The 129,459-nt window shown below is 42.6% G+C and overlaps 6 protein-coding genes across 11 annotated transcripts in view; 5 read left to right on the forward strand and 1 right to left on the reverse strand.

The window, feature by feature from the left end:
* Window positions 1–12,968, forward strand: part of rprd2a (regulation of nuclear pre-mRNA domain containing 2a) — a gene marked incomplete at its 5' end in the record, with an annotated part of 25,533 nt that extends 12,565 nt beyond the window's left edge. The window contains 9 exons of the mRNA XM_080837225.1: window positions 1–41; window positions 3,076–3,212; window positions 5,579–5,664; window positions 6,061–6,187; window positions 6,350–6,525; window positions 6,919–7,279; window positions 7,949–8,188; window positions 8,481–8,672; window positions 10,228–12,968. The exon at window positions 1–41 is cut by the window's left edge and continues 89 nt beyond it. Of these exons, the coding sequence (XP_080693351.1) occupies window positions 1–41; window positions 3,076–3,212; window positions 5,579–5,664; window positions 6,061–6,187; window positions 6,350–6,525; window positions 6,919–7,279; window positions 7,949–8,188; window positions 8,481–8,672; window positions 10,228–12,029 (3,162 nt within the window). The 3' untranslated portion in view covers window positions 12,030–12,968. The remainder of the gene's footprint in view (window positions 42–3,075; window positions 3,213–5,578; window positions 5,665–6,060; window positions 6,188–6,349; window positions 6,526–6,918; window positions 7,280–7,948; window positions 8,189–8,480; window positions 8,673–10,227) is intronic.
* An 8,040-nt stretch (window positions 12,969–21,008) lies between these two features.
* Window positions 21,009–48,035, forward strand: celf3a (cugbp, Elav-like family member 3a). Its single transcript, XM_080837410.1, has 14 exons — window positions 21,009–21,178; window positions 22,024–22,106; window positions 37,327–37,375; window positions 38,388–38,516; window positions 41,090–41,169; window positions 41,580–41,750; window positions 42,071–42,239; window positions 43,093–43,236; window positions 43,481–43,540; window positions 43,672–43,776; window positions 44,255–44,398; window positions 44,811–44,981; window positions 45,848–45,946; window positions 47,603–48,035. The coding sequence occupies exons 1-12, from the start codon at window positions 21,034–21,036 to the stop codon at window positions 44,936–44,938; spliced, it is 1,407 nt and encodes a 468-aa protein (XP_080693536.1). The 5' UTR covers window positions 21,009–21,033; the 3' UTR covers window positions 44,939–44,981; window positions 45,848–45,946; window positions 47,603–48,035.
* A 10,415-nt stretch (window positions 48,036–58,450) lies between these two features.
* cers2a (ceramide synthase 2a) lies at window positions 58,451–72,966 on the forward strand. Its single transcript, XM_080836111.1, has 11 exons — window positions 58,451–58,863; window positions 62,539–62,712; window positions 63,986–64,103; window positions 64,595–64,713; window positions 65,112–65,169; window positions 65,406–65,456; window positions 65,715–65,807; window positions 69,319–69,447; window positions 69,947–70,053; window positions 70,363–70,516; window positions 70,831–72,966. Exons 2-11 carry the CDS (start codon window positions 62,540–62,542, stop codon window positions 70,972–70,974), a joined length of 1,146 nt encoding a protein of 381 aa, XP_080692237.1. The 5' UTR covers window positions 58,451–58,863; window position 62,539; the 3' UTR covers window positions 70,975–72,966.
* A 10,105-nt stretch (window positions 72,967–83,071) lies between these two features.
* LOC308364542 (phosphatidylinositol 4-phosphate 5-kinase type-1 alpha-like) lies at window positions 83,072–96,955 on the forward strand. Of its 6 annotated transcripts, none has more exons than XM_080837699.1 (16): window positions 83,072–83,349; window positions 83,611–83,922; window positions 84,084–84,128; window positions 85,042–85,076; window positions 85,386–85,439; window positions 87,272–87,402; window positions 87,680–87,797; window positions 88,365–88,517; window positions 88,813–89,112; window positions 89,584–89,777; window positions 89,980–90,060; window positions 90,265–90,313; window positions 90,432–90,522; window positions 92,035–92,277; window positions 92,739–92,844; window positions 95,847–96,955. In XM_080837699.1, the coding sequence occupies exons 2-16, from the start codon at window positions 83,862–83,864 to the stop codon at window positions 95,890–95,892; spliced, it is 1,707 nt and encodes a 568-aa protein (XP_080693825.1). In that variant the 5' UTR covers window positions 83,072–83,349; window positions 83,611–83,861; the 3' UTR covers window positions 95,893–96,955. The 6 variants fall into 6 exon arrangements, with proteins under 6 accessions (XP_080693825.1, XP_080693826.1, XP_080693829.1 ...); XM_080837700.1 differs by having other exon boundaries at window positions 83,611–83,907; XM_080837703.1 differs by lacking the exon at window positions 92,739–92,844.
* A 1,707-nt stretch (window positions 96,956–98,662) lies between these two features.
* On the forward strand, window positions 98,663–107,804 carry psmd4a (proteasome 26S subunit ubiquitin receptor, non-ATPase 4a). Its single transcript, XM_080836527.1, has 10 exons — window positions 98,663–98,724; window positions 99,538–99,678; window positions 99,903–100,017; window positions 100,379–100,465; window positions 100,609–100,677; window positions 104,980–105,195; window positions 105,654–105,762; window positions 106,078–106,206; window positions 106,728–106,777; window positions 107,183–107,804. The coding sequence occupies exons 1-10, from the start codon at window positions 98,699–98,701 to the stop codon at window positions 107,351–107,353; spliced, it is 1,113 nt and encodes a 370-aa protein (XP_080692653.1). The 5' UTR covers window positions 98,663–98,698; the 3' UTR covers window positions 107,354–107,804.
* A 16,305-nt stretch (window positions 107,805–124,109) lies between these two features.
* Window positions 124,110–125,562, reverse strand: apoea (apolipoprotein Ea; the record flags this gene model as incomplete). The annotated part of the gene is made up of 4 exons (XM_080838086.1): window positions 124,110–124,392; window positions 124,724–125,011; window positions 125,245–125,401; window positions 125,520–125,562. 4 exons carry the CDS (start codon window positions 125,560–125,562, stop codon window positions 124,110–124,112), a joined length of 771 nt encoding a protein of 256 aa, XP_080694212.1.
* Between the last annotated feature and the right edge of the window lie 3,897 nt (window positions 125,563–129,459).

Below are 129,459 nucleotides of genomic sequence, written 5' to 3' on the forward strand. Positions count from 1 at the left end.
TCCTTTACTACTGTGCTGCCTGATGCCATGGAGATTTTTAAGTACGTCTGCATGCATTCTCAGTTGGCCACTGGCCATTCATGCTGTTTATGTTTATTAATCCATTATATTTTACGCCTTTAGATGCACAGGTCGGCAGTCAAAAGTGATCATTTCTACAGTGGTAGTGGTCAAGTCATGCCAGTTGAGCTACCTGAGTTATATAGCTAGTTAAAAGGGCTAACTTAGACAAAATATGTTAATAATATCATTAAAGCTTCATGATTGTGGTCACCCACAAGTGTAATACATGCCAGTACAGCAAAGATATGAACTATAACATGTTTATGAATGTAAGCCCAAAATCATTTCCCTGTGAATCATTTATACTCATGAGGAGCCCCTGGAAAACGAGATGCTGCATCTCAAGGGGTTATCCTCCAAACAATAACATTTCAAATACTATTTTGTAATGTTAGTACTGCTATGGACTACCAATATAAGCATTACCATGTTCTACTTCTATGAGTACTACTATGGCCTATCCAATTAAATTAAACATTAGTACATGTGACCTAACATTTTGTAAGTACATGTGTATGTTGCATGCATAGAATTACATCCTACCTAATAAGATATTAGGCTACTGCATGGCCTTAGATTAAAAAGTCATTTGACCTACCTAAACACCAGTAGACTTAAATGAACTAGAAAATGCATTTCCTGAAGGAAATACCAGTGCATGAAATGCAAAAGTTAGGAAAGGAAGAAGAAAAGAAAGAAGAGTGAAAGAAGGAAATAAGAAAGGAAAGAAGAGTGAAGAAAGGAGAGAAGAGAGGATGAAGGAAAGAAGAGTGAAAGAAGGAAAGAAGAAAGGAAAGAAGAGTGGAAGAAGAAAAGAAACAAGAGTGAAGAAAGGAAACAAGAGTGAAAGAAGGAAATAATAGTTGAAGAAGGAAAGAAGAAAGGAAAGAAGAGTGAAAGAAGGAAAGAAGAAAGGAGAGTGAAGAAAGGAAAGAAAAGTGAAAGAAGGAAAGAAGAGTGGAAGAAGGAAAGAAGAAAGGAAAGAAGAGTGGAAGAAGGAAAGAAGAGTGGAAGAGAAAAAGAGAGTGAAAATATTGAAAAAAGGAGATAAAAATGGAGTGAAGAAGAGAGATTGAGTGTGAGAGAAAGTAGACTGAGAGGGATAGAGAGAAAGATGGAGAGAATGGAAGGTGTCTTAATGTTCCTAGTTACAGTTAAATTGAGAGGGACAGAGAAGAGGTTCCTTTGATTTGGTGCAGCTGTCAGTGAAGCACAGGTGCAAGCCAGTTTAAAGACCCTATTATGATGTCATAATGGCCCAATGTAAGTCAATGGGAAAATTTAGATTAGTTTTCATTTAATATCTTAAAAAGTATAAAGTTTAGAAAAGTGAAAAATACATAGCATAAGTGTCCTTTACAAGACCTACGCAACAAAGTTTGAATGAAGTTTCTACGTTAAGCGGTTCGGGCTGAATTAATCGCAGAAAAAGGGAAGAAGAAGAAGAAGAAGAAGAAGAAGAAGCCTAGGAATAACAATACAGGGCATTTCATGCACTGTAAATATAGACCTACTGCCTGTTCTCTTGTGGAATACTTTTTGAGACATCAGATTTGAATAGCAGTTTTAGATAAATAGATAGTAGATAGTTAGATATATTTGTATAATTTTGATTGAACATAGATTTACATAATTGTGATTTAAGGGTCTACTGGGAATAAGTCTCCAGTAAAAAATGCTCTATATCAGCCTTGGTTCCTGTGGCAGGAACCACTGGAGGAATGCTAATAGTCCTTGACCTTGGTTATTGTAAAGCACCTGTGCCTTTTCATCTGTCCCCAGTCCCCTTTTCCTCTCTGTTACCCTCTCTCCCTTACCCCCACAGTGCTGTTACCCTCTCTCCCGTTACCCCCACAGTGCTGTTACCCTCTCTCCCTTACCCCCACAGTGCTGTTACCCTCTCTACCTTACCCCCACAGTGCTGTTACCCTCTCTCCTGTTACCCCCACAGTGCTGTAACCCTCTCTCCCTTACCCCCACAGTGCTGTTACCCTCTCTCTCCCTTACCCCCACAGTGCTGTTACCCTTTCTCCCTTACCTTACCCCCACAGTGCTGTTACCCTCTCTCCCTTACCTTACCCCCACAGTACTGTTACCCTCTCTCTCCCTTACCCCCACAGTGCTGTTACCCTCTCTCCCTTACCTTACCCCCACAGTGCTGTTACCCTCTCTCCCTTACCTTACCCCCACAGTGCTGTTACCCTCTCTCCCTCACCCCCACAGTGCTGTTACCCTCTCTCCCTTACCTTACCCCCACAGTGCTGTTACCCTCTCTCCCTTACCTTACCCCCACAGTGCTGTTACCCTCTCTCCCTTACCTTACCCACACAGTGCTGTTACCCTCTCTCCCTTACCTTACCCCCACAGTGCTGTTACCCTCTCTCCCTTACCTTATCCCCACAGTGCTGTTACCCTCTCTCCCTTACCTTACCCCACAGTGCTGTTACCCTCTCTCCCTTACCTTATCCCCACAGTGCTGTTACCCTCTCTCCCTTACCCCCACAGTGCTGTAACCCTCTCTCCCTTACCCCCACAGTGCTGTTACCCTCTCTCCCTTACCCCCACAGTGCTGTTACCCTCTCTCCCTTACCTTACCCCCACAGTGCTGTTACCCTCTCTCCCTTACCCCCACAGTGCTGTAACCCTCTCTCTCTTACCTTACCCCCACAGTGCTGTTACCCTCTCTCCCTTACCCCCACAGTGCTGTTACCCTCTCTCCCTTACCCCCACAGTGCTGTTACCCTCTCTCCCTTACCCCCACAGTGCTGTAACCCTCTCTCCCTTACCTTACCCCCACAGTGCTGTAACCCTCTCTCCCTTACCTTACCCCCACAGTGCTGTTACCCTCTCTCCCTTACCTTACCCCCACAGTGCTGTAACCCTCTCTCCCTTACCTTACCCCCACAGTGCTGTTACCCTCTCTCCCTTACCTTACCCCCACAGTGCTGTTACCCTCTCTCCCTTACCTTACCCCCACAGTGCTGTAACCCTCTCTCTCCCTTACCCCCACAGTGCTGTGGATGACCCTAAGGTCCACAGGGCGGTGGAGAGAACGCTGACCATCTGGGAGGAGCGGAACGTCTACTCCGAGGATTTCATCACCAAGCTCAGGACTGCCGTGCAGGAGAAGGAGCCTCCTGAGGAGGCAGGTCAGTACCCTGGAGGGCCCCTGTGCTCCACTGCTCCTCATTACAGTGCATGAAATGCCCTGTATTGTTATTCCTAGGCTTCTTCTTCTTATTACAGTGCATGAAATGCCCTGTATTGTTATTCCTAGGCATTTTCCTCTTCTTCTTATTCTTCTTACCTTTTCCTGCGATTAATTCAGCCCGAACCGTTTAACGTAGAAACTTCATTCAAACTTTGTCGCGTAGGTCTTGTAAAGGACACTTATGCTATGTATTTTTCACTTTTCTAAACTTTATACTTTTTAAGATATTAAATAAAAACGAATCTAAATTTTCCCATTGACTTACATTGGGCCATTATGACATCATAATAGGGTCTTTAAACTGGCTTGCAGCTGTGCTCCACTGACACCTGCGCCAAATCCAAGGAACCTTTTCTCTGTCCCTCTCAATTTAACCGTAACTAGGAACATTAAGACACCTTCCATTCTCTACTTTTTTCTTTCTCCATCTTTCCATCTTTCTCTCTATCCCTCTCAGTCTACTTTCTCTCACACTCAATCTCTCTTCTTCACTCCATTTTTATCTCCTTTTTTCAATATTTTCACTCTCTTTTTCTCTTTATCCAGAGCCACTCTTGTTCACTCTTCTTTCCTTCTTCCACTCTTCTTTCCTTTCTTCACTCTCCTTTCTTCTTTCCTTCTTTCACTCTTCTTTCCTTCTTTCACGCTTCTTTCTTTTCTTCACTCTTCTTTCTTTTCTTCTTCCACTCTTCTTTCCTTTCTTCACTCTTCTTTCTTTTCTTCTTTCCTTCTTTCACTCTTCTTTCCTTCTTCCTCTCTTCTTTCTTTTCTTCTTTCCTTCTTCAACTATGCTTTCCTTCTTTCACTCTTCTTTCCTTTCTTCACTCTTCTTTCTTTTCTTCTTCCACTCTTCTTTCCTTTCTTCACTCTTCTTTCTTTTCTTCTTTCCTTCTTTCACTCTTCTTTCCTTCTTCCTCTCTTCTCTCCTTTCTTCACTCTTCTTTCCTTTCTTCTTTCCTTCTTCCACTCTTCTTTCCTTTCTTCTTTCCTTCTTTCACTCTTCTTTCTTTTCTTCTTCCTTTCTTAACTTTTGCATTTCATGCACTGGTATTTCCTTCAGGAAATGCATTTTCTAGTTTCAATTTGAGTCTTTATTGAGTTTTTCAATGAACATTATTTATTACAGTGCATGAAATGCCCTGTATTGTTATTCCTAGGCTTCTTCTTCTTCTTCTTCTTATTCTTGTTACCTTTTTCTGCGATTAATTCAGCCCGAACCGCTTAACGTAGAAACTTCATTCAAACTTTGACGCGTAGGTCTTGTAAACGACACTTATGCTATGTATTTTTCACTTTTCTAAACTTTATACTTTTTAAGATATTAAAGAAAAACAAATATACATTTCTCCCATTGACTTACATTGGGCCATTATGACATCATAATAGGGTCTTTAAACTGGCTTGCACCTGTGCTTCACTGACAGCTGCACCAAATCAAAGGAACCTCTACTCTCTCTGTCCCTCTCAATTTAACTGTAACTAGGAACATTAAGACACCATCCATTCTCTACTTTTTTTTCTCTCCATCTCTCCATCTTTCTCTCTCAGTCAACTTTCTCTCACCCTCAATCTCTCTTCTTCACTCCATTTTTTTCTCCTTTTTTCAATATTTTCACTCTCTCTTTATCTCTTCATCCAGAGCCACTCTTGTTCACTCTTCTTTCCTTCTTCCACTCTTCTTTCCTTTCTTATTTTCTTCTTTCACTCTTCTTTCCTTTGTTCTTTCCTTCTTTCACTCTTCTTTCTTTTCTTATTTCCTTCTTCCACTCTTCTTTCCTTCCTTCACTCTTCTTTCCTTTCTTCTTTCATTATTTCACTCTTCTTTCTTTTCTTCTTTCCTTTCTTCACTCTTCTTTCTTTTCTTCTTTCCTTCTTTCACTCTTCTTTTCTTCTTCCGCTCTTCTCTCCTTTCTTCACTCTTCTTTCCTTTTGTCTTTCCTTCTTCCACTCTTCTTTCCTTTCTTCTTTCCTTCTTTCACTCTTCTTTCTTTTCTTCTTCCTTTCTTAACCTTTGCATTTCATGCACTGGTATTTCCTTCAGGAAATGCATTTTCTAGTTATTATTTTATATTTGTATATTTTTTTATTATAAATATTTTACATTTTATTTAAAGCTTCTGTCCTGCACACAGAGAGCCTCTTTCTCCCCAGTCAATATAAAAATGTAACTGCAGTTCATTTGGTTACATACAAAGGTTCAATGATCCACTCCCACGCCTGAGCAGAGAGCCTCTGTGTCTCTGTTTCTGTGTTTTTGTGAGCAAAGGGGACCTCACTGAGTCATGGAATGTTTTTCTGTTTTAGCGGTTTCGACTCCTGTGGCACCCCCCACCACTGCCGCCCCCATAATCACTGCTGCGCAGAAGTCCAGGATAGTTGCAGAGTTTGTGGTAAGTGCGTGTCTGTGTGTTATCTAAAGACTTTGCAGTAGTCTCCCTTATCCTAGTCTAGCTCACTATGCAGAGTGGTCTTCTGAAGAGCATCAAGCAAGCTCTGTTTAAATTTGTATTAGTATTGGCCGTACAGAGATGCCTCTATTTGTATGCCTGTTTTTGAACACAAATAAAAGGTTACTGTCATGCAAGGGAGCCCTGTACGTGTGTGTTAACTGGCATAGCGTCACAGTGTAACAAAGGTCACGTCACATGACTCATTGTAATACATAGAGGGTTCTGAGGAGTATGAGGTAACAGCACATGTTGCTGCAGCCCTGCTCACTAATGATGCTCGGTCAAGTAGTCATTGGCCTCACTTGTACTAATGGCCCCACTCTCACTGGTCCTTAGTCCCAGTCCTTCATGCAGAAGTTACAGAAGCACAGGTCCTCTGTGGATGAGGTGGACCTCCGGGAGAAGCAGCTAGCTGCCATGAGGGTGGACGTGTGCAGTTCAGAGGCTCTGAAGAAGCTGAAAGGTTTGTGGAAAACATCTAGGTAATAGGGTTTCAGTGGTTTCGGGTTTATTTTAGTTGACCTTAGGTTTACCTTTAGTAAACAATGGCTGAACTGTTATTAGTCTATGGAGATCAGTGTATACCATCAGTGTGTGCCATCCTTCTGTCTCTCCCCTCTTGCAGATAAAGCGGGGGGTAAGAAGTTTGCCAAGGACTTTGAGGAAGGCAGTGCTAAGCTGCAGGAGTTTGTGTCCGTGCTGGATGGGCAGGTGAAGAAGGGCCCAGTCCTGCTGGAGGCCCTGCAGAATGCAGACATCTTCTATGAGATGCAGTACAAAGAGGTCAAAATAGTCACTAAAGTGAGTATCGCTGTATCCTGTACTGGTTTAGAGGAGCTTTTCTGCACTTGAGCCAATCGGCAGAGAAGTAAAAAAAAAAAGAGATGCCTTTCATCCCGGGCTATAGACAAGAGACCATACCGCCTGACCGTGATATGATATGTGTTCTGATACAGGGTTCACTATACCTATACAATATTCAAAAAGATATATTCCTGCTTTGTGTTTTGTGACACAGATTTTTTTACTTAATAAACAACAAGTTTTGTGCACAAAAAACAGACATGATTGAACTTTCAATTGGTATTGGTAGGTCTAAGCCTGTAAGTTTGTTTTATTTCCCTCTGTGAGGAAATGGTCTGATACATTTGGTCTATGAAACCTTACCCATCACCAATGATTCCCCTCTCTCAGGCCTATGAAACCTTTGCCAACCGGGTGACTCACCTGAAGCGAAAACTGGACACTCTGAAAGCCAGCCTCCCCTCCCTTGATGACTCGCCAGTCCCCTCCCCTTGTGCGGATGCACCTTCCCCCACCGGCTCGGAGTCCCCCTTCCGCAGCCTCGCACCTCCCGACCCCGACCTGGACGGCGCTGCCATGGACGACGACCCCGAACCCTTCATCTACCTGGGAGACGCCCCCAGCCCCCTGTCCTCTGCAGGGGGATCCCCAAAGCCAGGTGTGGCAGTCGGGCAGACAGACAATCGAGAGGAGGAGGACATGGACATGGACCTGTCCGATGTGGAGGAGACTGAGGGTGGAGGCATCATAGGTAAGAAGGCGAAGACCCTGGTCAGAGCAGTGTGAAAAGAAGGACTAGTTTTGGGACAGAATAAAAGAGCAGTGAAGGAAAGACTAAGGGGATTAATAGTGAGAAGTGAAAAATGACAGAAGAGATTTTGAAAGGAAGAGGCAATGAGGTTCTGGTTAGTTTTAACAGCGGTGAAACATATGTGATGGGGGATGGGGCAGAGCTTTATGAAAGAGGAACGTGTAAGGTACAGGACGGGAATGTAAAAGACGTAGCAGATGAGTGTGAAAAACGTAGTGTGACGTACGACAGGGAAGGATTACCTGAATGAGATTAATGTGATCTGTGATCTTATGTTCCCGTCTCACTCATTTATAAATAGTTATTTGTCACATGCTTGCAGTGACGTGGCTTAGGCTCCAATTGAACATCCTGTTCTTAATCTTTTGTCAGTGACGACACCTACAACCTTGCTTTCCCACTTTCAATCTTACTATGGCAAGCTTTTGTTGAATGATTGTTGTTTACTGTGAAAAAAAACAGTGAAAAAGAAATTATAAGGCAATTGGAATTGGGTATAATTCTGTTTTTTTGTTGTTGTTGTTTTAAGGCTACTTAAGCCATGTTTTTGCTGCAACAGTTATAACTGTTAACATTAATATTTATCTTTTTTTTTTTCTTCCTGAGCAGTAGACGAGCAAGTGAAAACACCCATCGTCCCTGCGGTGTCCAATCCTGCCCCAGCACCTATTGCCACTCAACCTGCACCAGCCAATGAGGCTGCACCAGTAAAGCAGACCACTCCTCCATCTGAGACTGCTGCGGCTGCTCCCACCGTTGCCCCAGTAGCACAGACCATCCCACCAAATCTGGCCAACGTTGACCTTGGGAAGATCAGCTCCATTCTTAACTCCATCATGAAGAACACAGGTCTGTTGAAACTTGTCTGGATAAGACAATTGAGCAGATTTTACCTGGTCATGTTCTTTGGACTGGCATGCTCACTCTCCAAAAACAAATGTATTTCATGCTTCAAGTAATTTGGGGTAATCTGAAAATCTAATTTTGTTTTGTTATTGAAATTCAGTTATCAACATCAGTCATACATTGACAGTTGAAATTGCATCTAATCTCTCTTTTACAATGTTTGTTTTCAACACACGAGAGTCAGTAATGCTAGATCCATCATATCTGATATCAGCCTCTTTGTGTTGTCCTACAGCAGTGAGCTCAGGCTCTCGACCCTCCAGTGAGTCGCCCGTTGCCCCCAACCCCCCGGTACCGTCTCTGAAGAGCCCAGCACCACCCCTCCAGAGCCCCTCTAGCTCTCTGGCCAGCATTCTCTCCAAAGTGGACACCAAGACCATCCTCAGTGCTCTCTCCAGAACTCAAGGACAGACCGGAGGACTGCAGGGTGAGTAGAAAGGGCTGTGGGGGGAAAGATGGAAGGAGAGGGAGATTACAGAATCTTATTCCAATAAGCCTTTAGATCAGGGGTCTTCAACGTTTTTCAGGCCAGGGACCCCCAAACTGATGGCGAGATGAGCAGAGACCCCCTACTATATAAATTGCATAACATTTTGTTTATAATATACTGGGCCTAGTGCCAAATAAACATAGCTACCCTGTTATTGTGTATTCAATACTAGGCTATTCAAATAATACAAAGGTTAATATATTCATTAACATTTTAATTTTTTAAACATTGAATTTAACCTAACATTTTTGAACAACGAATTTAACTGAACATTTTTGAACATTGAATTTAATTTAACATTTAACAACATGAAAGGTACAGGGTGGCCGTGCCACTGCCATTTATAAACATACATCTTGCAAACAACTCTGAGCTAACAATTAATAACAACTTATTCAAATAATTCACAGATATATGTTTTTATTTCATCATACATAAAAAAGGGACAGTGAATCCTCAAGCATCTGTCGATGGCACACATCCTCCCACATTAGTGAGATATATCTTCTTTTCAATAACTCCTGACTGACACGTTCCAACGGATGACGGAGGAGGAGTCTGGCGCATGGAGTTGTGTTGACAACATAGATGTTATAGTGAGATTGACAGGTCAACAAACCAATCACACCGCTAGCAAGTTGTTAAGATTGTAGGAAGTAGTATGATATTAGCTAGGGGGCTCATACACCTCGCAAATCCTCTCAGACTTATTTTTCAGTTACAATTAACATTTTTTGATCTTGTACATTGTCTATTTCTCTTTATTTATTTTTTAAATCTAAGCAAAAAAATGTCAAACTAACAATTTATAGGTACAAACAAGACCAGCTATGGAGTTTGGTCCGCCATCTTTTATTTTTGATCTTCGTGCTCTTTAGACTTGAGCAAAAACGCGATTTGATTGGCTAGTGCCTGTGCTGTTGTATTTGCATGAAAGGTGCTGTGAGTGAACCGGTGCCCAGCTTGAGAGAGCTCCTGTGGGTAGCTGAATGTGTCGATTGGACTGAAAGATAACATCTTCTCGATCAATTTATACGTTCGCTACAATATGTTGTATTTATGTTAATGTCAAATTAAAGGGAATAAATACAATTCTGATTCGGAAGACATTTCAATTTGTGGAAAAAAAAATTGGTTGATTTTTTTTTTTTTTTTTTTTCGAAAAAAATTGTCTTATCAACCAAAGATTTCGCGACCCCCCTGCAGTACCTCCGCGGACCCCCTGTTGAAGACCCCTGCTTTAGATTCAGGGGTATTGTCTTGAGATGATGAAGGGGAAACAAGATCAGAGGATATGTATAAATGAGAAAGTGAATGACCATAGAGAAGGAGCTTTGGAGAATAATTTGGGAATGGGAGTGCTTCTATCATAACAGAGAATACTAAAGTGTTTTTATAGCGATGTCATATTTGCTGTGATTTTTTTTTAAATGTTGTTTAGATGTTTTAATTTCATCCTTCAATGTTATCCATTTTCCTTCTCTTTGCACAGGCTTCTCCTCCATTCTGAATAGTCAAACCACAGCCAGTCCTCCTGCAAACACAGAGCTGCCCAATACCTCTTTTCCGGCACCTTCTAATGATCCAGTCCCTACCACCTTCAGTGCAACCTCCTCCCTGGCACCATCTCTAATAGGGAACAGCTCCAAACTGCTAGAGACCGGTCCTTCCTCCTTCATGCCTACACAAGCTCGTAGCAATATGCAGGGCAGGCCACTTCCAGAGAACCCTGGTCTTCAAGAACCCTTGGCTCCTTTGTCTTCTAATCTTGACTCAAGGCTTAACAACTTTTTCCAGGGGAACCCGGGCTTGCGTGATTATGGCTTGGGCTTCAACTCAGAGCCTGCTAGTCAAAGGGGTAGTTCAATACTCACTGTTCCTTCAGGACAGGTTGCTGTTAGCAACAGCCCTTCTTTGGGGCAAGAGAACTTGGATGGTACCCCTGTGCGGGATGAGTCTGGGGGCACTCCCACTCAAGATGAAGTCACAGATGACGAAGGGAATGTACTGTCCATGTTCCAGGGTGGAGCTCCAAAAACCGGCATTAACAATCCTGCTTCAACCTTAGGCTCCAGCCATGCCTCTTCTGCATACGATAATGAATTTAGGAGAGATTTAAATACCCAGTCGTCATTGTATGGAACTTCAAATGGCAGACAGTTCCGTCAGGTTGGCTACAATGGGATGGGCAAACTCAGTGGACCCTCTGGTTCTGAACCTGCAGGGGATCGGTACCAAACCCATGTCCCCAACACAGTTCCTGGTGGCAGGCTACCACCCCTCATTCAGGTAGGTCCTACTGAGTCAAGACTTGACCCAAACATGGAAAAGGGTGGTTGGTACGGCCAGCCTTACATGGACGAGCACAGTGACTCAAACCTGGCCACCTCATTGAACTATGGGGAGGAGCGACGAGATCCTGAAGCCCTCCACCAATCTACATCCCTCCCTCCCCCTAACTTTTTCAACACGCCTTTGCCACCCATCCCGCAACTCCCTCCACCACCAAAGGAGCTCTTGTCAGACCCCCCTGAAACATCCAACCACCCTCATGAGTACAATGATCCATCTCACTTTGAGCCTGTTCGAGAGGACCTACTCCTGCCATACCCTGAGCCCGAGGAGATGAGGCACCCAGGCGAACCCCCATTCTCCCATCCGCATCCGCATCCGCATCCGCATCCGCATCAGCATCAGCATCCGTATCCCCATCCCCGGCCACCAGGACCTGGACTCGGTGGGTGCCCCAGACCCCCTATGCATCACACTCGTGCCCCTCTTCATCACCTTCCTCGCCGAGCCCTCTCCCCCCCACGAGGCCCCATGGGCGACTATCATGACTCTCACAGCCCCCAACCCCCTCCTGTTAGGCAGGGTTACTATGAAGACCGCAGCCCCTCCCCTCCTCCATTTGAGGACCCCTACTTTGACAACTATTACGATCGAGAAGCTCGGAGCCCTTCCCCACCTCCTTACCCGTACCGACGACCCCTTTCTCCACGTGCCCACCCACCTGACTACGATGTCTATGACCTCCAACCCCCTGAGCACCGGCATCCCCCACATCCCTTCCATCCTGGTCCTCCACGTCCAATGGCCCCCACTGACTTCTTTCCTCAGAGGCCAATGGGCCCTATGGGGCCTCGGCGGCCCATGCACCCGCGTCCACCGCACCATCCTCACGACCCCTACCGCCTGCCCATGAAGCGCCCAGGTTCCCCCTTTGCGGGTCCTCCAAGAATGGGTGGTCCGTTTTACCCTCCAAAGAGACCCTTCTTGCCCCCTCGCTTTTGACTTCGCTGAGGAAGTGTGTCAGTGGTCGGACGATCACACGCTTGGTGAACTCGTGTCCCGTTCAATGTAGCTACGTGTCATTCTGCCTGTAGCTACTGGAAGAGGATCAGTTGTGTTGATTTGAAGCACAATGGAACTTGTTTGCCTCCTTGATCTTGCCCAGTCAGTAAGAGGGACCATATACAATGTCTGTCCATACACAGACAAACACACACACTAGAGTGTGCTGGAGGCTGACTTACAGACATGGAATCTCCTGGTCACACACTGCTAGTCTCAGAGCCCAAGCCATCTGCAAGCAATTATCTGTGCTACCTGGTAGATGTACCTTCTGATGAAGATGAGGGAGGGAGAATATCTGAAGATGATGAAGGCTTGGGAGGAGTGGAAAGATGGTGTGGAGGCAGAGAGACGAGATGGGCCCTCAAGATAAAGACAGAAGATGAGAGGTGGTTATTATTTTCTGTTTTGATATTCATGTTGTTTTGTAAAAGCATCTCACAGTTCCATTCCCTTTCTGTACCGAAAGGGTCTCTGTGCATGGTTTCTCAACTGCATGTATTTCAAAACCATAAAAACCTTTCAGGACCGTCTAGACTTATGCCATTAGATATGTGGAACCTGCACATATCTATTCCAGCTATTTGAGATGGCTTTCAGCTAACCTCCCTTCAGTCGGTACATACATTTATTCATGTATGTGGACTGAAGAAGAATGTTGTTTCAAGTTAAAATGTATTATTTTTGTAAAGGTAGTTCAGTCATTATTAGTGACAGAATGTAGTTTGAGGCCCAAGAAATGTTTAAGGATTTAAGAAAATGTTAAGATGTAAATATAGCCGTCCGACTGCCTCCCCCAAGTTTTTTGTTAGTTTTTACCTCCATGCGAAATGCCAGCTAACCCTAGAAGAGAGTAGCCTATTTTGCGTGATTGAGGTGCCAGGGCAGGGAAGGGAAGGGAAGGGAAGGGAAGGGAGAAGCAGGTGCGAAGAAGACAAACAAGAAATTTCACCCGAATCCACTGCACTGCTGAAGAGAACGGTGTCCGAAGAGTGTTTGCTGGAGTCTTGCTTTTTATTTGCTCTGACTTTAATAAAGACCTGCTTTTGGAACAAACCCCACACTGCCCTGCGCGGGTGCTGTCTGTCTCTGCTGTGGGTCACGTGTGCCTCGACTCATTATTACACCTTTCTACCCTCCTCTTCCTTCTTTGTTTATTATGCTTGTTTATATCTCTGTCGTGGTACACAGGAGTCACTCCTCACAGCTGTCGCAGTTCACACGTCCTCGTAGATTCAACACTCTTGTCTTCTACTCAATGAAGATCATTAGTTAGACTTCCATTACATGGAGATTTGCAGCCTTTGCCTTATTTAGACAGTTTGCAAGTTCCTTACATTCCACAGCTAATACCATGCCACAGTTAACATAATCTACTAATATCCATGTAGTGAACGTCTTGACTAGGTCTGCTGTTGCATTTGCATACTTGAGGATGTCTGTAAAACTTGTCACAATAAGTGTTGTAAATTAATAAAAACACTGCAATATTTAGAACTCTAAATACCTAGAGATACTTGGCCTTAGTAGCGGCAGTTGAAACTTTTTCAGAATTGAGACTTTTTCAGTCTTGCCTTCAAAGCCTCTCCCTTTATAGACACACCTATACACCCTTGACTAGAACATGGCTGACGGGTAGAAACATATTCATGGTCTGATTGGCTGGATGTGAGTGGTGGTTCACAGTGGTGGTCTGTCCCAGTCCATTTTAGACCACTTGCAGAAAATGGATGTATCCACATAGCACATGGTTCAGTGGTGATCACAGAAATGTGAGGCTAGATTTAGTAAAGCATAGTAGTAAAGTAAAGTACCCTGACTGGGAGTGAATTTAAAATTCCCTCATAAAATAAGGTTTCAGGTTTCCTTAAGAAGTATGCTGTTTTGAATTTAAAGTAGACCTTTACATTATTAAACATATTTACATGCATAAACAAATTATCCATATTGAGGTTAAAAATGTACTAGCGGTTTACACTTCACGTCTGTTGATTTACACGTAGGATATTGCCTCAGGTTTTTTATGGCTTCTTGTCTCTTCTAAATTTAGGTCTTATGGAGTTCAGGACTATATTGATCTTGATGGCATTCTAAATGTCTCATTGGTAGAGATTTGATGGAAAGGAGAAAAATATTTTGTAGTTTTTTAGAGGCTCTTGAAGAGAATCCCAGAGTAATTCTGTCTCTCCAAATGCATCTGGCAGATGCCTGTCTTATTCACCTTTCTAAAAATATATGATATATTGAGGTAGTATCAAATGACATGCTCACCCTTATATCATGGGTGTAACAGCACCAAGTCATACTGAAAAAATATGTGATGAATTCACCTTTGGCTTTGAGTATTTTAGTTAAGTGTAGGAATGGAGGCATTAGGCCTGTTAAGGCCACTGTCAGCAGAAACCGTAACTAGTAACCAACCAACAGTGTTGTGTCTTAGCAAGTTGGTTGAATGCTGGACACATTCTTTATCTCAGAATAATAGTAGTAGTTACCTTGGAAACAACCACACAACAAACTGTCCCAGCAAAAGGTCTAGTAATTCAAATCTGTGCAGGTTTAGTATCTAAAAAGGTGTCACAATTCCAATTTAGCAGCAGGTGAAGGGTTTTAGAAGGATTTTAACAAGTTGATTCCCTGTAAATTTTGGCAATGCATATTTCTGGGGGTCTCGCAAAGTCATTGATCAATTTTTTTCATATCCCATCCACACTGATCTCAACAGATTATTTTGCTTTCGATTGGCTTGGAAGTGGTGACTGGGAGCAGGGTTAGCCATAACAGTGCTGTTGGAGTACCTGGATCAATAAACAGAACTGAGAAACCATTGTGAGGAAGACTTGAGTTTTACTCCAATATAAGAGACATTTCTGCACTATGCCAGTTTAATAAAAATGTAATTAGTGAAATAATAGGCATACGTTGACATTCTCTGCCTCATTTCACGGTGTAAGAGATTTGAGCTTCAGAGAAACCCCCTCATGATCAGACATTGGGGGATATAGTCTTGCATTCAGTCCCAACAGAAACCATAATTAAAGTCGGCCTGTATGGCTACAGTGTCAGCTCTAACACCAGTGGATGGGAAAGCTCAGTTTTACTCACTGTGTTCTGAGATTGATCAAATCTCAAGTAGCATAGTTTAAGCCGGGAAATGGGTTGTCAGTTGAAAGAGGAATATAAAAGAGGTTTTAGTGGTGACACAATTTTGCGACGCATCAAACAAAAAATAAAACAAACTCAAGATGATTAATGTAGAACTCAACCTGGTAGTAAAGTGGGAAGGAGTAAGGGGTGGAAAAAGCAACAAACAAGTAAAGGTTAAAAGTACAAACTAAATATTTGAAATGTTTTTAGATCTAGGGGGCCGTAGTCTTAACACCTCCATTGCTCAAATTTGTCTCTTAAACTGGAGGTAATACCATTTACATGATTTTTTTTATTTTTTAGCATGAGGCTTAGAAAACAGAAAATGGGTTTCTCAAAGGTTACAAAATAGTCAAGATGACATTTTGTTGAAGTCTGTCTTATTTTTAAGAGCTGGTTTGAGAAAATAAATTATGAATAATGTTGAGTAAAGAGCTAGCGTTTTAATATAAACTTGTCCAACAAATAACCTGTCTTGACCAAAATGAATTCCTAGAGCAACATAAATAAATTAAGGATTATTTATATCAAACTATTTTGTAGAGTTGTAGGATTATTGACCAACCATTAAAATGAATTCCTATCACAAGGCAACCAGGCAATAGGCGACTTGAGATCTAAATAACAATATTTGACTTGGGAGTAAAATAACGAATCAAATTGGAGACCATAAACCTGAGTAATGTGAGCTGCTCATGTAGTCTGTGTGTTTGCTCAGCCGATGACAGAAGGGGCCTCAAGGGTCAGTAGGTCACTCTAACAGGCGAGGACGTCTGGTTTCCTCATAGATGGGTGCACACAGAAAAGGTGCCTTCAAATGATACATTTTGAAAGGCTATCATTTTGACATCCGTAGTTTAAAGGTTAGTGTAGTGTAATGTAAACTGTTATTATCCGTTATTTCCCATGCCTTGAATACACCTTGCACGTTTCTTATCCAGCCCTTTGCTGCCCCCACATATATCGCTGTTAAGAATGCTACACACAATTTAATTCGAGCCGTTGTCCAAGCTCTGCCACACTGTCGAGTTTTCGGATTTGTTCTTGAAGCTCTGACTTTCCCGCTGACCAATCAGAATGTCACGTAGGCAAGCTCGAAAAGGTTACGTGACTCCGCCTGCGTATTGGACAGCGACAGCGACATGTAGCGTATATGTGAGGGAGGGACAAACAAAAGATCAGGGTCAAGTCATATTGTTTTAACTCATAAAGTAACGGATTCAGCTGCTTGTACAACGCTGCCATTAGAATAATAAACTAAAGTGTCATCCTTGAAATTTGACCAGCTTTTTTCTTCCTTTTCCCCCTCTAAGCTATCTTGCATTCTTTACATGCAATTGTATTGCTATATAATGTTTCAATGAAGATTTTTTATTTATTTATATTTTCTTGTCTGCTTTTCTTTTGACAGTTATTTTGTCTGTGTCTCAGTGACTGTCCTCTGCTGTTACTGCCTTTCTCTTCTGAGACTTAATTCCCCCCCCCCCCCCCCCCCCCCCCCTATTTTGTCCTCCAGTTGTACCTGTGCAGACGTTCCAATTGCACAAGCCTGGATTGTGGGAGTTGACACTCTGCCTAGCAACAGGGCAAAGCCAAGGACTGCTTGTGTTATTGAGTCACTCCCAGTACTCATCTCAAGGTAACCCTGCATGCGAGTCACCTAAAGTACTGTCAAAGTCAACAAACAGGATTTCTGAAAGGAAAGCCATTTAAGAATTGCATCACAGAAAATATAGAGTACAGTTGACCTTTATGAAGAACGAAATTTCACAGACCTGAAGTTTGAAGAAAAATGATTATCAACAAAAATGTCAGTCTTGAGAACCGTGTCACAGAATGTAATTAACCTTTATGAGGAATCAAATTCAACTGATCTAAAGCAGTAATATCTTGTTGAAATGTCACAGTCATATCACAGTTATAAACACATATTTCAGGACCCTTTTCACCCACCGCCACTCTGTAAGAAATTGTTAATTCTTCATGTCCATATACAGGATATTTAAATCCTGAACTAGTGATCACTATATAGCATCACCTTTGTCCCAGTGCAGATGCACAATGTATTTAACTGGATTAACAAAACATGGCCTTGCTGATATTAAAATCTTGTTTCATCATTCAGTTTTGAGAAGTCCTTGATATACAATCTATTTACACACAGAGAAGCACGGTTTTGAACATATTTTGTCCTGAATATTGAGGATATTCCAAAAAGTAAAAAGTGGGCCCATTGTGACTTTTTCTGTTTGATGGTGGGGTTGAGGTTGAGTGTTTTTAGTTATCATTGTAGGACCTAAATAATTTGGTTGGTCTAATTAATTTATTAAACGTGCACGATGACCACCCACATCCATTTTGCCTGCATCCATCCATTTTTCCAGTTATTTAAAAAGAGAAAATAACTCTGTTATTACCCTTTATTATTATCATATTTCTCTTTGTTTCTCTCCAACACACACATTCACACACTATCTAGCTTTCATTACATAAAAGTGTGTGTCAAGATTACTGGGCTCAGTGTAATGTTTTTCACTTTGATGAGGATGTTCGAGCCTTTCATTTGTGGAGGGAATTCTTTTGTTACATCTTACCAGTAGCTGTACACTCATAGTACCACTAGAGGGAGCACTCACACATAACACCGCTTATAACACAGGATGTAATTGAGGCCGACACTTTGCATGGCTGAATTTACATGTCTTCTAAATGCTTCTACTTCTACGGGGAAATCTAATAGTTTTTTTCTTTGTTTGTCTTTACAGTTTTACTTCTGGTTGTGTTAACCAGGATTAGAATAGTTGCTTGCTCCATAATGTCCTGAATAAAATCATAGCAACTTCTGACTCTAAGGCTAACATTTTAGAGAAGTCGCCCCTGCAAAATGGACATTTAGAAGAAAAGGAAAGGTTGAGCACAGAGGGAGAGAATAATGATGAGATGAGATGAGATGAGAACGATGCGTGCCAGACGCAGCTTGGTCAATCGAAACACCAGCTAAAACACACATAAGACATATCCAGTATAACTGCTAATAATGAGTGACACAGTGGCCCCTAGACTAAACAGTTTGTACGTCTTACTACTTCATTGAGGAATTATATCATAGCGATGACTGCAACAATAACGATTATATGACATACAGTATAGGGCAATATGTTTCAACTGTTAAAAAAATACTGCACACACTGTAGGCCTACAGCGGAACTGGCTACAGTAAGGTAACCATAATACATCCATGGATGTTACACATAGTCTCAGTGACACAGGCTATGGCCAAAGATCACTATAACATTACAAGTTACTACAATAATACTGATACACTAAGGATAGTGAGTATGATGGTAATCAGTTCACATTTTCTGATCTTAGTATTTGGCTTAGTGCATTTTCTTGTCTCAATGATCCTGTGTGATTTTTAAATGATTAAATCATTTTTTATTTTTTTTTAATGGTCTTTCATTGTAATTCTTTTTGTGTGAACCTCAGGAAGACTAACTAGCACTTTGTGGAAGCTAATAGGAATCTGAGTAAAGAATGAATATATAAATATGTTTTAAGTTTTAAGAAAGCATGGTGCACAGAGAAGGCTATGTGGCAAACTATAACATGACCATGTACATGTAAAATAGTGTTGTCTCTCAGAAAGATCTAGTGACATTTGAACAGAAAATAGGGTTTGCCTACAAAATTCTCGGTCTGGTGGTTTGCGTGAACAAGGTGCCATAGGATGGAGAATGAGAATTATTGTTACATCCCGTCCGCTGGATTTAGAGGCGGGTGGCAGATGGTGACCACTCCATAAAAATGAAGAGAGGTCCGGATCCCTCACACACCTGCTTGCTAACATTTGTTACACACCTGATGACTAACATTTTGATGTGATGAGGATTTCTAGGCAGATTGTAGGAGGAAATAGTACAACTGTGCGTGCGATAGGCTATATCATGCGATGTGTGCGTAGGTTATGACGTAGCCCTTTGTTTACATTGTGTATTCTTTATTCCTAAGGGGTCATTTAATCCTGTATGTAGTTGCTTCAGTTCCATTATCACCTCACTCATTAAATTAAGACGTTGACAGAAGTATTAGAATGATTGGAGTTGTGAAGCCTAGCCAGTAATCACTGTTGGCCGTTTCAGCACCGTGGCCAGGGCTCAACAAGAACAAAAGGCGGATTTGCGTTTTTGGACGTCAGGGACCGTTGGCAAATTTCTTGTGCTGCGAAAAACGAACAGCCCTGGTCGTTAAGATGTCGACCCATGATGAGTGAATAACAAAATGTGCATTTAGCTTGTGGTATTTCACATAATTTGGTTTCATAACTGATTCTCTTTCAATTGCCGGTCTGCTCCATTTAAACAAAGAAACATCGGAGTGATGTCATACAATTAAAACTGAAATAGATCAAGTAAAGACCTCTTTTTTTTGCGATTCGTTTATTTTTCTAAATGTTTGATGGAAAAAAAAACATTGGGTCAAGCTCCATTATTGTAACTTTTATATTTGGTTCAAGTTGGTAATTTTACGAGCAAATCAATTGAAACGCCAGTGATCCGTTTAGTTCGTGCCGTGTGATGTGTAGTGACTTGTCGACTCTCCCTGGCATACGACATCACCGCTTGTCACACCCCGAGGGAGGGCTGGAACGGGACACAGATTGACAGAGGGAGACACCGGCTCAGGACACTATAGAGCAACGCACGACAGACACCGAGCCCACGATCATTGAGCGAAGAGATCTTGTCTGTGTCACGTCTGCTACTACGCAACATATTAGGTGAACAGATATCTTCTGTGGCGTATTTTTTCCAATAATATATCATAATAATTCGTCGTTTGAAAAGCCAAGGAATCATCCCTTATCAGAAGTCGCCCACAAGCAAGAGATGACCCTTTGAGAGACATTGACACTGGAGGCAGCCAAGGAGTGACCGATTTTTCTGTCGTTCCAGGGACAACTCGTCAAAATACAGATTCCCAGGAGCTGTCGTTATCCCCAGGCTACATAACGGAAACTGAAAGGGACAACACGAGCGAGAAGACGACAGACAAACAAAACCTTTTGAGATTAGAGAGAAAGCGAGCGGGAGACAATCTGCAATTCACGCGTGACGAAGAGAACACCCATGTGAGAAATTCAAATGTTTCTTATTCACTTGGATTTTGATTGAATTATTTTCATAAGGGGTATGGTATTTTAAATATTGTGTGATTTCATTATTTTGGCTAAATTGATTTTAAGAATGGGGTTGTAACAGAGGTCGACACAGCCTGCCAGCGAAGGCTACATTTCTATTGGATTAGACAAAGGACGTCTGTGCGCGTTTGTTTACCTTCATTTTCCCCACTCTCCCGTTCACATGTACACCTGTAGACTTCTGATTTAAGTGCTTATACATTGCCTTCTCATGATGCACCAGCAATAACGTACATGTCATGGTTACGTTTGCGTGTAATTAACTGGGTTATATGTTATGTCTATTTACATTTGGGTTTTACGTTTTTGGTCGAGGCTCTTTAAATGATGGCAACATTATCAAATGTTGTTATACTATTGGTCATTTCACACGCGATTTGCAGCGTAACATTTAGGTCATAGGCTTTATGTGTGTTTATATTAATTTATTTTAAACAAATATTTTCTTTCTATTCTCTCCAGCCCTGTGCCAAGATAAAGCCGTCTCCATCTTCACCTCTATCCGTGCCTGACGACCCTCTTCGGGAGACCTCCTCCCCGTCGACCGCTCCTTCAGAGCAGATCGCCGGGTGCCAAGCCCCGCTCCCCACCGTCTCAATGAAGGAGCCGGACGCGATAAAGCTCTTCATTGGGCAGATCCCGCGGAACCTGGAGGAAAAAGACCTGAAACCGATCTTCGAGCAGTTTGGAAAGATCTATGAGCTTACAGTGATAAAGGACAAGTACACGGGCATGCACAAAGGTAGGGAACTCTTCCCATTAAATATACATTAAAGAACTGGCTTATTACAGTGATTAAAGACAAGTACACGGGCATGCATAGATATAGGGAACTCTTCCCATTAAATATACATTATAGAACTGGCTTATTGTTCTCTCTACAATTAAATTACTTCAGATGAAATGTTATTGGTTGTATTAAGCGTGACATAGTTGGCAGGCAAGATTTTTATTTCAATACAAGAGGGTAAGAACAGATGGGCGAATGAATGATAATGAATAAAAGCAGATTGGACTTTAGCTCCTATGTTATTGCGAAATTGATCTTATAATTTTTAAGGGACATTGCTCTAGGTAACATTTTACCATTTATTTAAACAGAATGATGCAGCAATTCATAAAGGATTACCCAGCAACAGATTCCCCCCCCCCCCCCCCCCCCGCCAACCTTTTTGAGTCACACCCTCCAAACCAAAGCTGCATTTAACATTTAACATTGACAAATGTCTGCTATTAAATGTACCCCCCCCCCCCCCCACACCCAAATATCATACACACCAACATATATATTTGTGTGTGTATATATAAATATGTGTATGTGTGTGTTTAATTACTGATGTTCTCCACTATAATACACTGGAGGAGTTAATATGGGGATAGTAGACATTTTAGGTCATATTTTGAAGCAGACTGTGCCCCATATGTGACTCCATGGCAAGGTCACTGTAGTGTGTTCCTCGCCCCAAGCTTTAATGTTTTCAGCAGGTCTCTCTAACTGTGCTGGCAGATGCGCTGCAGTGTTTTTTTGAAGTGCTCTGTTTACCGAGTGTGCTGTGGCGTCACCGTTACCTCTCTCTCCCCCCTCAGGATGTGCCTTCCTCACGTACTGTGCCCGCGAGTCCGCTCTGAAGGCCCAGAATGCATTGCATGAGCAGAAGACGTTACCGGGGGTGAGTACCATCTCTGGCAACACTCATACACGTCTAAAAAAAGAAAAAACGTCAAACCGGTTTCTTTGATTGGAGACCCATATTGCAGGGCTATAGATGATAACAGGATGCTGTCTGTCAGCAAGTCTCACGGCTTTCTGTCTTTAGCACTGACACGGAAAAAGGGAGGTGACATGCTGAGATTTGTCCCATTAACAGCTGCTGTGGCGTCTCACAGAGAGTCTGTTAAAGCAACAGTTCATAGTCTACATCAGTGTACATCTCGGGTCTGGTGTTGATTGCTGTGATTGTGCAGTAAAGTCCTCTGAGACTGGAAAGAAAACATCTTGGTTATTTTGAATTCATTGCAGAACTGGACACGACAGCAATATGCTGTTTGTGTATAATATTTTGCTTGTTGTCATTGATATTGATTGTGTAATATGCAGAGAATTATAGTTATTATGGAGTGTCAAACATCAAAATGAGACATGCTTGAGATGTTTTGCCTACTTGAACATCTTTTCTACTGGGCATTCATCTGTACATCTGACAAATGCACATAAGAGGGCAGAGAGGGGTTGGTTGGCACAAAGTTAACTACAGGGTGCTGCCAGCCTGCCACAAAAATATTACATTAAAATGATTGCCTCACAGACATCTATTCTGTCAGAACATATAAAGGTCACAAACTGTTGAGGTAAAGGGTCACATTTTAAAATTTGCAGAGTAAAAAAAATGGTCCCCCGACAAAATACTTTGTACAATTATGTTAGGTTGAAATAAAGACATTTATTAATTTCAGTATATCGAAATCAGAATCAGCGATATTTTGATATGAAATATGAAAATATGGTGTGTCCTAATGTGGGTGGGGTTGGTTTGGCACACTGATTTTGGGTTTGTTTGGCAACATGTGTTTTAAATAAAAGATAATTAAAGATCATAACTATTATTAAGTGATCAAATGTAATTTTCTTTAAATTGTCATATTAACGCCAAATACGAAGACTGTTGAACGTTTATATTTTCTGGTTTGAATGAAATGCTGAAGTTATTTATAGTCACTTTATTCTTTATATATAGCATTTTAAATTGGAGCCAACCAACCCCATTGCATGTCCTGTGCTGGGGCTGGTTGGCACAAGTGTACAATGTAACTTTAATCATAACTAAAATAATTGAAGGGATCATTTGTGAACATTAAAGGTACAGTGTGTAGTTTTTAGTTGCATCTATTTGTGAGGTTGCTGAATTGCAACCAGCTGAATATTCTTACCTTTACAAGCATGTGCAAGTACCAACAGTGGCCATAACAATGCAAAAAGCCCTATCTCGAGCCAGTGGCCCCTTTCGAATAGTCTTTTTGGCTTAGGATGGTTCCTTACTGAGTGAGATGACCCGGAAGTAAGTGGCAGCCATGATGAGAACTGGTTGAATTCTCTGAATGCTTAGGAAAGGTGCTTCAGTGCATATCTCCTTTAGCTTTACATTTACATTTAGTCATTTAGCAGACGCTTTTATCCAAAGCGACTTACAAGGAAGTTGCATTTATACATGAGGAGCAGTTAGGGGTTCAGTGTCTTGCTCAGGGACACTTACACACTTGGTAAGTAGGAGTGGGGAATTGAACAAGCAACCTTCCAAAGGGAGGATAGGGTACACTGACATAGGGTACACTGGAGGATCCTTTACGAAAGGAAAGGAGATAGTACTGCACCACAACTCCTTGTTGCGGCAGCAACAACCCAATCAGAACTGATCAATGTGACCAACATCAAACACATTTTCCTTTGCATAAGTCTTTATGAATTTGACTTCACATCTTTCCATGAGCTCATGACCGTCTCCATCGAGGTCAAGGAAAAGTGGTTAGGAAAAGACAAAAGGACAGACTCTCCGACTGCAGACAGTGTGTTGTAAGACAACCTGCTCCTGATGTAGATACGAAGGGCTTATTCTAAGCTGACGAAAACACGATTCATAGTTACAGGTAATTATACACTAATGAAAACATAATTATAAATATCATATTCCGTTTCTACTAATGAATGGCACTAAAAAAACTACACAATCTTATACTTATCCTTTATTAAGTACTGGTAACTGAGAAAAATTTGATACAGAGTGACAAGTGTGCCAGCCAATCCCGGTCCCACCTACATCATGATGCAGCTCAATAGAAACAGAGTCGCTTTATTGAGGCTGAGCAGAAGAGGCTTCTGTCATAAGAGAACTTAATTTTCATACACTGAATTATTGAAAAAGGTAATTGGTGGTTTACCCCTGCTAATCCAAACACATCAGTATGCCTGAACGTACGAGTATCACTCAGACTGAGCTGTGTGTGTGTGTGTGTGTTTATGAAATTCTACATGAGAGTGTATGCGTGTTAGTGTGCTTATGTATGGGATCAATTTAGTGACAAAAAGATTTACAAATCTCTCTTATTTGCAAAAAACACGATGTGCTTTGCAAATGCTAGACACGTCTATGAAAAATACAATGTGCTTTGCAAATAAAAAAATGCTACTCGCAAACAAATAAGGACAAATTCAACAAATCAAAACAAAAAATGGAAATAAATTAACATCTTTTGTATGGGTATATAATTTGGTTTTACAAGTGCAACGCACACAATACACAACAACCACAACATTTGTGGATCAGGTGATTTTTGGCACGTTTTTTCCCGCTTGTTTGAGTTGCAAATGTAAACACTTGTATGAGTCGCAAAAGCAGCAACACCAAAACAGCTTGTGGCTCTACTGGTGCATCTGCTTTGCATTCAGCTCATGGGACTAGTGGGTTGTGTGCCTAGAGAACAATAATAGATAGCTCTGTCTTACACATTACGTTAAGATACATCGCACAGATAGCTACAGATTGCGGGCGATTTGCTAATGCAGTAATGTTAGCTACTTTGCCCTGGTTCGTACAACACATCCAATCGCTGTGCTTATCTCTCAATTGTTTTACTTTTGATATCTGGATCCACAATGAAATTTCAGTTCGCAGAGCTCCGTCTTGGTCGGCTATGTATTATCTTGTGTGAAGTAGGATAACAGCCCTACGCTAAGCCTCTTTCTGCTTTCTGTGTGTGTCCTTCCCTGTTGTACTGAAATAAAAACAACAATCAAATAACCCACTTTGTCAACATTCAATTGACGGATATCCTTTTAAAAGGCCGTCCAGACACCCATTACTTAATCCTCAAAACTTCAGACACTGGTATACTTGAAACTAAGTACCTAGGGCTCCTGTTAGAAAGGCAGTATGTAGACCAAATAAAGAATTGTTATATTACATTTCTTTTAGTTAGACACAGGAGATGTTAAAAATTCCTTGTGCTATTGGTTGGGGACTTCCCACATTGCCCAGACCTCTCATTCAGTGTGGACACATGCGTCCAATTTCCGATTTCAGTCCGATTTAAATTGGATATTGGACACATGTGACTCCCCAGAACTAGATTCATTGTGTCCAACTTGAGTCCGACTGGACTCCGATGTAAACCCCCAGACACACGATTCGATTCCGCTGGTAATTGGACTGGGCGCGCATGTGTCTCTCGTATCTGATTCAAATTGGACAACAACAACTTTTGCACGTGCTTGAGATCGCGCCCACAGACATATACATGCATCATATATAATGTATATGATATGATAAACGCTGCTAGACGCTCAGTTCTTGTGCTCCCTCTCATTCACGTTGAAATACTGAAAGCGAAAGTGAAACTTAGAAACTGGAACGCAACTGTTTGGGACAGAACGCGCTAATTCAGTGAACAAATATTTTCTTATTACTTTTCCACCCGTTGTTAGTCATGTAATCCATTCATATCGATGTGAATCAATCAATACTAATACAACTTTAACTGTGGTGTGTTTTTGTTTCATTTCACAACGTATTTACTGTATAATCAACGGTTTTGTTTCATTTCACAACGTATTTACTGTATAATCAATGGTAGCATTTGATTTGAACTGATCTAGTTTTGTCACTTCCATGTGCTTTGAGATAGAGCAGTTAACCCCCCATGGAGACCCCATGGAGAGAATCGGATAGGATCGGAGTGCTGCCATCATGTGCCCGCACTGAGAGTCATATGCAAGTAAATATACTAGCATCATCATCTTATTAGGCACAGGTATCAAGTGGTAGACTCAAAAATGGGTAAACATAATCACACAGTTCAATTGTTGCTCAAGATGAGCAAATATATTGATAAGTGACTTTCCTGTTGTGACTTTCTTTTTACTTTCAGCAGCATTCTTGATTGATCATCATACATAGCAGATCTAGGATTTTGGACCATAGAAAGAGATTGCTAATGAGAGAGATGTTATTAGGATGAAGACAACCTCTTCAGAACAGAATCCCTAAAGGCACATCACAAACCACACAAGCAAAACCATTTCAAGGTTTCACACACATTTCAGTAATTTTGGTGTACGAAGATAGCATCGATAATCGCTATTCGCTACACTGCAGCCCTTTGGATTTTGGTGGAACGGGAGGTCCTAGCATGAAGACCATTCAGAGTGCAAAGACATAAATAATGCATACTGAGACTGAGCTCTGCTGGTTGAAACTTAATTGTCCAGATATTAAAAAATAGAACAATTAAGAGGAAATTGCTGCATTTGGACGTTCTGTACAAATCGGGACAAATTAGTTAGCATTAGCAATACAGCTATAGCATTACAGCTAGCAATAGAGTTAGTTACATGTCTGCAATGTGTACTGACTGTGCGATATACCTTTGCTTAATGTGGAAGATACAATTATCTGTAATCATACCTGAAAACAAAGATTTAAAAGAGCAATATGTAGACAGGACACCAAGTGATTTAAACCGATACTGCATTCCAAATTCAAAATATTGGCAAGTGTTGTCTCGAAGCTCATGCTTGAAGCTCATGCCAGGACACTTAAACTATACAGTCAAGCGCAGTACGAGCTCAACATTAAACTGTCAAGTTAACATGACTGGAATCCATGAGAGCAGTGATGGAAATCAGTCAGCTATCACCGCCGCCCACCCATACACACAAAAGACAACCCGTGCAAGCGTATTGTTACATTTGCGACGCATTTCGTAACGGGTCTGGTTCGCCTTAAGATAAAGAATTGTTTAGTGATGCTGAATATTGAAACTTCATTAACTAGTAGCCTAAAACAGCTACACGGGCATAGAGTCTGACAGTTTAATGGACTTGTAATTATTATGCCATGCTATTGGGAGTGAAAATCTGTGAGATTCAGTGTCATGAAAAATGTGGCAATCTGTAAGTCGCATGGATAAAATAAGACTTGTGTCTCAAATACTTATTGCCTTGATAACCCAGCTGCACATCCCCGTCCCATCCTTGCTAGTAGCCATGATATATTAGTAATGGTTAGCTGAAGCTCAGTACTTTCCTGTTCAGGAGAAAATGAGCCAACTCAGCATCTGTCTTAAAATCCTTCTGGGCTCTTAGCTGTCTTTCAAATGCATCTCCAATATGTACCCGCATTTTACTACGTCTCCGGTCATGCCTTTTTAGAAGGATGCCCAGGCTTTATTGGTCAGGTAGAATCTTGGTTGGTCCAGTTTGTTTGCTTACTTCAATGATGATCGCACGCTGTGTTCGTTTTCTTAACTGCCAACTCGAGGTGTCGAAATGGTACTGGAGAAATGGGCAGAGGGCGGAATCAATCAAATCGTTTGTGACTAATATAAAAATAAAACAAATCAACGTTCCTGTTCTCTTGTCACCAGCCATTTGCTGAGATGAATGGAAGGCAGATGTCCCTGAAGTGCCACCCAGTTGTTTTAGTGCCTTGAAGTTTGCACCTCGTACAAGAGGAAAAACAGTTCCAAAAATCACCTGATTCACAAATTACATGCTAGCTGGGTACTGTGTGCGTTGCACTTGTAAAACCAATTATATAGACATACAAAACACGGTTTATTTATTTCCCTTTTTAGTTTTCCCATTCTTCGTTTACATTTTTGGAACCCCATTTATATTTGCAAAACGTTATTTTTTGATAGACGTATTTTGCATTTGCATGGTGTACATATCATGCAAATCATGGAGCATTTATAAATCACATTCTGCTTTATTGCAAATCATGGAGCATTTATAAATCACATTCTGCTTTGTTGCAAATCATGGAGCATTTATAAATCACATTCTGCTTTATTGCAAATCATGGAGCATTTATAAGTCACATTCTGCTTGCATACAAATTTGTAAAAATAATGTGTTATCTTCATGTCAGTATATTGATCCCATACTTATGTAGTATATGAGGGTGTGTGTGCGTGCTTATGAGGTAGTATATGACTGTGTGTGTGTGTGTGTGTGTGTGTGTCTTTGGGGAGCCATGAGCACCAGTACAAATCCGGTTATTAGCATGACAGTAGTCTGACCTGGCTGACCTCTGCATGTGGAGATCAGCATGTGTCCCCTCTCTTAAATCCTCTCCTCCTTCTCCTCTCCTTCCCGTCTGCTCTGACCACCTAAACCCCCTCCACCCATCCCCCTTAAGTTTTAAAGCTCTCAAGTCTGCATCTCTAACCCTCTCTGCATCCCTAACCCTAACCAAAAACCCTAGATTCACTGCTTTACACACACATAAACACACAAACACACACACACAATACTCACCCATTCACCCTCTTTTAAAAAAGCCACCTCAATTTGGCACAAAAAGGTCCTTACACATTCACACACACGTGGGCACCCACTTACAAACAAACACACTCCCTCTCTCTCTCGCACACACACACACAGAGAGGCAACCCCTTCTTGTCTTATAGCCCCCTACCCCCACACTTACCTCAGCTGAGAGGCCACTAGCACCTGCTATTTTAGTGTTTGAGATCAGTGTGGTACAAAGGAGGGGAGTCTGGGATACCTTATCAAGCCATGTCACCAGGATGCCTTTTTGTCCTTCACAAACGTATCTGCACTGTTATTACAGACTACGGGAAACTATCTCCATCCTCCAAGGTGGTAACAGGGCAGGCAGAGAAATTACTCTTTTATTATCGATAAAGTTTGTTTGCAATGCACATAAAATGCAGACTGTACACATACAAATACATTACCGTATATGTAACCAATATTCATATACACACACACACACACACACACACACACGCTTACCTATATGTATATACACACATATATACTGTCCATATATACACTGTTGTACATTTATTCACACTTTGATACATGATTTCCTATTTCTGTCTTTTTCTCGCTCCCACACGCGCTCACACCATCATTTATTTTAGAGGCAGCTGTGCGAGGTGTGACTTTCCTCCGATTCACCTCTTTCTCTCTATTCTGTGCTACTTGTTATGCTTTCCCTTCCCCCTTTTTTTAACTTTGGAAGTATTGACATCTCATAGGGAGTTAAACTTCTCTTAATTTGAATGATTTTTTTTACTAATGCACAGCGAGAGGGAGGGAGTGAGGGAGAGAGATAGAGAGAGATAGAGATAGAGAGAGATAGAGATATAGAGAGAGAGTGAGAGTGAGAGATTGAGGGAGGGAGAGGGAGAGTTATAGAGGGTGACCTGGAGTAGAGAGTGAATGAGTGAGTGAGTGAGCGAGGTGGAGAAAGGGAGTTGTTGTGGAGAGGGCTAGATAGACGGAGGGGAGAACAGATGGCTTGACTGGAGCAGCACCTGGCCTTGTGTTTCCTTTCAGGTGAGAGTGACTCACTGGATTCAGCCAAGAACCTCATCCACATCAGCATCAGGGCTAGGGCCTTTCCTAAGAGCACTGCTACCTAGCCAGAGAGATAGAGAGATAGAGAGATTCAGAGATATATATATATATAGATAGATAGATAGATAGATAGAGATAGATATAGAGATTCAGAGATATAGATAGATAGATAGATATAGAGATTCAGAGATAGATAGATAGAGACACAGAGAGAGATAGAGAGAATGACTGTAAGAGAGTGAGTAGGGAGGAAGAGAGGGGTGACCATAGGGGGACTGTAACGGCCTTAGGAAAGAATGATTCGTGAGAATCATATCAGGAACAAAGGGAAGCCAGCCTGGCACTGGTGACCACCCGTCCTCCTCCTTGGCAGCCCTCTGCTCCCCCGGTTTATCTCTCCTTCCCTTCCCTACTGGTGCTGGCGCTGGAGCCCGGCGTCTCCTCCGTGAGCAGGTTAAGAATCTTGTCTGTCCAAGTCAACAGTCTTTGGCCACTGGCCACCAGTCACAGCAAGACATGCACACACTGCCCCTGTGTGTGTGTGTGTGTGTGTGTGTGTGTGTGTGTGTGAGTGTGTGAGTGTGTGTGTGTGTGTGTGCGCATGCGTGTGTGCGCGCATGTGTGTGTTTGCATAGTGTGTGTGTGTGTGTGTGTGTGTATGTGAGCTTGTGTAGGTGTAGGTGTTTGTCCACGGTTCCAGGAACGTCTGAGCTTCCCGACAGTCTCTATTAAAATTAGCATTAGCATTAGCTTGTGTGCTGTTCCACAGTTTATCTGTACTCCAGACACTGTTCTCAGATTAGACAATTTTTATTTCAATGGTGTAAATTGGAGTCTGTCAATCTATGGTGAACCAGCTGTGTGTGTTGAAGGTAATATAACTCCCCCATTTTGTGTTGAGAGATCTGCAATGAGATCTTTATTTCTGCCTTTTATCCCCCCGATTCCCTCTTCCTTTCATTCATGCCTTTCCAAATGTGGGAATTCTACTATTCCAGTCTAGAAGAAAGGAGGCGCTGAACAGGGATGCTGAGTAATAGTGAGGATATGAAAGTATAGGACTGATGACTGACACATGCGTGTGAATTGGGTTATCTTTGTGTGGTATTGTCTTAATTAACATAAAAGAAAGTGTATTTTGCTTTTGTGTGTGTTGGAAGAACAGTAGATGAGGTTTGTGTTGTGGGGGAAGGGGAAGGCAGGTGTTTGAACCCAGAGAGGGGGATGGTGTGTGTGTGTGGGTGGGTGGGTGTGTTGGTGTGTTGGCAGAGAATGAAACAGACATGGGCCCAGATTGGACCTCTATAATTAGACCAGATGCATTCAGTGTACATCTGCTTCATATAGATCATACACTCTGGTAACTCATGAATGGGGACGATGGAAATGGGGTATAGATGAACTTGTGTTCTCCGATCATTTGGAGATTATATAGTCTGCCTTTCAGTGTGTGTGTCTTCTGATTTGAAGTGCTGTTTTGACATACATTCATACACATATTATGTTTGTGGAAAGAGTTGGGTTACCAATGCTAAAGGTTTATAAGATGGGTCTAAAGATGTGAGCCAGTCTTCATTAAAGGACACACTCATACATGAACTCACAGAGGCTCAAGCATACATATGGCTAGCTACTTTAAGAGTATTCCACCAAGCTCCCTGACGCCCTAGTAACCCTAAGTGACACACACACACACACACGGACACACACACGGACACACACACACACACACACACACACAGACATATATAAAGCAAGTATCTCTAAGACATCCATCATCAAACACTGAACATGCAAGAATCCTCCATGTTTCTGATAGCAGTAAGCATCATCAGCTTCAATTTGGACATACACATGGGCACACACACACTCAACACACACACAAACACTCACACATCTCTTCACAGGCCAGCAGATTGCCCAAGAGAAGACACGAAGGTTGGAGGGAGGGGGGTTAATTAAAGAGAGATTGGACAGATGAATGAAGTGTGTTGGGGGGGGGGGGGGGGGGAGAAGAGAGAGGAATGAATGAATGAATGAAAGTTTAACATAATGAGCGGCGGGTGGTCATGGGGGAGGGGCAAGAGAGATTGGGAGAGGGTGGGAGGGGGGGCTAGAGCCAGGGGAGGGAGGGGTAGACAACAGAGGGGATTTTGGGGGTGTATCTATCAGCTTAAATACAGACATCTGTTTGTAAGACACTGCCTGCCTGTGTGTATGAGTGTGTGTGTGTGTGTGTGTGTGTGTGTTCACGCTTGTGCCTGGTCTCTAATGACTGCACAGAATCTGGTTGAAACTTGATCTGATTGACAGGACGAGCTTCTATCATGGCGTCTGCTGCTAGAGACGATAGTAATGATGGTAAACAGTCTGTCTGTGTGTGTGTGAGAGAGAGAGAAAGAGAGAGAGAGAGAGAAAAAGAGAGAGAGAAAGAGAGAGAGAGAGAGAGAGAGAGAAAGGGGGACGGACGGACGGACGGACGGACAGACGGTGTCTCTCTCTCCATTCCTATCCTAACTGAGAGCACCCATGCCTGCTGTGCTGTAGTCTTGGCTGTAGCCTTTGGTTCAACCTCTGCTCTATCTGCTCTCACTACCGGGGCGGGGAAGGCTGCTCTTTATCTAGCGGCGACATTCAGCATTTAGACACTGACATCACAATCATCTCCTTAGAAACAAGCATCCAGAAATGGGTGTTACCGTGACACCACAGTGCAATCATAAAGAATCCTGTTCCGCTCTGTTCTGTGCTGTTCTGTAAAACAGTGATGTATGGTTACTGTAATGTAGCCTTGGAGAGCAGTGTTGGAACCGGCCCCGGTGTGTCTGATGGGGGTAGAGAACCTGCTGAGAAGGAGCTGACCCACCGGGGGCCTTCAGCAGTAATTGATGAGGGTAATTGATTATTGATTATTGATTAACAGTCTGCACCGGTGTGAAGGTGTGAAGATGTTATTCTCTTTGTGCCCGATTGATTCCCTTAAAAGACACAGAGGGACTGTTTGGCAGGGAGAAGGAGAGAAAGGATAAAAAGATGGGGGGGGGGGGGGTGGTTGGTGGAAAAGGGGGACAGAGTGGGAGATAAACAGAGAGAAAATGGGGTGGGGGCTGTTTGGGTGTATTTTAGTGGGGGGAAGTGCTCGGATTTATGGTTTGCCTGATGTTTGTATTTGACTGTGGAGGAAGGGATTTTGGCACTGTGAATTTACAATGATTTAGCATTTTAGTCTTTCAGTGTCTATATTCTCCTTATCTCTCTTAGAGATTATACCTGTGAGAGAGAGAGAGAGAGAGAGAGAGAGAGAGAGAGAGAGAGACAGAGAGAGACAGAGAGAGACAGAGAGAGACAGAGAGAGACAGAGAGAGACAGAGAGATACATAGAGAGAAAGGAAGCAGGAAGGAAAGAGGAGGGGGAGGGCAGGAGGTGAGAGAAAAAGAGATTGGGGGTTGGGGTGGCACGTTGATTACGGTTTCACGTCCCGTTGCCAGGCAACGGCTGGGAGCAAGGGATGCCGGGTTGCTAGGGAACGGGGCACGATGCAATGACCAGCGCCTCACTCAAGTATAGGGCGGAGGTATTGAGAGATAAAGAGAGAGAGAGAGGGAGGGAGACAGACAGACAGAAGTGGAGTCTGTCTTTGTGTTGTCCCCTACACGCATACACAGACTCGCATACAAACACACAAATTCACAAATATTCACATTTACATGCACATACTCTACGGGCAAACAAATTCACAAATGCACTCACAGATGCATATACATGAACAATCATACATGCTCCTTCAAACATACACACCCCCACACACACACAATCATGATCACTGATGCATCTGCTGTTCTGACTCAGTGCCTTAATTGTTCAGCTGATTGCTCACGGTTCACACAACACCTACCACAACCTCAGTTTGTGTTTGCGTGCGTGTGTGTGTGTGTGTGTGTGTGTGTGTGTGTGTGTGTGTGTGTGTGTGTCTGTCTGTCTGTCTGTCTGTCTGTCTGTATCTGTGTATGCGCGCATGTGTGTATGTTGGGGAAAGAATGTTTCACACTCTGTGCCCAGCAAAGCCTATTTATATCTGCATATTTATATTTCTCTGTGCGCACACGGGCCTGTGTGTGGGGGGGGGGGGGGGGGTGGGGGGGTGCAGTACTAGTGTGGTGTGTGTGTGTGTGTAAGGAGAATGATGACTGTCAAGCTCTCTTAACGGTCACTCATGAAGATCGACTGACTAAGGAAACAACACACGTGAGACAGATGTGTGTGAGAGAGAGAGAGAGAGAGAGAGAGAGAGAGAGAGAGAGATTATACTGTATCTCTCGCTTTTTTGTAAAGCGAAACCAGCTGTATATGATATGTGTTTGATATGCAAGCACTCTGTTTAGTTCTTGAGGGTGTGCAGAGTGAGTTCATGAGCAGTGAATCGTATGTGTGTTAACGTGTTTGTGTGCATAGTGGTGATAAGTATGATGATTGTGTGTTTAGCGGTCAAGGCAGTGGGTTAAGTGTTGGGGCGGGGGTGGGGAGAGAATGTGATTTGATTGAATAATCTATGGATTTAATATCTCATAATCCCTCTGAAATCCTCCTCCGTAGAACAGGGACCGATTAAATGTGTGTGTGTGTGTGTGTGTGTGTGTGTGTGTGTGTGTGTGTGTGTGTTTCTGTGTGCTTGCATACGAGGTTGTGTGCCAAAGTAAAGATAGATATTGATGGTCTTGGTATACATGCGTTGAATTTCTGTATACATTTGTGGTGAATAAGGTGTGTGTGTGTGTGTGTGTGTGTGTGTGTGTGTGTGTGTGTGTGTGTGTGTGTGTGTGTGAGAAAGTGTGTTGGAAATATCTTTGCACCGTAGGGAGCCAAACCAACAGGTCCCATTTTGATTTCAGTAGTATTTTTTCTCAGCTCTCTCTTAGGATTTGTGTAATAATATAATATCATGTTAAACATGTTCTTCTGTTACTCTTGCTGTGTGCATCTTATAGCTTTCTCTCTCTCTCTCCTCCGCTGTCATCTCATGGTTTCATAATCACCTGTTCATTGTCATTCTGCTTTTGTACGTGTTCTTTCCTCTTCCCCTCGCTCCTCCTCCTGTACTCTCCCTCGCCCTTCACCTGAACACTCCTCACGCCATCCTCTCCATTTGTTTATCCTTTCACCTCCTCCCTATCTCTCTCTCTCTCTCCCCCCTTCCCCCCCCCCCCCCCCCCCCCCTCTCTTTCCTCCGCCTCTCCTTGTCGTCCGGGGCAACCTTGTTTACCTGCTGGGGAGCTCTAGTCATGGCGTTGCCATGGTGACTGCGGCAGCAAGGCAGGTCTGCGTAAGGCTGGTTGCCGTGCCGACCTGAAGTGGCACAGTTCTGATGGCTTTGTGCTCGCTCCCTTCTCTTTTGTGCCCTGTCTTTTTACAGTTCTCTATCTATCTCTCCCCTCTTTTCATCCCATTTCCAATCTCTCCATCCCTCTCTCTCCTTCCCTCAATGTCCTGCTCAATCTTTGACAACCTCGTTCTCAATCACTGTATATCTCCGTCTGTTATTTCATCTTTTTCCATGATGTCCATAAAAACAACTCTATATGTACTACATTTGATATCGAAAAGAGATAGACACTCACACACACACACACACACACACACACACACTCACAGACATACAAACAAATACACACACACACACACACACACACACACTCACACACATACAAACAAACACACACACACACACACACACACACACACACACACACACACACACACACACACACACACAGTCTCGTGCCCGTTTTAGCAGATGATATACCTCTAGCAGCAGGGGTCAGCTGTATGTTTAAGGGGAGGATTAAGGGAAGTGGGCCAAGGCTCCAGAGGCCCTATGTTGTTATCTACCCATTCCATGGTCCCTCAGCCTCAAGTTTATTTATTTGTCCCCCCCCCCCCCCTTCTTCAAAATAAACAGGATGGCAACCACTCTCCCCTCCCCTAAGTAGACGCTGTGTGCCCAAGTAGACGCTGTGTGCCCAAGGTGACCTATAGAGCATAATGACTCTTACGGGCAGAGAAGCCCCTGCAGTCATCCCTTGACCATTCGTATGAGACTTATGTGGACATATGAGAAGTGACCCTCAGGCCCAACGCTGTCAGACGTGCTCAATCTATACAGTCACTGAGGAGTCACTTGTATCAATAAGACACTCCTAGTCGATTTGCCGATGGAAGACCCCTTGCAGTGTGTTTGGGAGAGAGTGTGTGAGCGTGTATGGTTGCGTGTGTATATGTTCGTTGTTAAGAGGGTGACTACGCGAGTATTTGATCAATAGTGTGTCCGATCAAGTGATCGGTGCTGATCAGAGTGAATGGATCAGCCGTCAGCTTAAATGTCAGCGCCTCCATAATTAAGACCTTCATTAAGTCTCTGCCAGCCACCCCTTCTCTCTCCCTCCCTCCTTCCTTCCACTCTCCCTTCATCCCTCCCTTTCCTCATTTTCTCTCTCTCTCTCTCTCCATTCTTCCGATCATCTCCTTTGCTCACTCCTCTTCTCTGTCCTCCCTTTACTCACCCCGCCTCCCATCACCTCTCCTTTCTTCTCACAATGAGTATTCTCTCTCTCTCTCTCTCTCTCTCTCTGCACATATTAATTTCTCTCCCCTTGCTTGATCTCTGCGCATATCAATTATCTTCTTTCTCCTCTCTTCCCTCCTTTTCTCATTTCCTCTGCTCCTCTCTTCCTTTCTGGTTCACAGTGTATTTTTTTGGGGGGGGTTTGCATTTTGGTTGCAATTGCATATGCTTGTATATTTAAGAAATCTCAGAAAATCTTGGAAAATGTTATATCAAATAATAATAAATGTTTTATAAAATATATCATAAATATGTTGAATCAAAGCATAAATAAGATATGGGCTGAGTTCTCTCAGTTGTCTCAAAGTGTATTTGGGATCTTTTTTCACATCCTTCGTTCCCTCTCTTCTCTGCAGACTCTCCTCTCTGTTTTCCTCTCTCTTTCTCTTTTCCCCTCTTGCGGGCCTCTGAATCTCTCACCATGTTAATCCAGCGCGGCTGTGTAATCCAGATTAGCCAGCAAGTGCTCTTAATCCCATCACCCAGACCCACGTGGGTGTGTGCTTTTCCTGGTACCCATCCTGATGCCAGGGAGGGAGCAGAAGAGGCCAGGATTAAATGTGTGTGTGCATGTGTGTGTGTGGTGTGTGTGTGTGTGTGCGTGTGTGCGTGTGTGCGTGCGTGTGCGTGTGCGTGTGCGTGTGCGTGTGCGTGTGCGTGTGTGTGTGTGTGTAGGCGAGTGATGGAGGGAGAGGGGGAGAAAGAGAAAGAGTTAGAAATAAGAGAAAGATGATACGTGACGCTTTGGAAAAGGGTCAAAAGAAAGGAGTGCATGAAGCTTCACACGCAAGGCATCACACACACACACACACTCACAAACACACACACAAGTACAGCCATGCACGGTGGTGTTTGCCTAAACATGTGTATCTGTTGTGTGTGTTGCAGATGAACCGGCCCATCCAGGTGAAGCCTGCTGACAGTGAGGGGAGAGGAGGTAAGAACAGCACAGCCCAACACTGTTACTCTCTGCAGTTGCACACCATTTCCTCTTAGTACATGTTGACACATATACACTATATACTACACATATATACTATCCAACCCACAGAGCAGTCAGCTCTGGTGCTGCATCCATTGCAAGAACTCTAACTGTGCTGTAGAATGACTAGGGTACTGGCCGAAAACGCATACATACGGTATATTTGGGCATTTTCAGTTTCTTTACATTCCATTAATTCAAATACAGACAACCAAATACACAAAAGATGTCAAAATGCTATAAACTCTGATCTTATAATGTGCTGAATGTGCATTCATCAAATAATATTTGCTTTTAAATGTTTAATAAAGATATGATAACATGAAGCTGTACAAAACTATTAACTATGCACACGAAACGTAAATGTTCTCAGTCAGATATAAATACTTTATATGTTACACTAGTCTCCATGGCTACAGACACACACATGCCATAGACAGAGACAGCACACGCAGAAAAATAAGAGATTCAGAGCGAATGAGAGCGAGTCCACACCTGTTGGCTCATATCCAAAGCTGAAAATCAGCAATGCCAGGCCCAGCATCTAATGTCTTCTGCAAGACAGGAACACCATTATAAGCCACCATCGCCCTCTGGTGGCAGGGGAGGGGATTTATTGCATGGCCATTGTGTCTTGTCACAGACTGTCTCATTGTCAAGGTGTTCATGTTGTGTCGCGTCATTGAATGTGTTCTGTTTTTTTGTTTAAAATCTGTGCTTGTCTCTGTTGCGTATAACTTCTCTCACGTTCCATGTCTTTTTCATGAATGCTTCTATTTTTCTTTTTCTATCATTTTACCTTACCTCTTCACCCCATGTCTTTGAGCTCCCCTCTCCCCTTTTCTCTGGATTTGTCCCTCCCTCTTTTTTTGTCTCCTGTCTGTCTGTCTATCCGGCTGTCTGTCTGCGCCTCTCTCCGTCTCTCCATCTCCCCCCTTTGACCCTCTGGCGCCACCTTTTCCTCCAGAAGACAGGAAGTTGTTTGTGGGGATGCTGGGAAAGCAGCAGACGGACACTGACGTGAAGAAGATGTTTGAGGCCTTTGGCAGCATAGAGGAGTGCACCGTGCTTCGGGGCCCTGATGGGACCAGCAAAGGTAGCGTGATGACTACACCTGATGCAAACACACCTGCTGTGTGTGTGTCTCTCTCTCTCTCTCTCTCACACACTCTCTCACTCTCTCTCTCTCACTCTCACTATCTCTCTCTCGCTCTCCCTCTCTCTCTCACACACTCTCTCTCTCTCTCTCTCACACACTCTCTCTCTCTCTCTCACACTCGCTCTCTCTCTCTCTCTCACACTCTGGGCCTGATTTACTAACAGGATTGCGCCCATTTCTGGCGTAAAATAGCGGTCGTAAACATAAAACGGTATTTACTAAGGGGCCACAGCGCATATTAACGCCTGTGGGGGAGGTAACGTGGAGGTGGGTGGTAACGTAGGCGTGAGGCGCAATTTACGTGGGAGGAGACAAGGTAAGTGCGCCTAATGATGTCATGCGTGGTATTTACTAAACTGCCTGTCGAGCGCACGTCTCCAATTTGCAGGATAATTCTCCGCCTCATAAAAGCACGTCTTAACCAGTAAGCGCATTTCCACTGAGTCTGAATACGTTGATATGGCAGCAGTAATAAGAGCAAGGCGAAGACATAGACAGAGGCAGCGCACAGAAATAATTTTTTCAACTCGTATAACAATTGTTCAATTAAGCGAACCAGAAATCATTAGACGGTACAGGTTAACCAGCCACGCAATACTTCAATTACTGGACCAGATCAGAGACGACATCTAACCCTCCAACCGGAGATCACATTCCATTCAATCAGTTGGTAAACATTGCAAATATTGGCACCGGATCATTTCAAACAGTTATAGTATCAGCAGTTGATATATCTCAGCCTTCACAAATATTCACACAGGTAGGCTACTCGAAGCATTGCTATGGCGCACTGGTCAATACATTTCCCCACTGCCACAGCTGAAATTATAGACATCAAACAGGACTTTTTTTGAAATCGCAAACTTTCCGAACGTAATATGAACCATTGATTGCACCCACGTCCATATATATTGTAGTGAACCCATGTCCCTTGTAGAAATAATTAATCTCGCCATGTACACATCTATATTGTTATAATAGACAGTTTATGCATTAATGCCACCAATAGCATATTCTTTATAATCGTGTTATTTTAAACATCTTGCTGTATGGCGGGCAGAACAACAATATAGCAGCACATTGAATCAGGTTCAGTGATTGAGCGAACGTGAACCAATATCTATCTCCAATTCGCTGAAGCTTCATTTTCTCTTCCTAAATAAATACCACGGAAAATGCGGAAAAACACCGTGCGTTAATGTGCGAACGCAGTTTAAGCAGCGGTCGCAATGTTAGTAAATCAGGCCCTATATAGGGCGGAGTAAACACAGTTTGCCCAGCGCAGATCTGGTTTGATAAATACCAAGTAAAATGCGCAAAAACACCGTGCGTTAATTTGCGAACGCAGATTAAGAAGCGCTCGCATATTAGTAAATCAGGCCCTCTCTCTCTCTAGTACTCCACTGAACCTGATGCAAACACACATGCTCCAGACACACACACCCATATGCACATACACACACTTGTGCATCCCTGTCTCTCTCTCTCTCTCCCTCTTTCTCTCTCTTCTGCCAGAAAACACTCTCAGACCACAAGCACTCATCCCTGACACACCCACTCACAGGGTTCAAACCCTGCCAACACACGTTTCACGTCTGTACTCACCCATTCACACACCACACACCCTTGACTCTCACACACACAGAGAAGCCAGAAACCTCCCATCCCCCCGACACACTTACCAACCAGTAATACAACCCACACTAATACACACACACACACACACACACACACACACACACACACACACACACACACACACACACACACACACACACACACACACACACACACACTCGCACACACAGAGGCTCACACACTCTCACTCACAGGGAACAAAAGCACTCTACACCAGCATCCTTGGCGTACAGGATTAAGCCCAATTTTTGACTGAATGGCTCTGTCATAGCACTGGGACTCTCTCTCTCTCTCTCTCTCTGCAGAGAGGTTCCATTTAGTCCAGAGCCACGGCTTAATCCCCATCTGGGCAGCCTGTCACCTAATCTCATCCCAGGCGACCCTATCAGTACAAACAGTGCTGAACGGGGTTTCTTTCCCGTCTGGAGGCCGGCCAGCTCGTCAGAACCCGTGGCACGCTGCCATGGTGTGGGCGGGGCTAGTTGTGTGTGTAGCCATGGTGTGGGCGGGGCTAGCTGTGTGTGTAGCCATTGTGTGGGCGGGGCTAGCTGTGTGTGTAGCCATTGTGTGGGCGGGGATAATGAAGAGTTGAGGAGGAGTGGCTTATGTTAATGCCTATGGAGAAAGGGGTGAACGCTGGGCAGAGGGAATGTATTTTGTGTGTGTGTGTGTGTGTGTGTGTGTGTGCATGCATATGCTTTGGGGATTGTCTGGGATGCTGGTCTGTATTTTGCATGGTGGAATGGTGGATGATATTACTGTGAGTGCTTCAGCAGTGGTGCGTATATGTGAATGGTTTTATCAGGCACACAGAAATGATGTGAATGCTTCCTCTCTCTGTGTGTGTGTGTGTGTGTGTGTGTGTGTTGCAGGCTGTGCGTTTGTGAAGTACCAGAACAACGCTGAAGCCCAGGCTGCTATCAGCTCATTGCACGGGAGCCGCACTCTACCGGTAAGTTACGCTCTCTCTCCCTCTCTCTCTCCCTCCCTCTCTCTCTCTCTCTATCTCTCTCCCTCTCTCTCTTTCTCTATCTCTCTTTTACTCTATCTCTCTCCCTCTCTTTCTCTCTCTCTCTCTCTCTTGCTCCCTCTCTCTCTCTGTCTTTCTCACTCTCTCTCTCACACACACACACACACACACACACACACACACACACACACACTCCTTCAATCTGTAGTACTCATCTACAAGGGTATCCTTGGGTAATCATATACAGTCAACCATCTGAACAACAGTTGTGAGACTTCTCAGCCACACACACACACACACACACACACACACACAAACACACACAGAAACACACACTCTCTTGTGGTTCGTCTTACCTTCTCACACTCTTGTACCGCTGTCGCCTCACTCAGGGTGCCTCATCCAGTCTGGTGGTGAAGTTTGCTGACACGGAGAAGGAGCGAGGCATCCGCCGCATGCAGCAGGTGGCCTCCCAGCTTGGGGTCATCAGCCCCATGAGTCTCCACCTGGGGGCCTACAACGCCTACACTCAGGCCGTGAGTAACAACGCTTACTCCCAGGCCGTGAGTAACAACGCCTACGCACAAGCCGTAAGTACCAGCTAATACAGACAAGGTGCAACACACACACAAACACACACACATACACACTCTTAACATGCATGAGGTCTGCACAACTCACACACCCACACACACATATGCACCAGACACGGGCAGGCAATGTGCCTACAGGCAACATACGTTGCCATGGTTTCACACGTGAAATCCACAGAATTTTCCAAGCATTTACATTAGCAAATATGAACTGGTTGTACTGCTGTCGTAGTCTGTAGGATTGTTCTCAGGACTTCTTTTCATCCCTCATGTTTTTTCTCTCTTCTCAGTTGGTCCAGCAGCAAGCTCTGGTGGCCCAGTCGGCGTACCTGTCTCCCGTAGCAACGGTTGCCTCTTTGCAGATGCAGCAGCTGGCGGCCCTCAATCCCAACAGCATTATCGCCACACCTATCGGCACTCCACTGGGCACGCCCCTCGCGTCAATCACCCCTTCCTCAGGTAACATGCCAACAAGGTGCACAGGTGTTGATGGAACACAGTAGGAAATAGCCATAACACTCCTCATATCTTAAAGCCCTTTTCCAAACGCATGGACACTCTGCAAACGAATTTGAAACAATCAAACCATAATAACAACAGAGAACTAAAGAGCAAACAGACTGTCCACATGGAGAAAAACAGGAAGAGAATAGGATTGAGGACAGAGGTGTATATAGGAGGAGTAATGTCCTGAGAATCCTCTTGTGCATGACCACCACGTTATAACTTTCCAGATGGGAGGACTGTGTCTCCATAGGGTCGTGATCTGAGGCAGTATGGCTATGTTCAGACTCTAGGAAAATCAGATTTGTTTTCTATAATTCGATCGATTGAGATGGACTGTTATGTGCAAGTAATCAGATTGGATTTGTGTGTCCAGACATCACCAACCTGCACCCAAGTGCATGGGTTGCTGTGGTAACGGCGAAGGCGTCAGTCAGTAATTTGGCGCTCTGCTAGTAGTAGCATGAATTCCAGCACTTCCATGACTGTAGATTTTTGATGTTGTGTGTCGCGTTGCAAGTAACCCAAAAAAAAGCTTCCGATTTGAGCGGCAAGAGCGGCCAGACTGAGACGCGACTGTCGTAATCTGTATTGGAATCGCATTTCAAACCGCCTCTGGTTTGGATCCGATTTGTTTTTTTTGCTGTCCAGACAATCTGGATACAATCTGGATATGCCAAAAAAAACAGGACTGACCATTTCTTGGAAATTGTCCTGGGATAATATGCCTGTAGTGCTTTATCTCTCATGACAGGATCATGTGGCTGTGAGGTGCATGACCAGCAGTATTTCTCCGCCATGTGTGCAGGTACCAGCACGCCTCCAACCATTGCAGCCACAGCCGTCTCGGCCATGCCTCCTCCACTCTCAGTCAATAGCTACCCTCCTCCACCGCCCAATGGGCAGTCAGCCACTGAGTCGCTCTACACCAATGGGGTGCATCCATACCAAGGTCAGAGCTCTACCCTCACTATGAGTGTCAAGGAACCTCTCTGTCCTGCAGGTTAAAACTCTATTAGGACCTAATGACCAATTTACAAGCGTAGAACCTCATTACATATCGAAAAATTCAGTACTCACAGCCCCTCATAAACGCAAGGCTAGCCTGTCTGCAACCTCTCTTTACCTCCAGTGTTGACTGGTCCGTTCTCATCTATCCATTTCTTTATTTGTTTCTTATCTTCTCCCTCCATCAGCTCCGAGCCCGGTGCTGGACCCCCTCCAGCAGGCCTACGCTGGCATGCAGCACTACACTGGTAAGCTTCCTCCCCCTGCTCTCTCATCCCCTCCCTCTAGCTCTACCAACGCTGTAGCCTCAGCATGGCCGTGCATATCTAATCACATCTGATGTCTCCTTGCCCTCATTGTCTACACCTCTGTCCTGCAGCCACGTACCCCGCTGCATACGGATTGGTCGGACAGCCGTTCCCCCACCAGCCCACCCTCGTCGCACAGCAACCACAACAGCAGCAGCAACTGCAGCAGCGTGAGGGTAATCATGGTTACTACCTGTCCAGGCAGACCTCACTCACTGCAACTTGTGAGTTACATAGTCTGGGTTCTGTCTGAGAGGGAGAACGCTCCCTTCCTCCCCAAAGTATTTTTATGAAAAGGATGATTCAGCATTAGATCTGAAGTCTGTGATTTTTTTTCTCTTCGTTTATGTCTGTTGTAGAGCTTATATGCAAGAGGTCACTGTCTTGCTTTATGCCTCATTAGTTCGAACTGGAGGCATTTATGGAGAAAAGACTGGATGTGGATTAGGCTCCACTAAGATCTCAGATCATCTCATTCTCTCTTTCTTTCTCTCTCTTTATCTCTCTCTTTCTCTCTGTTTCTCTCTCATTCTCTTTCTTTCTCTCTCTCTCTCTCTCTCATCTTCACTGTGTGCGATCATTTTTTCTGTTTGTCTTTCACCTACACCTCTCTCTCTCTGTCAACACATCTCCTTTTCTGCCTCCCTTCCTCAGGTCCAGAGGGTTGTAATATCTTCATCTATCACCTGCCTCAGGAGTTCACTGACTCTGAGATGCTGCAGATGTTTCTGCCCTTTGGCAACGTCATCTCGGCCAAGGTGTTCGTGGACCGCGCCACCAACCAGAGCAAGTGCTTTGGTGAGCCAAGCCCACCCATTCAGCCCCGAGTCAGACAACTAGACTGAAAGAGAAACAGAGTTGGGGGAGGGGGGAGTGAAGGAGCATCTTAGAGAGTGAGTCAGAATGACTCACGAGAGTGAAGACAGAATGAGGACAGAACAAAGTTCAAGGTTCAATTTATCTGTGCATACATCGGAGTGTGTGGAGCTTAAGGGTTTAGAAAGGAGACCACGTGAATTAAGATAAATAAAATAAACAGCATTTATGAAAGAAAAAGTGCAAGGGCACTGAGAGTCAGCGAGTAAAAGACTTAAAACAGTGGAGTCAGACGACAAGACCTCAAAGGAAGCCAGACGCCACTATAATGTGCAGCGCAGACACACTAATCAGCCATAACTCAGCCACCCTCCCCTTTGGCTGCTCCTCACAGGCTTCGTGAGCTTCGACAACCCGGCCAGCGCCCAGGCTGCCATCCAATCCATGAACGGCTTCCAGATCGGCATGAAGAGGCTCAAGGTGCAGCTCAAACGACCCAAAGACGCCAACCGGCCCTACTGAGCGTGACGGACCGAGAGAAAGGGAGGAGGAATCGGTGAAAGAGGTGAGCCCTGACAGGACGGACGTGATGAGGGGTTTGAAGGAGATTTTTGCAGAAACATCAAAAGGTGCTGCAGGGCGGGGTTGTTAGGGGATGGGTATTATGGGATAGTACTGAGCTGGTAGTCTGATCTGATGGGACGCTTTGAGGCATCTGCCCCATTGTGTCGGGAGATGAAGCCAACAGAGGCTGTTTAAGGCTGGACCATGTATCCTTAAGGCTGCAGCCTGTGGCTTGAGGGGGGGAAATAATATGGGAAACAACCAGAGCAATATTCTGTACCTCCAGCTGCAGTTTCAACTAAATGCTTTATACTTTATAAGTAATAGTTGTCCTCTGGTTTCTCAACAGTGGGGGTCATTGTAAAATGAGTCTCTGGTCAAAAATGAATTATGTTTAAACAGTGTATGGCCCCCCAACACAAGATTTTGTTTTTGTGAGGCGGGTGTGAGTCAAAAACATCCCTGTGGTTTTTGGCAGTCTGTTTTGGGCGGAGGGCTAAGCTCCAGCAAAGCTTTGTGAAGGTCACGTGTGACCCGCTGATGCAATTTGTCACTCTCAGGGCTGTTGTTGACTCACACTTCAAATACAAAAATGAAAATAGAAACAAGCTGTTAATGTGAGAAGTGCCACTCATTCAGCGTAAATGTTATGTAGAAATACAATGTGAAAATCCTAAAGCAGCTTTGCAAAACTAAAAATAAACATTAAATATTTTGACCCTGAAATAACAATAATCTGAATTTTATTGAAGGAGCATTAAAACTGTGATTTATTAATTTTTTTACCTTTTTATTTGATTGTTTTTGTGTGATTGTGTCCTCAAAACAAACAAACAAACATGCGGCCCCATCACGCCACACCCCCAGGCTGCCCTGTCCAATCAAACAGGGTGTGGAGACCACGGCGCTATGGCTACGGTTACCTAGCAACTAATAAAGATTCCCCCTTCTTCCTCTCACAGCGTTGTAAGTTGATTGGCCTGTGTTGGTTGCTGTGGCGATATCTCTTGCCTGTGATGGTTGCCATAGAGGCCAGCGCCTCTGAATCCACCATGCTGAGTGATGCATGGCGGGTTGCTGTGGCGACCATGAACTTGTGTTTGGTGCCTTGTGACTTTCTATTTTTGTTTTATAAATACTGATCAATAACTTAAACTGCTTCCAAGCTAAATTAATACTGCAAATCCCGCAGGTTATGAATAACATAGCCAATATTTTCATTATAACACTAAACCAACTATTCAAACAAGTACCATCTCAGATTAAGAAATATGCTTAAGCTCTGGTTCCGGCTGGACTGTTTTTGATCAGTTCTCTGTGTTTGGTTGGTCATGACTATATTTCTTGGCTACACTCCCATGTTTAGTTTGGTGCTGTACTAGTTCTGTGAATGTGGGGGTTTCCGTGTGGTTGTATTTGAATCAGAGAGATTGTGCTAGTGGGTATGCTGTTTTGTGCAAATGACCGAGTGAAAGTCTGTTTGTGTGTTTGTGTGTTTGTGTGTATGTCTGTGTATGTTTATTTATGTTTGTGTTAGACAGTATACTTTCTATGCCCAATGAGATGTCATGAGTAAGAGATAAAACAATGAAAGGTGACCCTTTTTGTGTGTGGGTGTATATTTTTGTGTGTATGAATGTTTGCTTGAGTGAGATTTGTCCTGGCTGTGTGTGCATCTGTTTGTGTGATAGCGTGACTCATCCTTTTATATCTCAAAACTCACACGAGGTTTGAGGTGACAGTGTGTGGTTGTCATGGTGATAAGTGACATGTTATGCCCACAAGAGAACAGCATTCCTTTGTAGGAATTCTGGGATTTTTAGGAAACTGAGCCAAAAGGAAAAAAAATACCCAAATTGCTGTTACATTTAGGCCATTTCATTTGCTAATTATAGTGTTGCTGCAAATACAAACTAGAACCCAGAATTCCTACGGTGCATGTTGGAGATTTGTTTGCCTGCCAAAAAAATGCTCCTGGCTTTAAACAAAACAAGTGTCTGCATACGCTCATACACACATTCATTCACACCAGCAAACACACTCACTCACTGTAACGCTGAGATGGCTCACTGGAATAGAAGCATTCCACCCTCTTGACACTCTGACGCATCTGCATCTGCACTTTGGTTTCTGAGTCATTTTAAGACACTCTCTCCACTGACCCACAACTGACATTTTAAAAACATATTTCCAACATAAAAACAAAATACATTTCTTGCATCGCTGGAACCACCCAGTGACCCTTACACCTTTTTTTGTGGTGCAAACAGAGGCTCAGAGTGGATGGTGAACTGCAGTCGTCAGGCTTAAAGATCATAACAGAGATGACAGGAGTTCTATCTGTTTCTGTTTGTTATAGTTTTGTTAAGTGTAACAGCCGGTACTGTCTGAGACCAGCCTGTCCACACAACTACCTCTGCGCGCCTTCCCAAAACAAGTGTTGGGGTCACTGTACAAGTTCCATGATGGGGAAAATAAAAAATTCAAAGGATACGTATCTAATTGAGTTTTCAATTTGCTTCCTCTCCATCTCTCCTGTTCAATCTTTTACTCTCTCTCTCTTCCTCTTCCCCTCTCTTTCTCTCTCTCTCTCTCTCTTTCCTCATTCTCTCTCTTTCTCAGGAGGAACAGGACCAAATGAGGAGTTCAGTGTGGAGGTCTGTCTCTCCTCTGCTGTTTTAAAACAAGGGACCAACTGCTCAGCAAACCAAACCCCATCTAGCTTCATGCATAGGACTAGAAAATCTCCCAGAACCCATGCGACTGAAGAACCCAGGACCAACCCACTCTCCTTAAAGCATAATGTCAAAAAAATTGAAATGAAAAATAAAAAAAACAAACAAGTACAATAGCACAGCACACAGCCTAACCCACAACTCTGCCTAAGACGGGCTTGCCAACCCAACTCATATCCTGTGAGCAGGCCCCCTCACGCTTAGAGAGAGAGCCAGCCAGACCCAAACATATACAGGAATAGAAATGCACTGCTCTGCTCATTCCCACAGATGGCGCTGTGGGCATCATAACTGCGTTTTATTAATGTCATTATTATACCACTGCCAGAGTCCGTTATACATGTATATAGATACGGAGGGGTATCATATGAGGGTGGGGGTGGGAAGGATATCAGTTACTTATGATATAGGGCGGGCAAAGGGTGGGGGGAGGGTGGGTAGGGATGTCGCTCGAGAGACTTTGGGTTTTACGTCCTGTTTTACCTTAACAACTACTGCAAAGCAGTGTGGGTAAACAGGTGGGCAGTATCACAGTAGACTCTACCCATCATGGCAGCCTGAAGGGTTGGTTTGTGAATGGGTGTGTGAGACACATGCACAGATGGGGCAGGAAGCAGAGGGTTAAAGGAGTTAAGATCAGGTGTCTGAATATTGTCGGCAGTAGAGTTAGTTTTTCAATTGGTGGAAGTTGTTGAGAACAGTGATTGGGATGGGGAAACCTATCAGAAAATATCTAACTGTATATATATCATGTTTTAAAAATCAAATAAAAAAAAAAGCATTTGGGCAAATTTTTGGAATATATCATAATTATGATTTTATTATTATTGCTCTATTTAATATTTATCATTAAGTGTTAGATGTTTTCTTTTTTAATTTACTTTTAATTTATTTTTCCTGAAATATCTGAGAAAAAAAAGAATCAACCTTTTTTTTTAGAATATAATCTTTATTTCTAGTTATGATTACGACATATTAAGCCTAATGGTTCTCTATTTATTTAATTGCTGTTTTACATGTTAATTAAAAAAAAGCTAAATAAAAATATGAAAATTGTTCTGCCCTCTGATGTGTTTCAGTTCATAAGAGCATGCATGCATATAAGAGCGTGCATGTGTGTGTGTGTGTGTGTGTGTGTGTGTGTGTGTGTTTGCATGTGTTTGCGGTATTAACCTCCTAAATGTATTGAACCGGATCAGATCTGTCTGAATGCCTCAGAGCCTTACTCCAGGTATCAGGATGTGGCCCAAGGTGCTGTTTTGGCAGTAGGTGACAGCCTTTGGCCAATTATTTAATATCTTCAAATGTTAAAAACTTTTCAGAATGGGGTGACCATAAGCCCTCAATATTAAGGATATCCCTGAGCAACCCACTTAAGCTAGGCAGGTTCAGGCCTCGTTGTTACCTGGACGGGAAATTAACCCTATAAAAGTGAATCTGTTGCTGAAAGGGGTTTTGGGGGCAGTAGGTTGATGGGAAAACTGTGCAGCAGGATGCCATGCCTCATGAAAGAAAAGAAGACTTTCTGTAGGTGTAAAATATTCCAAGCACCTATCAGGCCTGGTGCTGTAAGGGGTGCCAGGGATGCTAACGCACCAGGCCAAAGATCGGCCAAAAGGGAGCCTGAAAATAAAATTATATTGGCTGAGTCATGACCTGTAAGCCTAATCTGACACCCCGGCTGACAGAAGGGTCCCACTGGCTGTGGCTCCTATTGCCATACACAGGCATGGTGACCCGTATGCTTAATTGGCTCTGTGTCTATTAAAGGTCCATAAACTGTCCCCAGTGCAACCATTTTGCCGGTGCCGTGTCTGTTCACCTCACTAACCTACAACTGATTTGTGGAGAGTATTGGCACTTAATGGTTGCCATTATGTCATCTAGGCTGCCTCAACCACAATGTAAATTATTTGATGTGTCCTCTTATGAAGTGTCCCACCTTGCATGTTAAGAATTGTGTTTTATAATCGTTTGATTCACCATGAATCGCGAGGTAAAAGTATGTTAATGAAATAGTCCTTAGCCATGTGGGCATGCATTCTTCAGGTTGTGGTGCCCAGTAATTAGTTATACTCAACCAATTTTAAAAGGCCACAATGTAGTGGTATGTGAAATGTAGATGTATTCGAGAAAGTGACTAAAAAGAGTTTGCTCTTCATAGAGCCGTGGCTGGCCATTTGGGTGCCCTATAAGCAGAACTGCTTTGTGGTGTATTGTCACTTTGAAATATTTGGTTTAGGTTAGGCCTTAGGTTAGGTGAACCGGATAGAATGCTTACTACAAATGAATATCCATTAAATATTGTACTAAACGAAAAGGAGCTGTGTCTATGCTGAGTTTAGGAGTGCTATCAGTCATGCTATAGTTGTATATGAGGAATGACGGATCAGATAAGATGCTAAAGTTACATCTGAAGCAGGAGATGGGCTACTGTTGTGTAGGTTCAGACGGAATGTCTGTGTTAATCTGTAAATGCTGGTTAGCTTTAGCTTTCTGCCCCATAGACTAGGCCTGTAATATTAAATCTAGCCTATAAGATCTTTAACTTTCCATTAACTAAACTAGGACGCTTCCTGACTGGTAGCCTACGCCTGCGTCGATTTTTATGGAGGCTAGTGTTCCAGTATGTTAATTATTAACACGTTCAAACAAGAGGTATGTCATCCTGCAGTTCTGTTTTTTTCTCTTCTGCTCAGGTTGCCTTTCCGCCATATCTTTCGTAAACTGTTGCCTACAGCCTTCATGTCATATTGATTTCACCTTTTCTGGTGCAATACTTTGCGTGGAATGCTGCTGTTGCAGAGGACTCTAGCGTCAAACACAACCCGACTACCTTCGTACGATTACACTTCCTAACGACAAACAATCGTGTTAAAAAAAAAACTTGTTCGGTGGTCAATTTTTCCTCCAAACGGCAGGTCAAAATAGCGAAAAAGGAGGTAATTATATTTCACTTAAGGGATCATTTCTGATAAAGCGTCGGACTAGTCTAGGTGTTATTTTGGTAGCCCCCGACGGGAAAACGTACCATTTTGCAAGCTCTGACAAGTGTGTTCCCGTAATGTGATGTATTGCCTTCAGTGTGCCCTAAGGCGTGATGACTTTGAATATACTTGTCTTATTCATATACAACTCTCCATAAAAATGTGAAGTGAAACTATGTTTAAATACCTCATCACCACTAAAACAATATAGTGTTTTAAAAGATATATTTTACAGACTTTAGGCCTTTATGAGTCTTGATTCACTGCTCTATGCGCGCTCATAAGAGAAGAAGCTGCACCTGGACAAAAGGCCTATAGTTAAACCGCACCCTTGCCACAAAATACTCCAACCTTTACACTGCTATGTAACGATCCATCCATTCAAGCTTCTGACCTCTCATGTTCTGTGTACTGGGTGCGTTAGGATGAACTAACTAGTGTATTTTGCGACCTCTGGAGGTAGGACAGTCGTACCACAACAATTCTTAAAATTATATATATATATAAATATACACAGTAGACTAGTGTATATTTACATTTTGCGTAAAATAGGATCTGTTTTAAGCTATCCATTAAAAGCTCTGTCTAACTTACAAATACTGAAACTTTGGTTAACATTAAACCTATAGGCCTAGTCAGGTTTTGCCTTTAAAGTCTTTGTCTTCTGGATGCTCCATTTAGTCAGTCTTGAGCACATATAGGCCTATTCTTAATTAAATCAACAAGACTTGGGAGGCCTGCACACTAAGAAATCAAAGTACAGGCATGGTAAAGGTACAAGTGCATTATCGCTCCAGCTGTACCCTATCAGGATACAAGCAATTGACCTTTATAATACATACATTTTTGTACCTTCTTGTCTGTACCTACAAAGAACATTTATGCACCCCTAGTGACAAAAATGAACCCATTGGGAAGGTACAAAATTGGTACCTAATGAGGTACAGCTGGAGTGACATACCATTTTGTACCTTTGAGGCACAAACATGCCGTTAAATCCAGAGACAAACATTTACAATTATCCAGTTAAACGTATTCAAAGATCTAACAATTAGGTTACATATATTAACAAATACAATTCTGTACATATCTTCATTGCTTTCATAAAAATACAAATATAAAAATACTGTGTAAAAGTGATGTTCACATCATCTTTTTTGGGGGTGAATGGCAACTTGAAATTATCCACACAATGACAGTTCTTTATGAGTATGGTACTTTCTGTGCTACTAGTTGACATCCCCCACTTGTGAATGTGTAGGCCTCCATCAGCTTGGCTTCATGATGACCACCTTTTCATCTGTTTCACTCATCATCACTGGACATAAGGCTTATAGCTGTTTCCTGTAAAACTGCAAGAAGGAGAAGGAAGTATTTTTTGAAAATTAGGCCATATATTTGAAAACCAACTAGTAGTTTAAGGCGACTTAAGAAACGTCCTGCCTGTGTGCTGTCATTGGCTATAAGAAAGGCTAAAACCTGTCCAGTGGAAAACTCATCTCCAGGCTGTACTTTTTGCGACAAGGGAACATTCCGAAACCCGAGCTTTCATTGTTTGCTTATAGGGTGAAGAGCATAGTGCAGGTTTTTTTTCACCCTCTGCAGGCATCCTTGATTGTGTGTGTGTTTCAAAGTGGAATATTGATTTAAAATCATTCATTAAAAAACACCAGAAACTGTGGGTAAGATGTTTGTTGAACACATCTTTCAAAGAGAGTATACTATCTAACACTGCAAAACATTGCTAATCAAGTTAAAATGGTAGAGGCAACAGATGACAAAGCAGAAACGGTGTGGGTGGCTGCTGGAGTAGAAAATGTACATTTTACTCAAATGGGACAAATCTCGTGGTCTACATGGACCACCTGCATTTGATTATAAGACAAAAATCGCAATAAATGAATATGTAATCATACATGGGCCATTCTACCGAATTGGTGCAAAGTCAGGTCGGAAATATTTTGTTTTATTCCCAAAATTTTGTCTGTATGTATATTGTGCCATATCTAAAGTACACATATCTAGTAAAAGAACAGTCAATTTTGATATTGTATTTTCAGAATGTGTTGGAATGTTTTTCCTCTTCCTGTTATTGACCTGTTCTGTTTCCACAATAAAATCCATAAAAATGAAATTTCTACCAAATTTCACAGTTCAATTTATACAATTCATGCAAAAATACTGATCATATTGATTCCAGAGTTGATGATTGATGAAATTGAACAAACATTAATACAATCAGTATCATAACATTTTAGTTGATTACTCAATATACTTAATTTTTTCCAAAACATCCAGTGTTTCGGTAGTGACTGCACTGTTTCGGTAGTGACTGGACTATTTTCGGTAGTGAGCACAGTATTTTGTTTTCACCGTTGTATCATATTTCCTCAACCTTATTGCTTAATATTGACTCATAACATGCCTTAAAGTACAAGCAGTACTCTTCAACGCCATCGGCAGGCCCTTTCCCATGACCAGCTTCCAGGAAACTCTAGTTTATAGCGGTAAATCCCATCTGGAAAGGAATGGTGCTCTATATTGCATGTTCGGCCCATCGCTGATGAAAAAGAGCTTTTAAATCCTAGGATGGTTCTTCAGGAACTTCAGGTCCTTCAGGAAATGAAGAACTTGTAGAAGCTGAGCCCAAACGGCAGGAGGATCATGCTTCATCGAAGGTGACGAGGCACAGAATGTCAGTGTAGAATCTGTGGTGTACACAACCGCATTGTGCATTCTGCCTGTCGGATGCTCCCAAATGGACTTGCTGTACCTCCTTTGCATATTTGTGCTGACAGTTTTCTGCATAGTCAATGTGAAGAATAGCTTCGTCTTCTTTCAGAGATCTGTGCAGGAATTGTAGCTGTGTGTGCTGGTGATGGATGTCGAAGGTTGAGGTGTTTGCACACTTTGGTTTTCATTTCTCTCCCAAAATCTTCCAAAAGGTGCTCTGGGCTGCCCTTTAGTCCACACAAAACATTTATTTTAAAATGATGGGATTGAACTACTAACCACTTTAATTTTGTCACTACGGAATGATCATGTCACTACCGAAACTTTACCATATGTTTCGGTAGTGACTGTTTCGGTAGTGACATTAACTTTGAGCATAACTAAAGAATGGTAGCAAACACATGGCTAGTATTCACGTCTTTGAAGAGGTGTGCACACATAAAAACATATACCTTGCATAAAACCCCAAAAAGTTTACTAAATTGAAGAGAATATGTGTTCGGTAGTGACAATTCTTAAGGTTACACGTCGATTTTCAGACTTTGGAACTCATTTATATCAAAACTATGGGATTTAACTACTTACCATTCAACCATGAGGGACAGGGATGCAGTGTCACTGCCTGGTCAAAAATACAGGGTCGTGGCTAAAACACAGGCTCAGCCAATGGACTAAAACTCTTGTGTTTTGGTAGTGACATGAAAACTGGGGACATTATTTTTTGAGTATAGTTCATTTATTTAAAAATTAAACCCACAATAAATCTAAATCTTACAACTTCCGTTTAAACTTAATCATAAAGATCTTTGAAATAGCACCATTGAAAAAAATCAAAAAATAGTTTTAAGTGCTATTTATAGACATTGAAATTTAGATGTCAGGGTGGGGGACAGCTAATATATTTAGCTTATCATTATCTCTTTAATGCCGTGGGTTTAAATAGACCATAACCTATTCTTAGTAAATATCTATGGCTAAATACTTTATTGTTTTGTAAATATTTTTTATTGTTGAGGGATCGCACTTAAAAAATATTGTTTCTGCCAGAAATTACAGGTAAGACACACAACTGATGTGTTAATGCCTTAAAAGAGAGCTAAAATTGTAACTAATAAAAATGGAGAAACAACAGATTGACAGAATGTGTGATTGTGTTATCATAAGAGTCATTAATGGGAGTGGGGGGGGGGGGGTCTAGAAGTGTAAAAACAAAACATTTGCAATGATAGTTTACGAAGTTAACAACATAACTGACTAGTAAACTATAGAGTTTGACAATAACATTTACATAAAAATGCCTTTATTGTAACCTAGTTTGAGTGCTGAAGATGTAGCCAATTGATTCAATTAGCTTGCCACTCCTGACTAGCTTGCCAATTAAAACTTAGCCATGGTCGAGTAAAGAGGCATATACTTTACAAAACTGGAGAAACAGAAGAACTGGACTCAAATTTAATGAAAATGTCATGCTGGCTATAGGCTACTGCTACCTGTTGTTAACTAGACGTAACGCAAAGCGTTACAAAATATGACCGCCGAACTGTTCAGTAGGTTTTAACACAGAATGAGTCATGGTTGTCAGTGTGTTTGTGTGTTTTTATGTGTTTTGTGTGTGTAAATTGGTTTGTGTTTCATTTTTATGCATTAAAGGAATTATTTGTGATAGATTTTGATGATTTGGTAATGTAATGTTTTGTGTACTACTTTTTTGTGGATTGTTTTGGTATATTTTTCTTTTGCAATGTAGTCTGTTAAAACAGGTCACATAAAGAGGTGTGGAAACAAAGTGAAGTTTCCAACCACCAACAGGTGGCGCTTTAGGTGGTATCAGTCAGGCATATGTACAGGCATATGTACGGGTTCGGGCCAGCGTCCACCCTAAGACATTTTTTCTGGATCAAACACGGTCGCAAGAGTTATAAGAGACTTTGTGTTTTGTGGCAAGCACTGGCAAGTTGGCAAAGTTTGAGGGTCTGCCACACCCACACCTTCCGACTAATGAGAAAATCCAAGATAACTTTTAGTCGCCCATGGCTGAAGAGTAACCTGACCACATTTCAAGGCGTTACCATTAAATTTGTCGGAGGAGTTCGATCAGATGCGAGGTGTGCAAACGCCGTCAAAACGCATCTTCCACTCAAAATGGCCGACTTCCTGTGGACCTGCCACCATGGCGTCAAGAGACTTTTTGGTGCGTCCAAGCATGATGAAGACGTGTACCGAATTCCGTCAAGCTCTGCAAAATAACCCCAATGCACAGGTTTTTTTGCAATGTTCTAGGGGGCGCTACAGAGACATTTTGCTCCATCCATGGACGAAAACTCTACATATATTTGATTAAAACACCTCATTTTTGCTTTTTAATTTTAACTAGGTGGCGCTATACATGTAATGACTGGTTATGGTATGGGTTGACATGGCCCCTTAACACAAACATACAAGAACAATTTGGCCCTCCAAGGCCCTACGGTTCTCGGGATATTCGAAGAAAACTGTGTCGCTCCACCTACAGGCCAGTTGGTGTACAACCATATAAATCAATTTATTGCATGCCCCCCCGTGAACGGAATTCCACAAAACTTAACTTGCAGTCAGAGGGTGTCATAATGATCCCACACCTCCGATTTCGTGCAGTTCTGACCTTGTCAACTTACAATTAAAATGTTTTACAACACTCCATTTTTGCTTTTTCATTTGTAACTAGGTGGCGCTATACATGAAATAAGTGGTAGTAGAATGGTTGACGTGGCCTCTTAAGACAAACATACAAAAAAAATGTGGTCCTCCTAAGCCCTACGGTTGTCGACTTATTCACAGAAAACGAAATCGCTCCACCCTCTTTAAAAGGGCTCCAGTCCGACGGGGGTGCAACGGATCAAAACGAAAACCAATGGTTCCACGCTAATCTAGTGGGGCTACATGCTCACCAAATTTCGTGCACCCCGGTGTTTCAGTGTCCCGGGAATCGTTGACAGAAAATCAGCAAACAGAAAAAAATTAAAAAACAGAATAATCGGAGAGTGGGAACCCTCTTGCGACAAATATCAATGTAAGGAAAATTAATGAACATGGAAACACTAAGTTATTGTACCGTGAAGTCCATAAATCTATCAGAAAGGGTAAAGGGTCCTGAAGCCGGCATTAATCACACCGGGAGTCGGCAGAACAAGGCATTGCGGTTTCTAATGCTACTCTATGGAGTTGTAAACTCAAGATGTCTGAGTGCACCTGTTACTTAACTGCCATTGGCTCATCTGCGTTTCAGGGTCGGGATTTAGCGATAGGTCAAATTGAGGTGGGCAATACGCGGATGGCATGACTACTCATTAGCCATTCTGAACGCTCGTTCTGTCGTTGCCATATAATAACTAGTCAAAATATCTCTGGTGTTGCGGTGAGACAGCAGAGCAGGGGCGGTGCTCTAGCTCCCCCTGCATTAGCCATAACACCCACAAGAAAATAATGTTTTTTTGTATTATTGTTATTTAATTTCATTCTGCGTTATCTATTCTGTGATAATAATATTTAACTCACAAAAATAAATTATAACAGATTTAAATAAACAGATTGTTTTAGACACAGAGCAATCATTCTGTCATACCCTATAACCCAATTTTCATGTCGCACGCGAAACGTTGACGTTACCTGGCGGTTGAAAGAGCTAGTGTTGATCAGTTCACCATTGACTTTATTATTTTTATAAATATACCTGGGCTCGTAGACATATTTATGTCAATCTAAATAGTCTGAATAGCCAAGTCGCATTGCCAAAAATACTGATGTAGACCCATATTCAGCGAAGAAATTACATTGACAAGTGACGGAATATGTGGGGGAGGGGACATGGTGGCAGCGGTTACAAACATGAAGAAGAAGGGTACGGGACTAAAATGTCTTGGAAATCACTGTCACATCAGTGGGCCGCTGTGGTCCCTGGGACAAACTCAGTTGAAAACCCCTGTAGTAGAGAACCATGTGACACATAGGCTATAACCCTCATTTCATAGTGCCCTCGCTAAAACGGCCATCTCACTTGGGGCGCCTAGTGGACCACCCTGAATGTTACTGGAGATCAATTAATCACTTAAGTGGCTGCAGTTTTCCAGCTGTCCAGCCTGAGTTAATCCATGTTCATCTTGTCATAGAAAAATATCCTCCACCGCCTTTCTCCCAGTGTGATCAATGTTTTGCTGCTTCATTTGTCTGTAACCTGTCAGCAAGGATTTTGTACCTTGAAAATTAAACAAAGGACCCCAATTATCACCTTAAGGACTATGTACCTTTAGGGTACAGAAATGATTCTTCCATTTCTCTGAATGTGAATGTGATCAACCATTATCAACGGTTTTATGCCAGCTTTCTGGTAAAAGGTGGTATTTAGGTCACCTCAGCTTCACCTCAGCTTAGTTCAGTGTTTGTGCTGCAATTACTTCAAATAGACCATTGTTTGGGCCTCTCGGACGCATGATGGGGCTTCTGTGCTGCCAACATCAAAGAAGCTCAAAACAATTGATCGCCCAGAGGCAAGAAAAGGTCCCACGAATGGGTTGGTTGTGGTTTTGAGATGGAGCAAGTATTCTCCCTAAAAATTCAGAACGTAACTTAATTCCTTTTTTATTCTGTAAAACATTATTGACTTTTATGAACAGCTTATTGAGCCGAAATAGTGAGCTGTCAAAAATAAACATACAGGCCAAAACTGTCTGCATAGTCTACACATTCCACCAGTTCAGTAGAGGGAATTTATAAGGGAAACTTCGTAGGCTACTTGTAACAATACTGGCTATTTCCCGAATTCCCGGCCTACTTACTGACTTCGCTCAGCTTGTTTCCAGCCTGCTACTCTACCTTTCTGATGCGTCCGAACACGTCCGCTCAGCAACCCTCCCTCATGCATGCCGTAAAACGTCACTTTAAATAGCCTGCGCCCCGCCCCCACCCTCTCCACGGCTCCCGGCCCTTCACCGTCCGCCCGACTCTCCAGCCGCACCGACCGACGCCTATCTGCCACAGACATCCCCGGTAGCACCAGAGAATGAGACAGCTGAAAAAAACTCAAAAGAAGAAAGGTTTACTAAGAAGAAGATACATTTCAAACAGATTATCCGTTTTTTCGTCTTGATTTGGAGGAATAGACGCACAAAAAAGAAATTCAAAGAAACGGCTAGGGAAAGCTGAAGAGTGAAGGGAGGTGGAAGTTGAGCTACAAACCTAGCATATTGCTACTGCTCCCCTAATAGTTTTGGATTTTGTGAAAAACAATGCCAACAACTCACGACGTTGAAGAACCTGGCCTTTTGTTCACCGCGCTCGGTGCTTAGCGGTCTTATTTTAACGGTGATTGAACTCCGACATCCTGCAGATTGCTTCAGTCAACGCCAACCTTTTGTGCCTATACCTGCCCGCCTGCCTGATCTTACGGAAGAAGGTATTATAACCTACCGTTACATGAGACCGCTGCATTATTTGCTTTTAAAGTATAATTTTGAAATGTTTTGGGTACAATGTAAAGTATGTCTCACTTATTTAAACGCAACACATATGTTACCTACCAGGTAGCCCGTTTAACGACTGCGCCAATCTGAAACCGTGAATATGAAGGAATTAACTCACTATCTGGCCTGTAGCACTGATCACGGTGACTAACGCCAGCAGTTGGATACATGTTTGAGAAGAAAGTTATTACAGTGTATCATTCAAGTGTTAATTCTGAGCTAAATTCACGCAGCAGCCGTAAATCAATCGACAGGCTTCACATTTCCTGGCTTATTTGTTTCACTTCAAATATGATGAGCTTTCCATGTGGTGGTCTCACGGCATTGCACATATGGTAATTGGGGTAAACCATTAGTTGTGGTGAGTTTGCTGGATATTGTTGTGAGTCTGTCATTGCCGACCTCCACATCCAGTGGATAAGAATAGACTCCCTACGCAGATTGGAGGTGTCTAATAGGGCATTCATAGTTTGTCTGCGCCTGCTCTAATTGTTTGGAGAAAGCATGTATCCTGAGTAAAAGCAGTAGCCTAGGCTTTACAACCGCTACGCCATAATCGAGATAACGGCCCAAGATTACGAAGGCGCATAGATGCGATTTAAGCACTGTTTAGTCCAGTCAAAGCGTGTTGTGTCAAAGAGTGTGCTGGTCAGTTAGACCAGTGCATAACTAGCACACGCTTTCCTTGTGTCTAAAGAGTGACACTGATCAGAATGGGTATCCTCCTTCAGTCCACCGGAAATAGTTGAATCATTGAGTGAGTTGTAGTTAAACGGCGTTGAGCAACAGGCTCATCACGTCTGCTGTTGTCTCACGAAAGATTGTCCAACTAGATCGGGTTATGGTCCCGTTAGGCCACGAACTACTACATTATGAGTAGCCGACGTCACTGTATAGTACTGGATTGCCCCGTTAGTTTAGATTCATTTGCTTAGAAGTTCCATTCTGTCAACTATCCATTGCAGATTTTCCATTTAGTTCCATTCTGTCAACTATCCATTGCAGATTTTCCATTTAGTTCCATTCTGTCAACTATCCATTGCAGATTTTCCATTTAGTTCCATTCTGTCAACTATCCATTGCAGATTTTCCCTTAAGGTCGGCTTGTGCATGTGTTAATACAATGGGACCTATTTTGCCCCATTGCAGCACCTATCAGGCACTGTTATATTATTGTTTTGGATCATTTTGGATACTAAACGTATTTGCTTTGGATTATACTCCCAAATTAGCTCTTGAAAAACAGTTGCTACGCTGTGATGTCTGATGCCTGGAACTGAGGTCTCCGTGGCAGGTTTCTGTGCCCATGGGTCTAATTAAACTTGTTCTGAATGAGTGAGGCAACTAATAGCTAATGGAAGGGTAACTTAGCGCTGGCTAAATTCACATACTATGTAGCACACTGGACACTGGTGTGCACCCTCAAAATCAGTCAGGTTGAGTGAGTTGAACTCCTAATCATTATCTGCAGAGTGGCTCAGCTTGTCTCTGGCTTCAGTACTGTTCAGTGCAAAATGGTATCATATCTGATATATACCACTATATGTTATTTCTTCATAAGAGTATTATTGGATTGGTGATGGTGAATTGAGGTTCCTATACATAAACCTGTTGCCCCAGAAGCTGCTACCCCTTCATGCTCTTGGGTCATAGAGGCAGAACCAGGAGAAGACTGCAGTAGGTCATCTGTCAAACCGTCAGTTTAGTCAACTTCAACTGAGCATCTAGCAGTGACTCCAGTGGTGCTGTGATTTTCCTCAGACGGGACCTGCTAGAGTCTGGGACAGAGAAACCACCTTTTCCTCTCTTAAGAGTAGAGCTGAAGAGTAAGACTGATCATACCCTTGTAGATAGATGAAAGATCTTTGTGTTTTTAACGGATTTCGTGTGAAAACACCACTGTTATAATACATTGTTTAGCTCTGAAGTTAGTTGCGGTTGCAGAATCTAAAAAAAGACTCAGTGGAATGCTGGTCTGATGGGTAGGGTGTCAGTTTATACCATGCAACAGGTCTGACGCGCACACAACATCTAATGATGGAGAAAGAGAAGGAGAGATGATTAAGAGATATTGTCCAAAGTGTACTGTAAGTCTTTTCTGTGCTGGCCTTGCATCCCTTTGTCTTCCTAAAGCGGCGATGTTTCTCAATTCCCCAACATCTTTCCTTGATCTGTTTTCTCACCACCACACATAGCGGTCAGTGTCTCCACACAGCAATCCCACAGCACAATCCTTAATCTTATGATGAATCTTCTGAGTTTAACATACAGCTAGGTAGAATACACAATTTAACATAATGGGTGTGGCTGGGGGTTTGGTTCAAGATTTAAGGTGGGGCGTGTTCGGAAGATAAGATAAACTTTTAAGAACAGTAGGGGAAGGGGAACGGTATGGGGTCTACGGAGGTATGGAAGGTGTGATTGTCTGCAGACCGGGAGGTCAGGCTGACCATTTGAATGTTAATGAATGTGGTGTAAATGTGATGCATTCTCGTGGGGGAGAGATTCATATGAGTTGCAACTATTTAGAAAGTTTATGAAAAACATTTATACTCTTTGGTCCAGAAAGGTCTGGCTGACCATTTCAGAATTAATAAAGGCAGTGCGTTAATGTGTGAAGGCCTTGGCGCCAGTTGACTTAATGTAAATATGATACATTCTTGTGTGGGAATTCACATGAGCTTAAAGTATATGAAAAACACAGATATTCTTCAGATGTGTGACTTGTTACTTGTATGAATGATGTTTTTAAGGAACCCCCGCAGATTTGGTGCTGCATAGTTTTTGTTGTCTAACTGTTTCAGTAGTGAGGTACCAATTTAGAGCTGCACCATTTTTTTTTTCATGTTGATTTGTCTCCAAGATCTTGTTGAATATATATTTTTATTCATTAAATTGCAAATAAATACCCATTTAGAGTTCTCAACCACATATAGGCTACTGTATTCAACATACAGCACAAATCTGTCTCATAAAAATATACAATCAGTTGATTGCCGTACTAAATGTAAACAAACTATGCCTTTCTAAATAGTATTCAACTGAAGTCGAACTTTAGATAGTCGATAAAGTCAAAATGTGGTGTTGCAATAGCCATTTTACACTATTGGCACATTATATTTTCAATGTCAGTTGATCTACAATCAACATTACTTGACTTTACTTTAGGTCTGCTTGGGATGCCTGGAAACCGCACCATGACTGCATATGTAGACAAAAGATAAAACTGTATTCATCGCCTTATATGGCCTATAGTGGATGAGCTCTATACTGATACCTATCCTCGTAAAGCTATTGGTAAAAAAGTAAAGCTTTCATCCTGTCAAAGCAGTAAAGAAGTACATTGAATGCTGTATTTGTAACTTGTGTGTATGTGTAGTTGTGACTCTTTGCAAATAGCATATTACGGAAGCTGTGATGTCATGGCAATCCTGATTTCCAATTGTTCAACCCTAGCTCAATGTGGATAACGCAGTGTATGTTACAGCAGGACATCAGCTTATCAAAGGCCCTCTGTTCTTTTCGCCCCTTGCTTTGTGTCTCTCTCTGTTTCTCTCCCTCTTTCCCTGTCCCCCCTCTCTCCCTCCCACTGTCGCTCTTTTGAACAGGATGTTACAGGGTCTTAGAGAGTGGTTCTGGCAAGACTGGCTATGGTTCCCAGAGGGTATGGGCTGGGCCGACCTCGAGAGCCGGGACGGTCAGGTGTTCTCCAAGAGTGGGGATCTCTGGATGTCCCTGCCGATTGCACTATGCTTCCTTGTGATTCGCCAAATCTTCGAGTGGTCAGTCTGCACACACACACACACACACCCACACACACACTTGCAGATGAATGCTTGCTCTCTCTCTCCCCCTCTCTCTCTCACTCACACACACACACACACACACACACACACACACACACAAATGAACCCACACACTCACTCTTGCCCATATGCACATTTATTTCCACACCTCTTCAGTGTCTTAGTCAGTGCGTGCACATGATGGCAGTACTCCGATTTCGGCCAAACCTCGATTTCTCTCTCCATGGGGTCTCCATGGGGGGTTAACTGCGTTATCTCACGCCACATGGCAGTGACAAATCCAGATCTTGGCCGCGACAGTTCAAATCAAATGTGGAATGTTTACAAGCTGCTGCTGTTGATTATACAGTAAATAAGTTGTGAAATGAAACAAAAACACACCACAGTTAAAGTTGTATTAGTATTGATTGATTCACATCGATATGAATGGATTACATGACTAACAAGTGGTGGAAAAGTAATATGAAAATATTTGTTCACTGAATTAGCGCGTTCTGTCCAAAACAGTTGTGTTTCAGTTTCAAAGTTTCAGTTTCGGTTTCAGTATTTCAACGTGAATGAGAGGGAGCACAAGAACTGAGCGTCTAGCAGCGATTATCATATCATAGACATATATGATGAATGTATATGTCTATGGGCAGGATCTCAAGCACGTGCAAAAGTTGTTGTTGTCCAGTTGAAATCTAGATTCGAGAGACACATGCGTGAGTTGTCCGATTTCCAGCGTAATCCGATCACTTATCTGGGGGTGTACATCGGAGTCCAGTCGGACACAGGAAATCTAGATTTGGGGAGTCACATGAAGCGGATCTTCGATTTAAATCGGACTACGCTCGGAAACTGGACACATGTGTCCGCACTGAGTGACCTAAAGCGTGAGTTACACTTCTCCAATTCGGTCGTAGAGGGACACTTTGGCACGCCTTGGCAACACCTTCCCCCAGGTGTTAACGCCCATCCGATCCCTCGTAGAGCCCTCGGAGAGCTGGTCGGAGAGGAATGCTTTTTTCTAACTTTTCGTAGAGAGTCGGATACCCCCTTGGCTGTGATTGGTCCACTAACGACATTATTTCCCAACGACATCATCACCCACCGATGATAAAAGAAAAAAATCTCATAAAAGAAAAAAATCGCCAAGTTCTCCAACAGCTGAATTTAGCTGACACACACACACACACACACACACACACACACACACACACAGGCAGTTTAAATCATAAGTGTTTTGTGTCTTTTAATGATTGTACAGGAAAGTAGCCACTCCTCTGGCCGCACTGCTGGGGGTCAGAGAGAAGGTACGCGTCCATGCATCCCATAATCCCTCACTGGAGTCCTACTTCAGGTCTACAAGCAAACACCCCACTCAGGTAACCACACACACACACACACACACACACACACACACACACACACACACACACACACACACACACACACACACACACACACACACACACACACACATATACACGTCATACAGATACACACTCACACACAGACATATACACGTCATACAGATACACACTCACACACAGAGTGCACAAAGCCACACATATACAGACATGCACATAGATGCATCACATCCCCTAATGAATCTAATTAAAGAAACAGATGCATTTACACATCACAACCAACCCGACTTTCCATCTTTTTTTCTTGACACAGTACACACTCTGCACACTGCCTTGTATAAGGCGATTGAGCTATTGTTGTAGAGCAATTTGTCCGGAGCCCCTATTTCATAGCAAATAAGCACACCGTTCTGTCTTTCTCTCCGTCTCCTCTTGCACTTGGGGTCCCTCTCCCTCTCCTTGCCAATCTCCCCTCCTGGCCGGCAACCTCTCTTCTCTGATCCCAGAGTGAGGTGAAGAGCTTAAGCAAGCAGACTGGGTCCTCGGAGACGCAGGTGCACAGATGGTTCCGCAGGCGACGGAACCAGGAGCGGCCCAACCTTCTGAAAAAGTTCCGGGAGGCCAGGTGTGCAAACGCAGCACAGCTGCTGAATACATATTTAACTGATGATGCTGTAGTAATTCATAAAATATTAATCAATGAAATCATTATGCTCAGAATATAAACTAAAATATGAGCACAAGAACAAGCATCTGCTGGTGATGTTGTGAGTGATGCCAAAAGCGTGGGTTGTTGACGATGGGATGTGGGTGTTCCTGTGAAGTGAATGCTATTTGAATGGTGTGAATGTTTATTGTGAAAACATTGTGAGACCGTGGTGAACTGAGTACTGAATGCATGCTGAGATGTCATGCATGTCATGAATCATTTGTTGGTGAATTGGTGTGTGTGTGTGTGTGTGTGTGTGTGGGTGTGTGATTATGCTTATCCTGAGGTGGTTCTGTATGGTGTTTCTTTTGCAGTTGGAGATTCACATTTTACCTTCTTGCTTTCATTGCTGGCCTGGCTGCTGTAATTGATGTGAGTATCCTCGGCTGAGTTCCCCTCCGTCTCTCTGCTGGCCATTATCTCTCCTGTAATCAGACCCGTGTGTGCAGCTCCTTACCAGATCTGGGGATAGTTGCTGTGTAAAAAATCCCCTGCTGCATGTCTACGCATCTGCAGTACTAAGGTCCACAATCATGTATTCGCAAGCCGTATTATCAGTTTTTCTCTGTCTCTTGCTCTCTTTCTTCTCTCCCTCTACCCGTTCGCAGAAACCCTGGTTTTATTCGAAGGAGGAGATGTGGAGGGACTTCCCCAAGATGGTAAGAGGACTAGACTGCAATCGTCAACTTTCCTGCTATACTTTGTTTGACAGGGATTTAAACTACTGTTTATTTATATAATTATAGGGAATGAAGAGTTATTTCTGTTCAGTCTTTCAGTGCAGTTTGCTGAGGTTACAAGAACTCAGACAAAGACAAATAAAACCTCAGTTTGAGTGATCATATGTGTATCTATCATCAGTAAATCCTCTTCTTTCACTCTCTCTCCCTCTCCCCCTTCTTTTCTCCCACACATAGCCTCTGTTGCCTTCACAGTACTGGTACTACATGATAGAGCTGGGATTCTACTTTTCTCTCCTCTTCAGTGTAGCATCGGACGTCAAACGCAAAGTAAGTTGAGGTTGTGTTTGGAAAGTGAAAATAAGGGGAGACAATATTTTCTTATGTTCTGTGCGGGCATGTTGTTGTCAAACATATATTTTCTATGAAGGCATTAAGTAAAAAGATCTTCAGCCTTGAGCAGTATAAAACAATAAAAGCAAAAATCCTGAAACCTAATCGCTTAGACAGTCATAACCTCTTGGTTTGTAATACCCTGCTGTTAGCAATCCAAACCTATGGCAAATGGAGAAATGCCTGTCTGAATGTACATTTGAGGGTATAGGACTAGTGATGTGATGTTTGTATGGGTGGATAACAAAGACGATATCTGGATGTGAAAAAACAAATCTTTACATTCATAAAGTTGAAAATGCAAGAAAATGTTGTACATGATGTAGTATTCAGACATAATAATATAATTCATAAGCTAAAGTATGGAAGTGCAAGACTGTTACTTCCCCCTACTTTGGTATGGAAAGCTGTCTGTGCCTATGTGTGTCTTTGCTGATAGGGGTGTTTTAACGAGAGTTAATGTGTCACTTGGCGCTCCAAACAAATCCCTAACTTCAAGTGGCAGATCTCACACACTCCCTCTCTCTCTACACGCACGCAAGCGCACGCGCACGCACACGCACACGCACACGCACACACGTTTACATAAGTTCCTCTTAGCATCAAGTCTCTCCCCTTTGACTTCCACTCACCCTAAGCCGTAGCAGAAAATATTCACTACACACACATTTTCAGTGTCACACTTGCTGCTCACATTCTGTCCTAAGAAACAATTGTATTCCCTTTTCCATCACACTAATGCTAATACATCATCCAGAACCAATTTCCTTGTAGGCCAATGTGTTTGCATACTTGGCCAATAAGGCTGACTGATCCTCAGATGGAGATTTTAACATCCCTCACAGCAGTTGCCCTCTCAGTGAATCTGGCTGTGATCTGCACCACTATAGAGATGAATGACAGAAAGAGGAAAGAGAAAAGAAGGGACAGAGAGGGTGAAATGGTGGAGAGGGGGAGAAATGAGAGGAGGGTGAGGTGAAATAGGCAGGTAGAGAGAGAGGAGAAAGGAGAATGGATGAAGCTGGATCAGAAACGGATGGGAAAGGTAGAGAGGGGTAGGGAAGGAGAGAGAGGGGGTGGGCAGAATGGAAAGATGGAGAGAGGGAGATGGAGGGTGAGCGACACAAAGATGTGGAGATGAGGAGAGGGAGAGTGAGGGAGAAGAAGGGAGATAGGCAGGGATTGTACTGAGGCCTCGGAAGTAGACATTTCACATTTGTCAGTGAATCTGGCTCTGATATGCACCACATTGGGCCAGAACCGGACCAAACCCGTCCCAGAGCCAGCCGTTCTCTGGCGTTTGTCTTGCGTGTGATACAGGCAGCTGACACCCAACCAGCAGCCAGCGTGATTGACGCTCACTAAGCTTCTTATGGTGCTGTTCTGGGATCAGGCCCCCCTGCCTCCCACATGCATAATTCACCCCTAGTCACAGAACAGAACAGGCTGATCTGATCTGATCTCAGGTCAGTGGAATGTGTGCGAGTGTGGAGTGTTTGGATTGCTTAGGAGAGGTGGCAGAGCTTCAAGCTTGTTAGCAGACTGTTTTTCACCACAGCAACATGTTTGTGCAGCTCTGGGATTCAAAGTCTGAGCCAGAAGTTGGAAGGAAGTCAAACAGCCAGGCAGGCAGCTCTGCTGTAGCATTTTAGCATGAATGCTTGTTAGCCTGAATTTGAATTAAATTAATTCCTGTTCTGAATGCCGTTCGTTTAAATAAGGCTGGTAAAGTGTGTAAAGTTGTATCAGTTCTGTCATTCTAGTTTTACGGGCAATTTACCTGCCAAAAGATGTTCTTTTTAGCCTCCTGGCGAGTTAGCCATTAGCGTTAACGAGATGTGGTTAAAGTGTCTTTTTGTCTGAGGTGAACATTGAACCTTTGCTGGTCTCTACAGTTTTAATATGCAGCCTTGAGTAGGGTAGAGTAGATTTTAACGCACAAGTTCATTGGTCTTACCCAGCTGGCTGAGCTGGGTAAGGAGCGAGGGAAAGCGAGCGAGAGAGAGAGAGAGACAGAGGGAGAAATAAAGAGACAGAAATAAAGAGACAGGGAAACGGTTACAGCAATCTCCCTCAGAGCAAGGCCAATGGCTGACCGGAAATATGATCATCCCGCTTGCTGCACGACAGGCATCCTTGTCAGAGGGTGTGTGTGTGTGTAAAAGGCAAGGCAAGCTTATTTATATAGCCCGGTTTATACACATTGTAAAGTGCTTTGCTCATAAGCAAACAGACTTCCCTTGAGGTGTGTGTGGGGAGAGACATGCTGACTGGCCTTGAGCTCTGTCTTCATCAGGGCTACTTCTTTTGTCGTCAGTCCATTCATATTTTATGAGACTTACACAGCCGTCTACTCATATTTGCTTTATCTTTTCACGTCCTTAGTGAATTGATGTTTGACCTCGATCAGGATACGCAGACACACACACACACACACACTCAGTCACTTTGTGAAGTGGGCTTTTAGATAAATCTTTATTTACACTCACATTGTGTGACCGACCTTATAGGTGAATAGAAACTTAGATTGTAGAACAAACAATAAAATAATTTGTGAAGGAACACTAGGACTAAGGCTAAATTTATACGGAGCATAGTTTCACTGAATCTGGTTCATTTTTCACACCTATCGAATCTTTTAATTTCGTAAAGACAGAGCCTTGTAACGAGAGATTTGCGTAAAAACTGAGCCACCAGATTGTGTTGAACGGGCTGTAGTACATACCCCACGCCTGTGGGTGGTGCTTTAGCGCTTTATTTACACAACTGAAAAAACGTGAAAAACCTAGAAGAAGGGACTATAAACACATTACACAAGACATTCAAGCTCCAATAAACAACATTACATTATGATGCTTAATAAAATCAGTGGTCAGACTAAAGGATATGCGAAAATGAATTATTTTTTCTATTGATAATAAAGAGTTTGGAACAGTACAACATGACATGTCTGTCATCCCATTTCCCATGAGGCTTTGCTCCGACCATTTTACATACATTTATGAATAAAAAAGCAAATTAAATCGCTGGCCAATTTATATTTGTGGTCATGAAAGTTATGTTACGTCTGAATAAGAAGAATTAGATCAATATAGGAGGCTAATCAAAAATCAGAAGGCTGTGTTAATGAGAGTGAATTCGAGGCCCACCACGAGTGAGATTTTGAGGGAGAACAAGTTATATATATATATAGTGGTTGGAGATCGCGAAACGATCACGTGGGGCAATGACGTCATCAGGTTGCGTGAAACCGTGCAGACGAACACCAGCCCCCGTACCAATTTAAATCTACTCACTTTCTACCCCAGACTTCGATCGTTGCGGATAGAGAGTGTTCGTCTAAATGATAGGGCTATCTGTATTAGCTATCTGTATCAGATTGACAATCTAGGGTCCATGTAAACGACCTCTAAATTCTCTCTCCCCTCTCTTGCCCCCTCCCCCCCAGGACTTTAAGGAGCAGATAGTTCACCATGTGGCCACCATCTTGTTGATTAGCTTTTCTTGGTGTGTCAACTACATCCGCGCAGGCACCATGATCATGCTGGTGCACGATTCTTCTGACTACCTGCTGGAGGTAAGCACTTTGACCTCTGACCTCTGACTCTAACCCTAACATGTCCTTCATGACTTATTTAGGATATCAGGCCCAGCACTACAAGTAGAAGGATATTGGACCAATATGGTAGTACATTAAGGTCGGACAACTTCCACATATATGTGTTACTTGTAAAGAGCAAAACCTTCTGCACGTTAGTCATCAGTACAGACATGTTAAAATGTTTCTAAAGAAGTGATGGATGTGCGCTTGTGATGAGTTTGTGACTGCCCTCTGGAGGTGTGTTTCTGGACCTGCAGGGAATTAATGATTGTGAATCTTGCCATTTCTCTGTCCTTGTTGATTATTTGTTTCATTGACATCTTTAAGTGGGCTCACACGGCTCCTGTCTAATGGATTCTGTGCCGTTTCACATTATGTTTTTAAATGTCTTCAACAGTTAATTGATGCCCCCCTCCCCTACTGTCTTTCTCTCCTTCTTTCTGTCTTTCTTTTCTGTTTGTGTTTCTGCCCTAAGTCAGCGAAGATGTTCAACTACGCAGGATGGAGAAAGACCTGCAACTACATATTCATCGGGTTTGCAGCGGTCTTCTTCATCTCCCGCCTCGTCCTCTTCCCCTTCTGGTGAGGAACTGGCTCACCTCATCCTCACCTGCTAATAATTTGACCTTACACAACACACATTCACATGTTAAGAGAAACACAATGGTGAAGCAATGGATACCAAATCTGTTAATACTTCTGTAATCAGTCCTGGATAAGTGTGTAGCTTGTTGAGTGTCTAAAATGCTACATCTAGCTGCTTGAATGGACAGAATAATTTATCCTAGCTGCAGCTGAACCTAATTTTCTAAGTTTGAAATATTGACATTATCTTACTTTTAATACTGTATGACCTCACTTAACCCAGTTCATTGTTTATCTTGGTCACAGGATAATGCACGCCACCATCGTGTACCCCCTGACACTGTACCCCACCTTCTTTGGCTACTACTTCTTCAACGGCCTACTCATGGTGTTGCAGTGTCTGCACATCTTCTGGTTTGGCCTCGTCCTGCGCATGGCCATTAAGTTTCTGCCTGGAAACGTGAGTTTCTGGGCCGATACGCACACCCTTGTGTTCAAGACCTCACCCCAAAAAGCTTTGTTCATGTTGCATGTCAAAGTAGCTTTATTGTCAATTACTTCACATGTCAAGACATACAAAGGAATCGACAGAACGTTTCCCCACTCACCCACGGTAAAACATATAAAGTGCACAGGCACAACAGATAAGACAAGATAAGACATGTAAAATGAATGAAGTAATTACTAAGTATTAAAAATGTTGCACCTTACTGAGAACTTGAGGAATTTCTCTTTCCTTTTCTATTAAACTTATTCTCTCCTTTTGTCCATCAGAATATAGTGGAAGATGAGCGGAGTGATAAAGAGGAGACAGACGACTCAGAAGATGAAGAAGAGGAGAAGGAAAGGAAGACGAAAAACGGACCAGTCCAAAACGGCCACTTGCCCCTCAATAACAACCACCGCAAGGTCGACTGATGTGGGAGGGACCAGAGGAGAGAAAGAGAGCGGAATGAAAGGAGCTTCTTACTTTCATTGGGTCTTTCTCCCTCCCTCTCTGTCTCTCTTTCTTTCTCTCTTTCATACTGTCCAGACCAAGAGACTTCGAGGAGGGATGCAGATTGAAGTAACTCAATTCACGCTTACATGGATAGCAACACTTCAGATTTGCATGGATAGCATGCCTAGCAACACACACACACACACACACACACACACACACACATACACACAGGGTAAAAACTGTCGTCCATACTTAAAACACATTTTGAAAAACGCCCAACAATATGCTTGTGGCAGTAACACTCCTGTCATTCCTTCTAGAGAAAACACTACTTGGTTGCGGTGTGTGTGTGTGTGTGTGTGTGTGTGTGTGTGTGTGTGTGTGTGTGTGTGTGTGTGAGTGTGTGTGAGTGAGAGAGAGAGATCGATAGATAGTGAGTGTGAGGCAAGTACACACGGCCAGTTTTGTCATGTGTGTGTACTGCATATAGTGTCTGCAGTCTGCACAGTCCACTGTCTTCAGAGTGGACCCCACCACTCCCACTGCTGTGTGTGTGTGTGTGTGTGATGGGGGGTAGAGCAGGGCCCATCGTCTCTCGTCTGAAGCCGTGCCTGTCACATGCTGCCCACGCACTTTGAATAGCGGCCTTGTCTAAGACCACGCCCCACTCCTTCCATTAGCCTCTCAATGGAGTTGACCTTTGACCCTCCCCTCATGTGCCTACACTCTTCTCTCCCGCTCTCCGGGCGTGTGCTCCGTTGCTGGAACACGCGTCAGGGTTTGCGCCACTGTGGGAGTTGCCATGACAATGCCTCGTTGCTGGGGCATTCTGTAGCTAAGTCACCAAAATGAATCGATTCACTGCCTTGTACTGTTAATATATTTTGTTTGTTTTTCTGCATTTTTGAGAATCAGAGAGACCACCATGGTCACTGCCATTTCTATTTTGATCCAAGTCTGCCAATGACATGTAATCATCTATGTGAAGATTTATTTAACATAAGAATTATTGTCATGCAGCAAAGAAAATGTCTCATTTTAAATGTCTCTTAAAAAGAAAATATTTTTTGTTGTTGTCTGTCAAAGTACGTCCACTTCATATCATTTTAGGTTTATTTTTTAAATTCACATTTTTAGTTTGCGTTTTAGTTTCAATTTTAGTTCTTTATGTTCTTCCAAACCCAGTCAGTTGTTCAGAGAACAGATCGGTAATACTGAATGATCTGGCAAATCAACATCAAATTCCTTTCATATGCTCTTGTTGGCATGATGGTATTTAATACACCAGCTTAGTCTGTTTTTGTTTGGTTGTCCCAATCTTAGTATGAATACCTCAGTATTATTATGCCCTTTCTGTAAAATATGCACTGTATGGTCCCTTCAGATTTTTCTGCCTTGTGGCATTTCAGACTGGGAGAGAAGCCAGTGGGTTTTTTGACTCTAACACTTCCTTCAATGCTGCGGAGTAAAGTGTATTCATTTCAATGGCGAGTCGATTGTATGAGCTGAATACTTCCGCCCCAAGAGAGATCTTTAATTTGTATTCAGTCAGTGTCAATGAGTCCCTGCCAAATGTCAGCCTTTTATTTTTGTTTTATCGCCTTCTTCAAAAGTGTTGGGAGAGTTAAAAAAATATGTTTGTTTATGCTAATTTCTCAGTTCTAGAAGTGCCTTATCTTTTGAAAATATTGAGAAAGTTTAAAGTATGTCGCCTCTCTCTCTTTCGTTATCACGTTTTCATCCCTCCATTTTCTGGCCTCCCACAGTCCCACAAACACACACTCACACCACAGGACCCTTTCTCTGTCCATTCCATTTCAGATGTGTTCATCTCACACTCAGAAGAATGCTCATACATCCCTTTGACTGTGTGCTGCTGACTTGTGTCAACTCAAACTACATGACTGGCCGCCAGGTCCTAGTGGCAGTGTTTTTATGTTGTATTTTGTATTGTCACAATGACGAGATATAAAAATGATCATGGATAATGAGAAGATGTTGTTGGTGCTTTATTCTGTGTGTGTCTGTGTAAGAGCTGAGTGCTCGAACCTTGAACACCTCTGGACCTCCTATTTAAGACAATGTAACATTTTAAGGTGGATGTCATTGTCCTGTGTTTGTGTTTTCATTTGAAGCTTCCAGTGCCCAGAGTCACAGGCTCAAATGATCAAATTAAGAGTAGCATCGCAGTTTCCGTGGCAACATCTGTGATGCTGTGCAGTTTGAGAACATTTGAATTAGACTATGACTGCCTGTGGTCATCAATTACTTCAATTACGTCCAGAAGAGTGCAGTTGCAATTAACCAATTGGGTTTGTGTGTGTGTGTGTTTGTATGTGGGCAAGTGAGTCAAATCCTGGGTTAAAGTTACGGTGTGTTGAATAATGTTAATCCTCCATTCAAAATGCATGGATTTAAGAACCACTTAATACTCATATGGGAAACCAAAACTCTGTCATTGCCACTTACAGATGAAGGGCAGGATTCCCACCTGCACGAAGAGGATGACATAATCTAGCAAACAGCTCAATGTCTATTGCTTTCACACACACACGCACACACACACACACACACACACAAACACACACACATATCTATCTGACTGATAACCTGAGCCTCATTTAATCCCTGCCAGGTGGTTTAAGTTTACACCTGCCTGACCGCACCCAGTCAGGTGAGCGCTTGGCTCCAGTCTTGTCATCTGAGAATTAGGCAGAAGTATTCTGCCGGCAAGACCAGGCGCATGGTTCACGTGAAACCCCAGACTGACAGGCATGTGTTGTCCTCTGTTATGGTTCAATTTTGTTAGCTTGCGGGTGCAGCTGCTCAGAGTTGACTAGTGTTTCAGGAGATGAATAGCGCAGGTAGTGCAGTGTAAATAGATCCTCACGGTTTCCCTGACTATTAAAACTCAATTCTGCCAACAGTAATTCTGATTGATCGCCAAATAACAAGGTCTTCCACAGGTGTTAAGTTCATCTGCAGGACTCTCAACTATTGACTAGGTTCTTAAACATCACTTTTACTCAGGCTATATGTTTATTTTCATTTGATTTGAATGACCTTGAAGCCATACACTTTATTTCTCTCATCATAAGTGTCAGCCTCTGATCCTCTCAAAGACCTTTGACATCCACCTAAACTTGTGTGGAGTACAAAACAGTAGGAAAAAATAGATAATTTCGGTTAGATTGAATACTGGGTAAGCGGTGTGTTGGAAATTATTTTCACATGACATCTATTTAGTCTAAATGCAATTCCAGCTCCAGAACCCCACGCCCCCTCTCTTCTCAACAATCCCACTCTGAACCTCTCATGACCCTGTGTCCTTGTGTCACTCTCCCTTTTCCCTGACAGGCCACTCGTTAGACATCAAAGTGCCAAGAGAGGTCAGCCCAGTACCACGGAGATCTGTGGCACGTTCAGGAGCCTCCATGCATATCAGGCGCACTGAGCATTTCAGTAATTGTTTTGGACAGTGTTCTCCTTGGAAGTAGCTGCAAACCTGATGTTTGTGAACAAGCCCATGTTGCCTCAGCGTTGCGCCTGCACTGGCTATCACTGCAGGAAACCACCTCTGTGCCAAGCTTCACCATCTTCTTGCTTACTTTGTACTATCCAACTGCAGGGTCAAGTTATCTTCTCTTCTCCAGTCATCAACTGGATGCATGAGAAAATGATCATCTCTAAAATACAGAAAATACTCATCTGCCAATGAAATGTGAACTGTACTCTTTGTCTGATTTGGTGTCAACCATGTCTAGTGGTAAATAATGATAATAGGAAATATATAGGTCAGATCAGAATCAGGTTTTATTGGCCAAGTAAGTTTGCACAAACAAGGAATCTGACTTGGTAAAGTGCTTACACAGAATATACATCACAACACAAAACTATACAAACAGTGCAACGGTCTAAGAAGTCTAAAAAAGTATATACAAGAGGAATGCCTGTATACAGACACTGTGAATTTTAACACAACAATAGTACAAAGAAGTGGAGAGTCCAAGAAGTGCAGGGATAAATATTTGACGTATGAGTATGAAGGGTGAAATAAATAAATATGATTGCAGAAGTAATTGTACAGTGGTTATTATAATGATCCAGGGTTATTTCACAGTGCCACAGTGGGTTAGCTGTTCAGTAGTGAGACATCAAGGGGAAAGTAACTGTTTTTGTTTCTGGAGGTTTTGTAGCGCCTACAAGAGGGGAGGAGTCTGAATAGGTTGTGTCCAGGGTGTGAGGGGTCTGCAGTGATTTTTCCTGCCCGTTTCCTGACTGGAGGTGTACAGGTCTTGGATGGTGGGCAGGTTGGCACCGATGATCTTTTCTGCAGATCTGACTGTCGTTGGAGTCTATACTTATCCAGATTGGTGGCCGATCCAAACCAGACATTATTAAAGTGCACAGAACAGACTCGATGACTGCAGTGTGGGACATGATCAGCAGCTCCTGAGGCAGGTTCCTAAGCTGGCGCAGGAAGTACATCCTCTGCTGGGCCTTCTTGATGATTGTGTTGTTGTTGGGTTCCCACTTCAGGTTCCATGAGGTTGTGGATCCCAGAAACCTGAAGGATTCCACAGCCAACACAGAACTGTTGAGTATGGTGACTGGGGGCAGTGCTGGGGGGCTCCTCCTGAAGTCAACTGTCATCTCCACGGTTTTGAGCGTGTTCAGCTCAAGGTTGTTGCGACTCATCATCCTCACGGATAAGGCCGATGACTGATGTGTCGTCTGCAAATTTAGGAGTTTAACAGATAGGTCTCCTGAGGTGCAGTCGTTTGTGTAAAGGGAGAAGAGCAGTGGGGAGAGCACTCCCTGAGGTGCACCAGTGCTAACTGACCGGGTGCTGGATGATATTTCACCTAGCCTCACCTGTTGCTTCCTGTCTATCAGGAAGTTTGTGATCCACTGACAGGTGGAGGCGGGAACAGTGAGCTGGGTGAGTTAGGTGTATACATTTAGACCATGTTTGCTCATTTGTACATCTGAAACACTTGGTTTTGGAACGTTTCAATTGCTTCCCCACTGAGGGAATTAGCGAAGTATTCGATAAAATCCACACCTGGTGATTGTGGTGTGAAATGTTGTTCTGTTATACATGACAATGCTTGAAAGATAGAAGATTATCTATTATTCTTTGTTCTTAAAGGTTTTGTTACGCTTAACTCATATCTCTTGTCTCATCGTGTGGCAACACATGCATTTCTTACCGCACATACACGGAACAGGGCACAAGTCTCACTGATATATGCACTGAAATGTCACGCCAGCTATGTCATCAAAACCAGGCCGCTGACATAGACTAGCCTATTTAGTTAGGCAAAATGCAACTTTGCTTAGATAGTAGCTACATAGGCCGTCCACACTTGGGCTAGCCTCCTTTGACAGAAGATGAATTGCTGTCAACTAATGGTTATTTGTCATACTATTGGTCAAATTGGGGAACCAGTTAATCAATAATTTTAAGTATAAGCTCTATCAAACTATCGCATAACATAGGGGAAAATAATGCAATGTTACCTGTAAACTCCTTTGGATGTCTGAGCTACTTGTGCTGTGCCTAGTGATGGGAATTTCGATTCACTTAGAAGATTCATAGTCATTTGAGTGAATCACTAAAAAGATCAGAATCTTTTGAGTCCTTTGAATCTGAATCAGTAGAAATTTTGTCGCTGAATGAGCCCAGCAGCCCACTCCCTAGTGCCTAATGTGCACGCTCACAGCAAACCACTGTAATGCAGTTTTGAGGATATCCAGGGGAAATACGCAAACACACACACACACACACACAGTGAGCCTAGATACATTGAACAAATTGTAACATGATAGGCTTGGCTGGTTAGGCAGCCTATCAGAATTAAATATGTAATTTCGGAAATTGTGAATAGCCAAGATACTTATTTTTTATTCCCACCTAATTTAATAATTTAATTGTCATGTTTACAATAAACAAATTTCTAGAAAATTGGTTCAGACGAGTTACAGTCGATTTTGACTGAAAGATGTCATCAAATGATTTAAGTTAGCTAATCTACCTTACCTTACACGTTAAACACGGCCTGAAAGTAGCGTTAATGCTGTTACAAACGTAGAAAATGAATCTGACGACGGGCCTGCTTGCTGTATCAATCAATTGAGGTTGGGTGAAAGACTTACTCAAAGGACTCAGGTGAAATGGGTCGGACTCGTAGGCTATCCGTTTGGGTGAAAGACTAACTCAAAGGATTCAGGTGAAATGGGTCGGACTCGTATCCGGCTGGGTGAAAGACTAACTCAAAAGACTCAGGGGAAATGGGTCGGACTCGTATTCTGTTGAGTGAAAGACTTACTCAAATGACTCAGGTGAAATGGGTCGGACTCGTATCCGGTTGAGTGAAAGACTAACTCAAAGGACTCATATTGAATGGGTCGGACATATTTCAATATTGAAAAGGATGCAAACATCGTAGATTTCGCCAACGTTACTATCAGTCTCAGATAGCAGTCACGTTGGCGACATCTCCGATGTTTGCATCCTTTTTAATTTCACCTGAGTCCTTTGAGTTAGTCTTTCACCCAGCCGGATACGAGTCCGACCCATTTCACCTGAATCCTTTGAGTAAGAGCACACTGACAAACTTCCCTTATGGTCTAGGGTGAATCAAGTCTAATGGTTTACCTTGATAAACAAAGGCCAAGGCCAGACTAAGCCGATTTTCATACTTTCCGGAACGAATTCGGGGTTAGTCAATCGCGGCCAGACAAAGCTGTGCTGCGCTGTTCTAAGGCCACACACACCCATTGAAACTGGTGAATATGCTGTAGTACATATGCAAGGCCTGTTGGTGGCGCTGTGAAGGGTGCTACCGGAAATGAAGAGGAAGACTCGGAGAAGAAGACGACGACAAGTTACAACTAGTTAAGTTAGTGACAGTTCAGTTTGTCGCCAAGTAGTTGACCATCCTGTGCCTTATACATTTCCTATGCTTAAATCATCATTGTTCGACCTGTATGTGATGCATTATGTGCATACCTAATGAAAGTAAGGGTTTTCATGAAGTTGCTACTGTGAATGATCGTGTGTATTAAATACCACATTTTGGGCTACCTTCTAGTGCTATTAGTAGTGATTAGCATGCTAAGCGGAGATTTAGCTATGTTCTGTTCTTATGTTGATACGCTGTAATAAAGATGTGTTCAATCCTGCTAAGATTTCGACTGGATGAGATATGAATGAGATCCATGTTGCCTAGTGTAATGTCCACTATTATATGTGTCTAGTAATATTAGTTGTGTAATTCAGTGCAGTGCAAATTAGTCCCCATAAAGAAGACTGCTTTGGTAACTCAGTGAATAAAACGTGCCCTTCTTAGATCGTTGTTTGCCAGCCATAAACAGAACAGAAGACTTAAAGGCACCCAGTGCAACTTTATGTAAACATTCAATGAAAAATAAACATTCAATTTCTAGTCTTTTTTGCACGTAGTAAGTTTCAATAACTCCATACCATTACATATCGACATTCAAGGAGCAAAGATGAGACGTCGTTGTGTGGTGAGAACTGATAGAAAATCGTAAACAACAACAATCGCCGGTGGGGAGAAGCCATTTTTCCATTGACTGGAACCTGCTTTGTTTATTGTAGGTTACCAAAAAATAAAGAAAATGGCGGCGATTGTTGTTGTTATCGATTTTCTATCAGTTCTCACCACACAACGACGTCTCGTCTTTGCTGCTTGAATGTCGGTATGTAATGGTATGGAATTATTGAAACTTACTACGTGTAAAAAAGACTAGAAATTGAATGTTTATTTTTAAGCCTCGAAAGTTGCACTGGGTGCCTTTAAATTTTTTTGTTTTTATTGCGATTGGGAAGATGTACGTGACTACTTGACAGCTTCCAGCGTTCACGTGGGATAATTACATCATCAGATTTGCGGATTCAAACCCGATTTGCGGCCAGACAGGCCCTGATAGCAGGGTAGATTGCAACCTTCCCACTCTGGAGAGGGGATTCTAACCTTGACGGTAAGTGACGCTCCAAATGGCAGATTTATCTGGCCGGGAGGCCAGTTTGTCAAGGTTACGTTCCGGAAAGTATGAAAATCGGCTTAGTCTGGCCTTGGCCTAAGTCTTTCACTCAACCGGATACGAGTCCGACCCATTTCCCCTGAGTCTTTTGAGTTAGTCTTTCACTCAACCGGATACGAATCCGACCCATGAATTCGCTCAGTCTATGGATCTGGATCTGTGTACAGCTCTATACAGGAAGTTGTTATTCAACCACGCAGCTGGCAGCTCCGGGTCCGTAGGCTATATCAATAGCTATGCTTAATCTAAGTTACTATGCAGATGAAACACGGATGTGTTAATGTTGTTATAGACCTACCGTTTGATGACATTCGTGCATTGTTTTAATAATGTCGTCCGTAGCAGCCAGAACCGAAAGATTTGGGTTAATTGAGACCACGGACTCGTGACTCATGGGTGAATGTAAGGATTCGGATCTTTGAATCCGATTGACTCAGATTCAACCACCACTAGCTGTGCCTCGCTGAAGTTTCTCAGACAGCTGCTAAATGCCAATACGAGTCTTGGAAGACGAAGTAGTTAACATACGAGTCGCGGTGGCCGTCTTAGGGGACAAGATTTTTCCATGAAAACTTATCCTTTTCCATTAATTGTAACGTTAGGACAGTCTTGCCAGAATTCAATGTTGGCAATCATTTTTTAATATGTTATTTATTTCTATTTTCGGCCACGTTATGTTGGATGGGCACGTGCCCAACCTGAGTAAATGGACACGACTTCACTGCCAGTCACTACAGAAATTAACAAATATTAGGTTTCCCTCTGTTTGTTGTTTGTTTGGTAAGTGGCATTTAGTGTTCAATTACACACGTTTTACACACCCGCTGATTGACAGGTACTTATTAATTCAGAATGTTTTCCACAGAGAGCAAAGCATTGTCTTTCCCCAAATAAATATCTCTCTTCTCCACCCTCCTCCTCTTTCTCCCGATGTTGAGCCCTAGATCACAGGCCGCCTATGTCAATTGCCCGGGATCCTGTTCACTTGACTCCATCGCCCTTTTTGCCCGATGAGCGTTCCCCTACGCTGGCTGCCTGACGAACGCCAATCAGTCTCCGTATTAAAGTTTTAGAGTTCTGAGTTCTGAATAAACCGGGCGGAGTCGATTTCCTTCAGTGTCGCTCCTTTTGCCTGTCGGAAGGGGGGGAGGGGGAGGGGGGGGGGGGGGTCATCTCTCCCTCTCTCTCTGCGACTGTTTGGTCTGCCGTCCCTTCATCGTCCATTACGCTGCACGTCCGCACTGGTGAGCTTTCCCTGGCTTATTACGCGGCCGCAGAGCGAGCCGAGTCTGATTGGGTTACCCGCGCTTTGCGCACCGTGGGTGATTAGGCTCAAAGCCTCTGAGCCAGGAAAACAAAAGAACCGGGTGTTTCATTCACATGTGAACTGTGCTCAACGTCATTCAACTCCCTGCTAAAGTATTCATTAAGGGAAACGGTGCCAAAAAGCCGCCGCTGCTACTGTGTCTCAGTGTGTATGTGTGTGTGTGTGTGTGTGTGTGTGTGTGTGTGTGTGTGTGTGTGTGTGTGTGTGCTCTGAGGGGATATCTGTAAAAAGGATTCATCCTGTTGAGTGCAGAAGAGGACAGTGGGGGCGAAACACTAGGAGGAGAGGAGGAAAGTAAAAGTATGCAAGACTGTGCAAAGACACTTTAGATGAACCAGAGTATGGCAGTGGTCAGGCAGAAGGCCTGGGTATCCTCATAACAAGAAGCAAGGTGAGTAGAGAATAGTTGTAGAGGCAGTGAAAGAGGGTGAGTGGCAAAGTTAAGAAAATAAACGTGAAGAGACTGCGAAGGAGTGGATGCATTACTATACACAGAGAAGTAAAGAGGTGGTGAGTATTCTCTTTTGTCAGACTTTGCATGATGCTGTGTTATTGAGAATATGTGCATTTTAGAAAGCATACACACCCGGCTGTGTCCCTGAAAGGGCATGTACTAGTATGTATAGAGGTAAATATTTGTACTATTCCCATAAGAGTTTTATTTCCTGTTGGAGATAGAGAAACGGGTTTCAAAGATCAAATGTATGGGAGGCAAACTTATGCACGTCAATTTAAATACAATCTATTTACAGTGTGAACATTTTTTTATCAATCATACAAGTCAATCCCTTATTGTTATATTTCACTCACAGTTTGCTAAACGATGATTTGTGCTCAGAGAAAAACATTGTTTAATTATTCTATAATGAAATAACCTACCCAACCTTTTTTACAGAATACATTTTCTATCAGTGTATACTGTTGCTTGTAGCAGTGTTTAATCAGGCTGTGTATAATTGGACGTTTACTACATTCTCTGGTCACTGATTGATGCTTGTTTGTAAAGAAAATGCTAAAACAAAGGAGTTTGAAATACAAATCTAGTTCCTGCATTTCAACTCTTAAGGTTATTGCTGACTTATTTTGTTTTAGCTGATTCAACAAGCTTTGATGAGTCGGGAAAAAATATCTTGACAGCTGTATAGGCGTATGTATAGTAATGTTCGCTGTGTTTTGTGTTGCCATGGGAGCATTACTCGTCAGGCTCACCCTGTTTGTCTCCTCTCTCTTCATGAGGCCATTTGGACCAAGACACTTTCTTCTGTGTGTAACTTCATCCCTTCACATACCCACATGAGTTCAGATTCAGAGTACAGCCCAGTGCGCCCTGTAGCACCACCCAACCTCCCCTGTGATGACTGAGTCCAGGGTCACCTGGAGAGTCGACTGTTGCTGGTCCTGGTGCTGATGAGAGCAAGGCAGTCCCTCCCATGTGAAGTCTACTCTCCTGCCTCTTTGCCCATATGGACCAGCCTCCCCCGCCTCTGACCCGCTTTGAGGTCGACGTGGACCTTGGGTTTGCACTCTTCTTCCTCATTCTGCTCTTCGTCTTCTTGCTGGCCACCATAGTGCGCTGTGCCCAGACTGTGATGGACCCTTACGGTAACCTCTCCACTTCCACTTACCAGGAAGAACAAATCAACTGATCGGTTTGCTACTTGGAATAGTTAACTAACTATCCTAACTGCTAACTAACGTGTAGCCATTGGTTAATTATGTGTGAGGTAATCAAGTGTGACCTGCCCCTTAACCAACCAAGTTGAATACAAAGCAGCAAAAGTTTTTTTTTTTAAACAGGATTGTTTGTTCACTGTTGAGAAAGGCATACAGAACATACAGAGATCTAGTTCTGCCTTATTAGCTCACCAAGCTTACATAAACCTAAAAATTGCAGCAAGTGTTGTTAGGCCATAGACACATGGGGTGTTCAGACATGAACTTCTTCTCAGGTACCAAATGCTCAAACTTTGCACTGGTGTCAATAATATTTCCAGTTAAGTATGAACAAAAATATTTTCTTTTTGTTACAATAAAATTATGATTTGAATTGGTAAATTGTATAGTGATTTTACATCACAACTCTGTGTAAGTCTCCCTCTTTCTGTGTGTGTGTGTGTGTGTGTGTGTGTGTGTGTGTGTGTGTGTGTGTGTGTGCGTGCGTGCGTGCGTGCGTGCGTGCGTGCGTGCGTGCGTGCGTGCGTGCGTGCGTGTGTTTGTGTGTGTTTGTTAAATTAATCCACTCCTTCCTTACCACAGAACAAACCCACTGTAGGACAATGGCCTCTATTCTTATCACCTCATTCTGCCTGGTCCTGGCCTCTCTGCTAGTTTATCTACCATCATTGTAAGGGCTGAGAGGTGTGACACTGAAACGCCATCACTTCACTAATCTAGTCTACATTGCAGGTATTTTAGTCAATCTCATAGTGTATCAATTGTATATGGCTGGAGCGCCCTTTTGAGACTGTCATCAAAATCACAGTTTACATTAGGAAAATTAAAAAAACGCCCATACCGAACAGCGAAGTCAATTCTTTAGGCCCTAATTGAGTTGTTTTCATGTGGCCCAGAATTGGTCTCGCTAGATGGCGCTGTACACCATTAAATCCTGCCTGGCTAGTGTCACTTAGGAAGGCGCTCATTGTGGGGGAAAGCCAAGGAAGACACGATAGAGAAGGAAGGGAGCGGTTCTGTCTCTTTAGGAATGCAGTTCAGTAACTTCTCGTTAACTCTTCACACACCTTTCTCGATATTGTGAGTGGTGAACAATTGATTTCAAGACTACATGCGCGTTTGCGCGGCGCTTCGTTTATAATTTGTTGTTTATCTCAACTCAGCATGACCACATTGGTCTTGACAGGAGCATAAACACATTTCAAACGAATCAACTTTGCTTGGAGTTAACTTACTCAGACCAACTCGACCGGTTTCATAAATAGTTTTCCTCCGGGTAAGCAACTAGCAAATTCATTTGCTAGTCTAGTATCTATAGTTTTGGCTACACTTTTAGTTTCTGTTCTGTTTATTGCAACTATCTTGATTAACCAGCTCACTCGGTGTCAAATCAAAATGTTCTACAAGTTTGGCATTGAACTAAAAGTAATACTGTAGCTGGCATAACCCTATATTTTCTTTGTCTTACGGTAGGTATGAATACGACTGTAAGATCTATAACACAGAATACTTGCTGACCACTGTGTTTACTGTGTAGTTCCGTAACTGTGGCTGGTCAGTTGCCGTGTCTTGACGGGAGATATGATGACAGAGGCGTTTCTGCTGACTCGTCTGACAGCCCGGCTAACTCTTTGGAGGGTTACAGATAGCTGGAGAGCTCTGGGTTCCGGGCCAGCTGCTAAAAGTTCAGGCAGCTAACGTCCAGAAACTCAAAGAACGTAAAGAAACGTAGTGTAGTGAGGACTACCGTGGGTGCGGTGTCGAGCTTGGTAAGAACCTGAGCTGACCATGGCTGCTGCTGATCCTCTTCCGCAGAGATTGACGGGCTCAGCAGGTGAGCTCACTGACGGTAAATTTAACTTACTTTTAAAGTGTCGCTATGTGTTTTAATGTGACAATCTCGCTCTCTCGCTCTTTACCTTTCCCTCTCTCGATCTCTACCTCTGATAAACACACATACTCAGTACACAATAATTTAATTTAACTTAATCAATGTTCTCCACTCCACAGTAGCTCTACACACAGCATTCTGGAGGAGGATATTTCCTCAGAGAGGTAGTCAGGACTTGTATTATGTGTGTCATAAGTGTTTGTCGTAGTATGTTGTGGGCACTGATGAAGTAGTTGTAATGCTGTGAAAGTGTGGTTTTTGTGCTTCACTCCAGAATCAATATGGAACGAGGAATTAAACTGTGGAAATATGCGGTGCTGCATGGTGTGTTTGCTATTTTGCATGTGCACGTAGTCATGTGGTTGATATCTGCAGTGCTTACATAGTTTCAGGTGTGCCATCATCCTGCTACGCTGGATAAATCTGATTGCAGTTTGAATTGCTCAATCGAAGGAACTGAATATCAAAATTGAAAGGGTAAAAAACGTCTGGGCATGCATAGAAGCTAGACGTTAGTAATAGTTATCTCGTGTTTTAACATTTCGATGACCCAGAAATGCAGCTGTAGTCTCTCAGGGCTAGCATTCCACTCTCTCCTAACTCTCTTTCCTGTGGCTCACATTCATAGTTCTACAAAAGGAGAAGAAAATCATGTCAGCCTTGAAGGTTTTGGTTTCACCCTTAGCTTCACTGTCAGCTTTAATATTACTTTAGTGTAGGATACTTTTTTCCACTCTGGGTAGAAGGGTAGGCTCTTTTGTTTATTGATGCATTCTGCAGACCAGTTTGAAATTTGATTTATTTAATTATTTCTGCCAGACCATATGCTGCCGCATGAGGTTGGATGGTTGGTTGTCCTGTTGAACCAACCCCAGCCAGAAACACTCTCTCTCTTTCCATTTCTCCCTCTTTTGTTCTCTCCCTCTCTCTGCCTTTACCTTTTACAGTCTCTTTCTTTACTGTATACTCTTTCTGCTTGACTCAGGTTAAAAGACTGATGAGTTGCCATGTAGGATCTGTGTTTTCACCTTGCTGTGAGGAAAATTAATCGTGTCTCTCCCTCTTGTTTACTGGCAGATTCCAGTGCCACTGGAAAAATTGCATCGCACGAGGTAAACCAGACTGGTCTTTATGGTGACTTCTCTTTTAAAATAAACTATTTTTTTTTAACCTACCTATTTTAATATGTTCTTGTGTACACATTTACACCATTTTGTATTTGTGTGTCTGTTTGTATATGTGTGTCTGATGTGTGTGTCTGTTTGTATATGTGTGTCTGATGTGTGTGTCTGTTTGTATATGTCTGTCTGTGTGTGTCTGTTTGTATATGTGTGTCTGTTTGTTTGTTTGTATATGTGTGTCTGATGTGTGTGTCTGTTTGTATATGTGTGTCTGATGTGTGTGTCTTTCATGATGAGCAGAAGACCATCGGCCATAGAGGCATCAACCCAACAGGAGAAACCACATACAAAAAGGTCTGTGCTCAACACACAACTTCGCTTCTATGCACAGTAAGAAAGGCAGTTACGCCTGCAAGGTGGTATACATATACATCTGGGGCCGTATTCACAAAGAATCTTAGGGCTAAAAGTAGCTCATAAGTGGCGAATTTAGGAGAAACTCCTAAAAATAATGGGCGTGTCAGTCTTAAATTTAGGACTCCTATTTTTTTTTAGTAAGAGCAATTCACAAAGTATTTTATCCCTAAAAGTAGCACCTAAGTCTAAGACAGCTTAAAACTCCTCATGAGGACTCCTAAGTCACTAAGACCTATTCACAAAAAATCGTAAGATGGCTGCAGCCGACTTGGAATTGATAAAAGACATTGCTTAAACAGTGAAGGTATTAATATTGTCGTAGAATTAGCGCGGGATGCAATGACGCCTTTAAACAACGATGTGTCCCGAAGTGAAATGTTTGGAAACATAAAGATAGCCTATTTGGCTTCGCGGAAAACGCAAACGACGACACTGGGAATCATCAGTCAGCCGTTTAATTCATCAAACTATCAACGCACTGTAGACCCCACATCATCCAACAGTTTATGCAGTTGCCTTTTGACAATCGCCAATTACACAAGATCAAAGTAAATTCCATGGCGATCGCAGGAATGTCCAGTGACGGGACACACATTACAATAATTGCCCCATCAAAAGATGAGGACGTTTTCGCCCACCGTGGCCTGGATGTACCGATGACTCGTGCATTTCAACGGAGAGCGGTCTGCAGCAGGTTTTTGAGAACTTACCAGCTGGATGCCGCTGGGGTGACAGTGGCTATTGGTCCTGCGACCAGTAGGCTTTCGCTTAGGCTACGTTTCACGTTCGTTTCGCTTGAAGGGCCGTATGTGCTGATATTTGAAGTGGTCAAGGGCTGGAAATAATAGCCTAACAGTTTGCTGGGTGCTTTAATTATTACTGCCTTGATTACATGCAATTGCCATATTTTATGTTGATCGCTTTCTTTTTCTCTTAACGTGCAAAGTGTCATTCCCGTTGGATGCACAAACTTGTCATCATGCGTGTGCATTCTGCTAACTGCACTGTCCATAACTATTTAATATGACTTAATTTGAAGCCTAGCTTATTCTCTTATTTTCAGTTGATATAGTGGGATTGTTAGAGGGACGTCACGAATGAGTTTTTAATGAGAGAGCCTGTCAACAACCAATCACCGTCCTCACCCCTTCTAAACTCGTGCATGAGAATCGACGTCATCCATACCAACGGTGCTTTTATCTTAAGCTTAGGAGTTTGTATTATCCTTAGTATGAGTAGGTCTCAGAGGCGTTGTGAATCACTTTTAAGAAATTACTCCTACGTAAAATGTTTTAGCGCGAGTTAGGAGCACTCTTAGTGGTAAGATAAAATGCTTTGTGAATACGGCCCCAGGTATGTACTGGTATACATTCCCTTTGACGTTGTAGTTCAGGAAGACATCCACAAAATACATTTAAAATCATTCTGTAGAGGAATGTCAGCTAAATGAATTCAGTGTAAAGCAATGAGTTACACCCAATGAATATGAACACATGCTACAGTCACAAGGACTTGCTTGTCCTGGTTCTTATGGGATGGATGATTGAGAACCCTCTGGTGTATCTCTCTTTTAGACTACAGCAGGAGCCTTGCTTAAGTGTGGTTTCTGCTGACTCAGTTTCCAAAGGAGGAAGTTCACTGTATTACAATAGCCTTACAATAGTCTTAGAGTTCACTATACGTCTGCAACTTCTTATTTTCCCATGGCTCCTCTCTTCCTCTTTCTTTTGGGTCGGTTTCCGCCCATCACCTCACCTCACCTCCACCAGACACCATCCTCGGCCTTGAGGGATGCCATCCAACTGGGCATTGCCCACACGGTGGGCAGCCTGACCCAGAAGCCAGACAGGGATGTGCTCATGCAGGACTTTGAGGTGGTGGAAAGCATCATCTTCCCTAGGTGTGTGCATCTAGACAGATATTATATTATATAGATCGATAGATATAGTACAGTATTGTGTAATAGTCAGGAATTTGTTTTACCTTGATTTGGTGTGTTTAACTGACTTGATTCTGAAAGTGGCTCACAGAGCTTTGGAAATACTAGAGCTCTGTATCTGCACTTCGCTCTGTTCCCTGATCATTTCTCTTTCACTCTCCTATGTTTCTGTTTCTCTCATTGCACTGTCCCCCCCCCCCCCCCTCTTTCTATCTATCTCTTTTTTCTCTTCTCCCAGGGAAGGCACCAATATGACACCTGCTCACCACTACATGGACTTCCGTTTTAAGACCTATGCCCCCATCGCCTTTCGCTACTTCAGGGACATGTACGGCATTCGCCCAGATGACTACATGGTATTCTTCCTTTGTCTCCATCTGTGGTGTCTTTTCACCATGTGTAAGCAAGATACATGAATATGACATCTTAGCGGTGGATGGTCTGTCTGAGCCTGAGTGTATGTTACACTTGAAAGTAGAAAAACTCTTACACCATGGACCCTCCTATGTGGCTGACCTGTGCTAATATGAACATAATCATCCACCTCCTGCCTTGTTTGGCAGACAGGTGTTTATCAAATCCTTACAAGAAGCCCATGTAACATAGGATCGCTGGGCCATTGTCAAAGGTGAAGTAGCTGGAATGCTTCCATTAAAGACATTTCTCACTGAGATCTGTTGTTTAGTTTCCACCCTCACCAGGAAAATCTACTGAACATATGAAGAAGGAGCATGCTTCTTTATGCTCCTGATTGACCTGTGTGTATGCGCCTCGTGGGTGTGTGTGTGTGTGTATGTGTGTGTGTGTGTGTGTGTGTGTGTGTCTGTGTGATTAGAGCACACCCTGTGTAATTACTGTGTGCGTTTTATTGTTGTGTTTGTATAGTGTTTCCTGTTTGACATGTTCTGTGTGTGTTTGCGCAGTACTCCCTCTGTAACGAGCACTTGATTGAGTTGTCCAACTCTGGAGCGAGTGGTTCCATCTTCTACGTCTCCAGTGACGATGAGTTCATCATCAAAACTGTCCAGCACAAGGAGGCAGAATTCCTGCAGAAACTCCTGCCTGGATACTTCCTGGTATGAGCTTGTGTTTGTTTGTTTTCGACATGTGTATATGTTTGTGTAGTTTTTGTATACTAGGACAAGTGTTTGCTATTTGTTTGTTTTTTATAGTGAGGGATGATGTTTGAGTATTGGACTGTATGAGTGGATGTTGTACCACAAAATAAATGGTGTTTGCTGTGTGTGTGTACATTTAGGCATATGATATATATACACCAGTGTATTTGTGTATGCTAAAATGTGGCAGAGTATCTACTGTAGGACAGCATATCTTCCGTACGTTCCTGAACAGAATCTTCTCTCTTTATAGAACCTGAACCAGAACAAACGGACCCTCCTGCCCAAGTTTTACGGACTCTACTGCATCCAGACGGGGGGTAAGAACATCCGCCTGGTGGTCATGAACAACCTGCTGCCCCGTGCCATCCCTTTGCACCTCAAGTTTGACTTGAAGGGCTCCACTTACAAGCGTCTGGCGTCGACACGGGAGCGTGCCAAATTCGTGCCAACCTGCAAGGACCTAGACTTCCGCCAGGACCTCCCTGAGGGTCTGCTGCTGGAGCCTGAACACTACAATGCCCTCTGCAAGACCATCCAGAGAGACTGCCTGGTGAGAGAGAGAAAGAGAGGGAGAGGGAGAAGAAGAGAGAGAGAGAGTAGGATTAGGTTAGGAAAGGGGAGAAAAGGGTATGAGAGTGAATGTATGGGCTTGTGTTTATTTCTGAAGTGTTTATTGATTTAAGGACAGACATAAGATGTAGTTTATTGATATAGTTTTGAAAGTGTGCTGAAAGGGAACAGAAAGAGTGACAATGTATTGCAGCAGGTTCATAGATGTCTGTAAAGGGATGTATGTATACCGAGGCTTAATTATGTGCATGTGTGTGTATGTAGGTTGTTATGCATGTGTGAGAAGAGAGAGAAGGTGAGAGAATCACATTATAGTTCAGAGAAACAGGTGCAGCTAGATCGTTATAAAAATGAAAGCAAGCATGGTGCCTGTCTGAATCCGGATAATAACCCGTCCCACACGCTGTCTATTTCTGTCTCTTCACGCCGGTGCTGCCCATCTGGGTGCCAGCTGCTTCAGAGCTTCAAGATCATGGACTACAGCCTGCTGGTGGGCATTCACCGGCTGGAGCAGGACGGGGAGGAGGCGCCTGTGGCGGTGCCCGACCAGAAAAGGGCACCGAGCCAGAAGCCGCTCTACTGCACGGCCATGGAGGCCATCCAGGGCGAGGCCCAGGGACAGTGCGCGGACCAGTGCCATGACCAGTGAGTGCATACCTGGGATGCATCTTCTCAGTATTGTTGTCTGGCAGGTTAATGTCTTAGTTCTGCTATTCCTGGAGGCAGTTGCTCAATGAAGCCAGAATGTAGTAGCATGTTTGTCCATATGGCTAACAGTATGGTGAATGGAAGCGTTTTTGTACATATTTGTTTGTTGATTGTTTTGTTTGTTTGTTTATTTCTTCAGCATGGGTGGTATCCCTGCCAACTCAAAAGGGGAGAGGGTACTGCTCTTCATTGGTATCATTGACATCTTGCAATCCTACAGGTGGGTGTGTGGAACATTCTTTACATTAACTTCTGTGGGTACAAAAGATGCATTTATGTTCTGATTGTTCTATGAAAAATGTGAAACTTTAGTTTCAGTGTCTCTCTGTGTGTGTGTGTCATGGTTTTCTCTTTGTGGATGTGAGAATTGAGGTCAGAGAATCTGTCACGGATGAAATCATGTTGTATATTTTTTGTGTGTCAGATTTGTGAAGATGCTGGAACATTCCTGGAAGGCTTTTGTCTATGATGGGGTGAGACAGGATCATACGATAACTACCCACACACGCGCACACATAAACACACAGCCATAAATTGTAGCAATTTCTTCCACAGAAATGTGGTTTCAAATGTCTTGTCTTCTGACTGCAGGATACTGTGTCAGTACACAGGCCAGGTTTCTATGCCGACCGCTTCCAGAGGTTCATGTGCAGTACAGTCTTTAAGAGGATCCCACGTGAATGTATGCGCTTCTTATGTTCATTTCTGCATTTGTGTGTGTGTGTGTGTGTGTGTGTTTGTCTTTGTATTGTTTCTGTAACTGTAATTTGACCTTCAGTGCCTTGCATAAGTATTCACCCCCTTGGATGATTTACCCTTTTATTGCTTTTATAAATCAATCATGGTCAATTTAAGTTGGCTTTTTTGACAAGAAAATTACAAAAAAGCCCTCTTAAATGTCAAAGTGAAAACAGATTTCTACACAGTAATGTCAATTAAATAAAATTATGTAATGTAAAATAAGTGATTGCAAAAGTGTTCACCCCCTTTAAAATGACTGACCTAATTCAACAGAAGTCCAGCCAATTGGTGCTAGTAGTCTCACAATTAGTGAAATGGGGATCAGTGTGCAGTAAATGTGTCTCAAGTGATTGTAGACACCTGTGACTGGAAGGTCCATTCACTGGTCAGTATTCAGCTATCAGTATTCCTGGCTACTGTTACACCATGAAGACCAAAGATCACTCCAAGCAACTTATTGAAAAGTATAGGTCAGGGGAAGGATGAAACAAAAAATTCCAAGGCACTAAACATCCCCTGGAATTCTGTTAAATCCATCATCAAGAAATGGAAGGAATATGGCGCTTGTGTAAATCTGGCTAGAGCAGGCTGTCCCCACAAATTGAGTGACTGTTGTAAGATAAATTCAGTTTAGTTCAATTTTATTGATACCAGAGCCTGTTTAAAGAACATAATTTAAAGAGCAGTCAGTCAGCGACAGTCAGCGAGGTTAAGCAAGCAGGGACAGAATGCACTGTGCTCAGTTGAAACTAAGTTTCAAGAAAAGATAACGGACAGGGCCAGCATTTACAAGAAATCACACGCTATTACTGAACCCGGATTGGACGAGACGATCATGCCACCAGCTCGTGGTCAGCTCATGGGTACCTTGTGGGTACCTCGAAGACCCATAGTGATAACATGGATACATCACTGGGCTGAGCTATAAAAGACCGAACAATTTCTAATAATGGCAGAACGCGCGTTCTCCAGCTCTCGATGTAGTGCTGATGTAATACTCTTGACTGCACTGCATTAACTGCTGTATTGTATTGTATTGTATTGTATTACTACTTGCTAGTCAAATCTTGTCTTGTTTACAACAATCGTTTTGTCCGGTGGCTCATTCCTAAACCAACACGCTTAAGAAAATACTGAACACCGTGCAAGAAGGAGACTAGTGAGAGAGGCCACCAAGACACCAAGGGCTTTTTTGTGTTTTTTTTTTTTTTTGTCAAAAAAGCCAACTTGAGCATGATTAATTTATAAAAGCAATAAAAGGGTAAAAAAATCCAAGGGGGTGAATACTTATGCAAGGCACTGTACATCGCATTCCCTTCCTGTGTCACTCTTTTAAATTAGTAATTTAATAATTACTGTTCCTCACACTGCTCGGGACATAATGGTCTTTTTACTGGATGAATCTCTCTCTCTCTCTTACCTTCCTCTTCCCTTCTCTCATGTTTCTCTACAGTGAAGACCTCACCCTCTAGGAGGAGTCGTGGGGGGCCTCCAACCCTGCGGCGAGCCAACACTGGCGTGGCCGCTGCCCGTCTGCCACTCATCCAGTCGAACCCTCAGTCCCGCCCTCCAGCCCAACCCCCAGACAGGACTCAGACCCAGGAGCCTTCCAGGGCCTCAGCCCAGCCCCTAGACAGCATCAGCGACCCCTCAGGTTCCCTCTCTGCTCCCAGTAAGGAGGGTGATATAGGCAGTGGTAAGAATTCAAGAATTCATACCATTCAATTGTGCTATAGTCTCTATAACAAGCTAAGCAGAGACGTTAATTATGTATTGACAGTGTCCTCTGTACTTTGAGTTATAGGTAAATAATATGGCAAGGTGAATAAATAAATGAATTACATATTATGTTGGTGAACACTGGTAGATTATTTTTACCAATCAATATTTTATCAATGCAACGGATCAATGTCAATATAATAAAACACAAAATGTATAGTGTTTAGTTCCTGCTCTGGATTGTTAAAAAATTACCAAGTGTATTCCCTTCGAATGTGCCATTGACAAAGGGAGTCTCCTGGGTTAATTCTTCAGTGGTTTATAGTGGTCTAGTTTGAGGCTAAGAGTAATAGTAAGGCATTTATTTATTAAATGGATGTGTGTTAACTCTGCACGGCATCTTAATGACCTCATGCTTTCCCTTCCTCCCCATCTCAGGCATGCAGACTGCATGCCCCGACCTGCTCCTGAGGACACCAGCACAACCTAACATCACTAACACAAGCTGGGCCGCCGCTCCCCTTGCAGAGGAGGAGAGTTTCCAGTGAGCTTGTGTGTCTGTTTGTGTGTGTACTTACAAAACCTCAACCTACAACACAAAATTAGGTATACATCTCAGATATGCATTGTCTGATTCAAAATGTCAAGGGTCACAGATCACCAGAGGTGTGGGGGCCTGCTATCATCACTTGCGGCTATATTTGTAAACTGAAACAAAAAAAGAATGGTTTTGAGTCTACTAAAATAAATTTGAGTAAAATAAAATAATTTATCTGAAGAAAATGTCAAAATCAAAACTTAACGAAACAATTGATTGAATAAATTATTAAGAATTTAAAAAAACTTAAAAAGCAAGAAAAGACAAAAAATTATTTGATAATAATTGACATTACCGACAATTTATAGACATTATCGTTTCAAGACAGCGGGCGTCGAATCCATTCAAGGGTGTCACACTCCATTCTGTGTAGTCATAGCTGACAACCTTAAGTAGGCCTTATTATCATTTGAAGAAGTAATATATCCATGGCCCATAGTTTGAGAAACGTGGCTATATGGGACTATTTCTTCTTTAGTAGTGAAAGCTGTGGTGCATGCATTCAGGTAACCGCATCTGTGCCATAGATGTTGAGCTGGATCTCAAGCTGGCACAACACAATGATTCAGCAGGGAACTGATTCTGATCTGTGCACCATCCTAAGAGACAGTGGACACGTACCCATTCCCAAACATTCACTTTTCTATTGACGATGCCTGTTTCGACTGCTTCAGTTGAAAGGTCATTCAGCTGCTTGAGACATTTAAAGACATACCTGAGCAACAGTATGACAGAGACATTGGCTCTAATAACAGTATTGCCTCTAATAAGTTTTCATAAAGACTTTGAAATAAATACAGAGAGAGTTGTGTGGAATTTGGTGCATTAGGGGCCAGGAGAGTCAACCTTTTATTGTAAGGTAGGCTGAGTTTCATTCTTTTAATGAGTCTGTAAAACAATGGATCGTTACTGCTGGTGCACAGCAACCAAGGCCACGGTAGGCCTATTTATCTGATCAACGGTTATTCTTTCTTTCAAAATGCATTTATAATCTGGATGCTAGCCCTCCATCATTGGGTTCAGTGCTTGCAAGTTAACTAGGTGAGATAAAATAGAAAGAAAGCGTGTTTAAAAAAAATACATCAAAATGATGGTAAAATGACAGCCAAATCATGTTTTGGTATGAGCAGTCCACTAATCTACCATACATTAGGCTAGTTATATAACAAGATAATGTTGTTTTTCTCCAAATGTGACTTCTGTCACAATGCAGTCATTGTGACATTGCCCCGTGCTCCAGGCGCTCTCATTCACTTCTGTTTACGTCAATAGATGGTTTCTCTACATTTACAGAGAATGAGCTTCTGCCACTTGTTAGGCCTATTGAAGGTGCTGTCAGTGATTCTAAACCCACACACTTTTGGCAAATTCAGTCTTCCAGCTGTCCCTCCAGCTGTCCCTTCAGTCCTCCAGCTGTCCCTTCAGTCCTCCAGCTGTCCCTTCAGTCCTCTAGCTGTCCTTTAGTCTTCCAGCTGTCCCTCCAGCTGTCCCTTCAGTCCTCCAGCTGTCCCTTCAGTCCTCTAGCTGCCCCTATAGTCCTCTAGCTGTCCCTTCAGTCCTCCAGCTGTCCCTTCAGTCCTCTAGCTGCCCCTATAGTCCTCTAGCTGTCCCTTCAGTCCTCCAGCTGTCCCTTCAGTCCTCTAGCTGTCCATTCAGTCCTCCAGCTGTCCCTTCAGTCCTCTAGCTGCCCCTATAGTCCTCTAGCTGTGCCTTCAGTCCTCCAGCTGTCCCTTCAGCTGTCCCTTCAGTCCTCTAGCTGTCCCTCCTGCTGTCCCTTCAGTCCTCCATCTGTCCCTTCAGTCTTCCAGCTGTCCCTCCAGCTGTCCCTTCAGTCCTCCAGCTGCCCCTTCAGTCCTCTAGCTGCCCCTATAGTCCTCCAGCTGTCCCTCCAGCTGTGCCTTCAGTCCTTTAGCTGTCCCTTCAGTCCTCCAGCTGTCCCTTCAGCTGTCCCTTCAGTCCTCTAACTGTCCCTTCAGTCCTGTAGTTGTCCCTTCAATGTTTGCGCTAAAAAAACCTCCCTGGTGCTGGTACAAAGTCCTGGCTCTGTAAATAGCAAACAAACGTGGCTCGCACAGAGCCATAAATAATCCCAGCCAATCAACAGTACTATAGGAGCACGGCAGGTAGGAGTGTCATTTGTTTGGCTGTTGAGCATAAATATCAACTACCTATTGTGAAACTGAATCACAGACTGCATCTAAAACAAATATTGCTTATTTTAGTTAAAACTCATCCCTTCCTCGAAATGACATATTCATATGCTTTTTTTTATTAATACCTTCAAGGCCTTAAAATGGCTCGAATGTAACTCAACATGTTTGCCTCATTTAGTATTCATGTTATTCAGCTGTGAATATGCAAATTAGTCCTGCCTCCATATATCTGCCTTTGGCTTGACTACATTAAACTTTGTCTCGATCAGCTCTGATTTGGCTAGATTGAAATAATAAACATCTAGTTTATCATAAGTAACATCATACTCTATGTATATGTAAACTGACGTTACTTTTCCCTCCTGACAGGGATTGGTTACTTAGGTTTGTGACATATGAAATATGCTGTCTGATTCTCTGTTTTTGTGACTGTTGTCGATAAACTGCACTTTCAAGGTGGAAATACTCAATGGCTATGAGTGCTTATTTTGTTCATGATATGTTGCGTATCAATTAAAAACAGAATATGGACAAGGTTAAAAATCTGATTTTCTCCAGAGGCAGTCTTCAAATTCAATTTTGAAATGTTGATATGTTCAATGTCGGCACATTATTTTTCATGTTGCACTAATCCTTGAAAATGTTTGTACTTAACTAAAATGACTAAAACTAAAACAGGAACTATAATAAACTAAAACAAAATAGTAATGAGTCCATGATCCAGATATTCAGATTGAATACAAACATATTATTAAAATAAAATGAATGTTAAACTATTCAAATCTTGGTGTCCAGGCTCCCTCTCCAATCACAGGTTGAAGTTGAGCCAAGGGTCAACTGATGACGATCCGTGACTAAAATGAGGACACACGTCGTGTGACTCCTGGGTTGTGAAGAATGAAAGGATGACGCCATGATGTATCCACCTCTGTCAGGAAACAGGAGCTCCTTTTGCGGTTCCTTTGTCTTTGCCTCGACTTCTAAAGTGACATCTCCTGCCTGGAGGGTGCTGTTCAAGGATTATATTTGACTTGGAGCTAAAGGCCAGCGTGAACTTTGAAACTGGATTCCAAATAATCTGTCAAGCAGATGGGAAGCATATTTCCAAGATGATTAGGGACTACTTTTGGATTCTTTTCCTTGAGGCCATGTTGAAAGGTCAGAGCAGGTCTGGTCCATGACATGACCAACAAAGCCACTAGAGGGCATATTTGTTTATCTGATTTTTGTTTGCCGCATATCTATTCTTGTTATTATGAAATACTCCTTATACTCATTTGTTTGTTTAGACTGTTTTCTTCTTGTTAAACTGGAGTTTGACCTTTTGAGAGAATGTTTACTTTTAGAAGTAGAGGCCAAGGACACAGCAATTTCACAAAGACATTTTAAGGAAATTACTGAATCTGAAGTTTCTGCCAACCAAGAAGCATGTCTGTGGTTACACTACCAATGCAACTGCGACTGCCTCACCTGCATGTACATCACATGAGACTGAACAGCTGGTATGTTACCACTGTGCATCATTAAGACTGTATTGTGACATCCAACTTAAACACAGGCCTCCTGTGAGCCTAAGAACAACCCTAAGAAAAGTCACTCTATATCCTCAGAAATCTGTCCTGATCAGATCAGACATTGACACTGCATAGGACACTACTTGGGAATTTAATAGACTTTGACAAAGCCAAATATATTGCCAAATGAAGTCTGTAGGATATGTACCCAAGCAGGGCTTTCCTTCTCGTTTATAAGCTAGTCATTAAAAACGAATTTATAAAAATGTGACATCAATGCAAGATCAGTGATATACAGTGCCACTTGAAAGTATGTGAACCCCTTGAGCAGTTAAGAGTTTTTTGTTGTTTTACCATGATTTTTCATTATTTTCATCACCAATTTTCCATAGATGAAATGTCAGGTTTATGTTTACCATTTGCATGTACTTGTTTAGAGGGAATTTTTTGAGTAGCCAAAAAACTACATGAAACATGGAATTTGTCCATTTCAAAAGTAAGTGAACCCCCAGCTGAATTGGTAAAGTCAAGCAGGTAACAGATTCGGTGAAACATATTTGGGTGCTTAATTAGTCAATTCAGCAAACCATTCAACATGACCGCATCTCTGCCTAGAAGTGGACACCCATCAAGACCATCACCAAGAAGCACCAGAAGAAGAATAAATCAGGTAAAAGTCAACCCACACATCACCTCTAAAGAGTTTCGGACCTCTCTGGCAGCATCTGGGGTAAATGTACATGGGTCTACAATCAGACGGAAATTGACTAGACATGACATTCATGATCGGGTTGCTAGAAGGAAGCCTCTGCTCTCAAGAAAGAACAAAACTGCCCGTTTCAACTTTGCCAGAGAGCACTTGGATAAACCAAAGGCCTTCTGGAAGTCCCTTCTTTGGACAGATGAGTCCGAGATAGAATTATTTGGTCACGATCAAAACCAACAATTTTCGTCTGATTGTAGACCCATGTACATTTACCCCAGATGCTGCCAGAGAGGTCCGAAACTCTTTAGAGGTGATGTGTGGGTTGACTTTTACCTGATTTATTCTTCTTCTGGTGCTTCTTGGTGATGGTCTTGATCGGCGTCCACCTCAAGGCAGAGATGCGGTCATTTTGAATGCCCTCCATTTCTAAATGATTTGTCTTGGATGGATGGATGGAGCTGGAATCTTTTGGAGATGGTACACCTTGGCACTACAGTAGTTTGGTTGGTTTCCTCTCTCTTTTAATCTGTGTTGCCCAAACCTTTTCCTAAGGATGTCTCAGTTGATCGGTTTGCTTAATTGACTAATTAACCACCCAAATAAGTTTCACCGAATCTGTTACCTGCTTGACTTTACCAATTCAGCTGGGGGTTCACTTACTTTTGAAATGGACTAATTCCATGTTACATGTAGTTTTTTGGCTACTCAAACAATTTCCTCCAAACAAGTAAAGCAAATGGTAAACATAAACCTGACATTTCATCTATGGAAAATTGGTGATGAAAATAATGAAAAATCATGGTAAAACAACAGAAAACTCTTAAGTGCTCAAGGGGTTCACATACTTTAAAGTGGCACTGTATATGTTTGAAATGTGATTGATTTTGATTAATAAATGGGTTTTCTTTTGAAAATGCTGTAGCTCATCTTTTAAACAAAGGGCCATCATTTCAGCAAAGTCTTGACACCCATGAACTAAATCTAATTTAATAGCTTGTTGCCCAAAAAAATAAATAAGGGTCCAAATTGTGCACAAAAAGTATGTAACGACTAAACTGAGTCAATAATTAAGGTATTAGTCATTGTAAAACCTTTATTAATAAATAACAGAATATCATAAACATGGCATCCTTGAGTAATGAAAATGTCGATGCTGCCATCCTTCGGTGCATCATTTTGACATGGGGATTTAATATTTTAAAGCAAAAATCTGTCCATTAGGGCGTCGTCGTGTGTCGTTTCTGAGTTTTGGCAATAATGTGACCACAGGGCGGCACCATACAAATAGGTAATGAGTGCAACCGAAAAAAATCTGTAGAAGAAGTCCAGCTGACCAACCCAGTCCTCTGTTAGAAAGTTGTTTATTCAGAACCTCTGTTGACCAATCAACGTCTACCTTCCTCCATAATCAACGAGAAGTTTTCAAGATGGGGCTTGAAAGTACTATGGTCTGGTAAGGAGTGAACACATTTACTTTATTTGTTGTGTAAATGTTGGCTTTTCCTCAGAACATTTATATATTAAACTAGGGGGCGTTTGTGTTTGAAGTGTATGTCTGTACAGATTTTGTATTTGTGTATTGTAAGCGACACAAGGACCGATTCTTATACATGGCGTTTTCCTGAGTCATTAGCAAGCTAGCTAGCGATAGCTGTCGCTAGCTAGCCAGCTAAATGAACCATCTAATGTTTACAAAAGCTTTGTAGCTACATGGAAGACATTTAAGTTGACGTAATGTACATCTCTAAATATTTTTAATCAGTGTCATGGACATAGATAATGGAATTGAAACACGCTTCATATTTACTGAAAATATACACTGCCCTCTTTCGAGGTAAAGTGAAGCAAAATACGATTGTAAATGACGTTTGTAGCAATGACCCCAGTAGTGGGACAACGAAGCTTCCACAGTGTTCGTTATGTTGGCTGGGTTAGTTAGCCGCGCTAGCTTGCCAACTTTTAAGCCAAAATGACAGCTGTCATACCTTTGTCTCTGGATCGCAAAGTGTCTGACCAGTTACAGTGTTGGCTGTAACCGTAGGTTCGCAGGTTATCGGGGGCAAGGAGATTTAACATTTTGGTAAACATGATATCATTTTAACAAGTCGAAGTATGATCTGTTCAGGTGTCATTATTTTAAAGCTACGCAGTCACCATAGGAATCTGTAATGTACGATGATCATGTTTTGGTAAGAACTGCTAGTCAGCTACTGCTAGTCAGTCAAGAACTGTCAGTTAAGAATAACATTGGACATATGTTGTCTAGTGTGGACAACAGCGAATACATGAGGAATGGAGACTTCTTGCCCACAAGACTGCAGGCACAACAGGATGCCGTCAACATTGTTTGCCACTCCAAGACTCGCAGCAATCCAGAGAACAACGTGGGGCTCATCACAATGTCTAAGTAAGTGTAGCCGTGAGTTCGTATGAGACCGTGTGTGAAAGAATTATGTCATGTTTGAATATATGCAATATATGCAAAACGATGTTGTTCTAATGGATAGATCCAAATGTATTTAATTAATAATTGAGGCAGTTTTGACTTCAAAACTGTGCCATGTTTAGTTCAACAGAGCTTAATTGTCAGGGAATCATTCATTTTCTCTCCGCTCATATTTCTCTCTCCAGTAACTGTGAGGTGCTGACCACTCTCACCCCAGACTCTGGTCGCATCCTCTCCAAACTGCATGCTGTCCAGCCTAAAGGGAAAATCTGCTTCGGTACTGGCATCAGAGTGGCTCATGTAAGTGTACACAATCTTTATTTTATGCAGCTCTTTGTCTCTGCTTATGATACACTTTTTATATGGTTTTACATAATTGTGCAGAGTTATTTATCTTTTTCTGGTATCACAATCACAGGGGGACAAGCACCTGCGATATATTCATAATACAAATCATAAAAAAACACACGGATTCATACTTAAATACCTGATGGAACACCTGGGGTCAGTTATTTAGTCATAAGCCCTTTTCATGCTTTAAGGGTTAGCCAAGAGAAATCAGGAACTATTAACAATTCTGCACTCATTCAAAACCCTCACAGATCTGGGATTACAACATCGTTGTTTAAAACTACTAGTGTCTGTTTCTGATCTTATGCAGTTGGCCCTGAAGCACAGACAGGGGAAAAACCACAAGGTGAGAATCATCGCTTTTGTGGGCAGCCCAGTGGAGGATAGCGAGAAAGACGTAAGAATTTCATCTTTTTCTTTTTGTTTGTTTTCCCCAATTTTGTATACAGTTTCTTATTGGTCATGTACAACTTGACATATAGGTTTTGAAATCTTTGCTTATTTAATGTTTTTCTTTCTTTTTTTTTTTATCCTGTTCAGCTTGTCAAACTTGCAAAGCGTTTGAAGAAAGAGAAAGTGAATGTGGATGTGGTGAACTTTGGTGAGGAGGTGAGAGATGGCTTCCCTTATTGTTCCTGATCAATACCGTGTTTATATATCATAGTTTAGAACGTCAATTAACTTTTGATTTGTGCACATCTATGTGGAGTTTAAATTAACTGCTGGTTTGTGGTAGAGTGAAAAATAAATGGACCGACAAAAGTACACAGAGTAGCAACATAGCTATATTTGCTATAGATGCACTCATTACAAAGAATATAAAAATATAAATATAAGTTGCATATTAGGATTCTATATCCAACTGAGTAAGAGTATATGAGCACAGGATTGGCCCAATACTGGTATCTTTGTCGGTGCATCGCTACAGAAAATAATGCACTTCGAGGCTTAACTCTATTACCACAACAGACGTGCATCATGTTCTGCTACCCGAACACCATATTGTTTATTGTCCATTATCCTTTACATAGAATGCAGCTCCTATCAGGCTCAGATATGCTCCAGTGATGGCTGCTTTGTGCAATTATTGATAGGAAATATTACTTACCTTATTACTTACCAATGAATGACGTAGCCATTGTGTTTGATGTGTTGCTGCTTTGGAACTACTAGCCCCTTATACATGCGTCAATGTAAAGCTGTTACATCGCGTCTACCACGATAGAAACTCGCGAACGTGTTACAATTGCCTCATGTATAAGGGGTCTAGATGTAAACCGTTAGTTTTTCCGCCGATCGTCTGAAGCTTTCGAGAGAGGTGGTTTACCACGTTCGTTCGGCTTAGAAAAGGGCGTGTCAAATCAGGCCGATGTGTCATGGGGGAGGCCGTGCGTGGGGAGACGGTGACAGGAGGCTAGAAAGTTAGAGGCTAGAAAGTTCACTCCATCATCTCTTTGAAATTCCTTATTCCATGAGTGGTAGGCTACAATGTGACTGGCTGTTTTAAAATATAACTAATAGCCTAACGAAACAAAAATAACCCAGGAAGTTTCATCTTCGAGACGTTAAGGCTTCTTCCAATACTGACAGCTGACTCATAGCTTGCAGGTTTGCGGGAGACGCGACATTTGAGGGATGTCACTTAATTTAAACCTTTTTTGCTTCCGTTAGTGTGTGTGTGTGTGTGTGTGTGTGTGTGTGTGATGGAGACAGAGAGGACTCAGTAAAACATTGGAAAACACCGTGTCTCGTAAGCCTTAAGCTATCAATCACCCCCACAATGAAATATGCCATTACAGTCGCGACAAACTTCTTGGCATTGTGGTGCGCCCAAAACGCAAGCTATAAACGTAGCCATCCTAATGTAACCAAAATATACCTCTGCTGACATGCCTAACCTTCGTTCTATTTAGAATTTGTCTTAGCACTATGCAGGAATAAAATAGCATCTACAGTGTCAGGATTCAGGCGAGAGCACCTGGCTTCTATAACGCGCCCTGCTGCACTGAAGGAGCGCTCACTCGCAGCACCTGTTGCTGGAACGCATATAATTCATTTTGCAAGGTGCTGTAGTCGTGGGAACGACTGGCCTGGTTTCTCCCAAAAGGAAAGTAGATTTTCCTCTGCTGATCCCGCGTCTATATGGAAGTTAGTAGAGAGATTGCCGGGGAGTAAAATGCTCCCTTTCCTTTACGTCTGCTGCTGGCTAGTAATACAGACAGCCGGAAAGGTTAATAACGGAATGAAATAGCTACACATTACACACGCTATGTTTTAATAAAAGCCACGTTACTCACATACTGGTTAACACTGTTTGTTACAGCACATACAGGTGCATCTCAATATATTAGAATATCATCAAAAAGTTGATTTATTTCAGTAATTCTATTCAGAAAGTGAAACTCATTTTTTTAAATAGGTTCATTACACACAGACTGATATATTTTTTGTGATTATTTCTTTTAAATTTGATGATTATAACCAACAGCTAATGAAAACTTCAAATTCAGTATCTCAGAAAATTAGAATATTACTGAAGACCAATAGAAAAAAGGATTTTTAACACAGAAATGTTGGACTAGTGAAAAGTATGAACATGTACAGCACTCAATACTTGGTCTGGGCTCCCTTTGCATGAATTACTGAAGCAATGCGGCGTCGCATGAAGGCAATCAGTCTGTGGCACTACTGAGGTGTTATGGAAGACCATGTTGCTCTTATAGTGGCCTTCAGCTCTTCTGCGTTGTTGGGTCTATTGTCTTGCATCTTCCTTTTCACAATACCCTATAGAATCTATGGGTTTTAGGTCAGGCGAGTTTGCTGGCCAATCAAGCACAGGGATACCATGGTCCTTAAACCAGGTACTGGGACCTTTGGAAGTGGGTGCAGGCGCCAAGTCCTGATGGAAAATGAAATCCGCATCTCCATAGGATGGTCAGCAGAGGGAAGCATGAAGTGCTCTAAAACAGACGGCTGTGCTGACCTTGGACCTGAGAAAACACAATGGACTAACACCAGCAAATGACATGGCACCCCAAACCATCATTCACTGTGGAAACTTTACACTGGACCTCAAGCAACTTGGATCCTGTGCCTCTCCTCTCTTCCTCCAGACTCTGGGACCTTGATTTCCAAATGAAATGCAAAATGTACTTTCATCTGAAAAGAGAACTTTGGACCACTGACCAACTGTGCAGTCCTTTTTGTCCATAGCCCAGGTGAGACGCCTCTGACGTCTCCGGTTCAAGAGTGGCTTGACACAGGAATGTGACAGTTGAAGCCCATGTCCTGGATACGTCTGTGTGTGTAGGCTCTTGAAGCACTGACTCCAGCTGCAGTCCACTCCTTGTGAATCTCCCTTGAATGGGCTTTGTTTCACAATCCTCTCAAGGCTGCGGTTATCCCTGTTGCTTGTGCACCTTTTTCTACCACATTTTTTCCTTCCATTCAACTTCCCATTAATGTTCTTGGATACAGCACTCTGTGAACAGCCAGCTTCTTTAGCAATTACCTTTTGTGTCTTACCCTCCTTGTGCAGGTTGTCAATGATCGTCTTCTGGACAACTGTCAAGTCAGCAGTCTTCCCCATGATTGTGTAGCCTACTGAACTAGACTGAGAGACCATTTAAAGGCTCAGGAAGTCTTTGCCGGTGTTTTGAGTTAATTAGATGATTAGAGTGTGACACCATGAGTCTTCAATATTGAGCTTTTTCACAATATTCTAATTTTCTGAGATACTGAATTTTGGGTTTTCATTAGCTGTCAGTTATAATAATCAAAATTAAAAGAAACAAACACTTGAAATAGATCAGTCTGTGTGTACACAATCTATATAATATATGAGTTTCACTTTTTGAATAGAATTACTGAAATAAATCAACTTTTTGATGATATTCTAATTTATTGAGATGCACCTGTAAATGTTTGTCGCTACATCCAAACTGCGTCACCGTTGTCCCTCCCTGTGCTCCAGCCGCACCATTTTGCTTGCAATGTGAATCATTTAATTTAAATATGCTTATTGGCATTTGTTGCACCTTAATCATTTTCTACAAACATGATATGCTATGTATGGTGTAGTAGACTGAGACTCTATTCACTACTGCACAAAAACTAGACACGTTTGAAAAACTAGACGTTTGCAATGAAGTAGGTTAAACAACGTTCGCCAATATCTCCGTAAGGGAGATGGGTTATGTGCTCAAATTTCCTGGGATCAAAGAAGACGTTAGTATTCATGTGCAAACTAAAAATCACGCCTCAGGAATGCTGCGCATGCAAGTTATTTCGGGTGTCTCAACTGTAACTAATACCACTGTCATATAATTATGAGTCCAGTAAAAGACGGAGCAAACACAGTTTTCTACCGTTGTTGAAACACATCCACGCGTAGACTCGTTTTCTTTCCATCTGAGAGTGGTTATTCAAAGAAAATATTAAGAACTATATGCTGATAGAAAGAAGGGAACTTTAAGCCACTACACTGCCTGTGCCCGATGCGGATCCACGTTGATGTTGTTAGTAAACAAACCAGGTGGGAGCACATCTCCGTGGTCTTTGCGCATGCCCGAGGCAATGTAACAGCTTCACATTTTGCACATGTATACAGGTAACGACAAGAGCCGTTTCCCTTGAAAATCTTCACACCTACACACGAATACGATACGATAAACTGATCTGATCTCAGTGGCACATGTATAAGGCCCTACTGATTCCTTATCATTTTCAGACTTCCTGTATAAGTCACTTCTACTGCCTGTTTTAGGACATGGCTGAAGACTAGGCACAAGACTAGTTAGATATGTTTCTGGTTTAGTGTTCTGTACCTGGGTTTGTTTGTGCCTTGCTTTAATAATATTAATTGTTCTTCCTGTATGTAACCCTAAATCCTACCCTTTCCCTGTCTTTTAGGAGGTGAACACTGAGAAGCTGACGACCTTTATCAACACGCTGAACGGGAAGGAGGGCACCGGGTCTCACCTGGTGACAGTGCCCCCGGGCCCCAGCCTGGCCGACGCACTGCTCTCCTCCCCCATCCTGGCCGGTGAGGGCGGCACCATGATGGGCCTGGGGGCCAGCGACTTCGAGTTTGGGGTGGACCCTAGCGCAGACCCCGAGCTGGCCCTGGTGAGTGTCTTCTAGGGGTCAGAAGGTCAGAGATTAGGCGGAGAAAGAAGGAGCGGCTGCCTTACAAGGAGTGCAGTGATCCAGTACCATTTACAGTCACTGATTAAAATGGCACTGGAGTTTTCACTAACACATTGGGCTCCCTATTTCAGAGCAGTGGGAAAAAAAGTAATTCTATCACTGTCCCTTGCATTGCAGACACGGATTCACCAGTGCAAGAATACTGTTGATGTGTTTGGTAATTTGGAACGTCTGAGTGTCTGGCTTTTGTTTATGAAAGAGAAAGTGAACACCGTTCAGTGCCAGCTCAACTGTGAAGGGTAACAGAGGAACATGCACTTTGGCATTTCTTTGTGTGTGCTGCTCTTCTTCCACCTTTTGTGAGAGTTTGGGTGTTGCTTATGAAAGTTCTCTCTCTCCCTCCTTCTCTCTCTCTCTCTCTCCCCCTCCATCCCCAGGCTCTGCGTGTGTCCATGGAGGAGCAGAGGCAGCGGCAGGAGGAAGAGGCTCGCAGGGTAGCTGTAACATCAGCAGCTGAAGCAGGCGTTCCCACCCCCACCACAGATGGTAAGAGACCACACACCTCCCAGGTCTAACAGGACACTGCTCCCCACATGTGCTTGTGTTACTCTGATAAGTGGCCCTTTCCCACGACTCTTCTTTGTCTGTCTGTATCCATACTGTTCACCTGTCTTGTGTCCTTCTCCAGTTTACACTATTGTAGTAATCAGGGATCCGTGTAAGCAGTCACAGGATACAAATAGAAAAGTTTAGTGAGGTATTCTTTCACCAGGCCCACCTGTTGTCTTGTGCTGGCCCTGGTGTTTGTTTGATATCTCTTTGTGTGTGTGTGTGTGTGTGTGTGTGTGTGTGTATATATAGAGTCAGCAGAGGAAGCCCTGTTGAAGATGTCCCAGCCTGAGACAGGAGTGGCGGCTATGCCAGACATCAGTAGCATGACTGAAGAGGAGCAGATCGCCTACGCCATGCAGATGTCCCTGGCTGGGGGAGGTTTGTGTCTGTCTCTCACTCGCTCTTTCTCACACACACACACACACACTGACAAAAGACAATTTGCATTCATTTAACCTGTCTCTGGGCTACAACGTGCAGATATCCCTGGAAAGGGGGGGTTTATGACACACTCACAAGTTTGTCTTTTCACACATACACAGCTAACATGTGCAGATGTACCCTTTATTGAGCGGCATTTAAGAGTTACACACACACTAAGTCCTGCTCCTATCTGAACTAGCAGACTTACGCTGGTGTATACCAGACCATCGCCTTATCAGAGTAAAGTACTCTCAACTATACATAATTATACACAGCTCACATGATTACAGATATACTGTCATATTATCATCCAGATGTCCAACGCTTGGGTATACATGTACACACACACACATCCACCCACCCACCAACATGCTTATAACCTTAAAATCGTCTCCATGCACTCTTGTGATGACCCCTTCCTAATAACATAACCCTCATGGTTCTCTCTCCTTGGGTAACGTGTCGTCTCTGAACAGAGTTTGGCGAGTCAGCGATGGACACAAGCGCTCCCATGGACGCCGCTAAGGTACTGCAGTGAAAGACGATCCGTGTGCCCTCTCTGCTTCATGTCTCATGTTGACTGACTTCACATCAGCACCCTCTGCACTCAGGGTTTGCAGCATAGACAGTGGAGCGTCACACAGTTAACATTTAGCAGTTAATGCTTCACACAGTTAACATTTAACAGTTTATGCAGGTTTTTTTTCCTTCTAACCCAGTGGTAGAATAACCGTTTTAATTATGTTATTACATATGCATCTTTGTCACAGATTGCCGAGTGCATACTTTTAAGTGCCTGACATATTACACCTTTTCAGTATTCTCTTCTCTTTCCAGCTGCTTTTCTTTTTCCGTTCCATTATTGTCTTTAAAATAGTTACAGTGTTACACATGTGAACTGCTGTTGCTAATTGGGCCACTCTTGTTGCAGGAGGAGGAGGACTACGATGTGATGCAGGACCCAGAGTTCCTCCAGAGTGTTCTGGAGAACCTGCCTGGAGTGGACCCTAACAACGAGGCCATCCGAAATGCCATGGGCTCCCTGGCCTCCCAGACCGGGTCCAAACCGCCCGAGGGGAAGAAGGACGAGAAGAAGAAATGATGGACGCACACAATTGACTTGACGGAGAATTTGAACGGCTGACCCACAGACTTTTCAACAGCGACGAGAGGACACAAGACCGAACGGGATGACGGGACTCAATGAGACAAGCGAAGACAAACGTGTTCATACAGACTAAACAGTATGCAGAAATGGACAGAACCATAAATAACCAGACTCACAGACGGATAAACAGAAACGACAAGGAGAGGGATGACTGTGTGGTAACTTACAATAATAATAAAAACATAAATAAGAAAAAGAAATACAAATAAAAAAACGTTAATATAAAAAGTATTTTCCATTCATTTTCCCTTCTCTCTTGCTAACGAACTGATATTGCTTATGCATCAGATATGCCTAAAATGTAGTGTAGCCTCAACTGTTTTGTTTTGTTTTGATTTTTTTTTTTTTTTTTTTACTATTGCAAATAAAGAGGAGTTGAACTGAAGGTTATGTTGTCTTCTGCCTGATTGGTTACATTTGTTAAAATTTAGTTGTCTTGACTTTACTTAGTTTTTCCTAGATATTTTACTCTAAATTAATAAATAAAAGATTAACCACTAACATTACACACCATTATGATTACCCCAGTCCTGAGAACAAAGTGCAGTGGCACCATCCTCTTTGTGTGGTACATTAGCCTGACCGATAAGAACCATCCAGATTCAAAAGACATGTGGTAAACGAAATTAAGACCATGGCCCATCCTGCAAAGGCTTTTTAGTGTCAGACTTATTTTTTTCAGTCAGGACACAAAGGGAAATCAGTCAGGTTCTCTTCCTTGTGGTCTGATATGATATGGTATAAAGTGCCTCAGGAGGTGTTATGGGGAGACTTGAGAGAATGATGATGCCAGACATGGTAACTGATGGAGCATGTTTCAAATACAACAAAGAGTTACTATTTTACATTTTATTTATAAAATATTTTTAAAGTCGACGAAGTGACAAGAAAATATATAGACTAGATGTAAATGTATCAGTAACAGTTGTGTGTTTCATATTTGTTGACAGGTAAATTATGTATGTGCATTTCAGATGAAGTCTTACATTTAACTGAAATGTCCATTGCACTTTTAAACATTCATTTTTTTTCCCATTGTAATTGACATGAAAAAAAAAGCGGCCATAAATGGAAATGCTACTTCTACGGTACAGTCCGCTGTATACAAGGTATAAGAAAAAGACACTTCTCAATGCAGCTTGTAGGAATCAAATATACAGTTTACAGTACATGCAATGTCTACAGTAATTTAAGAAAAAAGTAGTGACATCACAGATATTTACATATGAATGATACAACCTAAATGCGTATTACATCTGTTGCAAGAGCAGCAACCACAATGGGGAGAAGAGATGAATTATAGATTCTATTTTCTCGAGGCAGTATTTTTAAAAGGCACAACGCCTTAATACAAGATAAAAAAAAAACACGGACTTGACAAACGTTATTACAGTGTAGACATGTTATGAAGGCAAATGTGAAGCCACCGATAAAAAAAATATCTTTGCGTAGTATTACAACATTCACAATTCCAGATATTCTGTAACAGATAAAGAGCATTTGCAGATCAAGGAAAACACTGCAAAGGCTTATACTGCATTTATCATGATCATCTTAAACACTCATAAAAAACATTCGTTATTGATACTTAGTTCAATAGGCTGTTAAATGTGATAAGCGATGGTACTGCTACCTGAGGTATTCAGAAATAAGTCTGTTATAGGCACTACAATGAAATCAACCTGTCAAATTAATGTAACTATTACAATTTAAATGTATATTTTTCCATGCACCCCTTTAGCATGTTTTAGGTAATGTTTATGTAGTTGTGTGACACTGGAAAGGGATATATTGCAATCAGCACATTCAAAGCCCCTTGTGTCCTGTAGTTTAACAGTGATTGAGAAACTTTTGCCAGCATCTTTGGACTTGTGTCTGGGAGGGAGTGTGTGTTGGACCTGGAGGCTAAGAGTCGGTTCGTCTCGAAGACTACTAGCAGAAGAACCTGCTGGGGTTGGGGATGAGGTTGACCCTGACAACTTATTAATGCTTTGTTGGCTACTGGTTTGAGGTAGATTTCCATCTTCAATTGGATTGGAGTTGGGAATGGTTTGTCTGGTGCCAGGAGCACTTTGGCTGGTGTCTGCGGTGTCTCCGAGGTTAACCTCCTCATCCAGGGCAATAACCTGCTGTGATGAGGTGAGGTTTGTAGCTTGGGATGAAGACAGACCACCGGACCATGAAACGGAGTGGGGATGACGAGGCGGTGGTGGTGAGGGGTCTGGTACTACATAGAGGCTGTCAGGATGGTAGTAGACAAACAGGCATTCGTCTCTGATCTCCGGAACCGGAACTTGTTCTGGCGTAGCTGGTCCTGGAACAGAAGGAGGCTCCGGAACACTGGGTGGGGGCATTGTCCTTATGACACCATCGGTGGTACTGTGGCCAATAGGGGCAGCCCTTGGCCTAGCTGGAGGCTTCCCCCCGACAGCATGGCATATCTGATGAGCATAAAGCAGCTCTCCAGTTGAAAAGCTGGCATTACACATCCAGCACTGATGCGGAAACAGAAGAGGCTCTGATGGAATTTCAGATGCTGGGAAGCGGAGGTTGTTGTTGTGGGACTTCAAGTGATCCTGCAGGGCACGGTTGTTGGTGAATGACTGATTGCACAGGAGGCAACTGTGGGAACTGCGACCATTGTGAAGCAGACTGTGTTTCACCCAGTTTCTCAAACTAGAGAAACCCTTCCCGCAAACTTCGCATTTTAGTGTTCGATAGGGCCTGTGAATCTCGCACTGGTGAGTGTTGAGGCTTCCTTCGCTAGGGAATGTTTCTAGGCACAGTGGACAGGCATAAGGTCTGTGCTCCGCATGTTCCAGTAGATGCTCCCTGTACAAATTCAGAAAACGAAACTGTATGTTGCACTCTGAGCATGAGAAGGATCGGCCCTTCTCTTGATGAAGGCGTTGGTGCAACCACAGCCTGTGCCACCTTTGAAAAACACGACCACAGAGTCCACAAGTATACTTGTTGCCAGATAAGTGTGTTTGCAAGTGGGCGTGTAAAATACTAGACAGCCTAAATGTCTGCCCACAGTGTTGACAGGCAAACCTCTTGTGTGAAGTCCTTGTACGGGCATGAATAGAGGATACTACGTAGCAGTCAAGAGATGGATGTGAGGATAAAATGCTAACATCAGAACGAGTAGGAGAAGGTGGCCGAAAGTTGCAAGGACTGGGAGGATCCGCATCCTCTGTACAGGATGGGATTGGATGTGGGCTTTTACTCTGGGGAAGGTCCTCTCCTAGCATGTCTGGACGGAATGAAGCATTGTCTTGAGAGGCGAATGACTGATCGTTCAAAATCAAACAGTGCTCGTTCATATGTTCTGGAGAATCTGGCTCCTGAGAAATCTGAGAGCTCTCCTCTGTTTCTTGACTGTTCCAAATGTCAGTCAAGGGTCCACTGCAGGCCTTCTCCTCACCACTAGACCTGCAGCAATCTCTGCAGTGAGCCCTTACATCCGAGTCCCTCTCATAACTCTGGCCGCATGTATCGCATAGATATGGGTGAGCCTTTGTGTGTGTTTGCAGATGGAGGATGTACTGGCACCAGTGGTTTAGAAGTTTCTTGCACAAGTGGCATTTGAAAAGGCTTGGTGTATTCACCTGACCATCCACACCCATCTGGACCAGGAAGCCCTCAATGTCGTTTTGCTCCTTTGAAGAGCAAACCCTGGAGGCCTGATGTGCCCTCAGCTTTGGTAGATCATTGCAAGCGTAGCCACAATGAGAACAGAAGAAAGGGGTCGCTCCTGTGTGCTCAAGAGAATGGATCTTCAGTACCTGCAGTTTACTGAAACCTTTTCCACAGACTGAGCAGGCATACGGCTGGAGGGGCCAGTGGACTCGCTCATGGGCACTCAGGCTAGATGGCTTGCTGAAGGTCTTTCCACAGTCTTTGCAAGACAGGCCCTCTCCTTTGTGAGTGCGCTTGTGAATGTGCAGTTTTCTCTCACTGGGGAGGTCTTTCCCACACACAGGGCAGTTAAAGACCCCCACCGATAAATTAGCCAGGCCAGTGGAAGGTTTAGCGTGGGAGACCTGGCTACTTTTCTCATCTGAACTGATGTGACCTGCATTGGGAAGGTGAACTTTAAAATGGGATATAAGTTGTTCTTTTTTGGAGAATCGCTGGCTACAGCATGGGCACTGTATGAGTCCTGGTACTTTATGCACGTTCCTGTGGAGTTTTAATTTCGATAGTTGGGCAAACCTCTTTCCACACTGGTGACACTGATAGGGTCTTTCACCCGTGTGAAGCCGCTGGTGAACAGTGTATGCAGAGATGTGGCGAAAAGAACGCCCACAGAACCTGCACATAATGTACATTGTTGTGTTTTTGGCTGATTGCTGCTTTACATTCTGATCTGCTGGGAATTTAGATATTATTCGTAGCTCTTTACACTCAGAATCCTCAGAATACTGTGTGCATCCATCAACTGTTTGAACTGTTACTTGAGAAGAGGAAGGCATATTCAGGGAGACTGATGTTTGACAGCCAGAGTCAACTAAGACATTCACAGTCTTTACAAAAATATTTCCATCAGTTGGAGGAGATTCCACTTCAGAATCCTCCAGAGGTTCTGATGCAAACGATATTTCGCCATGAGGCTCAGAACCATTGAACTGTCTATAGTGTGCAAAATTCTCATTTTCCTCTTTAATCACAGTTGCCTCTTTATTTTGGACAACAGGTTGTTCAATCACTTGGAAAGCATTATAAGTTCCTTTTCTTTTTGATTTCCGCCTCTGTTTTTTTCTACGCCTTTTCTTTTCCACAATTAGGTGTGCTTCTGCTGTTTTACTCACAGGTGGACTTGAATCTTGAGTTGGGTTGATCTCAGGATCTACAGGGATTCTTGTTTCTATGTCAGGTTCACAACCTATGTCTGAGACTGATATTTCAACAGTGTCAGATGAAACAGCAGACACCATTTGTTCCTCTGTAGGGACAGCTGGGATTGTTTTAGAGGGCTGAAGTGTTTTGTCTGAGCTTTGAATAACAGCTTGGCTGTCTTGAGCAGGAGAGGAGGTTGTTTCACCAGCTGCAGATGTATATTCTTCACTGCGGTGAAAAGGTGAGTGAATTGTAGAGGCTCGGCTAGATCTTCTCAGAGGGGTTTCTGAGCTGTTCACAATTTTTCTTGATTCTTGATCATGATTCTTTTCATGAATGCTGACATTCCCCATTTCTGAATCAACGTCAGATGAGGTCTTCTTCTGTGGCCTCTTCTCCTTGCCTCCTTTTTTAATTTTTGGTCGGACAGGTGCCTTAGTTTCCCCCTTCACAGGCTCCTCTATCATCATTTCATTTTTTATCAAAACATTTTCACTTTCAAAAGATGTACTTTGACAGTCATAAGTGTTGAAGGCAACGGTGAGGGAAGCATCTGAATTAATTATTGTGTCTGTGATCTCGGCAGATTCCACCATTCCAGAGGTTCTAGAACTGAGTTTTCGCTTCTGTCCCTTCCTTATTTTCTTTCGCTTTAACTGTCCAGGCATAGGGGGTGCTTGCTGACCATTTGGACAGGGGAGGGTTAAATCATCATCTTTCACTTCCCTTTCATCGTTTCTCAGCATCTCCGTTTTGGCTACCAGAACAAAAGACTTGGAGGACAGTGTTGTCTCATCAAGATTCTGTGTGGGTTGACTTTGCCCCTGGTCAACTATATAGAGGGGAGCTGAACGTAAACTACGTGAAGACCTCCTTAACTTTGAGGCTTGTGCCACTGCCACTGACTGCTCACATTCTTCTGTCTTTACCTTTGTGACGTCTTGGGGAAAATGCAAGCTTTCTGCTTGAAGTTGGGATTTCGTAAGTTCAGATACCGTCTGCTCAACTGCCATCAACTTAGACTTTTTCACAGAGGTCTTCTTTTTGTAGGTCTGACCACACTTCTGTTTCACTTTGGTTAAAGACTGCACTGCAAGGAGTTCAGCATCAACTCTCCCTTGGTTGGATGGCAAAGCTGCAACCTCCAACGAGACCGCAGCATCTTCCACTAAAAACAAAGTTGTTTCCCCTTTCCTACATCTTCTTTCTTTCTTCTTCTGTGTAAATGTGGATGTTCTTAATTTGGACCTTTTCTCTAAACCAGGTAAAAGGGCATCCAGGGTCTGAAGCTCTTTTCTAGATACTGCCTTTGAGGTGTTTGAGTTGTGCAAAATGGCATGCTCTTGAACTTCCTCTTTACATGACACAGGGAGAGATGAGACCTTACATGAAACATCTATGTTTTTACTATCTGCATTACTTGATAAAAGGACTTCCTCTTGTGCAGCAGTAACGCTAGCCAACTGTTGACAGAGCTTTCTCCACCCCACCTTTCTTTTCTTAGTATGCCATGATTTTGTTTTTCTCTTTCTCTTCGGAGTCATCACAGCTGTGGTCTCAACTTTAGTCACCTTCTGAGGTTCCTGATGATCCGTCTCATCCACTGCAGTCCTATTAGAGTCTAAAGCTAATGTCTTAGTGGAGCACTTTTCAGACGAAAACTGTCTATTTAAAGTACTAGAACATGATGAATACGTTTTCCCCTCATGATCAGTGTCCATGGACATTGTTGAAGGAGGATTAAGGTTGCTCTCTGTCCCACCAGAAACAACTGTTCGAATTGACCTTCTTGTAGGCGTGACGACTCGTTTGGTCTCCTTTTCTTTCTTCACTCTTGGTGGCCGATGCTGGTTTTTTAGAAGCATTCTTTCAACACAGTCAGTGATGCCACAAGTTTCTGTAGAACTAGACCCATCTTCCTGAACTATTTCAAAAATCTTAGCCATTTTTAACAGTGTCTTTTTCTTGAATGGTCTACCAACTCTTCGTTTCAACATCGCCAAGGAACCTGTTGTTTGTATTGTAGAGCCCTGTTGTAAACTGGAAAGGTGTCCGATGTCTACTGCAGACAATGCAAATTGTGCCTGTTCCAGTTTTATACCATCATGTTGCTTATCAATGTTATCACCAGTGCTGTTTTCTTTCAGTTTCTGTTCATCACTGAGTACTACATCTGACTGTACATCAGTGAGCGCTACATCTGACTGTAAATCACTGAGTGCTACATCTGACTGTTCATCACTGAGCACAACATCTGACTGTACATCAGTGCGCGCTACATCTGACTGTACATCACTGAGTACTACATCTGACTGTTTCAAAGGGGATTTTAGAATTCTTCGTCTGCTCGAGAGTTTCTTCACAGGTTTAGTGGCTGAAAGCGGCATAGCAAAAGGTTCAGGCTTTATTACAGGGAATTCTGACAGGGAGTTGCTGAAGCTTTCCAGTCTTTCCGGAGGTGTTTTAGATTTTGTTCCAGCAGTTTTTGCAGCCTGTTTGTTCCTGCTGCTGGTATCTTTTTTACACTTCTTCATGCACTTCTTCACATGTTTGGGCTTTGTCCTTTTAAGTGAAGCGTCATTCCTGGAAGTTACTTTTATGACAGGAACATGAAACTCTTCCTCTGCAAAGTCAAAACTGCTATTTGCAACATTTTCCTCTTTAGGCACCACCACCTCTTCCTCAATTTTTCTTGGGGTACTGGTTTTAGGGGATGTTCCAGCAGTCGTTATATTCAATGCTATGTCCTGGAAAGCAGACTCCACCTTGGGAACTATAACTTTCTTACTGGAACGGCTGCCTTTTGGGGTTTCTTGTGTTTTTTGTGGTGACAGGACACATCTGCCTTTTAAGGCTGTATTGTTGTTGAATTCTGACAACTTGTTCTCTTCTTTTAAATCACACTTTTTCTTATGTGATGTCCTCTGTTTTATTAAAATAAACTGAGGAACCTGAGTTGTGAGGTTTACAGTGTCTGTGTTTAACAAAAAGTCCTCTGTCAAAACTGGCTGTGAAGCACCCAGGGACTTGGCTTTCTTTTTTCTTTCCTTTTTCAAAGCTTTTTTGGGATGATTGCTTCCATGTATTATTGGTGTGGGCTCAATGTTAGACTCCAGTTTGACTGATTTAAGTTGTGGAATGGAATGGTTTAATTCATTGAATGTGAAGGTATCCGGGTTGGGTATCTGCTCTACACTGTTGTTATTCAGATTCAAGCCATTTTCTCCATAATCTGCTGCTTTCCGCTTTCTTGCTTTCTTTTCCCTCAATGGGGGCTGTGTAATGGTTAGACTCTGACCAATTTGTTCTTTGCAACACAAGGCATCTTTTTTGAGTGGTGGGTCGTAAGAGTCTATCTGTGCCATGCCATCTTGTCCTTTGTCTTCAACAGCCTTCTTCTTTTTAGATGGTTTCTTAGTATTCTGTTTTGGTGCTTGTTTGGACAGCTTCGGAGAACCGTGTGTTTCAGGGAGCACAGTTTTATCGATCATAGAATCTGGGACATACGGGTTATTCTGCTCTGCACTTCCTTCAGATGTTACTTTCCTCTTCACCTTGGAGTTTCCTTTCCTCTTTGGACCTCTACCCTGTTTGCTCAGGTCCTTTGCACTGGCTTGAGTTTCCATAGGAACACTAAGCCTCTCTAAACCAGTATCAATACATTCAGCTTCATGTACATCAGAAGTACTTACTACACTGTGATTTGTGTCTTTATGTGTCATGATATTCAACTCATTTGCATCCATATCCTCACATGGCAATTGTGGTTCATTCAGTGCATCAGTTCTAAAACCCTTTGCAGTATTTTTTCCCTTTGGAGGGGCCCTTCTTCGGCTTCGTTTTTTTGCTCTTTTAGTTTTCTCTTCTATTACAATCGTATTTTCAATCTCCTTCTGTGGGGAGATAATCTGTGGGTCTGCACTGTGTTGTGGAAGACTTGCCAGAAGACCGGCCTTCCAAGACTTGGCAGGTATCTTCTGTTGCGGTTTACTTGGCAGATATCTTCTGTTGCGGTTTACTTGGCTTTTCTTGGCATTCCTAAGTGGTTTAGAGGACTGTTGTTTGGCAGCAGCGTCATCTACTGCTGGCAGGTGTACTGGTTTCTGCAGTAATGTCCCCCCACTGCTTTGGCTACCAGTGGGTTGCTCCAGGCTGTCCTCTTTGCACTCTTCTATATTCATGTTTGTTTTTCTCTTCAGTGTTTTTTTGGTGCTTTTTGGGCGGCGAGATGCTGACTGACTGGTCTCTTGAGCCAGCTCAATTTCTGGTGCCACCTGGGGATCTTTAGGAACACTAAAAATTGATGATTCTTGAGTTTCTTCCTGTTTGCATGACGCTTTCTTAGATTTAGCTTTACGTCGTGCAGCCTGTCCATGTTTTTGGGGGCGTCTCCTACAGTCTACATGACGGCTGGAATTTCTAAATTGAGCTTTCAAAGACTTAGATGAATTCACTTTTGGGACTTGAATGTGGCTTTTAGGTAGTGGAGATATACTAAGGTTGCATGGAAGGCTTTCCTCAATTGGGAAGTCAAGGTGGGCATTCTGTCTTTGCATGTCATTCTGCCCCAAGTGTGTTAGACCAACATCAGTAGCCTCATTTACATGATGTGTATCTTTAGTGTCCCCCCCCCATTCTTGAGCTATGTTTAGAAGTTTTGCCATCTTTAAGAGGGTTTTTTTCTTCAACGGCCGTCCAACTTTCCGTTTTGGTTTCTTCAGTGTTACAACAAGCCCCATACCTAATTGTGTACTATCTCTATCTTTCACACTGTCCATTCCTGCCAAAGCCAAAGTTGGCTGCTGCATAACCTCTGTGCTGCCCTGACCTTGCATATCAAGCCTGTTTACCTCTCCACATTCTTTCAAGAAATGCTGATCAGCCATGAGTAACCTCTTCTCGTCAGATCTGGTAGTAGGTGATTCTCTATTAGACACTGACATTTCTTTTACTGATGGCACACTGAGGTTTTTACATTCGGGGTTTGCATCACACTGCTGTGAGGCAAAGGGTTCCAATGAGAACTCAGAACTGAAGGGAAAAAACGTAACAGCTGACCAACCTTGTTCCCTTGAAGTCATGGCACTGTTATGCCCAGATTCTACTGTTCTCTCAGGTTGCCCTTCTCTATAAGTCATGGAAGCACCTGGCACTGGCAACATCATAGTATAGTGTTTTTGTCCTGAAGAGCATGGGTCTGATGCATGAGGTTCATCCAGTGACAAAAGACCCTTCTGAGTTGTGTTCAGTGTTTCTAGGTTTGGTGATGGTCCATTGGCCAAGTTGCTTGTTACTGATTCCTCCCGCTACAGAACAGAAGCATACAGTTAGCAACCATGTCATTTCTTTCATGTCTTGCTTGTATGTCGCTTTGGATAAAAGCTTCTGCCAAATAAATACATGTAAATGGAATGTAAATATCTATTTTCAGGCTACAACACCACATAACATTGTAATAACTAATTAATGAAAGAGAGACCACTTCAAATTGAACACTGCAAAATGCCTTTGTTGATGACCTACCGCAAGTTCAGAGCTTTGGCGACAGCCGTCCTTGGATAGGTCCCCCTTGTGTTGTTCTGCAGCGACTGTTTGTTGCATAACGGACACGTTTCTGCTTTTCCTCTGTTCCTCTTCCTCTATAGTTCCTCCATCATCCAAAGAACTAGCCTCAGTCTTTTCTTCCTTCATCTGGCAGAACACTGATGGATATGATGCAACTGGGTACTCAGTGCTTTCTGAAGCAACTTCAGGGGAGTCACCTTGTTGCAGCTGCCTCCAAACAACCCCTTCTTGAGATGGGAGGTTTGAGGCTGTTGGTGTTTCATCCTTGTTGGGAACTCTTTCACTTGCATCTATAGCAACATATGTTTCGTTAGCCAAAGATGTGCTGTCCAACGCTGTCCTCTGAACACACAAAAAAAAAAAAAAAAAACAGTAATTGCAGTTAGGGATGTTGAAATTGACTGTTCTGCAGTTAATCTACAGCCGCGGAAAAAATTAAGAGACCACTTCAAAATTATCAGTTTCTCTGGTTTTACTATTTATTGGTATGTGTTAAAGTAAAATGTGCATTTTTATTTTATTCTATAACCTACTGGCAACATTCCTACCAAATTTCAAATAAAAATATTGTCATTTAGATCATTTATTTGCAGAAAAATGACAATTGGTCAAAATAGCAAAAAAGATGCAGTGTCTTCAGATCTCGAATAATGCAAAGAAAACAAGCTCATATTCATTTTTAAACTACACAATACTAATGCTTTAACTTAGGAAGAGTTCAGAAATCAGTATTTGGTGGAATAACCTTGATTTAAAATCACAACTTTCATGTGTCTTGGCATGCTCTCCACCAGTCTTTCACATTGCCGTTGGGTGACTTTATGCTACTCCTGGCGCAAGAATTCAAGCAGCTCGGCTTCTTTTTATGGCTTGTGACCATCCATCTTCCTCTTCATCACATTTCAGAGGTTTTTTATGGGATTCAGGTCTCGAAATTGGGCTGGCCATGACAGGGTCCTGATCTGGTGGTACTCCATCCACACCTTTACTGGCCTGGCTGTGTGGCATGGCGCATTGCCCTACTGGAAAAAACACTTCTCAGAGTTGGGGAACATTGTCAGAGCAAAAGGAAGCAAGTTTTTCTTCCAGGACAACGTTGTACTTTGCCTGGCTGAGGGTGGTAAAAGACCATAAAGATTGAACCAAAGCGGACTGGAGGGTCTTCTAGTTTGTCTTCTCTGATGAGTCCAATTTCACAGTAGGTGCAAGACTCTGTGGCTTGTAGGCCTCTCCAGGTCTCCGTCTAACTATCAGACGACCATGTGTTGGGCAAAGCTGAAAATTGGACTCATCAGAGAAGATGAACTAGAAGACTCCAGTCTGCTTTGGTTCAATCCTTATGGTCTTTTACAAACCTCAGCCAGGCAAAGTACAACGTTGTCCCGGAAGAAAAACTTGCTTCCTTTTGCTCTGACAATGTTCCCCAACTCTGAGAAGTGTTTTTTCCAGCAGGGCAATGCTCCATGCCACACAGCCAGGCCAGTAAAGGTGTGGATGCAGTACCACCAGATCAGGACCCTGTCATGGCCAGCCCAATTTCGAGACCTGAATCCCATAAAAAAACCTCTGAAATGTGATCAAGAGGAAGATGGATGGTCACAAGCCATGAAAAGAAGCCGAGCTGCTTGAATTCTTGCGCCAGGAGTAGCATAAAGTCACCCAACGGCAATGTGAAAGACTGGTGGAGAGCATGCCAAGACACATGAAAGTTGTGATTTTAAATCAAGGTTATTCCACCAAATATTGATTTCTGAACTCTTCCTAAGTTAAAGCATTAGTATTGTGTGGTTTAAAAATGAATATGAGGTTGTTTTCTTTGCATTATTCGAGATCTGAAGACACTGCATCTTTTTTGCTATTTTGACCAATTGTCATTTTTCTGCAAATAAATTATCTAAATGACAATATTTTTATTTGAAATTTGGTAGGAATGTTGCCAGTAGGTTATAGAATAAAACAAAAATGTACATTTTACTTTAACACATACCAATAAATAGTAAAACCAGAGAAACTGATAATTTTGAAGTGGTCTCTTAATTTTTTCCGCGGCTGTATTTTATAAATCATAATGGGGAACTAATCCCTATAACTTTGAAATAAGTACTTTAAACCGTTATAAAAAAAGACAATCAGTGCAATAACAATTTGAATTCTCTACCGTTAAATGTATCCTATTCTATACAATCTACTTTATGGTACTTACGCTTGCGTTCAGAATATTACTAGCGGACACTCCCATAACGTGTCCGTGCTAAGCATTTGGAAAACTTGAGTTGTTGCACGTGTGACTGTGAGTATGGTGAAGGAACGTGCCGTAATTGTTGAAATAGAAAATAATCAAGAAAATTGGGAAACTGGAATTTCTTTTACAATGAACCATGCCACTTAGTTTCAAATCGTGGTATCCCTAGGCAAGGCAAGGCAAGGCAAGATGCATTTATTTATATAGCACAGTTCATTCACATTGAAAAGAACATAGAAATAAGTCAATAAGTCTATAAGCTAAAGCATAACATTTTGGCGTAGGCCTACTGACATTAGCTGCTGTCTCTACACCCGCAATGTAAAGCCACTCTCTAGTTAAAATAGTCCATCAGATTTGGCTACTCAATTTTGTAAATTAATGAATGATTGACTGAGAAGGACGCGCTCACCATTGTTAAGAAGGTGGTTAGTTGATTAAAAAACTACTTTTTCAATGATTTTGCCAACAAATGGTGGATTGGATATGGGCTGGTAATTGTTTAGTATGGAAGCATCTACATTATTCTTTTTAAGAAGGGCCTTTATAACAGTTGTTTTTAGAGACCTAGGAAATGTGCCAGACAGAAGTGATATATTGACAATTTTAAGCACGTCTGCTTTGTCTGATTTTTAAAAGTTGGTATCATGCAGCATGTGGAAGAATTGAGGTTCTGTAGAAAGCATTGAGTTTTTTTCCCCAGAGGTTCATTGTCTATCAATGTTGGTAATCCCGTATGTTGAGGTGTTTGTAATTGACAGGATATGTTCGGTCTGATGAAATCAATTTTACCTTTGAAAAAAGATACAAACTCATAATTAATAGTTAATCAACTCATTGGGGGAGGTTAGTTAAATTCTCGACTGTTGCAAATAAGTATTGACGTTAGAAAAAAAACTTGCTTTGCCTATATCAACATTATATGTACAGTTCATAATTTGCAGTTTAGTGTGGACAGAGTCCATTTTCTGACATGACAGCAAGCTTTGGCATCCATTTAAACTGCCCTCTGTGATTTCCTACAGAAAGCACAATGAACAGACCATCACGGTAGAACACTTGCATGTCATTAAAGAAAACATTTAAAAAGTTACCCAGGAATGGCATCTACTCCTGCATACTAAAACAAACAAATAGTAAAATAGTATTATTGTCAAACCTTTGGCTGGACGACATGGTAATGATATTCCTCTGGACGTGAGATGTCTGCATAAATAACAGGACTTTCATCATCAGAGATGTCCGACCACTCTTCTCTTCTTTGAAGATCCTTTGTGTAATCTACCTCTCCTTGGACTGTAAAACCTGCACCCCACCTTTGCCCTCCATCGCTGCTCCAAGTCCCCCATTCATTAGACATGGTTCCCTGGGGGAAGGGGATGACCTACGATCTGTAAACCAAGAAATAATACAGGTCTGATCTGTTAAAGCTGTGCCTGTGAGAACTTTTCCAATGAAATGTTCAGAAGTACAAAGATATTTTTAAATTATTAATTAAGTGTACATGACAGATTCTATTAGAATATGGATACATTCGAACAAATGTTATATACAAATATATGCTTATATATTTTTAACAAATATAAATACACACTTGAATCTTTTGAATAAACATTTCATCGGACATGATGTTTTTCTGTTTATCTGTTGTATCCAGGAACAATGTTAAACTTCCAAAAGCAGCATAAAAACAGCTGTGCAGAGATGGATGAACACATCCATAACAACGTGGTTACAGTAGCTGTTCATGCTTAGAACAGATCATTTGTAACATTCAGAAAATAGGCCTACACTGCCAAACTACCAACTACAAAATACTGGTGGACTATGTAACTATTAGATTCTGGTGATCAAATCTTTAAAATAGTCAAAATCCAGCCAGTTATTACAGAATAGATCAGAATTGCTCATTTGTGAGTTTCCAGAAGCCAATATGTGTAACCGGCTTGGTGAGGTTTTCAAACTGTTGAAAAATGAAGCACATCTACCCTCATAATGACGTTTACGAGCCTGTCATTGATGAACACTAGCAGGTTACATTGGCGTGCAGTGACTTTTACTTACAGGCAAGAGCTGATGCTGATCACCAACCCTTCCCACCACTCGCTCCCAAATTCACACACACACACCAGCCACCAGCCGAGTTCCCCCATTTAAAATTGAAATAATGTAACTGTCAGTGCCATTTTATAATCACATGAAATAGAGAGGAGACTGCCAATAGATAGCGTCCACTAGGAGGCGGCCTACAAGTGTGCCGACTTACATTTACCCACCACACTTTGTTTGACAAATGTTTGTCCTTTTCAACAAAGTTTTGCGCATATAAAAATTAAATTGCAACACGTTGTCAAATTGTCCAAAGGAGCGTTTGGTTACTGTTTCTTGAGAGGTTCATACCTCACCTCGGCATACGACAGGTCATTGTTGTTTAGCCTTCATTTGCCCGTTCTCAGATCAGTTTTAATGAACTCTAGTCTCCTTCCCATGGGTTCGGCTACCAGATAAATTAACATTAGGCGACACTCTGTTCGATGGTCTTAAAATGCGGCGGCAATTTACTGGAAGTGTTTGCATAGTGGCACCCTGCATGAAATAGTTTTTCCTTACAGGTTTGTTCTATGGCTTTATCGTGAAAGCAACCAAATGGCAGCAAAACTTGCCAGCTTCAAGGCTTCATATTGCTTAACTGCTGGTCGCCCCCTTGCTCAACTCGTGGAACGTTACTCACCATGCGAGACAGGCTGGTCGGCTCACGGGAGTCACATATTCATTAACCCTCTGAATGCTCTCAGACACAGCGATTCATTAGTAGGCTACTCGCCTGTCAGTTCGCATATGTGTATTTTACACAGCGTGTTAATGTTTGTATCGATACAAGTCGTCCAGAAAAAACATCCAAATGGAACATCCGGAAGACCCGGAAGTGAGGTATTTTGTCGCGGCATTGCTTCGGAGGAAGGACAAAAATTGACATGTTTTGGTGACTAATCAAACATAAACAATGTTTAGATAGTTTTGAGTAGCCCTAGTCCTCTTTAAGATGTAATAGTTTATTTGTACCCCACTCAATTAAAAACAAAAAATAAAAAAAATCATTAGCCCAATACATTTGTTCCCAGACTGACCAATGATAAGGATCTCACCCTTCACCTATTTCACCCAGTGTTTGTAAATAGTCAAAATATAGCCTAACTATATCATAATTATTGCTTTCCCTCACCATAATTATTACATTACTTAAAATAGGCTACCTGAACAAAATGCACACATAAAATGCAATAAAAAGTCCTACCCTAATTTAAAAGTGAAAGTCCTCTCTATGGCAGAGGTGGTGTAGACACACACACTCTGAAATTAACCTCTGCATTTAACCCATCCAGGGAAGTGACACACACACACACAGTGAAGTGAAGTAACACTAACCCAGAGCAGTGGGCTGCCATTGGCGGCGCCCGGGGAGCAGTGATAGGGGTTAGGTGCACTTCAGCCGTGGATGTGGGCATGGGAGAGCAGTGGTCTACCACTTCCCCCGCCCACATTTTTCCTACTGGTCGGGGATTGAACCGGCCACCCTTTGGTTTCCGGCCTGAAACCCTAACCAGTAGGCCACGGCTGCCCCATTTATAGTGAATTAATGATTTATTAAATTAAGACTTCTTCTTGAGTCATTCATGATACCTGTAAGTATAAACCTCTGTATAAAGCCTAATTCACACAAATGTGAACAATGTGTAACAGTCAAGAGAAGAGACTAGTTTAGTTTATAATTTATTGTTTTTGAGAAAATTACATTCTCTCCCCCAGAGACTCTTCAGGGGTCTGGCTGAGTCACCGCACAGAATGGACACACCCAATTCACATGATGAATGACAGCAATTTGAAAGGGCACGCTACACAACCACCAGGGAAAGCATATTTTTTGATGGCCAAAATGGTGTGAAATAGCAAACCTCATCACATTCCATGATGTGCTTTTAACGGGGGGGGGGGGGGATCTCCACATCAGATTCAGCCAAAAGGGAAAACTCGATCAAGGTTCTATTCTTCGGTCATGATGGCCTTCAGTTGCACCTGGATGTCCTCGGCGTAGGGCTGGAACCACACACGGAGCTCCTCCACCTTGGCCTCCAGTGTGGTGCGCAGGTTCTCAGAGGTCTTCTCCATCTGCTTCTGGAGGACTTGGAGATTTTCTTTCGCTCCCACTGCCTGGGTACTCAGCACTTTGCCCAGCTCACTTATGACTGGTTCCATGCGCTTCTGCACAGACTCAGACCATGTGCCGGTGCGGGAGTTCAGCTCAGCAATGTAGGTTTCCATTTTGCTGGGAGGGGAAAAGACAGTAAGCATAAGATTCGATTTTTAGCGGTTCATTTAACGTATTTCTGACGAAACTGTTCATTGCTTGAAGTAAGTAAGTAAGATTGAAAGAACATAATATTGTAAAGGCATGTGCACCTTGTTAGAGAGAAAGAAAGAACGAAATAAAGACAAAAAAGTATTAATCCAACGGGATAGTAAATGGTGAACTAAAATAATAAAACAGGTTAAAAGTGTCTAGTGAAAGGGAAACCCTCTGCTTTTTCACAGTTTGCTGGATTCACCACTGCAGCACAAAGCTATAGAGTCATTAAGTTAACTGGAGAACAGCTGACCTGCGGATCTCTTGGGAGTCTTTGCCCAGGCGTTTCTTCAGTTTGCGGATGTAGGGCTTCATCCTGCCCGACACATCATCAGCGTTCTGCTGGGCAAGGCTCTGCAGCTCTTCAGCGTACACCCTGGCCTTTTCCTGGGCCTCGTTCAAGTGGATCTGGAGCTTATTCGCCAGCAGTGTCATGTCTTGACCCAGCTGAGCGGCCGTGTCCTCGGCAAAGGGAGCCAGCTTGGTTTGGAGGTCATCTCGGTACATACTCAGGTCTGCCAAGATGTTCTTGGTGAGTGTGCTGGACACAGGAGGACACAAATTCACACACACACACACCCACACACACACAAACACACACACACACACACACCGATATTGCATTTATGTTTAGGATTTCATTAAGATGACTCAGTATAACAAATAGCAAAACATTTTCAGGGGTGGAAATGAAGCGAGCTGTGTCCTATAGGGACATATAACGTGAGATAGTGCTCCATGGCCGAACACAGGAGCGCAGCAAGCTCAACTCACTCTAGTTCCTCGCGGATCTGAGAGCTCTCGATGGTCTTCTTCATCTCCTCTGCTTTGGTATTGATGTCAGCCATGTACTTCCAGAAGCCGTCAACAGCCACCTCCCATGGCTCCTTAGGCTGGTCCTGGACCATAGACAGGGACCAGCCATGGGCGCCTACAGGAGAACACACTCAGCTTAGGACCAAAGGTGTCATATGAGCATGAGAAAAAATCATTGAGAGGAAGTTAAGCAAGTGAACTACTTCTGTCGTGCCGTTGATTTGAAATCTTACCTGAGAGGACTGTTAGAGCAACAAACACTGCTACAACCTTCATGGTGATCTAAAAATAGAAAGACACAGCTGATATGTTAATAAACTTTATATCATACTAGAAATTATCACAATATCACAAATTGTAAATTTAAAATTAGAAAATCAAACAGGTTAACTGGCTTGGAGATGTACCTGTTCTGATGTCTTTGGCCGTATGGTGCGCAGAGTGGACCAAGGTAAGAGATATTTATAGCAAGCTGAATTGACTGAACCAGTAGGTGAAGTGGCAACCTCTGTCCGAAGGTCCTCATAAAAGATGCCCTGTTCCTTTTTTATTGCAGTGCAATCATTCCATTCCATTCCACGTCGCCTCAGTTTGGTGCCAAAGGAGCATGGTATCAATCGATTGAAGTTGACTTGGCAGAACTTTGTTTATGTGTCAGATGAAAATGCCATACATTTCTATCACATGAGCTGATGTGATGTGCCCTCCATAACATATCCACAATTCCTCACTGTGTGGGAGAAAGAAATGTTCATGAGATGTGTTTAAATGCACATTAGGGCGAAGGACACATCAACTAACTTGTTTAGATATCATAGGCTACCACAACGAAATGTGTCTAAAAGACAAGGCCATTAAAATGAAATGTAACCCTATCTCCACATTTTTAGTTATTTTCTGGCAGTAATTTTCTTTTGAATGATCCCCTTATAAAATGTCAGTATAGATATGATTTTGTTATTGTCTTTGTCACTAACATACTTTACAGGTTGATATGAGGGTTCAGAAGGACAAGGTTACAGTTTTACCTCTTTGGTCATAATGTCTAAGGAACACTATGCCTGTTATCACTATTTCCATCTGCCCTGTTACAGTGATAACATTCAGGCCAGTCTTGTTGTTGGTTAGTCTGCAACTTATCTTTACCTTTTATTGATTATTAATGTTTTCTTGGCATAAATTAGTTGTCCTCTTGTGGTGTGTGTGTGTGTGTGTGTGTGTGTGTGTGTGTACGAGTCCTTATTGAATTACCTGGTGGAAAGCCGTGCGATTTACATCTCAACAATGGTGAAGTTAATCTGTGTGTGATCATACAATGCCCATTCCAGAATAGTATAGTAAAACTACTTTTATCTTCATATATATTAGTTACACTAATAGATTTTCCTTCATTCTGTTTAAGTGTAAACTATTCTTTCACCAAACTACAGATTTGATCTATATAATGTATACCCATTGTACTTTATGGTCTCCAGATTGAACAGCTGACACAGACTCTTTTTTTAACCCTAGAGGGCGCCCCATATACTTATAGTTTCTCAGAAAAATGGCTGCATTGTTGTGTAACAGGAGGGACTACAAGGCAAAATACATCAGGCATTCTGAGGCTAATTGTGTTCATACCAATGAGTAAAACCACGTTAACTTAGTGTTTTTTTATTCATCATTGTGATGTTTTAAAAAAAGTAATACAGCACAAATCAAAGACAATTTGAATGACATAAGAGTTTATCTTGCAATTTGTATGACCAAACTGACACAGAGTGAAACCAATACTGCACCCCATTCATAAGTCTAAATTAACTTCTTTTGGTGAGAGTCTCCCAGAAGGAAATAAATTCATTCTTCAGGTTTTGGCCCAGCTCAACACCAAAGTCTACAAAGGTCTGCTCGATGTCCTGGCCTACTTTGCTCATCTTGCTTTTGAGGTTCTCCACTGCAGGCGCAGTGCTCTCCCTCAGCTCCTGCAGGTACTGGTCCATCTTCTGCTTCATTTCATTGGCCTCAGACTCCAGCTGGGCCTGCAGCTTCGTCACACTGTTGTCCAGGCCCGCCCTCAGCTCCTCGGCCGTCTGGACCATGGTGGCCTTCAGTGCCTCTGGCTGGAGCATCTCTCTGTGGGGCCTCACGTCACTCTTTAGCTCCTCCATCTGCCGATCCATCTCCAGCCTTAGCTCCTCTGTGTAGGGCTCCAGCAGAGCTTGCGCGGCACTCAGGTCCTGCTCCAGACGGGCTTTCAACTGCTCAGCCTCCTGGGATAGCTTGGCCAGCAGGTCCTGAGTTAGAGGGGTCACCTGACTATGCAGAGTCTCGATGTATTGGTTGATTGCATCAACGGTATGAGACACCTTTGTGCTGGATAGGGGGAAAAACAGAGAGAGAAGGAGCAAGATAAAAAAAAAGATAAAAAGAAAAGATGTATCTGTGTGTAACTAACAAAATGTGAGTGCAGATTATCCAGTAGTGTCAATAACAAATAACTAGATGTTAGAGGAAACCAACATCGTGGCCAAGAACAGGTCAAAGCATATGGGCATCACAAGCCTATCGCAGTTTCCACTCAGCTACATGAAAGGCTGTACCACTCTAAGCAGGTCCTCTTTATACTGATACTAGGAGATGCAAAATTTAGGAATTTCTATTACATCTTTTATCATTTACCATATTTCATTGATATTGTCTATGTTACTTATTGATAAGAAAATATGAAACTCTGATTTTAATCAAGTATGAATGAATTAATCAAGTGCCTTGTATTAATAATTTCCTTGTATGGTGTGCTTATGTAAGCAGGAACAGAGGGGATAAGAAGGGTCGGACTGTGCTTGTTCAACCCTGTGTAAAACTGACATCCTTGCATCTCAGAAAGCGCAGTCGGGATGACACAAAGGGACTTTTAGTCGATCGTGGCTATTCTTGCTGACGTTAGAAACATTTATGGCATCAGTGTTAGATAAAAAATTAGATAAATTAGATACATCTTAAGTGTTTAAACCCTGTGCGATGTTAGTAAAATTGCTTCACTTTCATCCTTGTGGTGTGAGTGAGCCCGATTGCAATTGTAACTGAATAAATAAACTGATCTACAGCTCCGGAGTCCTAAAATAACTTAAGTGTGAATTTGTACCTAAAACTTATTCTATCTGTTAATAAAGATAGATTATAGAGGTAAACACCACATTCAGAGAGGAGCACCACTGGAATATAGAATGCAGGTCAGAACTATCTGGACTTACTTGATCTCTTGTCCGAGCTCCATCTGCCCAAGGTTCTGGAGCGCAGCCCCATTGGTGTTCACTGCTTTGGAGATGTATTCCCAGAAATGATCTTTTTTGAGTTCCAAGTGTGTCTTGAACAGTTTCTTGTTCAATGTATCACTTTGGCAGTGGCACCCTAAGGTCAGAGAGTCCTCATATTGAGTGAAGATCATATGCCATTTACACAATGATGAAGTGAAGATGGTTTGAAGACAATTCTAGGTGTCAGACCATCTGCTTTCAATAGAGCTGTTTTTGAATACAAGATGTAATTAAACATTTATGAAAATCTTCCCAAAAAAAGAATATATCAACAGATTGTTTTAAAGTACCTGTAGCTTTAGAAACCCATCCACACAACATCCACATGGGTACAATTATATAATATGCAAAATGAAATAAATCTGCAAAATTCTTTAATTACCAAAGAATGCATTTCTTACCCACAAAAAGGGTTAAGGCCAGGAAAACCAACACGTTCATGGCTGCAACCTCTGTAAGGGGGGGGGGGGGGGGGGGGGGTCCATAGTAAAGCAATCAGTAAAAAAAACAGTTTGCAATTCAGGAAAGTTAAAACAACTGCATTGATGAGCTTACCAGTATGCCGTTCTGTAGCTGTTGAGTGCAATAAGGGAATGAAGTTCTCTATATAGGGAGTCTTGTGGCAAGCAAAGTCCAGATGTCTCCTCAGAAGATAGGAAGCCTATCTATACCAGTGGCTATACATCTGGTCAAATGTTCACTTTTTACGTAAGAGAAAAGTATGTGTCAACAATGGTTTGAGGGTCAGTGATATTGATCTAAGAAACCAGTGACAAAAGGGGAAAAACAACTTGGGCATCTCAGCTCCAACGCATGAGGAAACTCCATACAGACGACCAAAGAACTAGAATAGTAGCATAAGTTTCCATTACAA

The sequence above is a fragment of the Sprattus sprattus genome (genome assembly GCF_963457725.1).
Source record: "Sprattus sprattus genome assembly, chromosome: 4".
Lineage (NCBI taxonomy): Eukaryota > Metazoa > Chordata > Actinopteri > Clupeiformes > Clupeidae > Sprattus > Sprattus sprattus.

Coding starts and splice junctions, on each gene's coding strand:
- celf3a (XM_080837410.1), top strand. CDS start 21,034: ATGAAGGAGCCGGACGCGATAAAGCTCTTCATTGGGCAGATCCCGCGG. Junction 41,751..42,070: donor ACAACGCTTACTCCCAGGCC/GTGAGTAACAAC, acceptor CTCTCTTCTCAG/TTGGTCCAGCAGCAAGCTCT. Junction 43,237..43,480: donor TGGGGTGCATCCATACCAAG/GTCAGAGCTCTA, acceptor TCCCTCCATCAG/CTCCGAGCCCGGTGCTGGAC.
- cers2a (XM_080836111.1), top strand. CDS start 62,540: ATGTTACAGGGTCTTAGAGAGTGGTTCTGGCAAGACTGGCTATGGTTC. Junction 62,713..63,985: donor ATTCGCCAAATCTTCGAGTG/GTCAGTCTGCAC, acceptor ATGATTGTACAG/GAAAGTAGCCACTCCTCTGG. Junction 65,170..65,405: donor GCCTGGCTGCTGTAATTGAT/GTGAGTATCCTC, acceptor ACCCGTTCGCAG/AAACCCTGGTTTTATTCGAA.
- psmd4a (XM_080836527.1), top strand. CDS start 98,699: ATGGGGCTTGAAAGTACTATGGTCTG. Junction 100,018..100,378: donor CTGGCATCAGAGTGGCTCAT/GTAAGTGTACAC, acceptor GATCTTATGCAG/TTGGCCCTGAAGCACAGACA. Junction 105,763..106,077: donor TCCCACCCCCACCACAGATG/GTAAGAGACCAC, acceptor GTGTATATATAG/AGTCAGCAGAGGAAGCCCTG.
- LOC308364542 (XM_080837699.1), top strand. CDS start 83,862: ATGGCTGCTGCTGATCCTCTTCCGCAGAGATTGACGGGCTCAGCAGGT. Junction 88,518..88,812: donor TCCTGCCTGGATACTTCCTG/GTATGAGCTTGT, acceptor CTCTCTTTATAG/AACCTGAACCAGAACAAACG. Junction 90,523..92,034: donor TAAGAGGATCCCACGTGAAT/GTATGCGCTTCT, acceptor GTTTCTCTACAG/TGAAGACCTCACCCTCTAGG.